Source organism: Trichoderma reesei, assembly GCF_000167675.1.
Source record: "Trichoderma reesei QM6a unplaced genomic scaffold TRIREscaffold_5, whole genome shotgun sequence".
Taxonomy (NCBI): Eukaryota; Fungi; Ascomycota; class Sordariomycetes; order Hypocreales; family Hypocreaceae; genus Trichoderma; species Trichoderma reesei.
Genome location: NW_006711152.1, coordinates 1450283 through 1583115, shown reverse-complemented (window position 1 = coordinate 1583115; position 132833 = coordinate 1450283). Strand labels below are relative to the sequence as shown.

Genomic DNA, 132833 nt, shown 5'->3' with positions numbered 1-132833 from the left:
AATAATTTAATAGAAAACTGTACGGGATCCCAGCTATTACTTTATTAATATATAGTATAAATGCTAGTTTAATGCCTAATATTAATAAGTCTTTTTTAAGGAAGGATAATATATTTATTTATATTTATATTATAGCTATAAGTTATTAAAATAATTATATAAGTTTAGTTAATAAAAGGTTAAATTATTAATAATTTATTATTATATAAACCCTTATATATTTAAACTTAACCTTCCCCCTTATTAAAGAATCTACCTAATAGTCTTTATTATTTAATTAAAACTAGTGCCTAATAGTAAAAACCCTTTTAATTATTCCTAACTTAATATTATAAAGTCCTTTTAAATAAAAGGTAATAATAAGAAATAGTAATTATTTAAAATTAAGTAACTCCTAGCTAAGTGTATTTTTAATAGCTGGCTATAATATTTTATATACTAGCTTAATTAAGCAGTAGAGTATAATAAATAGTATAATAAAGACCTTTTTATAATTAATATAGCTAATTTAATTACTTAATTTAATAGCTAATAGCTAGTACTTTAGTAAGGCATTTAGTAGCTGTATGCTTAATACTAGTAGCCTGCTATAGTAAGACCTATAGTTAATTTACCTTTCTCTTACCTTTAATTAATAGTAAATTTACCTTACCCTTACTTTTAAACTATACTTTACTTATTAACTACTATATATTTATTATATAATTTCCTACTTTTTATATATATAATTAACTTTTAACCTTCTTAACTACCTTAAGTATATATAATAGCTACTGCTGCCTAGCGCTTATTAGCTAATTTAATAGCTAACTTAAATATCTTATTACTGCTGCTTAAGCTTAAGGATATTTTTATTAAAAAATTAAACCTAGCTTATCTCTTTATAATAAAAGTTATTAAAGGCTATTAAAGATAATTTATTAATATATTATTTAAAAACTAATAAAAGTATATATAAATGCTTATTAATAATTAATTTAAAATAACTATATTTACTAAAGGTACTTTTAATAATTACTTTATTTATAAGGATATAAAAAAATAGCTAACTTAAGTAAAGTTTATTTTCTTTTACTTTTTATATTAACCTTTATTACTTAGTATAGTAGCTAACCTTAAAGTCTACCTTTATTCTTACTTAAAGTTACTTATAGTTAATAACCTTATATTTAAGTACTGTTAATACTATTCTAATCCTAATATTAAAGAAAATAAGCCTAGGTATAAGTATAATACTAATTCTGCTATTAGTAATATTACTTATTATTATTACTAATCCCTAGCGCCTATCTTAACTATAGCCTTAACTACTATTATTAAGCTCCTTAGCTTATTGCCTTTTAATAAAGCTAGTTTTAGTAAAAATAGCTTTAGCAGCTTTACTTTCTTTAGCCTTAGTATTTTTAAGTCTTTTAATTAAGCTATATTATTAATAGCTGCTGCTTTTATTACTTTTTTATTAATTACTATTTTACTAACTGCTTTTTTACTAACTGCTATATTACTAATACTTATTAATTTAGCGCTTACTTTATTATTATTTATATTATAGTTACTAATAGCAGCTTATATAGCTATACTACTATTTTAATATAATACTAACTAAATAATTACTTTAAAGGTAGCTGCTTTTAATAAATAGCTAGATAAGGTTAATATAAAACTTAATAATAGCATTCTCTAACTTTTATTAATAATTAAAATAACTAATAATTAGGTTATATAAGCGCTAAATATACTAATTATTTAATATACTTACTTATATAACCTAAATAATAATATAAATAACTATATTAATAACTTTAATATAAAGGTAATACCTAGCTTAAACTAGATTATATATTATTTTTATTAATTCTTAATAAAAGTTATGCCTGCCTTAACTTATATTATTAATATTTTAGCCTTAAAAAAAGCTGCCTTTTTACTAATTTTTAGTAATAATAATATAAGTAATAATTACTTTTAAAAATAAAGGTTATCTTTCCTTTATAAAGGTAATTATTTTAATAATAGTTATTAATAAGAAGATACTGCTTAGTTATATATTAAGTATTACTTTTCTTAAATGCCTATAGTTTAGTTTAGTTAAGAATTAAGCTTTTTTTTATATACTTTTATATCTTATTATAATACCTTAGCTATACTTTATTTTTTATATTTTATTTTCTTTTTTTATATTAATAAGGATTTAAATTATAATAAGTTTATATTTAAAATAGTTTAAAAGTGCTAGATTTATAATAAAAAGTAATATAAGCCTTTTTATTTTTTTTAAATTATAATTATTAAAAAGACCTTTATTATAAAAAGCATTTTATTTACTAATTAAAATAAATTTATCTTTTATACCTTTAATACTTTAAGATATAAGTATTTTATTAAACCTTAACTATTATATTAATAATATTAATATATTTTTTATAAAAAGGGCATTTTATTTAATAAATAAAAAGCTACTTAAGACTTTAAAAATAGTAAGCTTTTACTATTATATTAGCTATAATTATAACCTTATTTTTATTTTAATAACTTATTTTTATATTAATAACCTATTTTTATTTATTACTACTTTAGTAATTTATTTTTATAAATTAAAAAAGCCTTATATTTTAATAAATAAAAGTAACTTTTAGACTTTAATAACTAGAAAACCTTAATTTAATTTACTATTTTTATTAATGCTATTTCTCCTTTATTAAAAAAATAGCAGCTATTTTTTAAATTTATTTTATATTTTTTATATATAGTAAAATAGCCTATATTTTATAATTAATAAAATACTATTAATTTCCTAGTATATTATAATAATATTATAATATATTAGTTTTAAAGGGGATATATTAAGTGGTCCTTACTTAATAATTTAAGACTACCTTAAAATATTATAGGCCTTAAGGCTATAATGTATTTATAGCTGTTTATTTATTTTCCTTTCTTTCTCTCTAGCTAGTCTTTTATAAAAGAAAAGAGCTTATTATTACACCTTTATTATCTTCTACTAGGATAACCATTATTAGAGATTTTCCTAAAATGGACATTACAGAACAATACTTGGCATGAACATGGCAAATCACATTCGTGTAATTGGTCCCTGCATTCCCGTGCCTGAATTGCGGCCGCATCTTATCGCCGCTAGCATCATACTAGGTAGGTAGGCTTCGCTTCCTTCATGCCTGCATGTGTTTGCCGTACAGTTAACTCCCTTGATGATAGACTGGAAACACTCGACTGAGGTAGGTCCAAAACGCAAGATCTATGTTGATATAATACCATTTAATATCTAATAGATGGAGCGTTCATGAACAACAGCTTCACCGTCGTCTGTTGTGAAGAGTAGATACGTTGTAATACCTGACGTGCTGTCCCTGGCTCTCAGCACGTGACCCGCCTCCCAGCTGGTTCGGCCTCCAAAATTCCGCCCGACAAGGATCAAAATCAACGCCGCCGCTGACAACCACAGCCAACAAACGGGAAAAAAAGGGCCGGACTTTTCTTTTCTGTTCAAATCTCGCGCATCCAATCCGAGCACCCTCTCCGTGAAACGAGCAGGAGACAAAGTTCCAGAGGCCAACCTTTGCTCGTCTTTTTTTTTTTTTTTTTTTTTTTTTTCGTTTCCCCTTTCGGCTCGAACCGCGTCTCGTCCGTTCGTCGTTCAAAATGGCTGCGCTCGCAAAGGCCATCAACGCCAAGATCCGGTCCAACCCGATGCTGAGCTATGTGTTCACGACTCGTACGTGCTCAGCCCTACCTTGTATCGAATACTTCGAGGCCCGAAAGAGGGAGATGTTGGAAATGCGGTCTCGAGGACACTTGGATGTTGGAAATGACACCAGATCCATGCTTGCTCGAGTCCTCGCCATCTCCTCAGTCACGCCCTCACCATAGAGCCACGCGAGCTTCTACACATCTTCCACCAGGAGCCAGTAGCTGACCGGTATACCGCGCTTAGACTTCTGGGGCCCCGTCTCGAACTTTGGAATCCCCATTGCCGCCGTCCTGGACACGCAGAAGAGCCCCGATCTGTAAGAAGCGCAACCCCCCCCCTCCCCCCCCCCCCCCTTCTTCCTCCTCCCCCTCCAAAAAGCTCCAGGGATGCTTCCCGCCGATACCGGCCCACCTGCTTACCGTTTTCATCGTTCCCTACCTTTGTATAGCATCTCCGGACAGATGACCGCTGCTCTGTGCGTCTACTCTGCGACCTTTATGCGATACTCCCTCGCCGTCTCCCCCAAGAACTACCTCCTCTTCGGATGCCACGTCATCAACGAGGCCGCCCAGCTGACACAGGGCTACCGCTACCTGTCATGGCACTACTGGGGCGGCAAGCAGAATGCGGCGCTGGAGGCGGGCGTCGAGGCTGGCAAAGAGGCGGCTCCTATCAAATAAGCCAAATGTCGAAAGGCACGTAGGATTGCTGGGTAAATGCTGCTGGGACGCTGAAAAAAAAAAAAAAACGAGGACAAAAAAGGTCACGCGACTGAAGGAGGAGAGGGGCAAGGGGATGTGGACGTGCTATTATGTGGTCGGTAGGGGGCTGCCGGCTGTTGATAAGCTAATTTGAGGAGGCCGCATCTTGAGACTAGGACTTTTTTTTTCAGTGACTTATAGACTCTCATTCTTGTTTGTGTGCTCACGGAGTCCAAGACATTGGGTCGACACGTCTGTATCTCAGGATACTTTGTGGATGATTAGCCTGAGGCTCGAGGTGCCAAGCTGGGAAAGCAGAAGGGGCGGATAATAGAGTTGATCGAAAGCTGAATCATGGACTTGGATGAACCGTCCCGTGCCTTTGAGTAACGACTCGATATGAGCGTGTAACCGCGTGTATCATATTCCTGGGCTTTACCTGTACTGGTTGAAAAGAGGGCGAGTATAATGCCTTGTGGTGATGATTGTGAACGATAGTATCAGGTAAGTAGAAGCCACCACCGGGTTGATTACAGGTGGAAGAGAAGAGGTATCATGAGGCAAGTACAGTTCGTCTCCTGACGGACATCCTATTATAAGGTGCACTAATACAACTGAGGTACCTAGGGAAAGACACCTGGGAGGCTTTACGCCATGTGGACCGGATGCCATGTTCTATGGATCCGTGACGAGAGGGAAGAAGCCGACAAGGTGGGCTTCTGTTTTCTTCTGGAAAGACTGATGGAAGACGGCGGGTTCAGGAACGGAGGACGAACCAGATACAAACCTACCTAGGTACTACACCAAGCCCATTCATTATTACATGAAGCAAACGTAGATCTACAGACTTGTCAGTATAGCGCTTCAGCTAGAGCCTCCAAGTAGCCAGTAGGCTGCCCGAGGTTATCCTCTTCTAACCGTGCCTGAAAGTTGGCCGAGATACTAGTAGAATGTCGGCAACACAATTTTGATGTCATATGGGAAGCGTTGACAAACGGATATATCTTGTCTGATGAACAGACGAAAGGTGATTGCCGATCCGGCTAATCTCGCTGTTGAGACAATGACTGTTTTGTGAACCGATATAGGCGTTGATGCTGAGACATGCCGAACGTGGCGTGGCTAAATCAATGTCTTTAAAACATGATTGAGGAACCACCAGATCGAATTGAGTCAACACAATAAAGATAATACCACCACTAGTTATCCAATTGAGTGACGACATCAATATTCAAAAAAACTAGGTTACAGTACCTTAGGCCGGCTGGGGTCCGATCTGACTCCAGGGCCAATCACACATCCGACGTCGGAGAAAGAGCTCGCCCTCCTACTGTACAGCTGTTGACAGGAGGGAAGCAGAAGAAGAGAGAAAGAAAAAAAAAAAAAAACAAAGGTCTCAAACTCCAGCCCAAAGACGGCTAAGACAGAGGAGCCGGCGGATTGTACGGAGGAAGCTATCAAAAATGATGTCCTGAGGGGCTTGGAAAAGTGGGTCCTTCAGGCCCGATCGGGCCTAGTGCCAAGTCACGTGACATTCGTGCTATCAAGGCTAGGCTAGGCTCTTCCTTCCGTCATCGCAACCTTCCTTCATCATCATCACAACCTTCCTTCATCATCGCGATCTTCAAAGCTAGCCCTATAGCCAGTCCTGTAGCCAGTCCTGTGGCTCGTCCTGTGGCTCGTCCTGTGGCTCGTCCTGTGGCTCGTCTGATGGCTGGACTGGTCGCAGGCTGTGGCTAGGTCGGTTATTTGCATCCCGGTCCCGGTGCTGTTGTCTGATATCATCAGCCCGGCCTTCCTGATACTCGTTGCCGCCGGCTAGTCTGATGACCTCTTCGATATGCCTTGGTATTCGTTCGATCCAAGCCTGGATTGTCGTCTGTGGAAGATCCTCCCAAGCCTGAAGCCAAGCCCTGATAGCTGCTAACCGATTTTTAGGTGCCCCAAGTCGTGTGGTCCGTCTCTTCAGCCACGGCCAAGCCGGCTCGATCATATTCAAGTCCGGCGAATTCGAACACCACAGCAGCCGTTGCACCTGATGCAAGTCATACACCCGTTGCTGGATGTAATGACTGTGGGCTGGAGCCCTGTCTTCTTGGACAAGGGCGTCAGGGCCGACTTCCTTTGCGAATGGCAGCAGCTTTGGAAGTAGGATCTCCTTCTGGTACCGATACCAGTCAATACCTCCCTTCTTTGATCGGGTAAGCTTGCCTGTCTTCTCTGTCCACTTCCACACTGGCTGCGGGCCCGGAAGTCGGTTAGGTCGAACGTTCAAACGCCGCATCCTTGTTGTTAGATGCCACTGCTCTCTCATAACAGGTTCCAGCTCCCGATTCAACCGTTCCAGGTCTTTCTCAGCAGCCTTCCTCTCCTTTGCTGTCTCTGGCTTCCAACAGTGACAGGGCCCTTTACGATTATACGTAAAGCTGCCCCAGAACATGAACTCAGACGCCCCCTTCCACCGTTCCCGAATACAGCTGCGTACGAATCTCTCGTCGGCCCGTCGCCACACGCGATAGCCGCCACGTCGATGTAGTAGGATAACTGACGTTTCATCTGACCAGATTACCTTTTTCCAGTCTTCTAGGGTCCAGTGCCGGTGGTCTAAGCACCACTAAAGCCGGTCTTTTTTCATCTCGGCCGTCAGACCGGGCTTCCTTATTGGCTTAGTCTTGCGATAACCGGCACCTTTAAGGACCCTCCACACTGTCATAGCTGATACCGGGTGGCCTTCTGATGTCATCTCTCCAGCTATATCAGCACATGACTTCTCCCAGCCATAGCGATCCCGTCGGACCTTCCTTATTATAGCTTGTTGGACTTCGTCGGTACGTTTTTTCGGTCTTCCAGGCCTTGGTCGGTCGGTTACATAGGCGTTCTTAATGATAACTGGTCGGGCTGATGGGTCGAAGCCGGCTTTAACTGCCCAGGTATAGATGCGATTGATCTGACGGACTGACGGACCTAAGATAGTTGATATCTCGGTTGCGGTCCAGTTGGTTGTAGCCCTCAGGGCTAGAATAGCCCCTCGGGTAGCCTCGTCAGTCAAGTTGTAGCTCATTGTCTTGATTGAATGAATATCTAGGTGCCGGCTTCATCAGATACATACCTGTACGTACGTATAAAAAGAAGGTTGGGCTGCAATTGCTACCCAACTTGCTAGGTTAAATTGATCCTAGTGCTTACGATCAACAAGGGCTACGACCAGGGCCCCTGGTCGGGCCTCAGGACATCATTTTTGATAGCTTCCTCCGTAACGATGCTAAAGATGCAACGTCAGGGCAGAAGGGAAGCCCGCCGTGATCTCTCGATAGCCAAGACGCGCTAGATCGGCGTTGCGATGGACGGCGACGTTTTGGAGATAAGGTAGATACCTAGGTAGACGTCAAGATGGGGGAAAAATCTCTTCACCAGAAGTTTTGACTGTTCGATGGGGCTTCGTTGGTGGCTTGTTGATCAGCTATACTACTGTAATAGCCGGAGGGACGAAGGACGACGGCCGTCTAGGCCACTTTAGCATCCACTGTATCATCATCACTGTAGAGTATCATCAATGGTGCCAGTCAAGTTGAGCGGCTGGCTTTGAGTGATGGGGGACCGGTTTACACGCCGAGGTCAAACTAGTACAAGGGGAAGTCGGGCAGCTCATTCGCCAGCTCAGGTTGGGGGTCCCTTTACAGATCTCGGGTTGCATCTCAACGTTTCCCATCTTTATGTACGCACGGAGTACTAGTACTACATCTGCAAGATATGCCGCCGTCATGACAAGGGAAACAAAACCCACAGTCACCACTCAGATCGGCCTTCGACGACTTAAAAAACGTGCTGCTAATGAGGTAACGTCTTTTGGTCCTTACGCAAGTCTAATGCCGTGCCAGGGGATCACGGGATTCCCTCGGGCCGGGCGATACGATATCTATTACGTTACGGGAGACTTCCCCATAGCCGAGAAGGAGGCATTCTTGCTCAGAAGAGCTGCTATGAGCGACGGACGATGATCATGCAGACATGCGAAAACTGGTCGGGCTGGACGAGAGCAAGTTGTCTCGACTTTTCCCGACATCCCCGTCTCATAATTTAATATGATTGCCTTCGTCAGCCGCGTCTATGCGAGGTCTGTGTGTGTTGAGAGGCGACGACTATTATGTACAAACAACATTCTGATATCCTCGGTAAAGACTTCGTGGAAAAGGGAGGACGCATGCATGGAGAGGGGTTTGTCTGTGATTGATGGAGAAACAGGCAGAGCCAGGATTTGGCGAGATAGAGTGGGCGTCGTGATATGTTGCGTGCGTGCGTGCGTGCGGACGAGACATGATGAGATGGGGGATGCAGGGCGAGGGCAAGATCCAGATCCAACACGTTACGTATATTGGTGATGTGCAGGGAATTCACAACTGGAGTGGGAGAGACAGCGGCAAGCACTTCTAGCTCCGGAGGGCTCATCTCGATACATAGCACTGGCGACGTCTCCGCAGTCGCATCTGGGAGGCAACTGAACCAGGACCAGACCAGACCAGACCAGACAGACCCTTTACCGTCTGGCTTCATCTTCCAGCGTCTGGAGCCTTGGTGGATACGGCATCTTGCAGGCGTGGTGCTAGCATCTTGGCTGGCAGGACAAGTGTCTCCGAGAGTTAAGGCAAGGTACTGCTACTAACATGGATACCGCTAGATCGGCTCGACATAGTCACGCCCGGTGGCCTTTTGGGAAGACATGCCGAAAGACGAGGGGCGTGCAAATGGGCAGAATTTAGTAGGTAGCTGGATGGAGGCAGTGGGAATCAGGCCAAGGCAGGGCATCCCGCTCCTCTTGGGACGAAGCTTAATATCAACACAGCGCCAAACTTGTAAGAGGCTGCGTTATCCTGGGCATGCCATTGGCCACCCCTTGCGCCACCTCCCTAATCGTCCTAATGCCACCTCTTTTCTAGCTATATTAGGCATAGCATACGGCGCTGCTATTTATAAATAGAAGGTACCTCCGTTTGCATATAAATTTATATAGAAATAGATGTATCTTTTATTACGGCCAGGCCTGCCTTATATAATAATAGAAGGTATGCGTTAGTTGCATAATTATAACAGTGGCTGCATATACTAAAAGGACTTATTATAATATTAACACACAGAAGGCATGTTAGAAGTATATAGAAATAGGTGTATTTACTATAGAAAAAGATGTATCTTTTACTCTATTCCTCCTCTGTGAGATTAATAACCGTCTTATAAGGTTAAAGCATTATTAGGCGCAGCCGATAGGTTTATTTTTATAATGTTAGTAAAGGCCTCCTATTTTATATGGTATTTGGCTGTGAAATTGGAGCTTAAGGCTGCTGCAGAGGAATAACTTAGTCGTTGCCGCTCTTAATTGCAAAATGACTTAGCGATTGCAATTCCTACGCCTTAAAGAAATGCAGTCTGTCCTTACGCCTAACTCTGCAACCGCCCTGCATTTTAGGAGGAGGCTAAATACACTTAAATGCAGAGGGAACGCGCTGCATTTAAGATTAGGCAGCGTGTGACTGCTGGAATATTTAATGCGGTGGATTTGAGGCTGGTAATGTTAGTTATTATATAATGATTGCGGGATTTTGTGGTGTTATAATATTGCCTAGAGCCTGCTGTAACCCTAGCTAGATTTATTACTAGATTAGGGCTCTAAGCCCTCCTAGGTTGTTTAGTAGTAGTATAGCGGCGCCTGTATTTATGGATAATGGTTGTAATGTATTATTTTGGCGTTAATAAGCTGGGATTAGGGCGTTCCTTAGCTGCTGCTTATGCGTTATTACTTAAGGATCTTGGATTTATCTATATAGGTCTATCTTTTCCTGAATTCCTTAGTAAATAGAACTATTAGATAGAGCTGATAATACTTATAAAGTTAAAAGGAAGCAGCTAGTTATTGTTAAAAAGAGTTAGCGGCAAGGCTGTGTTAATAAGGACTAAATGCATGTTTTTTTGCGAAATTTAAATACTAAGATATTTATTAATAATGTAGGCATATGGCAGCCTATATTAGGCTATAAACGACTTTAGACATTCTGGCAGTGCGTTTTTTATAGGATTTAGTTATGCTGCCTTTGCTAGAAGATACTAATAATAGACTAGAGACAGGGCTTTCTATAAGACTATGTTAATAATATTATTAAAGAGCTTAAAGCGATATGTATTTTATAATTTAGTAGTCTTAAATTCTAACTTTACTGCAAAATGCGCCTTTACTGTTATTTACTAACGCTCTAGGGCATAAAATAGATTATAAAGGTTGCCCTAACTATCTTAAAGAAAGGATTTTATGCTGGCATGCTATGCCTTATTTAGGGACGTTGTTTAATAACTGTAATTTTAATAGAATTGCATAAATGTAAATAACTACTAGGCCTGTAACTATATATAGGTTTCTTAAAGATAACGCAATAGCTCTAGAAATGCTAGTCAGCATAATAATTAAAAGAAGGCAGATAACTGACCTTACTAGGCTGTAAATTTGTCCTTTATAAATTCCCAGTTATTATTAAAGGCCTCTGGAGTTAGTGTATAAAGCAAGCTGTGCTAGGCAATAAGGAAATTGCAACTATTCCTTTATTGCCGGATCTGATGTGTTAGGGGCTTGAAATTAATAGAAATTAGCTGCTAGATAGTGAGATTTTGCTCCTTAATAAGATCCTTGCTAACCCATCTCTCCTTAATAGCTTTTTTAATGTTTTTTAAGATATGCTAGATATAGAGTTGCTTCTGTATAAATAGGAATAGCCTCTTAATTAAATGCCGCTCTGCAGTATTAAAATCTATGATAATAATATGTAGGATTAAGTCCTAGGAGTTAAGGCCATGCTGGAAGGCATGGCTTGTAAAACTAGCCTTTAAATTCCCTATAACCTATAAGAAATAGATAAGATTCTTAGTTAGGCTAAGGGTAAAGGTAATAGGAAAGACTATGCTTAGTGAGGTTATTTTATTAATCTCTAGAAGCTTAAGGCTATAATGATTAGTGTTATATGTTATGTTAAGCATTATAATATGCAGTAAGGCATGCTATATCTTAAACTTCTTATTAAGGATAATAAAGAGATATTCTAGCTTTATATTACTAGAAAGCTGCTTTTTATAATAGTATTCTTAATTGTTAAGTTCTTTTAAAAGTGCCTGGACTGCTGTATATTTGCTAAAAGTGTGTCTTTCCTTTTAAGAGCTGATATTTAAGATATTGCGCTTAGTGACGAGAAGTTAATTATCTTAAGCGACTAACGCAAGCTAAGAAGCTTGCGCTATTAAGCCTATCTTGTTATTCTTTAGGATACTAGCAAGATGCTGCTTATTAACTTTCTAATGCTTTAGAAAGCTAACTGCCTGCCTAGGACTGTGGTTATAGTTACTGTTAATAATTATTGCGAATTAGAGGTTATCCTAAGTTATATAATAAGAAAGCCTTATCTAGAAGGTGCAGCCGGTCTTTCTAGTGCTTAGTCTTTAAAGTCTAGTGCTTTTGCTGTGATATTTCCTATTGTAAGCGCAGAGAATCTAATAGCGATATACCTATCCTTTTATATTGCGATTTAAATGACTAAGAATAATAGCATAGCTTTTAGCTTTTGCATGCGCCTGGAAGATGTTAAGGGCTGCCTGGAAATCTTTAAACAGGCCTAAATTAGTAGGTGGAAGGAGTGCTATTGCTGTTAGAAGTTATTATGCTAGTTGCAGTAGATTTTAGTAATGCTAAAAGTGTGGTGTTTTATTTACTTTCTGCTGGCGTGACTTTTTTAGTGTGCATTAGGGCAGGCCTGGCTGCGATAAAAGATACATCTGTTTCTATATAAATTTGTATGTAAACGGAAGTACCTTCTATTTATAGATAGCAGCGCTGTGTGCTATGCCTAATATAGCTAGAAAAGAGGTGGCATTAGGACGATTGGGGAGGTGGCGCGAGGGGTGGCCCATGCCATTGGCCGGTATTGAGAGACCCCGCCTGTTTGAGCTGGGAAAATCGACGAGACTAGACGGTTGATGCATGGCGGGCGATGAGGCGTGGCCCGCAAGGTTAGCGGTAGCAGTAGTAGTAGTAGTAGTAGCAGTGGTGGGTTGGGATCCGGTGTGTAATGGGAATGACTGTTGGGTTATTTTTCTGTTGCGCGGGTTGCCTGTGGTAGTTCAGTTTGGTTTGAGGCTGGCACTCGGTAGGTGATAAGACGGTGCGTCATGGCTGTAGGTATGGAGAGGCACAGGAAGAGGCATGCCAAAGGTATGTTACTAGGTAGTAGGACAAAGTTGAGACAGCTCCCAAGACAAGAAAAAAAGCAACCAAACGATGAGAGCCATTTTTCAGCTCTCAACTCGCCATGGACCCCCCCTCTTCCTGCTTGCCGGACCAGCCTGCTGTCCAGTGCACTGGTCAAACACAAGAGCCAGGACAAGCTCATCTGCCTGTCTCACCGATGCAGCAGCTTGAACTACTAGACGCATCAGCTGACGAACAGCCGGCAGAAGCTGAGACAAGATGATCTCTCCCGCTTGCAGATCCAACCGCATCTTGCCTACGTAGTAATAATAGCGTTGCTTGATGCCACCCCGTGGCCTATGTACCAGTCAAAAACAGAGCCGTGGCGTCCCATGCTGCTCAACGCCGTAGCCGCCTATATTCAGCATTCCTGCAAACCCCTCTTCCCTTCCAGGTTGGTAACACAACCCCTAAGTTGAGTAGCACCATGCATGAGGTACGGCACGAGTGTCCCGCTTGATGTCATGGTATATAATACACAATATAAAGCACATCTTGCTACTACTAGCACATGCAAGCACTACCTTGCCATGGCCAACGTCAGTGTCACCGTGGACCTTGAGGGGTGTCGAGTGCGTGAGGAGCGCTGCTGAGTCGGGGATCCTGCTTCCAGCTTCTCCGGCTGATACTTGATGCTTGGATTTATCGTGATTTGCCAGCCCTGTGCCGTGACAGACTTGCTCCGCCTTCGACGTCTGGTGCTTTCTTCAGTTGATGCCTGCGCTGTTTCTTGTCCAAGGGCTGAAAGTTCCCAAGTTCCATGATGGCTGATACTAGTACACGGTACATGTACACCATGCGACCACACTCACAACACCAACAGCGTCGTACCAGTACCTTGTGTCATTCGTCCCTCCTGCCCGTCCGCTGCAACTCAGCGTCACAAGCGCTGGAAGCTTTGACTTCCGGGCTGCAAGAACCCCACCCCCCACCTTCTGCAGCACCCCGCCAGCCATTGATTCCTGCCCCCCCGCCCCTCCAAACAGCCCCGAAACCGTGGGCCGAGCTCCCCTGTTCTGTTCTGTGCTGCTCGTACCTCTTAAAAGGCAGCCGATCCGGCCATTTCTCTGTCTCGAGCTCTCCCCTCTGTGCTGAGCTGCTCTCCTTTTTCCCTCCCTCTCTTGTCTCTCCATATCCCCTACGTCTTCGAGCCAGTATCCCTTATTCTATCTTGCTTTGCTTTCCGTTTGCCCCAGCCCGACTTGCCCACCATGGCTGGCACTCCGGTTCCTCACCCTCAGCAGACGCTGACCTTCAACGACGTCTTCGAGGACGACGACGTCGACGAGCCCAAGGAGAAGCAGACCATCCACCACATCCGCGCCAACTCCAGCATCATGCAGCTCAAGAAGATCCTGGGTGAGTTCAGCTCGGCCTCGGCAGTGTCTCGCCGGCGCCAATTGGCGCTCTTGTCAGGCGAGAGGAGAGTGGGAAACTGTTTACTGACATGCTGGCCGCTGCGCTGAATAGTTGCCAACCGTGGTGAAATCCGTGAGTCCTACTACCAAAATCCCCCACCATGGCTCTTGTCGCGACATGCTCTTGCTAACGCCCCTCGCAGCCATCAGAGTACGTTGAACAGAGACCGAGTCGTTTCCCGCTCCGCCGCAGCAGCGACACATTGCGATACCCTGCTAACGCGCCCTTGTCGCATCGCGCATAGATTTTCAGAACAGTCAGTCTTGCCCCTCTCTGCCCGCCGCTGCCGACCTCGCGCAGCCTGGTCGATCCAAAGCTTACCCCTCCTCGCAGGCCCACGAACTGTCATTACACACAATCGCTGTCTTCAGGTAAATGGATGCTGTCATCCCGCTGAAATAACGTTTAGCCAGTCCTTAGGGCGCAGGGCTAACTTTTGGTTTTTTTTTCTGCCCAGCTATGAGGACCGGCTGTCGATGCATCGCCAGAGTAAGATTGAAGCAATCATCAATAGATTCCTTATCACATGCACCCCGCGGCAAGACCCAGCACTGACAGCGCTTTTTTTGCTCAGAGGCCGACGAAGCCTACGTCATTGGCAAGCGAGGCCAGTACACCCCTGTCGGAGCTTATCTCGCCGGCGACGAGATCATCAAGATTGCTGTTGAGCACGGCGCTCAGCTGGTTCACCCTGGTGAGTTGGACTTTGCTGTCATATTTCAATTTTGATATCACACGCGAGGTGAGAGAATTGTTGCTAATCTCGCTAGGCTACGGTTTCCTGTCCGAGAACGCCGAGTTCGCACGCAATGTCGAAAAGGCCGGCCTGATTGTAAGTCCTCGGCCAGCGTCGGAGACCCTAGCATGCTAGCATCCCTTGGCCCGGCTAACATTGATGCCCTCCAGTTCGTCGGCCCCACTGCCGATGTTATTGATGCCCTTGGTGACAAGGTCTCGGCTCGCAAGCTTGCCATTGCCGCCGGCGTCCCCGTCGTCCCCGGTACCGAGGGTGCCGTTGAGACCTTTGAGGAGGTCAAGGGCTTCACCGACAAGTATGGCTTCCCCGTCATCATCAAGGCCGCCTACGGTGGCGGTGGCCGTGGCATGCGAGTTGTGCGCGACGCCGAGAGCCTCAAGGAGAGCTTTGAGCGAGCCACTTCCGAGGCCAAGACTGCCTTCGGCAACGGCACCGTCTTCGTCGAGCGGTTCCTCGACAAGCCCAAGCACATCGAGGTCCAGTTGCTCGGCGACAACCACGGCAACATCGTCCACCTGTACGAGCGTGACTGCTCCGTTCAGCGCCGACACCAGAAGGTGGTCGAGATTGCTCCCGCCAAGGATCTCCCTGCCGAGGTCCGAGACGCCATCCTGAACGATGCTGTCAGACTGGCCAAGTCTGTCAACTACCGCAATGCAGGCACTGCCGAGTTCTTGGTCGACCAGCAGAACCGCTACTACTTCATCGAGATCAACCCCCGTATCCAGGTCGAGCATACCATCACCGAGGAGATTACGGGCATTGATATTGTCGCCGCCCAGATCCAGATTGCCGCTGGCGCGACTCTTGCTCAGCTCGGCCTTACCCAGGATCGCATCTCCACTCGCGGCTTTGCCATCCAGTGCCGTATCACCACCGAGGACCCTGCTGAGAACTTCCGACCAGACACCGGAAAGATTGAGGTCTACCGATCTGCCGGCGGTAACGGCATCCGTCTCGATGGTGGTAACGGCTTTGCTGGCGCCGTCATCACCCCCCACTACGACTCCATGTTGGTCAAGTGCACGGTATGTGGCTTTCGTCTTGCCGACATTGTTGTCCGGCAAAGGCATATATACTAACAGCGAATAGGCGCATGGCAGCACATACGAAATCGCTCGCAGAAAGGTCCTCCGTGCCCTTATCGAGTTCCGTATCCGCGGTGTCAAGACCAACATTCCCTTCCTGGCTTCTCTCCTGACGCACCCTACCTTTATCGATGGAAACTGCTGGACAACCTTCATCGACGATACCCCGCAGCTGTTCGACCTCGTCGGCGGCCAGAACCGCGCTCAGAAGCTGCTGGCCTACCTCGCAGACGTTGCCGTCAACGGCAGCTCCATCAAGGGCCAGATTGGCGAGCCCAAGTTCAAGGGCGAGATCATTCCTCCGGAACTCTTCAACTCCGCCGGCGAGAAGATTGACGTCAGCAAGCCCTGCGAGAAGGGTTGGAGGAAGATCATCCTTGAGCAGGGCCCCAAGGCCTTCGCCAAGGCTGTTCGCGAGTACAAGGGCTGCCTTCTCATGGACACCACCTGGCGAGATGCCCACCAGTCTCTGCTGGCCACCCGAGTCCGAACCATTGACCTCCTCGGCATCGCTAAGGAAACGAGCCACGCCCTCTCCAACCTCTACAGTTTGGAGTGCTGGGGTGGTGCCACCTTTGACGTTGCGCTGAGGTTCCTCCACGAGGATTCGTTCGACCGACTGCGCAAGCTGAGGGCGCTGGTGCCCAACATCCCCTTCCAGATGCTGCTCCGTGGAGCCAACGGTGTGGCCTACTCTTCGCTGCCCGACAATGCTATTGAACATTTCGTCGAGCAGGCCAAGAAGAACGGCGTCGACATCTTCCGAGTGTTTGACGCCTTGAACGACGTCAGCCAACTCGAGGTTGGCATCAAGGCCGTTCACAAGGCTGGCGGTGTTGTGGAGGGTACCGTGTGCATTTCCGGCGACATGCTCAACCCTCACAAGAAGTACAACCTGCCCTACTACCTGGACCTGGTTGACAAGCTCGTCGGCCTCGACATCCACGTCCTGGGTATCAAGGACATGGCTGGTGTGCTCAAGCCCCATGCGGCCAAGCTCCTGATCGGATCCATCCGCGAGAAGTACCCCGATCTGCCGATTCACGTCCACACCCACGACTCTGCCGGCACGGGTGTTGCCTCCATGGTTGCTTGCGCCCACGCTGGTGCCGACGCCGTCGATGCCGCCACAGACAGCCTGTCTGGCATGACTTCCCAGCCCAGCATCAACGCCATCCTGGCCTCCCTGGAGGGTACCGATCTGGACCCCGGCCTGGATCACAAGCAGGTCCGAGCCTTGGACACGTACTGGCAGCAGCTGCGTCTGCTGTACTCTCCGTTCGAGGCTCACCTTGCCGGGCCCGACCCCGAGGTGTACGAGCACGAGATTCCCGGTGGCCAGTTGACCAACATGATGTTCCAGGCTTCGCAGCTGGGTCTCGGATCGAAGTGGCTCGAGACCAAGAAGGCCTACGAACAGGCCAACGACCTGCTTGGCGATATCGTCAAGGTCACCCCCACCTCCAAGGTTGTCGGTGACCTTGCCCAGTTCATGGTGTCCAACAAGCTGTCCCCCGAAGACGTCAAGGCTCGCGCTTCCGAGCTCGACTTCCCCGAGTCAGTGCTCGAGTTCTTCGAGGGCCTGATGGGCCAACCCTACGGCGGCTTCCCCGAGCCTCTCCGCACAAACGCCCTTCGTGGACGACGGAAGCTCGACAAGCGCCCTGGCCTCTACCTCGAACCTGTCGACTTTGTCAAGGTCAAGCGTGAAATGGGCAAGAAGTTTGGCGCGCCCGTCACCGAGTGCGACATTGCCTCGTACGTCATGTACCCCAAGGTCTTTGAGGACTACAAGAAGATCACCGACGAGTTTGGCGACTTGTCGGTCCTGCCGACCAGGTACTTCCTTGCTCGACCCGAGATTGGTGAGGAGTTTAACGTACAGCTCGAGAAGGGCAAGGTCCTCATTCTGAAGCTCCTCGCTATTGGTCCTCTGAGCGAGCAGACCGGTCTCCGCGAGGTCTTCTTCGAGATGAACGGTGAGGTCCGACAGGTCACCGTCGTCGACAAGAAGGCTGCCGTTGAGAACATCAGCCGCCCCAAGGCTGACCCTGGCGACTCCAGCCAGGTGGGCGCCCCCATGTCTGGTGTCCTGGTTGAGCTTCGCGTTCACGAAGGCTCCGAAGTGAAGAAGGGCGACCCTCTTGCTGTTTTGTCAGCCATGAAGATGGTAAGATCTTTCATACTCGTCCTTCTCAGTCAAGGGCATGTTGCTAACAGTCATGACAGGAAATGGTTATCTCAGCGCCTCACAGCGGAAAGGTTGCCAGTCTGCAGGTCAAGGAGGGCGACTCCGTCGACGGCTCAGACTTGGTGTGCAGAATCACAAAGGCCTAGATGCATTGAACGAGTGCACGATGCAAAAGGTTGCTGGTTCTGTGTGGTGCTTGGCAAAGGGCTGTTACGACTGGGCAAACAAATGAAAAATAACAAAAAGATAAAAAGTTCTTGTCCTAAAAAGTGGCACGCGGCGTGTGAGGGATTATGGGTTATTCAGTATGGTTATACAATAGGATATCAAGTAAAATATAGTTAAACCCATCGGCAGGCACATTGTGATAACTGGACCTACACTTCTCTACCCGCTGTCTCTCTTCCTACCCTCGGGAGAAGTCACTCGGAGAGAACAAGTTTCCATGCAAGATTTACACAACAAGAATTGACGACATCTGTAGTACAGGCAACGGCCTACGGACGGTAGAGGCTATATGGAGATACAAGGTGATTTGGTATCAAAGGGCTCTGCTCTCCCTGCTGTTGAAGGGTAGGAGAGGGGGCTATTTGATCTTCGGATAGGTGGACAAGAAAGTAATATGGGGACTGGACGATTGGGATCTGGTCGGGCTGGTACGGGGTCACGCGACAGAAGTACGAAAGGGGGAGGACTGCGGGTTGAAGGGGAGGGAGATTTGGTCGGCTCCAGGGCGGCAGTCCTGGGGTTGAAGCAACGGGAGTAGAAGGCAGTTGCGCTTGGTGGTGGGGGGATATAGGAGGTACTGTAGGCGGCATGAGGGTTTCTTGTGAGGAATCTGGGTAGGGCAGGTTGTGGTGGTTTTGTTTTGGGGGTTGAGGGCGGGAACGGCGGTGAGTGTGGTGATGGTGAACACGAGGACGAGGACGATGGTGGTGAGGATGTTGCTGTTGTTGTTGATGTTTTCTTCTATGGGGACGAGGTGTTGTTTGTGAAGAGTGCGTGCTGAGATGGATGTTTGGGTGAGGGGTGTGTGGGTTTCTTTTGGTGCGGATGAGTGTGTATTGGTAGCGCTCGTTGTTGTTGTAGTAGGCGAGGGAGCGTTTTTTGAAGGATTTCCATGCATGGGAGAGATGCCTTGCTATGCGTGAGGTTAATGAGCTTCTTCTTGGTCTTGGTGTGAGTCTTGTGGGCGTTTTTGGTGGGTAGATGAAGGTGTTTTGGTTGATGGTTTGGCGTAGGGGGTTGGGGGCGTTGTTTGGGGGTTGGGTGTGACGGTGTCTTGTGTTGCTGCTGGTGGTGTTGTCGTTGTTGTTGTTGTTGTTGGTGGTGGTGGTGGTGGTGGTGGTGGTGTTTACTCCGGCGGAGGGATAGGAGGTTTTGTTGAAGGTGGAGGAGGAGGAGGAGGGGGGATGCCTGGTTTGATGAGGCATGGTTGCGGTCAGGAGGGATTTGGGAGGGATCTATAGGGGTGTGGTTCTTGGTTGGAGGGTTTGCGTTTGCGGAATGGTTTGAAGAGGAGTTTGATGTGGAGGCATGGAGACGGCATGAGGGGCTGTTTGAGGAGAGAGGTTGCTGGTTTGCTTGTGTTTGTTTTGTGAAGTTGCTTGAGATGGGGATGCGCTGGTTGGAGAGTTACTGGGGAATGGGAAGAGGCTGTTTTGAGGAGTGAAGCCTTGGAGATTGTTTGGGAAGACGTTTGTTGATGGATGGATGGGTGGATGGGCAGAGTAATGTTTGAAAAGGGGGAAGGGAGAGGGGGAATATTTGTAGACGGGGTGCCATGCTTCGTTTGTGTTGTAAAGAGTAGTAGAGGGGAGAATGAGACGCTTTGGACGAGGAATCTGATGCGGATGATGGAGAGAGAAGGTGGGGTCGAGATGTATGTTACAAGAGTCAAAGTGCTTTATGCTCTTCATATGAGTATGCTTCGTGGATAATGAGACGATGACTTGGGACATGTTGCCTGATTATTCGTGTTCTTGGACGGGTTGGTTCTTTATGAGGTGGACGTCAGTAGCATTCAAAGATGGCATTTGATTTGGCTTCGTTGCTACTCGGTACTTATTCATTCACTTATTGTTACACGCTGGTCCTTAGAGACAGATACGAGGATATATGAAACGACTCTACACATGGCAAGCTTTTGAAAGACATTAGAGATGAGCTCAATTCGGTGAATGGGCAGGCATTCGCATCTCGAGAGTTCCAAAAAGCAGACGGGAGAGGGTTGTTCAACCGCCCATTCAATCTCACATGATTTAACAAACTCGTCAAACGAGGCCAGTGAACCATCAAGCCCGCTTTCCATCAACACAATCTCAATCTCACTGCGCAATTCTTCGTGTTCAGAACGGACAGTGCTTGTGAGTCTTTTCGTCACACATACTGTATGAAGCAAGGGCTCCCAGTTGCGCTGGCACTACCTACCTAGGTAGGTAACAGATGGGGGAGGCTTTCTGACGCTGATGTCAGCACAGAAAAAGCCAGCAACTTGCAGCGGTGGATGAAATCGCAAGCAATATTAGAAGAAAGATGCGATGGAAGCAAGTTGAATACATAACCTGATAACTACCTATATATGTCAACATCAATGCAGATAAGGTACTACAAAGGTTGTAGCGGCGCGTGGTACATACATTTGAGTGTACCTTATGCAGGGTCAACTTTTTGGTGGTGAGGGGGAAGGCTGCTGATCTGAATCAATCTGCATGCAACATCAGCAGTATGTAGATTGTTGCCATTTTTGCCTCCTTTGTTAATTGAGAGCCCGGATAAAATGGACACGGTGGGAGTGCCTGCTTGGTGGCACGAGTGTGGGAGAGGTACCGGCTCTGTGTCGGGCGTCAGTTGTAGCGCCGGATAGATGGGAGGAGGGTTTGGGAGAGGCCGGATGAATTGAAGGGGGAGATATTAAAAGGGAAAAATCAGGTTTGCGGCTTGTCAGCGTTCATTCAGCGGTGTCAGCTGAGGGTTTGCATTACTACAGCCTCTCCTTGACACTTTATTCTGTGCTGTTCATCTGCTTTGAACACTGCACGTAAGAACGTACCTTATGACGGAGTACTCAGGTACATGTACACAAGAAACACAGGCAAGGCAGGTGGTCTCGTGCTCTGGGCGAATCGCTGCGCAGTGATTACATATCCATAAAGGCATCCACTGACAAGTTGTCTTGGTCGAGTTTGCTTGAATTGATTGAGAGGCAGCACGGCAACTGCCGCAGTGTGAACACTTGTACCTAACTGTTCCTTAGATAAAAGGCAAGGTGGTGACTGCTCGTATTCTTGCCGCGCTCGTATGTACTGAATGGACTGGGCTGGTAATAATAAGGTAATAGCCGTCGACAACTAGATAGTAGAGGTAAAGTAGGCTCCCTGCGGTAGGATCCATGATCCCTTGCGCGTCGGCTAGAGCTGCTGTGCCGTGATGCCGCAACCAGTGAAAACAGCTTGTAGGTGCAGGCAAGCGGCTGCACAGGCTGTGCTTGTGCAAGGGCGCTGGGCGTAAGTCTGGTGACGCAGAGTCACTGCTGCATCTCGATGATGAGAAGTTGAAGTCGTTACAAGTGTGTGTACAACTACCTAATGTATCAACAAGATCTGCCTTCCATCGCCGATTGTTTCGTAATCAAGACGCAGTTTGATGCGACGCGGATCAATCAATCAAGTGCGGGAGACGCCCACGCGGGATTTGTGGGCCTTGGGGGGGGACGCACGGAGCAGCGAGCAGCGAGCAGGGGTGTCCGAGTTCAAATGTTCCCTTGTTAGCGGGCTTCTAGCGCTCTGACGGCCCTTGCGACAGGCGCTGACCCTGCTGTAATGAACCAGAAGGATGCCCCGGAAAAGGGCCCCCCCAAGGGATTGATCAATCCCCGCAGCATGGATTGATGGGACCAGACAGTGGATGGAAGCCTCCACAGTGCCGCCATGGACGTCGGCTGCAGAGTTTCCACGGCCAGATTCGGTGGCGAGCTGCCGGATCCCCGCTCTAGGCTTCCTGTTTTCAGCAGTTGACCTTGACGACTTTCTTACCAGTTTCCCCGTCTTTAGACTTTTCGGCCACTTTCTTCCTCGTCCAGCCTCGCTTTGCTTTTACCCTCCTCCTCCTCCTCCTTCTCCTCCTCCTTCTTATTCTGTTTCTTACTTCTCCCTCTTCCTCCATCCTTCTTCAGCCCTCGTCCGCTTTTTGCTCTCGCCCGCTTCGACCAAATCTTTGCTCTCCCCCTCCCATCGATAAGTGCCAGACGCAGCAGCGTTTTTTTCTTCCAAACCCTCTGCACCGACTCTGTTCGCCGCACACGCGATCTCTTGCTCCGTCGTATATGCGCCCGCTAGGAGGAGCTCCAATATCAAGATTGGCCGACTCCAGCGCGCGCCTCTAGATCCCTCGCCCCGATAATACAGAATTATCGCCCGACAGAAGAATCTGAAGAAAGAGAAACGAGCTGCTTCCCTTTCGCAATGGAGAGCCTGCAGCTGTCCCAGGTCCTCGCCGACTTGAGCAATCTCGGCGCAGCTGTATGTCTCACCAGAGACGCCTTCCCAAATCTTTCTGTTCTAACCGCTGTTGCTTTAGGAACCTGAGGCTGCTGCCGCCATTGTCAACGCCAACCTCCCCATCATCCAGGCCGAGTTCCCAAAGTCCGACTCCCCAGCTCCCTCCCAACAGCAGCAGAGGCCCTCGTCTGGCCTGAGGCGCGCATGGTCCTCTGAAGCCGCCATGCAGCCCAAGTTTGACAAGATGGGCCGGCGCATCCTCATCAGCTCGCCCAAGTCTGGATCAGCGGCCAACTCCTCGCCTGGCACGCCCCAACCTTCCAATGTAAGATGCGCCACCTTCTCCCCAAGAGCCAGCAGGAGATGAATCGCATTGCTTTTCTTCTGTCTCGTATGCGAACACCAGCTGACCATGCCTGCTTCTCTTTAGTATGAAGAAGATCTCGAACGAGCCAACACGCTCATGGCCCTGTATAACATTCGCGCGAAGCTCAAGCAACAGGACAACAGCAGCCTCATCAGAGCGCGCGAAAAGATCAACGCCTTGGCTGCAAGGCAGCAAGCCCAGCAGTTCGCCGAGCTCAACATGAAAAAGGCCGAAGAGATGCGACGAAACCGATATTCTTTCCCCAAGGCATGATATGCCACGCTTTCGGCGTTTTCCATTTCGAACCTTCCCGCGGGAAGACATAGCGCCAAAAGCAATTACGATGCTGCATTTGTCATTCGAAACAACCTATAACCCTAAAATCATACGGTATGCTCACGGCGGATGAGGAAGCCAACCCAGCCAGGGGAACAGCTAGAGTTTGGCTTGGCGGAGTTTATTGTTATACCCTCCTTTCTGGTCTTTTTTTTTTCTCCTTTTTTCTATTTGGCATTCTTGGATGATGTTCTTGGGTTTCTGAGTATACGGCAAAGGGACAGTTTCCTTTGTAATGACTCTCCTTTGCTAGCGGATCCAGCACGGAGTCTTGGGAGGAACGGCGTCTTGTTTGCCTCGTTCGCGCCGTCGGCCGACGCTTGGTATCGTTTTGTTATCCCCTATTGCCTTGTTTTACTTTCGTCGCTCAGAGAGAATGACGGGACGACTCTCTAATTTGTGGCTTGTCCACCCAACCTTTTTGGCCGAGCGCATACGGGTGCTCTTGTACAATATAAGACAACTAATACAACGGGCATTGCTATTTCCAGCGTTCAAACTACCCCGACCACGTCTTTGGATGTCGCCATTACCTGAATGACAGGAGTAAATGTGACTGCTAACGTCCAGCAGAGCCTCACATTACCCCGCGCGATGTATGAATACCTGTATTGGACAAGGTCGACGCCGAATAACCCGGGCTGCTGCGGCGTCGGATGATTCGGTGTCGGCCCGGATGCAATAAGAGGATGAGGGATTTTCCCATTGCTTTCAGTATTGAGAAAAGTGAGGCCATGGACTCCATGATTTGGAGAGAATAACGAGGTTGATGCAGGATACATCCATACATATATATATAATGGTAAGTTGACCACGTATGCTACGGGAGAGTGCGTATACGGGCTTCTAGAATACGCTTGACGAGACGGCGTATTGCTGCCTCGTGAGGGAAGGATTACGATGTTCTTCTTCTACCTCTACAACTCTACAAAGTCATGTACAGGAAGGGGGTATCATGGCGAGGTAAGCCGTGCCTTGTGCCTTGTGCCTTGTGGCTAAAGCAGCACGCGGTCAGATGATGGGAGGCTTGGGTTGGAGTAAAGATTCGGGGGGGGGGGGGAGGATGTAAGATGGTCCATGATTGAATTGTGACGGATTGCCTACGTCTGGATTGGGGCATGACGGAATAACGTTTCGCTGACGACTTCTGTGTGTGCCTTGTTCGGGTTGGGATAACAGCTCCAGGGCTACATGTGCACATCTAGGTACCTAGGTAGTGCTCGCAAATAATTCAGATTTCTGGCACTCCCATCCCAGTGACAGCCGCAGCGAGTCAGGAGGTCAGCAAGTCTGATGCGATCCCCCTTGGTAGGCGAACCCGGAACAGAACAGCTTACAGCGACGGGAAGTCAGGTCAGGACAAGTCCAGTTGTTGGGATACGGGCAGAGCCGGGAAGGCGTTGCGCCAGGGCTCGTTCACGCGTCATGCGGCTGGGCTTGGATGATACTACTAGGTACTACTACTACTACTACTACTTGTCAGAGGGGGAATGGTTGATAGAGTTTTTTTTTGGCTGGCTGTAGTGCCTTGAGGCGGTTCGTTCAAATACCAACACGAATGGGCGCCGTACTGACCGTGTTTGAACCACCTCGAAAATTGATACGAAGTGGCTTTTACTGAGAGAGACAGAAGTTGAGAGACAGATAAAAGGTACCTTATATTGATGCATGGAATACTACTCCGTACATACTGTACAAATTTGAAAGGATTTGTCATGCCACGCGAAGGCTCAGCCAATGTCAGCATCCCACCCAGAAGCAGTCAGAGCAGTCTTCTAGAAAAAAAGACCCCCAAAGAGGTGCAACAAGACAACACGAACGCTTCCATTTATCGCCCGATTTTTCCGTCTGCGGCGGTTCTCACATGCGCAAAACTGCAACTGACAATTGGAACAACTACTAGTCTAGTACTCTTTTGGATCGGAAAAAGGCAGCGCCACTTTTCGGAGCTGGATCCACCCAGGCAAAATCCGGGCTTTGGGGAGGGGGGAGGAGAGCTTCTGTTTCCCGCTGGGCGCTGATTGGATGGTGGGTGAGTTGCACAGCCACTCACTCACTGCATGATGGGGAGAAGAGACGAGAATGAGGAGGAGGTTGATGGTTGATGATGGACGTTCTTGATTTTGAGGTAGTAGTATGCTGAATGTACTGGTGCTTGCCGGTGCCTACTCGTAGAAGAGCTACCTAGGTGCTTGACCAGATGCGCTTGTCGTTTGGCGTGTAATATTGCAGTGCGCGATGCCGTGATTTGCAGTGTTCGAATCGGATGCTTTCTGCAGGTGGCAGAAGCCAAGCCCGTGTTGGGCTGCTCGCTGCTGCGTCGTGGCAGTGGTGTGCTTTCATGTCCTGCCTGCATGTGCCTACTATCAGTATAACCTCGACAGCACCAGACGCTGGCGGTATGGATGGTAGTATTTGCATTTATTCGGCTGCGCAAAGGCGGTTTGCTGGATGATTCCAGCACTTGCTGATGTTGACCCAAACTGTCAGACCCCGACATGGGCCCTGGTCCCCCCCAGAATGCAGCAAAAGGTCACGGCTGCGACACACTGGAAACCGTCAGGAATAAGCAACGCTACAGGGGTGTCAATGCGGTGGGCAGGCGGGCAGTGCTTCCATGTATCCAGTGACTTTTGGTGGCGGGTTGGTGAGGTGGCACTGCTGCCTTTGTCTTGCGTGCGTATGTACGTAAGGTAAGGTACTTGGCGACTTGGCGACACTGCAACACAGCTGGACTTGAGGTGTTGCCAAGGCGCTTCAACAATAATGTGATGAAAGAATCAAACGATCCAAGAGTATATATTCCTTGGCTTTTCTCTTTTTCCACCGTTTTTTTTTTTCTTCTTCTCGCTGACTGGCTTGCTATTAGTACCGTCTTCAACCATATTCATTAAACTGCTTACCTAAAGCACTCAATTGAGCAAGTGTGGCGCCATCTCGGAAAGCGGGGCCTTGATTCAGCGCAGGGATTCCAACGTCATACAAGACGAGTCACAGAGCGGGCGGACACTCAAGGAAAGCGCAGGTGCCCAGTGAGACAAACAGCAGCAGGAGGGCCATAAACAGGACACACCGGCCACCAACAGACTTTCTGAGAAGCTCTTGCAATCCATTTCCTCCCTCGCAAACCTAACACACACACACACACACACACGCACCACCTCCTCACTTCTTCCTTTTACTCTTCATCTTTCTCCCCCCTTTTCTTCCACTCTTTCAATCTACCTACTATCGCGCATCGCTGTGCATCGCAAACAATCATTGAAAGGCGATCCCCACAGCAAAGCGACCGGACCTACATTCACAACAAGTGACGACGACACTTGGGTTCTCTATTGCTGATTCCATCGACCTGTCGAGGTCGGCGACGCAACTCTTACCTTTCTCTCTCTCTCTCTCTCTCTCTCTCTCTCTCTGGCATCCTCCCTTTATTTATCCAGCAGGCATGGCGCCAGTAATGGACCTCTTCGCTCGAGATAGCATCTGCGGATACGGCTACTATTACGATGGATTCGGTTGTCGGCGCAGGAGCGGCTGGTACTTTTGGGGCAGATGGGTGCTCGCCGGCATCGCCATCGTTCTGGCATTGATTCTCTTGGCTAGCTGCCTGTAAGCAATTCCTGACTGAGCTCCCCCCTCACTACCACCATCATCGCACATGAATTCCTGATTTACTGACTCGATCGCAATATTAGCTGCATTACACGACGGAACCGTAGACGCGGCGTCCAGCCCATGTACGGAACCGGCTGGCTGGGTAGCAGCACACGGCCCTCGGGCAACAAGCCCAACAACGGCCACGAGATGAACAACTACCAGTCTGGATACAACCAGGGCGGCTACAATCAGGGCCAGGGCGACTACAGTCAAGGATACGGCTACACCAGCCCCCCGCCCTATGGCCAGCCGCCCGTGGGCAATCAGACGACGGGCACGACGTTCAACGCCAATGATGGATATTACACCAACCAGCCCCAGTACGGTGTTCAGCCGCCTCAGAGCGCGTACCAGCCTGATGCTCACTACCAGCCTCCTGCGGGACCTCCTCCTGGAAAGTAAACGACGGCTTAGGAGTACGTGCAGGCTGATTGATAATATGATACCTCGGGGGATATACAAAGGAGACAGAAAAGAAAAGACAGAAAAACAAGGGGATACATCGGAAGGCTTGGTCCGGCGTTTCGGTTGGGCCTAGGGATGGATGGAGGATTGATATCCACGTTTGCTTTTTGTTTTGGTCTTGATGCGGTACGGACGATCGATAATCATTTGAGATGTGGCTGAGATGCCTCGCCTCAAAGTGAATGCTACTCTTTTTATTCTTCTCTCTTTTTCTCATATTTTGGACGTGGCATATTCTTTTCCACATACGATAGTCGACTTTTAATATGCATGCCTTCAAAAGTCATTCAAATTTCCTTGCACACGTATTATGTATGACTGCCTTTGGTTCGCTTGAAGATCTCAAACAGACGAGATTGTGATGCTCTCACGTTGTTCTTTGCAATCGGCACTGCCAACAGCCAAGACTAACCGGGAGGCCTCTTGCGGCACAGAGGCGGGGTTTGCGTGCCAGCCAAGTTCTATCAGGTAATACCTACTCTGCTAGCAGGTGTGTATGGAATCGATGCTGTGCATGTCACATACATGTACGGTTCACAGTACCTAGGTAATACCACATGTATGAGCTTGAAATCATGCTCAGCACGTCGAGCGCTAGGTGGTTTTCAGTCGCTGCAAGGGAGTCATTACAAATGACCCGAGCAAGATTCTGGGTTTCTTTGCTTTTTTTTTTTTTTACAGGACCGGTCAAAGATGTTGGGCTGTGTGTGTGGGTAATCTACTAGTAGTACTATATTCACGGAACTGTTTTGGAGGCGTTCAGGGCGGCCTTGGAGTTGGCCCGGAAGGACGGCCCGGGGCGCGCGCGCAACGGCTGGGAGCTGAGGGGCGTTTGTTTGGATGGATGAGAAGCTGAGGAGGATCAGGGGGGAGGAAGGGAGGCACTGAGAGGCGGCTTAGAAGGTAGGTATTGGCTGAGGATTTGAGAGAGAATGATGGTCTGGGGTTGAAAGCGAATAAACTGAGGGTTGAATTGGGGGAGATCCCAAGTAGTAGGGAACAACTTTACTACCTCCTACGGGGCAACCTGTTGTGATATTAGTATTGTAGCAGCAGAGAAGGAAAAAGGAATGGAAAAGGAAAACGAAAGAAGAATCGCTTTCAACATGTCAAATCCCCACGATGCTACCAGTAGAGCAGAGAGACCGACCCCCCATTTTTTCGCGAATTGGGATCCTCTGGCGCCAAGTCGTAGTACCCGTTCTTGGCGTGAGGCCAGATTCCGATGAGACGATAAATTTGCAGGGGTTCTCACGGCCAGTTGACTCCGTACGGGTCGCTATTCACACTCGAGAACCTACCTACTAAGTAGCCTACCTAGGTACCTACCTAGGTAGTACCTGTACACACATTTTCTACTTCTCCCTACTATCTACCTAGGTAGTATTTGATTGTGAGAATCATGCCGATGGAGATGACGTCGACATCCCGCCTTGCATTGTTCCATCTCTTCTAGGTCTGCCGATGCTTATTTACTGTGATGACGGTGGATCTGCTTCTTCTTCACCCAGCTTCTCGTCAATCAGCTTCTCACGGGGGCTGTCAAAAACGCGGGTCGAGATTGCGAGAAGTGCTCGGCTCGGGTACCTGACTTTAGGTGCACTTTTAGTGCTGGCAGCCCGACCCGCCACTGTACCTTACCTAGCAGTAGTGCTGTAACTCCCACTGAACCGCGTCTTTCAGTTCCAACTCCAGTGGGACATCAGCCGCCCACTTCCAAAATTGTATCCAGTACAGGGCACGACTGGCATCATCACACGCTCCAGACAGGTACCGGCTACCAGCATTCGACCCCAGCAAGTTCGCTCCTTCTGCCCCTGCAAGGCACGTTTCCAACTTGCGCCTTCCCTGCATTGCATATGCGTGATAAACGGCTGGAGCGACAGGCGCCCCTTCCCACGCCGGACAATGCGGCACGATAGCTGACTCCAGATTAATTTTCTCTTTCTCTCTTTTCTCTCTCTTCTCTCCGGCCGTCTGTCTGTTTGTCCCCTGTTTCTCTCTCTGGTGGGGAAAACGACATCGTCGTGGATGAGTTTTGTTCTTGTCCATCCCTTGCCTGTCCGTCCTTTTTCTCTCCTTCTTCACCCAACCATCTCTGCCTCTTCCCAGGCTTCATTCCTTTTTTGGCTTTTTTGCCTCGACGGCCCCCTGCGTCAACGGCCGCAATCATTCATTCTCTTCTAGAGGAAACTCGTCTTTGATTTGAGTTTCCAACCCCCTCATTTTTACGTTCCCTGGGAAGAACAAATCTGAAGCGAAATCGACACCTCGACGGTCCACGGACGACAGAAAAAGACACAGAGTGCGCGCGCGCTGAATCGACTGCGGCCTCGTCAGCGTCTCCGTTCCTTCAAGAAGCGCGCTCCTTTCGCTGCGACGAAGCGACGCTCTCTGTTGCACAGCCCATCGCTCTCTCTTACAAACCTCGAGTTTTCGTCCATTACGCGCGGGCCATTGCGACCCAATCCTCTCATTCTATCCGTCTCGGCGGCCTTTACGATCCTTGCTTCTTCACGGGAGAGGAAACTTGCTCTCTATCCGTGTTACGACACGAATCTCTGGCGGTCTCGTTTGCCAGGGGTAATTTTACGCTGATTACTTTTTCGCTGGTGTAACGAGATACACGACCAGCAACACCCTCTCTTTTTTTTTTTCTTTATCGTGGTGATTTTGTTCCGACCAACGTTCGATTCTTTGGTTTTGCGACGCCAGCGTTGGGTGGTCCGTTTATCATAAGCTGTTTCTCTGTTGATATCACGGCCATCCTTCTCTACTTCTGGAGCGCATTGCTTCTTTACTCTTTACGACCTACGAGATCACGGCATACTGTTTGCATTACACTATCGGACACGCATATCAAACCTGATATCGACCCCCCTTACGGCTGATAACCGACCAAGTCGCAGACTCTTGTCTTGGTAATCTCGCTTTCAAGGAACGCCAATTGGAGCATGACTTAGACGTCCGATTGTTCGCAAAAGTCAACCGTTTACTCCAAGCTACAACATTTCGAAATCATCCACCTTCCACGGGCAGACGGCCAAGCATTTCGAAGACACAAGTCAAATCATTCACAATGCCTGCGGTCGACGTTGCCATGGTCCGGAGCCTTCGCGGCGGGATATGGGAGAATATAGTGGACAGTGTGGCAAGGAGCCTCACCGCTGAAGTCGTGAGAAGAGACATCGTGGCCGATGCCGGCGACAAAGTCTCTGAGATCAAGCAGACCTTCTCCAGCTGGGATGGTTGTATGGCTCACCTCTACTGCAAGTAAGTGTAGCAGTCTCATTGCAGCATCGCGGCGCGGTTTGTTGGTAGATGGCGATACTAACCTTTCGACAGGTGGCCTGCTATTGCAATCATGGTTGTCGGCGGTCTTATTCTCATCAGCCTCATCGTCTGCATCGTTCGATGCACTTGTCTTGGCATGTCATGCTGTTGTTCATGCTGTTACTGCCTCAAATGTTGCGGAAATTGCTGCGGCTGTTGCGATACTCCCGGTGGAAAGTCCCGCAAGCATCTCGATGAACCGTACAACCCCCAGCAATCCGGCTACGGAGGTTATCGCCAGGAGGCACCCATGGCAGTTAACGTGCCGGCGCCTGCGCCAGTGCCCGCCTTTGCTCCGGCCGCGTCCCACGGGCCTCCGCAGTATGCCGAGTTTGATGTCTCCAAGCAGGATGCTGACGCGCTCCCGGCTATGCCAAGCTGGGAATCTGCCAATTCGAAGAAGATTGTGCTCGAAGAGGAGGTCGAAATGGACGATTTGCCTCCCAAGAAAGAGCCTATTCCTCAGCAAGCCCAGGCCATAAACAGCCCCAGGTACGGCGGACCACAGCAGCAGCAGCGAGGCCCCCAGCAGCAGCAGGGCCCTATGGGACGAAATGACCCGTACAATCGTCAACAGAACAACTCTCCCGGGTTTAGCAACCCTTACGGCCAGCAGCCCGCTAACCCATACGGGGGTCATGATCAGGGTTATGCTACCCACGACCAGGGCTATGCTGCTCAAGATCAGGCCTACGGTGCGCAGGGTCAAGGTTTTGGTGCCCAAGCGCAAGGTTACGGCGCTCACGATCAAGGCTATGGCGCCCACGATCAGGTTTACGGTGCCCATGATCAAGGCTATAACGCACATGATCAGGGCTACAACGCCAATGCTTACGGTGCGCACGAGCAAGCCTATGGAGGACATGTCCAGGGTTACGGCGGACACGACCAAGCCTTTGGCGGACATGATCAAGGGCTTAACGGACATCAGCAGGGCTATGGCGCACAGGATGTCAACTACAATGGACACGACCAAGCCTACAATAACCATATGGCGGATGGATATGGCGCTCACCAACCCTACGACCATGCAGCCCCTGCCGCAAGCCTGATGAGTCCCGGACACCAGTCGCCCACCTCCAGCCAGAACGGATTCGGCGTCCCGAGGCAGATGACTCCAGGCCCGGCACACATGCCCACTGCTCCGCAGGAGCTCGATGGACACACCTCGCCTGATTCCTACGGCGTGGATCCGCTCATGAGGAAGTCCCCAGGCCCGGGCCTCAACCAACGGACTTCGCCAGCTCCTCCCAATGACTTTGCCATTGCCCCTCAGAACAAGCCGGTGCCGTTCAGGACTTATACTCCAGCACCTCCTAAGGCTCTGCAGGAACCCCCTCAGTCTCCCATTGTCAACAACTCGGGGTTCGACTTTAGCTCGGGCTACTCTCGCCCTCAGCATCAAGAGGGACCAAACTACGACCGTCGCCCGAGCGAGTCCCACGAGCGTGAGGACAATGAGGGATACCCCGGCTACAAGCCTTACAGCCCGTCACCACAGAACTGGAGCGGTGTTTAGAGAGCAACGGCGAGTTTGGTGATTGAATCTTGATGTTTGATCTGTAGCAAGTATGGCGGTGTATCATGTTCCTGACGACATTTGGTTGCGTGGCGTTTATCAAAAGGCGAATCAGTCGCTATTTAGAGGTACAGGGGTGTTTTTTCTTTTCCTGTTGGCTGATGTTTGGGTGTTTGGATCTTGCACATATAATGACGGTATTGCTTGGATCTACCTGCTCGGGTTGTTTCTTTTTTTTTTCTCCTTTACGTTCATTGAGAGGCATGGTTTGCCTTGACCCTTTTTCGGAAAGATGACGAATAAGAAGTATTGGTGTTTTCATTGTATGACATGAATTGATTGGAGCTGGCGTCACTATACGATGCGAAGAAGTTGTGAAGCTGTCCAACTGAGCCTTTTTCATTCACCGCTTACGTTGATGGCCGGCCTCGCACTTGTGATATCCGCCCACATTCTGCGGGAAACACAAAGGCACAGAAGCAATAACGCACATTTCACATGAGGACCGAGAGATAAAGAACAGGTGAACAAGCCAGCAAAAGGCCAAAAAGAGCAAAAAAGAAGTAAAAGGAAAAAAAAAGAAATGGCTCCATGGGAACACTTCAACGCTTGTATTGGACGAACGGGGAATCGAACCCCGGACCTTTCCCAGGCGGTAGAACTAATTTCGTGGAAACTAGAACTGACGATGCTAAGGGAAAATTATACCACTAAACCATCCGCCCAGCGTAAGCTGTTTGTTGAGGACGTGGCCCGCAGAATACGGTACAAGAACATTGGATGGGACGACGAAGATGGGACGAGAGAAACGTGGTGACCGGTGGGGGGGCAGATGGGGGACGGAGGAGTAGCGAGGAATTGATCGGATGAGATATGTTCAATGGGATATGAAAATGTTGAGACCGTGTATTGTTTCTCCAAAGTCGCTTCTATGCTGTATCACAATCGTAGTCGAACCAAACTGCAAGAATCACAGGAGCGAAAAAAGAATAACGTAGAGGGGAAAGAAACCCAGAAAAAGGACAAGCGAATGAATTTTCGACCCAGAATGATGTGCGCCCGCCAAAACAGTTCTCCAGCGCCGAGAATAACAAAAGGATCCATGATGAGGCAAACCAGCAAACAAGCTCTTTCTTGAGCAAAAGAAAGACAACCCAAGCGATGATGGAACGGCCGTGTATGTACAAACAATGTGTGTTGTTGCGAGTCAAAGTCTAACAAGAGAGGCGTGCGAGCTACTCTTTGGGAAACAAATCGACTGAAACTCCGGTTGGTTTGGATCCGGGTCGGCTGGAGCTGCCGCCGTGAATCGTGGGAGCGTCTCCGTCGACGTCTGGATCGTACTCTTCGTCGCCGTTGCGCGAGCGTCCGTTGAATTTGACGGGGGTCTCGTCCTGGTCCGAGCTGATGCTGCCCGAGCCCGCGCCCCTCCTCTCATAGTCGTCGTCGTCATCGTCGTCATGGTCCTCGGACGGGAGCAGCTCGTGATCCATCTCTTTGCCCTTGATGAAGGAGTCGATGATGTAGTACTGCAGGGCGTTCATGATGAGGGGGAAGATCATCATGACGAAGGCGACCTGCAGCTTCTCGTTGCCTTCGGTCCACCGAAGCGCCCAGTCGCCGACCTGCGAGATCCAGGGCATCATGATGAAGATGACGAGGACGCAGAGCTTCATGCCAAAGAGGCCGGCAAAGTATATAACGGATTGCTTGAGCCACCACCAGGCGTTGGGGGGGTTGCCGTAGTAGCCCGACCGGATTGACTCGGCGGGCTTGCCGAACGGGGTGAAGGAGGCCAGGGCGCTGAAGATTCGCAGGAGGACGATGAGGATGGGGATGCCGACGGTTGTCTAACGAGCGGTTGTTTTAGTATGCGCATGTCGCGTTTGCTGTATTAACTTGGAGTGTGATGGGGGCGTAAGCTTACATCTATGGCCAGGTTCAAGAGATAGAAGGAGCACGGGTTAGGCACGTAGTCGTCGCCTCTGGCCACCACGAGGCGCTCGACGACGCTGGGCTCGACCTTGATGGAGAAGCGGCCGCTGGTCAACATGGACATGAAGATGTTGGAGACGTGGACCAGGACGGAGCCAAAGACCTGCTTGGAGACGTCAAAGAACCAGACCTTGACGGGCCGCCGCGGGTGCTCCCTCCACCGCTTGTAGACCAGCGACAGCATGGCCAGGCCGCCGAGCGCCGCCTGGACGACGAGCGCAAAGGGCCCCAGCAGCTGGCACTCGCCCTGCGAGGCGTCGATGTGGAAGGGCCCCGAGGGGCTGCTGCTGGCGGAGGCGCTGGCCGTGGCCGCGGCGAGGGCTGATGTTGCGGTTGCGAGGGAGGCCATTGTTGTTGTGGCGGTGGTGAGGAGGGCGGGAGTAGGAATGTCGACTCCTATCGCCGCATCACGAGCGACTTGCATGCCTGGGGGCGGGGAGAGAGGAGGAATCGGAAGAAGAAGAGGAGAAGGAGAAGGAGAAGGAGAAGAAGAGTATGATGTCGCGATTTCGGAGGGGGGGAGAAGGGTAGGACAAAGGCTCTTGGCGTATCGCTGCAGCTGAAGTGGCGGAGCAGAGTCTCAGTTTCTGGTGAGGCACGGGACGAGAGTCGATGATCGTCACGGGAGCCCCCCAGGATCAGGAAAGGCTCTTTTTTGTGAATTTTGAGTGCTGATCCGGGGTTGTCGTTGCAGCACGATATATGCAGTTCATACAGTTAAACAAGGAAGATCAAGTTCGTAGTAATGCGGAGAGAAGCAAAAGATGAAAAGTTAAGGCAGATGCAGGGCCAAGCAGGAAAAAAAGGGACCTGGTTGAAACGCAGCCAGGGCGTGGGATTTGGTCGCGGTTACATCACTGGCCGTCTGTGATTGATTCCGCCTTGATTTCAGGCGTCAGGCCTGCCGAGAGTATCGGGGACCGGGCGTCTCGTATTAGGCAAGGTGCGAGACGGGGGTAGGAGATACAAGCTCGTATGTGTGCGGAGATGAGCCAACCAGGAGGCGAGAAAATGTTCCGATCATGTATTATGTAATCAACCGTCTGTAACGGACCACACAAGATGTGGCTGGTGCAATCAGTGCCATTGGAGGTGGCTGGTGCTTGGTACGTTAGTAGGTACCTAAGGTACATCTACCTTACAAAGGACAAAGTACCCTTCCCATCGCATGGTGGGGCACTCTACTACTGTAATCGAACGAACTGCAGTGGGCGGGAAAAAGTTCGAGAGGGCCGGGTTCTGAAGCATCACGACCAAAGACCCTCCTCCTCTCTCTCGGCCTTCCTCAGCACCAGCGCCCTCCTCCCACCAACCTCTCTCTTCTCTCTCTCCTGTATATATCACACACATCCTCCAGCCCGCCATGTTCCGCACACGGCTGCTGCGGACGCCCCGGCAGGCATTGGCCCTGAACCTGCGCGCATCCGCCAACGGCAGCAGCTCCAATGGCAGCTTCAACACCATCAACAGCATCGCCAACGGCAAGGGCTTCAGCGCCAGGAGGAGTCTGCACTCGGTGCCCTCGCTGCCGCACGACTTCTCCCAGGGCGTGCCCAAGCTGATGAGCCCCGGCGGCTTTGCCCTGGCGTGGACGGACTACATGACGGTCACCCTGGACAAGCTCAACGCCATGATTGCTGGTGAGTCTTTTTGCATGACACCTGTATCATGAAAAACCCAATGGCAACAAGACATATATATTCTGACAGGCTGATTCTCGCTCCTCCTCCTCCAGGCACCGAGCTCGAAAGCCACGACGCCAAGACAATCGCCCTCATGACGGCCCGCGAGCCCAACCAGGCGCCCATCTTCAACCACGCCTCCATGGCGCACAACAACCACTTCTTCTTCCAGGGCCTGGCCCCCGGCGGCACGCCCATGCCCGACGACCTGCGCCGCGAGCTCGAGGCCTCCTTCTCCTCCATCGACTCCCTGCGCCTCGAGTTCATCGTCACCGCTTCCGCCATGTTCGGCCCGGGCTTCGTCTGGCTCGTCAAGGCCGGCCCCGGCGACTACCGCCTGCTGCCCACCTACCTCGCCGGCTCCCCCTATCCGGGCGCCCACTGGCGCATGCAGTCCACCGACATGAACACGGTCGGCAACGACGGCTCCGCGCGCCCCTTTCTCAGGAACCAGCTCCTCGGCGCCGGCAGGAGGAGGACGGGCGACTTGCCGCCCGGAGGAATCGAGCTCGAGCCGCTGCTGTGCCTCAACACGTGGGAGCACGCCTGGCTGCTCGACTGGGGGATGGGCGTCGATGGCAAGGGCGGCAAGGCTGCGTATGTCGATGCTTGGTGGAATTCGGTGGATTGGGAAAAGGTGCATCAGAGGGCGGGCACGGTGCGGCCTGAGTTTATGACGGAGAATTCTCCTTGAGTAGGATGATTGTATGATTAAGGGTGGGAAAAAGAAAAGAAAGAGAGAGCTGGAAACTGAAAACCAAGAAAAGGGGGGGGGGGGGCGAGAGAGACAAGCAAGCAAAGGAGGGAGACGGGAAAACACGTATATATGTCATATGGAAAACGGAAAAGGATACAGTCCGCTCAGCGTACTCAGCACCAGGGAAGGATGTTTGGAATATCTTGGTGTCAAGAACGTCTCTGGCTGGAAGATGTAAGATAGGTGTCAAGGTGCTGTATAGGTATGTATACATATACTGACTAGAGAAGAAGATGCTCTTGTTGGAAAAAAAAAAAAAAAAAAAAAAAAAAAACAGCAATGAGGTGGGTGATTGTGAGTTGTGTTTGATGAAGTGTCCTGTCGCTTGTATCACGCAGGACACTACCCTACAATATACTTGGTTGAGCCTCCGGCAGTTGATGCGGAACGATGAATCGTGTATTTATGCTACATACCGTATGGTTCTACATGCCATGCTCGATATAGAGCTACTAGGTAGTCAATTAGAAAGCTGACACCCATGTCATAGAATCATGTGTGACGTGTTCGCAAAATGCCTGTAAAGATATACCAACAACTATCTAGACACAGATGCAACAAAGACAATATGAACGCAGCGAGACAGCAAGCGTCGCAAAACATCCACACGTCACAAAAAGAAACAAGTCAAGTTGTGCACTAAAAGAATTCCAATCAATCCCATTATTGCAATCGTCAGTGTTATTGCTTCGATTTTCTGTAAACCAACTACTTCAACTACCTATACTCTCTCAAGATCAAGATAATCACCCCAAACCTGGCCCAACGCAATTTTTTGTTTTCTTCTTCTTCCCACGTTCGAAATCCCCTGAAGGACACAATCTTTCTTTCTAACACATAAAACCCAACAACAACCGCAATAATGAAAAAGGTATCATCAATCTGAACTCTCCAAAGTAACAGGTAGTAAACAAAGAAATCGGTATCAGACTCTCTCTTTGCGTCTCGCTCGCCAATGTATATATCGTCTTTCTTTTCGTCCATCTGTTTGTATGCAAGAAGTGAAGGGAAAGAGAAGGTGAATGTCGGAGAAGTGGAACAACAGCTGGGAGCAAAAAGGCGCAGTCTGGCTGCGCGTGGGACTCTTCAGCGGGAGAAGGGGATATATAATACGAATCCAAGAAGATTGAGATGAGAGAAGGGGGGGAAGGAATGAAAGGACAGTAAACAGGTCATAAATCATTCTTCGTTAAAAACACAAAGGAGAGTCGTTATAACAGGAGGACAGGGGAAAAAACCAGTCAATTCCAGAAAGCAAACAAGATTCGAAAAAAATTACCAACAAAAGGATATGGAACGGGATTTGTGAGTGTGTCTTTGTGATAATGTCGTGTACTCAAATCATGTTACCGTTGACGCTAATCTCAAAGCCATCGCCCTTTTGCTTCAGGGCCTTGGCCAGCATGAGCTCTCGCATCCAGTCAATCCGCTCATCGCGGTTCTTGACTGCAAAGTGATGCGTCTTGCCCGTTCCGTTGACGCCCTCGGCAGGCGCGTTGCCCTGCTGAAGAGAGCTGTCCCGCTTACGCAGCCGCGCCCCGTTCTTGTCCTGGGGAATGAGCTGGAAGCTAAAGGCGCCAACGGGGTCGCTCTTCTCGCGGTTGTGGATGGACACGGCCTTGAAGGCGGCGCTGAGCTTGGACGTCGAGGCCAGGCTGGAGCACGCGATGGCGTAGTCGTCAATGTCGACGTACTCGAGCGTGCGGTCCATCTGCTGAGCGTCCTTGTGCATGTTCAGGCGAGTGCCCCTGAGGGTGAAGTAGCCGTCCTGCCACTCGTGGCGGAGCATGCGCATCTTGCGCTTCTTCATCGGGCCTTGGAAGCTGATGCCGCTTGAGGCCATGGCGGCCGGTGCCTCCCTGGACTCACCGGGGCGTAGCGGGGGCATGGAAGGAATGGCCTGCTCGTAGGTGGTACGGTCCGCGGGGGACCAGGGGTAGTTGAAGCGAGGAGGTGCTTGGGTAGGCTGCTGGTGCTGTGGCTGTGGCTGTGGCTGCTGTTGTTGCTGAGCTGGAGTCCGGGGAGACGCAGTCTTGGGCGAAGAGGCCCTGGGATACGTGCGCGTCACCCGGTTCTCGTCCAAGGCAGGCATGACAGGAAATGACGGACGGCGGCCAGAGGCCCGCGACTGGGACCGGTTGTGGCCAGCCATGGGCGCAGCCCGATAGTTCATGTCAGGGGGCACCGACTGAGAGGCATCTCGAGCAACGGGGCCCAGAGGCACAGCCGTGACGGGAACGTCCATCTCAGAGAAGGGCGTGCCGAATCGGTACGGGTTCTTCGCCGTCTCCAAATCGGGAGACAGCGGGTCAGCCTTGTCCATTTGGTATGGCACAAACTCTTGCTGCAAGGGAGACGAGCGGCGTGCTGCTTGCTGCTGCTGCTGCTGTTGCTGTACAGGTTGTGAAGTAGCCGGCCGCGGAGGGGGCTGTCGCGCGGCGGGCTGAGAGTTTCCAGGGATCGACAACTTCGGCAGACGTCGCAAGCCCTGGTGAGGTTGCGCAGACGGGGTAACCTCAAAGGGAGGGGTGAGCGGCACCTCGTTGCTGACTATGTTGTTCCGCTGAAAGTTGAGAAACTGGCGGACATTGTCCTGAGGATCGCGAGCCTGCAAGTTCCGAAGGGTTGCCTCCTGGAGGTACTGCAACGGTGGCAGGTTGCCAGGCCCGAGAATGTCGGACGACGCCACCACGGACGGCACCGAGTCGGAGAATGGCCGCATCGTCTCGTTCGGATCCAAGGCCCTGGCTGTGTCGGGATTGCCCACGTCGCCGTAGACGAGGACGGCGCCGCCGGCCTTGTTGATGTCGATGTGTGGGTTCAGCCTCTTGAACTCCTCGATGGCCTTCTGCTGCTTCCTCCACTTTGAACAGTTCTCGCCCTTGGAGCAGTTGTGCGGCTTTGGGATGACCTGCTCGATCCCAATAATGGATACCGACTCCATCGGCGTGATGGGATCGTTGGCCCGGCGAACCCTGCGCTTGCTCTCGTGGCGCCGCACCGAGCTGGAGCCATCCTTCTTCATGGCCTTCCTGGCTTCCCGGCTGGGCTTATCCTCAATGGGAGTCGTCGCCTCGGGCGACGCGGGCGTGCTGTCCAACAGGAGCTTAATCTGGTTCCATAACTTGGTCCGGATGCCAAAGGAGTGAATGTCCAGCTCTTTCAAGTCTTCAAACTTTAGCGTGATCAAAAGGGCACCGTTGATATCATTCTCGATGAGCCTCTCCGTGACCGCGAGCTCGATGCCGGCATTGAGCATCGACTGTGCCACCATCTCGGGCGTCCATGATGCCAGCGTCGACAAGTCGAGCTCCGCATCGGTGTATTGGAAAGGGCCGCTCCATCGAGACTTGCCATGGGATGCAGCGTCTCGAGATACATGTGGCGTCATGGGCGACAGGGTCAGGACAACATCGTCTTCGCCTGCCGGGTACCTCATGTACTGGTCGGCAGAGGACTGGAACAGGTGGGGGCCGCGAGGACCTTCGACCTGCTTGGGGGAGTGTTCGAGGTAGACATAGGGGCCTCTACTTGAGCGAGGAGTGGGGACCTCGTCGTACGAAGAGAGGGTTGTGAAACTGGGCTGGCCCGACTGCGAGTAGCCGCCGTTAGCTATCGAGTTCGAGCCTCCATGGAGAGAGGTGGCGAAGAACAAGGAGGGAGAGCCCACTTACTGACTGCAGACTCACTCGGGGTGAGTTATCTTCCGCCTCGCTCACTTCTCCGTCGTCTTCCTCTTCATCCCAGTCAGTGTCCACGAACTCGGTGGCTACTGACGTCGGCCGATGCTGCTGCGGCTCTTGCTTGAGGTTGAAAAAGGTGTTTTGAGGAGCGGGCTTCTGGCGCATCTCCTGGTATGTGCGGCTCTCGCCGACGTGGAAGGATGTGTAGTCCTGAATAAGCTTCAGTTAGTGACGGGTCGGGTCGAGTGTAAGCGGCACGCCACATACCATCCTCTTCGTAGGCAAGGGCCCTTCTTCCTCTCGATAACTCTTTGGTTTCCTCTTCTCTGCCTGACCCTTTTTGCTTTGCGTGTCAATGAGATGGTCCTATCAGAACATGGAAATGGTGATGATAGCTTTGATGAGGCGTTTAGGTATGGCTCGGGTAGTAAAAAGGGTGGAAAGGATGCTTGATACAGCAGCCGTTGCCGGCAAGCTCTCTAGACAGGTGGAATTCGCGCAGAGATGCAACAATCGAGGTTACTCTGCGATACACGAGCAAATGAAATTGAAACGAGACGTGAAGAGACGAGGAGCCGCAGGACCAAGGGGCAAAAGGCTCGATATGGAGTAGATGTCACAAAAACGAGATTGGGGTCGCAAAGGGGGAAGAGAATTCTGCATCTCAGTGGGCGGCTAGCGGTTGATAAGTATTCTTCATGGACCAAGGCCGCATCTTGAGGGACCGGCCGAGAGTTCCTGCGGGCGAGAGAGACAGTACGCATACGCAAGACCTGCTCCGTGGGTACATGGGCAAGGACATGGAGAGCTGCGCGTCCGAGCAAGGGGCACTCGGTCCCGGTAGTCAGTCAGCACAAGCACCACCACAGCTACTACTAGTCTGTAATGCGAGGTGATGAGCACACCGATCCGGCTCGCAAGGTCGTTGCGGGGGACAAGAATAGCAGTAGCAGTTGGGTCGAGTCCCACGGCCACAGCAGCGAGGGCCGCGAGGGCTGGGCACGTTCGCAAGCACAGGCCCGGGCGAGAGCAGGGTGATACAGCGGTGCTGGAGACAAAGAGCCGGCTCGCCATTGGCGCCTGAGGCCGGGCCTTTCTGCCGTCAGGGCGGCGCGAAGAGGACGGTATCAATTGGACCATCAGGCAAACACTGGCAGATGGTGTCGTTTCTTCCAGCCAGTCAAGCGTCCCGGCCGCCCATGGAGGCTGCCGCACAATACCATCGTGTGGAGCCGCGAGCAGGGTTGCTGGCCGTCGCCATTTGCTGGATGGCCCAAGACCGCGGACGCCGGTCCTCGTCCAAATATAGCCGGCGCTTAGGCGCCGTGATCTCTCTGTCTCTTGTCTCTTGTCTTTGCTGCTCCAGCAGCAACCGACCGGGATGCGGACAAAGGTCGAGCGCGGCCCTGGTCGACACTGACAGGATCATTCATGCACAAACAAGGGTTGTCGACGCAGTCTCGCCGTGCCTGTATGCACGGCGCATGGGGCGAGAGGCTTCCAAGTGCTGCGAGAACGCGAGGAAACAGAGACGCAGGCGAGAGAGAGAGAGCGAGAGGTGAGGCAAGGGGCCCGGAAACTTCGTTCATCGTGCTTCCGCCATGGCCCTGCATCCATGCATCCCCGCTCCATCCTGCAGACAAGGTCGAATGCTCAAAGTCTGTTACGACATCATTTGCTTAAAAGTGTAGCTGCTCCGCTGTCTGGGGAGCCCGTCGAGCCTCGGTGACTTGTTCCCATCAAGGTGACAGCTCCTGGACAGATTCGAATGCCGTCACTACGCGGCACATAATTAACACCGATAGACTCCTCCGTCAGCATCGTGATGCCCCATCGAACTGCAGAGCAAGCACGAGCAGAGACAAGGAGGACCCCAGAAGATCTCACGGAAAGCACTCCATAAAACGAGGCGGTGGAATATCTGATGCCGTCATTGCGGCCTCGTGACTCGATGAAATCTTTTTTTCTTCTCGCAGTCCAAGTGAGGAAACAAGAGCAAAATGGCTCCATTCGGGGACCCGTCGTTGGGCACGCAAGGTCCTCTTTCTTTTTCCTCGCTGCCTCCGTTCAACAGTCTCATACGAGTACGTGCAGTAGTCGGTGAGGCCCGGCTAGCCGTCTAAGCGCAAATCGCCCGGCCGGTGGCTTGGGAGTGTCTCAGCCGCCATGTTTGTAAACGGTCACGCCCAAAGGCCGAGAATCCTTTGACCGTTGCCACCTTGGCCGCATGTCTCTGGCGTCCACGATCTCCATCCTCATGTCCATGTAAGTGCGAACGGGACGGCAAAGTGCATGCGTGTTGGTTCTATCGTTGTGACAACCCCACCGTCGGCCGCCGCGGCTTGTCGAGGCGCTACTCCGAACCACGGTGATCGTTGAATTAACGCCTGCATGATTGCCAGAAGCGGCAATCGATGATGTTGGTGTAAGATGAGGAACGGGCAACAGATGAAAATCCCCAGCTCGTGATCATCTCATCACACTCATTGTTGGCGTTGTGATGGCCTCGGGCAAGCTAGTGGGACGGTCCGGCTCACGACGATGACCTTTGCAGCGCAAGCAGATGGCGCCAGAGGCGGTCATCACACAGACCGATGTGACAAGCACGTGAAGCGCAGCTGTGAGACATGGCAGCATGCAAGCATGTCGGCTCGCACAAGGCCCCAGAGTCCAAGTACCAAGTAATAGTCGCTGGATGAGTTCGAGGCCTTCGAGCCGACCTGCATGTTCCGCTCCGTTTTGATTCTGCTCCGTCATCCGGAACCCAAATCTCCAAGACTTGCATCTCTCTGCTTCCGCAACCCTTGCCTTGTGGTGACCTCGATTCGCGATGCCGAGCCACAAAAGGTCTCGGCTGTCGGCTTGTCAATGCTTGCACAATGACGACCCGATTGAAGTACAGACAGAAATGACGACGGACCTGTTGACAATGAGGCCTCGCTCGGCCGCACAGCGGTCAATCTCTAGTTCTCGATGGGCCGAACCTGGCCATGCACGTCGTTAGATTTCATATGCAGCGCCGCTCGCGCATGAAGAGGATCTGGAGCTTGCGCAACCTTGATCACGTCCGGCCGACTAGCTAGGCCAGCAGCTGCCCCCTCTAGTAGTACTAGTAGTATCACTCGTATGGAGTACTAATAGCAGAGCAAGAAAGAGGCCTAGGAGGAAAAAGCAGGCCATTCTCCAAGCCATCTGCACAAGGGCCCTGCCAGCCACTAGAGGCCGTGCGTGAGCGTGATAGGGCAGGCTGGGGTATCACGACAACGTCGCGGGGGTCGCTGCAGCTTCCGTGAGGTCCATACTCGTACTTTACCTGTGCTCGCAGCAGAAGAGATGGACCGGACTGGCGACCTCGGTCAACCGCAGAGATGCGACGTGACACCAGGACAAGAGAGCCGATCGTTCTTTCGGAACCAAGTCAGCCTGCCAGCCGGTACCCCACAGCGTAAGGTATACATACTACTTGTACTCGTACAATCAATAGACCATGGGCCAGGGGCTCCAAGTGGCGATGGGAGACGGCGGGTTGTCGATGAGGGAAAAAATCGAGACAAAGAAGCCCGACCAAGAGCCAAGCCGATGGTGGGAGAGACACAGTGGGAGAAGGAGGACGGAAGGTGAGGAGGGGGGGGGTGTGGCCTCTTGCGCTAACGGGCATTAGCGGCAGCCCAGGGCACTACAGCCTGGACCCCTGGTCCCTGTGGCGTGGATGGCTTGCACTGTAAGTCCTGGACTGTGTAAGTACTGTGCGTGGGAGAGGCATGGAAGGCAATATTCATGGATGGACCAAGCTGTGTGCGTGCTCTTACTGGAGAGAAAGGACAGGGCAGGGAGGAGAGAAATCGGACGATAATGATCCCTCGTTGCTCTCAATAAGAACCATCCATTACACACATGACTGGTATGCCTTGTTGTGGCTGGTTGATAGTACATAATATGTCGTGCCATCTTGGCTGATACATACCGGGGGTCGAGGAGCTCATTGATTGAGGTGCTAGGGACGAGTTCCGGATCATGGATTCCTTCACCTGAGCATCATGAGCTGCTACAATGAGCAGATTTAGTCTACAACCGAGGGAGGACACAATTGCATCCATGAATCAGATAGCACTAGCTAGCCAACACCAGGCAACGACATAAAGAAAAAGCAGCCAGAGACATCACACGCAGCCAAGATACCGATAATGACTAGTAGTACATAGCTGTCCCTGCTTCACCAAGACAAAACGGCCGAGGACATGAAGAAATCTCCTCTACCTCCTCCTTGTGCGCCAGCCAATCTAGACCGGCAACATCCCAGAGACTCCACGTGCCGTTCAAGGTCACGCTCAACGCCTCAGGACCAATTGGACACCGGTACAATGACGAGTACACCGCCAGCACCCAATCGGAGCGTCGCACCGGCCTCGGCATCGCCCATTGGCTGGATATCCCATCAATCGCATCAATCGCCTTCTTGGTGTTCATTTATCCTATTCGTTTGAAGGACTGGAGTTGTTAACGGGGGTGAAGAAAATGCAAAGATGAGATGGGATCGAGGTGAGGGGAGAGCAACTCGTCTACCCTGCAACTTGCTTTTGGTGCTCTACCTTAGCGAACAGCCTGGCTGTTCTATGGTCCGTAGCTGATAGTCGCCTCCACTGCGAATAGTTGCAAGTGTGTGCGTGCTCGACATATCTGAGGTACCTCACCTGTATTAACTCGCACGCCGTCGTGAATTGGATCTTGTTCTCGGCCAACCCTACGGCTGAACCCGTCTCAAACTAGCTGCCAACAGACTTGTTGGAAAAACTAGAAGAATCAGGTAATAGTCACCAAAATCAAGCAAGCCCACACTACTAGTCGTGCCTTTTCGCTCCCGTCTTCAAGCTCACCCCCCCGGTCTCCGCCCAATGCCTTGCATTGCCCTCACGCAACGGAGAACGGCGCCGGCAGAGACAATGACTAGTATTGGGACACGGACCAGCCTCAAGTTCAACCCGACTTTCTCATCAGACATTGGTCGACGCTCACCGACATGTTCGTCGTGCTGCGGGAGAAACAAGCCTCTCCGACTCCTCTCTTTTTTGTCTCAGCCCTTTGTTGAGGCTGGCATCTCACCAGAAACAAGACCGTTATACTGTAACCATTACGCGAAAATAAAAGATGGAGAAAAAAAATACTCGTGCCAAGGAATCAGAACTCACACCCTCCCCCTCCCCGGCGGCGCAACGTGCGAGCAGAATCATGTCGGTGTCTTCTTTTCTTTCTCGTTGATTTTCTCCCTCTCTTTTTCGTGGTGTCTCACACAATCCCGACGTTGAGAGCTACCTACCCACCTACTGCTACTGACTAGGAGTCGTACATACTACGTGCCATGTTACTGCACAATACAGGGCACGGAGAATGTTGGTCCGATTCTTCACCAAAACGGCCTGCTAAACAAACGCTAGACTCCCGCTAGGCTTCGAGATGGGGGCATCGCCAGGCTCATATCGCGAGCCCGGAGGCCAGTCACATGTGCGAAGACAATTGATAACCGGCAAGAGTCTCTCCGGAGAGAGGAGACCTTGCCAAGAGCAAATGTGCTTCTTGACCGCGGCCCCGAGTGACACAATGCCTCTCGCAGGGTTTCCCGTCGCGCAGGTGAGCAGAGGAAGCACACAAGATCCTTCGGCTTGCACCAACCAACCCCCCCTCCCCATGCCCAGAAGGGCAGGGCAGCAACGAGCCTATCCGATCCGGCCGAATGCTTTGCCCTCGTAGTGCTGTGATGGCCCGAGCTAAACCGGCCACTGCCAGGGTCTTTGAGCAACTTGAAGTTCTGATGATCACCAGCTAGGAGATACTAGCAAGCACCCACTCGTCACAGTGCGCCAGACATTCTGCATGTTCCATCTAGTAGTACTCGTAGGCAATCTTGGACCCCTTGTCTCTTGGTCAGGAGGGGGGGGGGAGAGCTAATGGACACATCTCTCCTCCACCAGTCAAGTCCCGAGAGAGACGATTGCTGAAAACCAGCAGCCAGTCGTTGCCATTCTTCATTTCCGTTGACAGCCGTCTTCAAACACCCGGGGCATCAGACATTGACCAATGATCTGTGGGAAACCCCCATTCAAGAAGCTCACATGGCCGTGAGCAGATGCGCCCCGATATTCATTGTGTGGGAGGCAGTTCGCAGCTCTGGCCGAGTCCCACAGTGTAGACGATTCCCGTTGGCTGGTGTGAGAGGAGAAAGGGAGAGAGGGTGAAAGGTGTGGGCTGGGGGGGACAAGATGCAATCCGCACGTAATACCTACTCGTATGTACTTCGTGGACCACCGAGTCCGAGATGCCCATCAGAGCGCTGCATCATCCACTTGGTGCTTCGTACATACTCCGTACCAAGCAACTGCATGTACTCGTACTACACGCTCGTCTTCGACTGACCAGCATGCCGTCACATCTCACTCAACTGGGCAACACTAGCCTCGAATCCGCGTACAAAGCAGTATCAGTTCCGAAGACACCACGTATCTGCTTGTAGTCAAGTGCGTATGAGACAGAAAATTTCAAGGGCTTCGGAAGCACATCACCTGGCAAATCCGCTAAGGTCATAGCAGTATGGCGCTGGGGCCGGTGATGGGAAACAAAAGGCGTGGAGGTACTCGGCAGACAATAGATACTGTGCATCTGTCTGGGGATAAGGACCCTGGACGGCCTCGGAAGTGAATGCCTCTGCCCTTATTTCCACTCTTGTACATACACGCATGTACTATCTTGCAGCTCGGCCTTGTTCCTGGAGAGCTGTCATTTCACCCTTGCCATGTTGTTGGAAATATTACCAGTCACTCTGTAATCTTAAAAACCAGGATCAGCTCACATACCGCTTGCGGTAACAAGCACAGGTGGTCATTGTTCATTTGGTCCGTTATTCTGCTCAGATGGATTTCTTCTCCTCCTCCTCCTCCTCTCTCTCCGAGAGAGACCCGAAGTGACTGGCGCGGGACTGACTGACTCGAAGGTGTCATGCATGTCTCGTACGAAATGCCGGGGAACTTTTTTAGAGTCGGTCTTGGAAAACCTAGACTAGAGACTGCGCGTATCCGCAACGCGGTGGATGAGTGCCAGTTATAATACCCTCTCGAAGAGGTGACATTAGTCGTAAGCGGGAAATCAGTAGCTTCTTGCGAGGACTGCTTGTCGTACTTCGTATACTTTATCTCGACTTCGAGATCGGGGGCGGACAAACTATAGCTTAGGAGCGAGCTATTCGCGCAAGTTTCTGCTCCGCAACATTCAGGCCGATGGCCCAGAGGCTAGCCATTCGAGCCGTGTGCGGGGATTCGACATGTGCTCATAAGACATTTTCTAGTACTTGTATAACGGAGAGGGGGTTGGTCGTTTGGAAATGGAAGTGATCACCTCTGCCGAGTGTATGTGGCGCCCTGAGGCTGAGGACGAAATTGATGTTCACCCCTGAGGGCCTGTCGGCGTCGATGTGATATTGAAGTTGGCAAATCCCCTGTTCGCCCGGCCACGCCATGTGCTTGTCGATATCCGATGTGAAGGCGTGCCATGTGCTGGAGGACGGAGCCGAGCCACGAGTATCTCGTGGAATCAAGCCGAAGATGTCACGACAAGGGACGGGGAATTAGGCTTCTCAGCCGGCGGAGCTGGGCTCGACACTGAGAGCAGCGGACCCTGGGTCACCCACTTTGCAAACCAAATTTCAAAACCACCCGCCTAGCACAATTCCCACCCAGTTGTGCTAGAGAACAGAGAGGTGAATCAAAGAACTGTGGCCAGAACTTCCGTACTACCTACTAATACGGTTGCGATCGGTCGACCGGGAAGTGAGGGGTTGCGGCGAGCAGCCGAGACTCGGACAGGTTTGCGCAGGGAGCCGACAATAGAGCGATCGAGGCATGGGAGGTCGGACAGGGAGCAGAGACCATGATGTAAAGCGCGGTGGCAGATGGCCAGCGTCTGGCCGTACCCTGGAATATCAGCCCAAGGGCAGCCCGACAGACCCTCAACTCGCTCGCGGGTATTTAGACAAGGCTCGTGGCTCGAAATCGCGGTGTATTGGTCGTACGGCCTTAGTATCTGAGATAGCGACGGTATACTTGGTACACGGCGCACGAAATGTAGCGAGAGAGTAGTGCCATGCTTAGTTGCCGAGTGTAAGGTAGGTAGACACTACCACCAAAAGCCGATGCTAAGAAACGCGGGACCTCCCGCAAGATCCAACAACAGTAGACGCTCGGGCGGTGCTGAAGATCATGGTGTATCCGGCCAACTGCCAGTCTAGTCATACACAGCTTCGGCAGAAATTGCAATGAAGTTAGCGAGCGCGAGGCCGTCTGGCTTTATACTGCCCCAAGGACAAAGGCAGGAGAAGCGACAGAAGCGATGTGACGAGGATAAGCGAGTTCGGGGCGCTTCTGCACGCCATCTGCGTCGAGGACATACATATCACAAACCTATCCTCAGTGATACTACTAGTAGTAGTAGAGTCTTCCTCAGGCCACCAGATCGGTATTACTGCGTGGTACTCTGTACGAGACAGATAGTGTTCGCGGCCGGCAAGCGACTGATTGAGGTGCATGGCACATGTCTGTTGGCCTGGGCGCTTAACGGTTCACGACAGCCGAGATCAGACGCAAGATGCATCCGCGCATGGGCGGAAGGGCGGAGATCTCGCTGGAGGGGGGGCAAGATTATGCCGAAATGGCCAACAACAGCAGCAGCAGCAGCAGCAGCAGCAGCAGGAATCAGGGTTAAATTAAAAATAGCAGCACATCTGCCGGCTTGCACGATGACCATGCCTGAACACGTGCTGTGACGGCCGTGATCTGCCGCGTCACGACAAGCAGCGGGAGGAGCGTATCTAGGTAGGTACCTTAGGTATGTACCTTACTGTAAGGTAAGGTATGCTTGTAAGCGCCCAGCTGGGGACAGCTTGAGTGTTAGCTGCCAAATTTAGCCCGGAATTGAATCGAAGTGAGGGGTTAAAATGACTCTCGGGGGAATCTAGAATCTGCCGGGGCTTGTGGCCCAGAGACCTGAGGGAAGGAGGAGCCCTGGAGGAGGAAAGAGGAGCAGAGCCGTTACTTGTCTCATTTGCTCGTGCTATGGCGCACCAAGCAGGTGCGTTGCAGATCCCTAGGGACCGAGCTATCCAAGCGTCAACTCACGGCGAGGTGAAAGAAGGCACGAAGCACTCCGTACTGTATTGTACCTGCCTCCTACATGATATTGCATGTTGTATGACCTCTGATACCAGTACTGCTCATCTCAGGTGCTATTACCTGAACGCACAACTCGTTGAGAATATAGGTACTCGTACATATTACATATCAGATGCAGTGGCACGACGCATTGTCAACGGCTGCAAAATCCTCGTCTCTCCCTCAACACGACCGGCATTCTCTCGATTCAACCGTTTTAGGCAAATGGCTCTTGGATCTTCTCGCGTTATCTCAGTCCTATCTCGAAAACAGCAAGAGCGGCAGCACTCAACTTCCCGATGCTACCCTCCGGAAGGAACGATCCCACCCTGTTCTGCTTTATTCGCTCAGTGACAAGTGAGTCAGCCATCAGAGAGCAGGAGCCGTCCGTCCGCCCTCTCCTCACCTGCGATCGGTCCAAAGTGCGGACTTGGACCCCACAGCGGCTCCCCACGCATGCGATTGGATGTTTCTCGCAGCCCGCTCCCTGCTAGTGCGGAATGCCACCAGCCCGAGTGAGCCAATCTCGATCGTCAGCCGGGCTGCGCGCAAGGATTGGTCCTTGACCTGTGCAGGCGCTACAGTCGGTTGGTCCCGCGGCCCCTGCCGTTTGCTGCACGGACCAGCTTTTCATCACAGCCAGCTGTCCAATCAGCGCGCCCGGAAGCTCTATCCTCGCTCAGCGGCCCAGCCCACTAAACACGCAACTCTGCCGCCACAGAAGCAACCTCATCCTTGTCCCGTTTCCCAGCTCGACCGACAGTCCCAGGGTCTCGTTTCTCCGTGTGTACATGTGTACTTTTCGTATGGGCATCGCTCTCGGCATCGTTCCTGGTTACCCTTGCGCTTCTCATCATAACAACACCTGCGGATTGCCGTAGCTGCACGAGTCGTACAGGTTCCCCCCGTACGAGGTACCTGCGCCTGGCCCTGCAACACCGCAGCCACCCGCATACAGTATTCGTACTCCGTACCTGTGCTCGGCATCTGCAGGGAGAACAAGAGAGAACGAGCAGCACGAAGCCCTCGTACCACTGCCCAGCTGCTGCAATTGAGCTCGGAATGACCAGCCAGGGTTCCGGCTCCTCCCACGGAAACGCTCTCCACGACTCTCTCCCTGCTCTCTCGACATCATGGCTGGAGCCCCAGGCAGCAATTGATGGGACCCAACAACTGCCCGTGGTGACGGAAGCTATTACTCGTACCTACTTGTCAACGCAGAGAGATTACCATCTCGTGTGTACCCAGCCTCCTCCTCTGTCGATTTTGGCTCCTGACAGTTATAGAGGGTTCCCGTACCTGCTTCGTACGAGCATTACGCCGCCTTAGCACTGTTGCAACAATCCAGCCGGCACACTTCGTACGAGTAGGTGGTTACAACGCTGAGCAACTCGCAGCCAACAGTTGAGAGTGACAATTGCCCTGTGAAATCTGATGCTTTGGGCAGGTGTCTGTCCAACACGAACATGCAGTTGCTGGGCATCTGCTTGGGCTCCCAGTTACGTACCAGAAAACCATTATCAGCAGTGACTCGAAAAGGTATGTACTGCGGAGACGCAAACTCTTCCACTACAGTACTAGTAGAGAAGACGACACCATCATGCTTTTGCGCCAGGGTTCGATCTGCGGCTTGCTCCGCCCAGATTCGCTGTGAGTCGCCGGTGCGGGTGAGGCCTTGGACAGTAATGAGAGGGAGGGCAACCCTGTTAGTTCTCCTCTGCTTTTCGTTGTACTTGGGAGCTCGAAAGTGAGCCCTGTGTACATTGGGCTGCAGCTGCATGTTGGATTGCGTTCCCAAGCACAAGGCAAGGTACCTGCTCGTTCGCGGCATATTGAACGACGCAGCATGTTGAACGACGCACATGGTGAAGCGATTCTGGCCGTTGAATGGAGGACCAGTCCTGGATGGCGCATATATGCTGCACCCCCAAACACACAATGTGGTGCGTTGATGCACACATGGCCATCTGTTGGGGATGACCGACACCGGCTACAAGGCATCGGGTATGGCTTTCTCGTCGCCGAACTACTGCCCACGTTTCCACGGGGATCATGGATGTGCATACTAGCTGTACATTGGTGGTGCCACTGCTGGCATCATGCTGTCTACGGCGTCATCGTTCCAGAGGTCCAGGCCAGGTGGCCGCAGGCTTTTCACCCTTGGCCTGTCTCAATGGCCTTGGGCTGCGCGTCTTGGGAACGGAAACCTGGACTCTCTGTGCATGATACTGCAGCAGCAGCTGCTAGTTCTCGAGCATGGTCAAGGTACGGCATTCAGCTATTGCCCAATGCTTTCCGTTGTGGCGTTCGGTGTGGGTGACATGTCCGCAGGTCTAGACAGGCATCCACGTCAAGTTTTTCTCCTCTTGGTGGTTGGTCTGACCCCGGCCAGCAGCTCCCACTAAAGAGCTTCTCTTCCGCACCTCCACCGCCGTTGATGACCCAAGCAAGCGGTCCCTGGACGATGCCCATTGGCTGCTCTAAGCGCAGCTCTGGACACAAGCGTCTTGGTGTCCAGATGGGCATAATTAGTGCCATTTGATTTTCAAAAATAGCAACATGAGCTGCAAAAACCTCCCTGCGGAAGCGGTCGAGATGGTCCTGGACGCTTGGCCGCGATTCTCGAGGCCATGATATAAGTCGCGTCCTATCCTGCTCTTCGAATTTAGCCCTCTTTTCTTCTTCTGCTGGAGCAAAGGTGAGAGTGTCCAAGTTGTCGCCAAAAGGCTTTCCCTCCTCTTTTTAACCCCATTTCTCCCCCTCCGCCGCCCGCGTCCTCGTCCTCGTTTGATCAGGCATCATTATCAGCATCATCAACACCATCATTTCCAGTGAAGAGCAAGCCGGACTTGCTTGGAACCAGTCGTTCTCTATACGCACATTCAGCTTCATTTCGCACAATCTCACTAGACTCCGTTGACGGACGAAACAAGAGCGGCCGTTGTTTGACACGACGGTTCCCCACGACTTAGACCGACCACTCAGCTCTGCAAAGACAGGGCCGAATCTAATCTAATAGTACCATCTCCAACCTCGGGTCCGAACCACCAGCTCTGGCAGGACAGCCTCACTTGACTTCCTTGTCTGGCAACAGTCCACTCCGGCCCTTATCGCCTCTATCCATCGTCCGAGAGCTTCAACCCCCCGGACACCACAAGCGGCGGCTTTGACTGGATTTGCTCTTCGTCCCGCTCCTTGCCCAGGCCCACAACAAAGGACAGACAGACAGTGCGAGCATTTCGCTGCCCAGCACCGTATCCCACCCCCCTTTGGCGGACTGTGCAAGAGACACCCCTCCCCCCTGGCACTCGAGAGAAGGTACCCTGTGGTGTTGAGCATCGCAAGCTACTACAAATGTCTTCTCTGCCCCCCAATCACCACAATATCTTGTCAAGAACCTCAATGAATTCCGTACACATGGCCGTTTCGCAGTCTGGGAAGGCCAAGACGGCGCCCAAAGCCAGCAATGGCGCAACTCGCCGCGGCGCGCAGATGCACCGCCGCTCAAGAACAGGTATGTCGGGTCTCAATCTCACGATGCTGGGCGGCAGCCGTCTTACACACGGGCCGCATTCGGCACATTTCCCATTCTTTGGCCTTTCTCTTCACCATCACCCCATTTCGACCTGCTCCTCGCTTTATTCCCTGCCATGAAATTCAAACGCTGCAGACGAGGGACTAACACGCGACGCCAACCCCCCCAGGCTGCTACACCTGCAGATTACGACGCAAGAAGTGCGACGAGGGCACGCCTCTTTGCACAGCTTGCAAGCACCTTGGCCTGGCATGCGAATACAAGCGGCCCATGTGGTGGAGCAACAACGATGCGCGCAAGAAGCACAAGGAGGACATCAAGGGCATCATCAAGCGCAAGAAGCTGTCGGAGAAGTCGGCGCACACGTCCATGTCGACCTCTGTCACTTCATCGCCCCCAGGCCTGTCACACTCGGTGCCCTCATCCGCCACATACACCGATCCCATGGACCGCAACAGGTCAGCGTCCATCGACTCCCACTTCTCCAACGGCTTCAACTTCAACGGCCCGATGCACCACGCCGACTACTCCGCCTACAACTCCCAAATCGCCCCCGAGTTCATGATCGGCTCCTACTCGCCGTACGAGATTGATGTCAAGACGGAGCGCCAGATGTTCATCAACGACATCCCGACGCTCAAGGAGTCCCAAGTCTCCACATTCAGCACTTACTGCCCGCCTCCGCCGCCGGGGACCGTCCTGCAGTCGGGCGCCCTCCCTGGAAGCTGGGTCGAGCATGTTCACGAGGAGCGCCGCGAATCGCTGGCCGAGGAGGCGCTCAACGTCAACTTCTTTGACTTTGCTCACGGGCCCTCGTACGACTCCAGGCAGGTCAAGATCGAGCTGGACGAGAACGACCAGCGCCTGTTTGACCACTTCATCCAGTTTGTCTTGCCCACCATCTTCCCCATTCTGGAGACAAACCAGCACGGATCGGTCGCCTCGGACTTGATCCTCCCCGCTCTGCAGTCCAACAACACCTACCTGCACTGCTGCCTGAGCATCGCCGCGCAGCACCTCAAATCCCTGACGACCGGCCCCAGCGAAGACATTGACCACGACATCATGCGACACCGCTACGCGACCATCTGGTCGCTGTGCGAATCGCTGAAGCGGGATGAGAACTACCAGCAGATTCTCGAGGCCACCCTTGGGCTCATCTTCTTCCAGTGCGTCGTGGGCCGCTCGTCCAGCCAGGAGCTGCTCGACATTCCGTGGCACCAGCACTTCCAAGCCGCCATCAACCTGGTCACCAAGCTGGACCTCCCCGGTCAGGTCTTGGATCCTGCCACGCCGATGACGCAGACCCCGTTCAACATGACCTTGACCGCCTGGATTGACATCCTTGGTGCCACCATGCAGGGAACGTCCCCTACCTTTGCGCACACGTACCGCGAGAAGCACCTGTCTCAGCTGAATCCCTCCATGGGCCTGCGCGAGCTGATGGGCTGCGAAGACCGAGTCATGTACCTCATCTCTGAGATTGCCTGCCTCGAGTCGCTCAAGCGCGATGGTATGGATGACTTCACCCTCTGCCAGCACGTGTCTGCCCTGGGTGAGCAGATCAGCCTTACCGAGGTGAATGAGCACACGCCCAAGATGCCCTTCAACGGCAACGGCACGCTGTCGCCCAAGCAGCTGTCCAAGAACATCACGGCCGCCTTTCGCCTGGCGGCACGCATCTACCTGTGCAGCCTGGTGCCCGGCTTCAGCCCCCAGCAGCACTCGCCCAAGGGGCTCGTTGACAAGCTGACCAATGTCCTGCAATTCATCCCCTCGGGCCCGGAAGGCTATGACCGCAGCTTGGTCTGGGTCTACCTGCTGTGCGGCTCCATCAGCCTGCCCGGCTCGGAGTTCCGCGTCCTCTTTGAGGATCGCGTCGCGCAGCTTGGCGAGCAAGCTGACTGCGGCTCTTTTGGCCGCATGGTCATGGTGCTGCGCGGCCTCTGGCTTCACAACGACAACCTGTCCAGGATGGGCACCCCCGAGAGCGTGGGCTCTGAGCCGGCCCAGCCATACCTCCACTGGCGGGACCTCATGCGGATGCAGAACATGGACTACCTGCTCATGTAAGGCGAACCTTGGCGCATATCTTGACAAGCTGGTCTTTGAGGTACGACAAGCACAAGAGCCTGCCTGAGCAGCCACTGTTCCATGTTCTTGCTTTTCCGCCCCAAAGGCAAAGCAGGCATTTGCCACCTTTTCTACTTCCCCTTCTTATAATCTTCTTTCATCTTCAACAATTTTACACATATACCCCTACTGGCATGGGAATACAAAAGGACGCCGCAAGGCAAGCAGGGCTCACAGCGGTTCTTAAACAGAGATGAGTGCGATATGGGAAAGCCTTGGATGCTGTTTGACACACTTTGGACAACTTGGACAACTTGGATTACTCGGAGGAAATTACGAAGATTCTGTGGACAATGTCTGCCTGGATGGCAGACAGGTGACGAATGATGCATCTTTCAAATTTCTTCGCTTTTGCACACTTCACACCCCCCCTCTTGTTGGGGGGTTGCATTTTCTACTATATACCAGGCTGGCATTGGGCTCGGCGCAAGATGTGTGTGTGTTTTTTCTTTTTCTTTTCTTATATTTTATATTTCCTAGTTTGGAGCCTTTGAGAGGATGGAGAACCTCCATGGCTGTGTTTTTTTCATGAAGCATCTAGCATGGGTATGGGCTTCTGGGATACAGAGAGAATAAGAGCAAGCTGGTAGCGACCGTGGAGACACTGCGGAGACGAGGCGTTCTCGCTGGGTGATACCAAAATGTCATCTTTTCTCGAGATGACCTTTACATAGTTTAGGTAGTCTGAAGACATTGAAATCTGACTATTCACACTTGCATACCGGGCCGGTCGCTTATTTGTTGCCGTTGTTCAAATCGGCGATATGAGAGAATGACAGGGATACAGAGCCTTCTCCTCAAATTGTAATGTTTTTTTTGTGCCTACCGAAGCAGAGCAATGTGCGTCTTTGATTCCCTTCGATTGGTCGATTTTACGGGCTGCTACGTATGGTGGTGCTTGGAAATGTCATTCGGTAAGAGGGGGGATATGCAAGATTGTTAACCGGTGGAGGGTGGTATTGGCGGGGGGGTTCGGGACAGAGAGAAGCGAAGTGGTATCCTCTCAAGAGAGGAGATGAATGGCATTTGGAAGAGAGCCCGGTAGCGGGACTTTTGGGTTGATTTGGGATGATGATGAGGAGGGAAACATGGGAGAGTGGATGGGTGGATGATGATTGAAGAGGTGATGAACAGGGGACACACGCTTGACTGTTGCGTCTACAGCGAGCTTCATTCATCCTTGGTGCAGGTGATCACTTACACGAGAACATGTTCCCAACGGGAGTTTGTTCGATGGCCAAGAGAATTTACGAAATAGTATACAAACAATCGGGCTCTTATCGTCTGAATGCGTCCACATCGACAGCACAGTATCAACTTGGATCTTTTGTTGTTTTTTCCATTTTGCTCTTCACCTTTCACACCCCTCCCTCTCAGAGGTCCATTGTGTGTGTTTTTTTTTTTTTTTTGGGCCAAGGTGAAAGGGCATTCACAACCATCAGGTGACCGTGTCAAGCGTGTTTGTTGACAGCTCATGCGTACCTCGTGCAAAGTGGGAATAATGAAAGACGAAGATGACAATGAATAGTAGCGAGGGGAAAAAAAAAAATAGGAGGGCAGAGGACGAGCAGGATGAATGGATGGATGGATGGATGGGTGCTTCGGCAACATTGCGCGGACGAGATCCGAGCTTTTTTCTCTTTCTTGACAAGGGATAGGGAGGGTGAGTGAGTGGGTGAGTGAATTGGGTGGGAAGGGAAGGGAAGGTGGTTGGGCATGGTTGTAGGACGCGATACTACGAAAACCTGCAAAGGGGGCAACGAGGATTGGGTTGTATTATTGGTGAGTTGACAATAAATAAACAAAGAGTTGTTGCTTTTGATTGGGGTTGGATTTTCTGCTATGCGAGGTAACGTGAACATATGGAGTGCGGATAGCAATGGGCATCTTGCGTACTGTGCTGGAGAGAACGTCAACTAAGGAGTGTATGAAGGAATGAATCTGCGGTATGCATGGAGAGAGAGAGAGAGAGAGCCTCTCGGAGCGTGTCGTTGCACGTATACTGTGAGGAGAAAAGCCGACGGAGAATGTACGATACTGGACAAGGGGGGGTGGCACTGCATTTTGTTCTTTTTCATATTTTTCTTCTTCTTTTTTCGACTTTTTGACAGAACTGGAGAGTGCCTAACGTGGCGAGAGCAGAGTTGGGGCCTGCGGAGGGGAGTCTTGCTGGGACTTGAGGGGGGTGGAAGAGGGAAGATTGACAGGGCATGGATTGATTGATTGATTGATTTGTTTTCTGCAGACCACGGGATGAGAGAATTCGTTGCCACCTGGGCGTTGGCATAGTATGGGCAAACAGGGGGGGATAAACATGTAGGCTTGGCGTGGGCGTGGTGGCTGTGCGGCATGAATGAGTGAAGATGCGGTGGCGGATGGAAGGCTGTAAGTTCTGCGAGTGACAGATGCTTGGATGGTATTGGAGTTTGATGGGATCATTGTTGGCATGGTAGTAGTCGACGCTATTGATGGGGTTTGCTGTGTTGAGGCCTGGGGCTTGTTGTATGGCCCTTTCAGCTGGGCGGCGCAGGCGTAACCTAGCGTGCGATGAAGCGATGAGCTGGAAAGAAACACGTATGCAAACACGTAGTATCATGAACAAGTTTCAAACATAAGGTGGATGCGTTGGTGAGGGAGCCCGAATGGTTGGGGATGTTTGGAGGGGAGGGCTGAGTATCATGATGGGCGAGGGTTTGGAGTATTAGTTGAGGTGGGTTTTCCTGGCTGTGGGATTGCGATCTACCTATTCTACGATTGATAAGAGAGGGAGAAAAACAACAAGAGACACGAGGGAATCGGTCAGTTTCTTGATTTCTCTTTGTCATACGCGTCCAAGGATGTCATCGGCAATATGTGATATGACATACATACATAGCTCTTGGGCACTGGGCTGGCTGGGGACCTTGTCAAGCACCCGACTTATATGTAAGGTAATAGTAATAATCCCAGCAATCATCTACGCTGGGTATGTCATGATTCCTTGGTTTGAAAAAAAGTGACAGATATCCTTGACCAACATGACGCCCAAATGTGAAAGTGAGAGTGAGTGCAGCATGCAGGAACGTGGAGATGCCAGGGGGCTTCATCTGGTACGAGGTTTGGTAAGCTCCGGAGGCGGGACAGACAGCGACACGGCATACTGTAGACGCAGATAACCAGGGATCGGGGCAACGGAAGAGGCTTGCTAATGCTGCCAAAAGAGAGGGTTGGGAGAAGAGAGAAGCGGTAATAAGATGCCTGACTTTGCGGATGAGGATGGTGAGGAACATGACAGGCGGTTTGAATACGACGGCAGCCGGGGGTATTGTCTGCACTCTCTGTCTTTTCCCCCATTTCCCATTAGCACATCTCTTGCAATTGATGTGTATTTGAGTCTACCTCTTATGTCTATATTACTCTGTCGGAGTATCCTCGTTGTCCGACGTCTCCTCTTGATTGTCGAAGATGGTGTGTGAAGGCGGCAGCGGCGCGGGTTTGATAACGGCCGAGAAGAAGCGGGAAATTCGCGACGGCCCTTTTGAACGAGAGGGGTACAAGATAATAGTGTTTGGTAGGATGGAATGGTGGTAGTAGTAGTAGTGTCGTAGTCGTAGAGTAGCATCATGGGGTGGTATCTGCTGCGCTGGACGTCTTACCGAGGAAGCGAGCGAGCGTGTGTACTTGGTTTCTGGGAGGATGCTCGTCTCTTTTTCTTCTCTCGGAATCTGCATGTGCCAGTTGCTGACCTGAGCGGCGTTGCATCTGCGATTACGAAGAAGAAAGAAACAGGTCTAGGCCCTGAAGATGCACTTGTACTGTACTGCAATACTGGCTCCATCTCTGTCCATCAGGTGAGTGACTGTGGTATGACTTAGACGAAGAGAGGCGCGATGCTTGGTGTCACCGTCTTTGATCACGTCCATGGTGTTTTCCGTCGATCCACTCAGTGACGGCCATGTCATCTACACCGACCTAGACAATCTGTACTCTGTACGCCCTCGCCTGTCCGTAAGCGCCCAGCTTCTCAAACGCTGCTGTGCAGTTGCAGGCATGCTCCATGTATCGTCTACATACCTTGAATCCATCAAGTCTCTCCTCAGGGCTCTCCCTCTGCGTCCTTCAGTGCATCCCCAGCGGATCCTCAGCGCCCTCAGCGCTCATCGGCACCTCCAGTGCTGGCTCTAGGCGCCCAACGACGCCCCCCCCAGCGGCTAGCCCCCAGCACTCCAGGCGCCTAATCGCCCGCCAGCAGCTTTCTAGCCAACCAGCGAGAGCCAATGAGCGCCAACCATCTGCCCGCGCGCGCCCAAGCCTGAAACCCCAGACGTGCAAACCTCGACGCTTCAACGCTCCGACCTCCAGCAAATCCGCATCGCTGCCAGATCCTGGGCATCAGCCATGACGCATCGCCCCGTCTCTGCCGCTGCCTTGCCGGCCAGTCGTTTGCCGGCCTGCTGCTCACTTCCATGCCGAAGCTCCGTCCCCCTCTGCCCTGAAGCCGTATGACCTACATACATGAACTGACGATGCCTCTCGAGAACCCTTCTCCAGTCGATGCCCCCCCTGTCCGCGTGGGCGTGTGTCGAGTGGCACTGGCGCCCTGATGCCTCGCCTTGACTGGCCCTGGATCGTCGAGAGGCTGCTCGGCCCTTGTTTCGACAGCCTGGCGGACCTGCATTCACTCGCTGGCGGGTGCAGCACGGCTTTGAAACGTGCTCGTGGTCGACGTGGTGAACAGGGTCCCGACTCCCGAGCAAGAAACGCTGTGCCCAAGCATTGGCAGCATGCCGCAGGGCAGATGAAGGGGGATATGGAGTCTTTGTGCCAGGAGCCACGGTCATGCTGCCGCTTCTGAGACGCCCCGGAGCGGCCTCAACACGCCAGAGTCTTCCGATTGCGCGCCTATCCTCTGCAGATATCGGCATGGCAAGAGTCTGATCTGTTCCGTGTCCCGGGGGGGCCTCGTTCTTGTCTCTCATGATGCGTTTCCTCGTGACTGAGTCTCTTCGAGCTTCTTGCCCTACCCATTTTTTTCTCTTCTATTCTTCCATTCACCGCTGTCTGTTCTGCATTCTCCCGTGTTTCTCTCCAGTTTTCTTCATCTCTCTTGCTTGTTCATGTCACGTTCATTCACATACTGGCAACCGTTCATTGCTTGTCTCGTTTCCCGGTGTTTGGTATATGTGCGTCATTTGCCTTTATAGGCACATTGTTCAATCTCTGATACGGCATACGATATCCACGATCTCCCTCGCGTCGACTCTCTCTCTTCTCTGTCTCACCACTTCCTTTCATTACCAAACACATCGTCAGCGATATAGACGACTGTTCAGCCAACCAGAAAATCTCCGAAAAAATCACGGCTTCGAGGACAACTCCTGATCGACACCGACTTCCACTCCTGCCTCCATTCATACAAGATAGGAAGCAAACAGACACATTCTGTCCGTTCCAGGGGACGAGGGCCGTATAATCACCAAGTTGGACCGTACGGCTGAAGCTGTGGCCAGATCATCATGCCTCTCACATCACGGTCTGCTCGCCTCTTGCTGCTGGTTTCAGCATTGGCATCACTCGTCTCAGCCTCGCCGGCAGGCCTCGTCTTTCAAGAACTGAAATGCTCCGCGGGCACCCAGTCTTGCCCTGCCGGCCTGCCCAACAACTTTTGCTGCTCTGAGGGGACAACATGTCTCCCGCTAGCCGGCAACACGACTGCCATGTGCTGTCCCACGGGCCAGACGTGCGAAAAGATCCAGCCCATCACCTGCGACGTCAGCCAGCAGGATCCGAGCAAGAACCAGCAGTCTCCGATCAAGACCAGCGTCTTTAACGTCCCGTTGGAAAAGTGCGGCGCCGACCTTTGCTGTCCCTTTGGGTACTCTTGTTCCGGAGACGACCTCTGCGTCAAGGATTCCGATCAGAGCGAGGCTCCGGAGAAGGCTACCTCGTCAACGACGGCTTCACCAGCAAGCGCAACGTCGGCAAACTCTGCGCCGGCCTCTACAGAGCCGCCTTCCACGTTCAGCACTAGCCTGGTCGTTGCGCCTGTCACCACCGCGCCAGCCTCATCGGAAGCTTCATCGCCAGTCTCATCGCCAGTCTCGTCGCAGGCTTCATCAGAGGCGACACTGCCAGACTCGTCGCCAACCTCTCCTTCAACCTCATCGCCCACAGCCGATGCAAGTTCTGGGACGCCGGATCCGTCGTCTTCGCATGCTTCCAACCCAAAGACCGTCTCCATCATCGGTGGTGTTATCGGAGGCTGTGCTGTTCTGATCGTTCTGGGAGCCATTGCGTTCCTCTTCGTTCGTCGCCGCAGCCTCCACAGGAAGGATGATTACTCCGAGAAGCCGACGGTGGGAAGGATCAAGCATCTTGGCCCCGGCCCTCGAGCCGGCAGCATCATTTCCGACCCCATCCTCCAGCCCAACTCGTACCGCGCCGACTTCATTCGCAAGAGTCCTTCCATCGGCTCTTCCATCAGCCAGAGGCCGCCGCAGATTGCTCTCAGCAATAACCACTCGCACCAGCGCTTGTCTATCCCGAATCCCTTTGATTCTCCCAGTCCATCGAACCACTCAGACCACTCGCCAACGGGCTATCGCGACTCTGTCACCTCCGAGGACGAGCGGAACGCTCGTACGGGCGTCGTCGGGTCTGGGTCTCGACTGCCCCCCATCAGAGCCATGCGAGCTTCCAGCCGGCGAGTCTATCCGCAGGACCTTCACAGGGTGTCGAGTGGTGAGAACATTGACGTGTTTGCCGACCCCTTCACAATGACGGGCAACTATGATCGGCGCGGGACGCACGCCACCACCTTTACCGATCTCATGATCGAGGCTGATCTTGGCGATGTGCGGCGCGGGCAGCCGTATCTTATGCCTCCTTTGCCTCCTCACATGAACCGGATATAACAGCAATAATTGTCTCTTGTCAAGAGAGTCTGTCTTGCTCTCCTTTGTTTCTCGCCAATCACAAGCATACTGGTTTTGGTCTTTTGTGTTTTCCGTTTCACGTTCTCCTTTGTTTTGCAAACCCCCCTTAATTCTCCCTAGAAAGATTGTTTATACGGCGACGAGAGACGGAAAAGGGATCTTTGTTTTTTTTTTCCCTCTGTTATTTCCTTTGTCAAGCAAAGAATGAGTGATACCTATGGAATCTCGACAAAAAGGGAGATCCATCTTTATAACGATATATATTTCCTTTGTGTAAGGTATATATACCAGGGACCATTGTCCCGATGGGCGGCTGGGCTGCATGAGGCGTGTAATTTGACGACGATTTCCGGGGGGATCGAATGGTTATACCAATGGAGCGGCATGAGTAAGATAGGATCAGATCAGGTGGTTCGTGCTTATTGAGGGAAATGGTAATTATCTGGTTGAGTTTTAATAGCTTAGATAGGTACTCAGAAAAGATTGGAAAAGTGTTTTGAAAAGTTGGCTTGGACAAATGATACACGCAATCGACGAAGATGACAAGAGCATCAAGATGGTGATTACTCTGTTGAGTTTATAGGTATGTATATATATATATATATATATGTATTCTCAATCATGTTCTCGCTACCTACCAGAAAACATCAGATATGACAGATTATGGCTGCAGCTGTACATATATGTATCTCAAATCGAGTATGACCATGTACAAATATTCAGACAAATCATCGCTCAAAGCCAAAATCCCACAAGTCTCATTAAACAAAGAAAGATTCCAAAACCCTCGATTCTTCAAACACACACACACCGAAAAGCTCAACACGCTTTGCCTTGCTGTTCGCTCTCGCTTTTCATCCATCCATCTTTGCCCTTCTGCTATGCCGCTGATGAAGAATGTTCATTAGGATAGAAAATGTTCCCAACTGAATAAAGTTACAAAAGCAAAAAATCCCATTGACAATACTGTGACCCATGAGATTCGATATCCCACATAAATCAGAGAATCTTTTTCAAACTGGCGAATCATTGTTTCGAACTGGCAGAGAAACCACAAGCTCGCTTGCTGGGAGATGATACAAATGCTGTGCTGGCGCCATTTCGATAATCCGTGGCTGTCGCTGAGAATAAGAAAAACGGAAAGCCAAAAGCCGTGGAAGTCATTCATCACATAACGTTGCACTTCTTGTCCTTGTCGTGTTCCTTGGTCTGCGGCACGTCCATGTCCATCCAGATGCTGCCATTGTTGTCCTCCTCGGTAATGGCTGGCTTAGGCGTCTCCTTTGACTTCTTCTTCTTCTTGGCTGTCCACCCGCGCTTCTTCGCGTCTCGCATATTCTTGGCCGCGCTCCTCTCGGCTCGACTCGGCCGTCTATTGACGGTGGACGGTTGCCTCCCAGGCGATGCCGGCGGCCCCCGCATCCACGTCGGCAACACGAGGTTGGTTTGCTGTATCGGTTGAGGGCCTCCGGTGGAGATTGTCTCCAGCACCTCTACCGTGGCCGGAGCAGCAGAGCCGCCTGTGGCGCGAGGCCGCCTAGGCACGGGAGCCACAATGGGTGTGTCGCCGCGTTGGGAGACTCTGCGTCCCGGGGGATCATAGGCACCGCCCACGCCGCGTGGAGTGCTGATGATCAGGGGCTGGTCAATGTCCGTGTCGGGAACGTTTGTTGGCGTGGTAGCCAGCGAGCCGGCAACCGGCTGCGGCCGATGTAGTTGCTGGTACTGCGTCGAGTGCAGACTGCCGGCTAGGTTAACGGGATGGCCCTGGCTCACTCTTCGTATGAGCCTGGCCATTTGATCGGAGCTCGGAGCCGGTGGCAAGGCTGAACGGGAGGTTTCCAAGGTGGAGGTGGAGGCAGTTTCTTGTCTGTCAGCAGATGATGGAGAAACCAATGGCCAGGTCTGTGCATTAGACAGCCTTCGTCCAATATGACTCGAGGCACTGCTGGCCTCTAATGCTGAGTTCGAGGCACTCTCGAACCCGAGCCCCGGCGAGCCAAAGTCGAATTCGGGATGCACCAAGGGGCCTACCGTAGCCGGACTGCTCTCATACACGCCCATTGAAGTGCTTGACGTTGCTGTCGTCGGTTGTGGTGTTGCGGAATCCTGTGAAGTGACCATGGAATGGCTGTCCCGAGTTCGGACCCTCATGGGCGAGGCAGGAGGAGAGACATCGTATATATCTCCATGATCCAACGGACCAGACGTGCTTGACAAGGGCAGATGCAGCTCGTCGGCAGCTCGCAGTCTGCTGACTACTGAAGAATCGCTCGCAGCCCTAGCATGGCTTGACCCGCCCTGTTCATGATAGTTGCTGTTCCCATGGACGGAGACTGACGACAGATTGGGTGGAATAATCAGACTCGGCAGCTGAGGTGGAAGGGGGTCTGCGGGATGCTGTTCAGGCAGCGGCAGAGCCAGATATTGCTGTGTCTGCCCCGGCACCGAGACAGCCGCCAGGACTGCTCGCCCGCGAAGAAAAGCGGGCGCGTCTCCTGGATCCTCGGCCTGATACGGAGGCGGCGGTGGGACCCAGTTGTCGGCATCGCTTTCGTGCGGATGCTCTCTCCTGCCGTCTGCTCGACGGTACTCTATGGGCCGCCCATCAGCTGTCCGCGGATTCAGCCGGCGGCTAGCGGCGGCAACTGTGGCTGCTCGACGGAGCGTCGTCCCTGAGCGCGGGCTGGAATGAGCATAGGGGGCATCCATAGCTTCCTGTTCCTCTATCGACAGAAACTCCTCCTCGTCGACGACGGGTTCGCGGATGATTGGGCGCTCTGCAGCAGGGTTACGGCCCATCGTACGCGGTACCAAAGGGTCGTCGTCCTCGTTGCTCCTTGTCGATACCGGCGAAATGGGTGACACGGCCGTGGCGGAGGACGTTGGCGTAACGGCGATTGTTGCCGTTCGCGTCAAGCTGCCCCTCCTGGCTCCTCTTCCTCCGCGTTGGGCTACCGTCCTCCGCCGTACAATGGCAACTTCGGTCTCGATATCACGTTTCTCCTCTTCGAGGACCTCGGCATCGTCAGTCCCAACCTCGAGGGTGATCTCGGTCTTGGTTCCGTCAGTAAGGGCATATCCGAAATCCAGAAGAGCGATTCTACCGCCATCAACAAAATCCATGTCCTCGTCGTCGGTGACGAGCCTCGGCCCTACCACTCCAGAGGCGGTGACAATGAGCCTCTCCTTGAGCAAAGTGTCGCCGAATCCTGACACCCACTTGACGTTGGTCACGCCAATGAAGTCCGAAGTCTTGTGTCCCGCTACAAAGTTGTTCCTGAGCTTATCACACAGAATCTGCCATTGAGGAACTCTTACGGTGCCATCTGTGGGAGGGACAACCTCTTGTGTTCTCGTCGATGGCGATCGCGAAGAGTGGCTCTGGGCGCTATTCCTCCGAGCCAGACCAGAGGCATTGTCGGCGGCCAAGGAGGCCTCAGGCACTGCGGACAAGTCCTCGGGCACGCCATAGATCCAGACCTCGCTGCCGTGGAAGCACGCCGATACCAATTCGCCATGATACGTGGCCGAAGGCAGCGTGCAAGGGAGCAACTTGGCCTGCGAGTTCGATTTGGGCACTGGCCCGGTGAAGTGCGTGGTGCCATTTCTCAGGTCGTCAATGCGGACGGCTCGAAAGGTCTCAAAGGTGCGATCGTATGCAAACGCCCAGGCGGCCTCCTCTTGGCTCCCGTCCTGCAGCAGCACGGCATGGCTGCAGTCACGGCTGGAATTGGGGAACAGTATGGACGTGGTCCACATTGCGCTTAGGTTCTCCTCTCCCTGCTCCATTGACAGGGCACCGGGGTCGTAGTACGGCGCGGTGATGACGACGGTGCTCGGTGGAGACGAATGAAGGGTTGTGCCAAGGATCTGGGTGCCGTCAAACGAAAAAGCCAAGGCATCCACCGCATCGCATTTGACAGCGCGCCGCTCGGTGGGAGAGGCCCCCCGACTGAGCGACTGGACCTCGATGCCGCCGTCGTAGGCTGCGGTGAGAACGGTGCCGCAGGGCGACAGCGCAATGGTTCGCGGGTTGTTGTCGAGGATCATGGACTGCTTTCGCTTGGGCGGGGACTGCTTCAGATCGTAGATATCAACCTGCATCTCGGTGGAGAGCACGGCCAGGAGCGTGGCATCGTTGGAGACACAGGCCGAGACCGGACGGCGCAGCATCTTGAACTCGCGCTTCATCTCGATCCCCGACCCGGCAGCGTTGATGAGGTACATCCTGGACGAATTGTACGCCAGCACGTAATGGCCGTTTGGCGACGTGGTGAAGCCCATGCCTTCTCCGCCTGGACATGACGACGAGCTGATAGCCTTGGACACGAGCTTGACGAGAGTGACGGTTGGCCGGACGTAGGATGCAAAGAGGTTTCGCTTGATTTCCCTGGCAAATAGTTGTCGCAGAAGAGGCAAGTTGTCGGTATCGGCAGATGGCAAGCTGGCTGTGTTTGCCGCATACGTCGGACATCGAGCGAGGTGATATCGGTACAGGTGCGGGCGCTGCGACACGTCCCGCCACTTGCGGTTGAGCGCCATGAGCGAGGCGAAGCCATTGGGATCCGTGGCGAGGAGTATCCTGTGATGCGGCCCGTTAGATTCCATGATGCTTTGCCCTTTCTCCCGTCTTGTGGCCATCTCGCTGCTCTTCCCGACATTGCTCCTGGTCTGCCATTCTCGTCTTGGGCCATCACAGCAACGCCCGCGCCCCGTCGACCAGTCCAAGGGGAGAGATGCTCACTGCTCGATGATTTCGTCGGGTAGGCCGTCGAACGGTGGCGGCGCCTCGGGGACAATGGGCACCTTTTCGATGCTCAACCGTCGCGCCTCTGCCGGCGCCGAGGCGTCGTCCATGACGCTGCTCCGCTAGCAAAATCAGCAGCTCGTGGTGCCCGGGCGACGATGCGGCATGTCCAGGCGACGGCCGGCGAGGGAGAGAGAGAGAAGAAGAAGAAGAAGCGCTATCAGATTGGTGGTCCAGCGGAGTAAGCAGCTGCTGCAACGGCGAAGCGACAAGAAGAGGGAAGCGAAGACGATCTAGAGAAGAGAAGATGGAAGGGATTAAAGGAGCAATGAGGCGGAGGAAGCGTGGCTGAGAGGCTCTAGTAGTTTGTAGGCGCTTCTCGAGGCAAAGCAGGTGCAACTGAGAAGCCATGGCGCGGAACTGCCCACTGCTTCCTTGTAGGTACCTGTAATACGCAGTGGCACCAACTGCGTACTCGGGACTTTGCATGGCGCGTGCCGACGAGGCCATTCCGCAGGTACCGGCAACCTGCTGGTGGCCATCAGGCCCTCCTTTGGCCATCCATGCCCCGGGCGTCTTTAGAAGCTGAGCTCTGGGTTCTAGCGTCCGCACCGACCCCCCCGACCAGGCCTGCTAGTGCCGCGGCGGCGCCCTGGAGGCATCACCAGCTGGGCGGTTTAGCGGCCTTGTAGCGCTCTTGGGCTGACTGATGATGATGATGATGATGACGATGACGCCGTTTGTGTTCATGGACATGTACGGTATGCACCTGGGAACATACCTATCGAGAAATACGGTACTTGTCTTACTTACAGAGACGGTACACCAAAGCTGGACGAGAAAAGATGAGTTGATTGTATCCTCACGAATGACATCCATGTGCTCATCGCCTGTCAGAAACATTCGAGGAGTCGCCAGCTATGCTAGAGGTATGCCCACTCACACGAAGCGCATCCATGTCCTTCTCGTAATAACGCCTCTTTCAATGCTGCATGGCCTACGGCAATGCCTTCCTAGTACATGTAGTGTAACAGTACAAGAGTCGCCGGCAGTATTGATGGCCCATACCTTATTGGATCTCTATACGCTCTTTCATGTTCGCCAACGGGATCGCCGTGTATATCTGCTAACACTGCGTTAATCGCTGGGGATGCTCCAATCGACCAAGTACGAACTCCCCTCACGCTGGGCAGTACTATCTTGACTCTTTAACGTCACCTGAAGCAAATGGGGAATCGCCCTCTACCAGGTACCTATTCTCCGTAGGTACCTTGCTCTCTATTCACAATCTCACCGCATCGGCATATCTACATGCGCGCACAGATTACAGATACCTCCCCCAGCTATCGCTGCAGATCCTCCTTGCCTCCCTTGCCGTTGAGCTACGGATTTGGCCGACGTGCGTTCTCACATACTCTGTCTGTCGTATCCGTCTCGACTGTACTAGATTTAGAGGGCCTATCCTCCTTTGCTAGTGATGGAAAATCTCTAAGATTCAAATGCGGCTGTAATCTCTTTATTAGACCCATTGCCATGGTGATTCTAAATAGGCCAGCCTACAGCTCATTAATACAACCCAGTTCTGACCGAAAAGCACCCCTTATCCATTGGCATTCCACCTCTTCTACATCTGATCCAGCCCCTATGAGCCTTCAGTCGCAATACATAAATGCATTTTCCCCGTAAACCCCCCTGATTGACAAAGCTTCTCGTCTTCCACCCTTGAGTAATACCTACACGGGCATAAATCTCCATCAATAGCATCGGACCAGTTGCTCAGCAGCCTAAGCCCAAAGGATCAGGTGCAAACACAATGGCCCTGGCTCTTTCTCCACTCTTCCCGTCAAAGGGTCCTATTTTTAGCTCACCGGAACCGAGGCTTCTTTTCTGTTCGGGACCGACCCGAGACTTATGGAGGAATGTAGTTAGTTGTAGTTTGTACGCTTGAGAAGAATGATGAGAACACGAGAGGTTCGGGGGATGATCGCGGAGGCTGATGCATTTCTCAAGCTATAAAGTAATATACTAGCCCTATCTTCACCGGGAGTCGCATTCGATTCTCTGCGCTCCCTCAACGGCACACCTCAGGACCACTTGGAACCCCCCCAACAGATGCCTTCAAGTCAGCCACCCAACTGCTTCTCCTGTATCCAGCCCAAGAAGGGATTCACTTGGGCAAACGTCCTGCATGTTAGTATAGCACTCATGGAGAGCACATCACTCCCAAGAGCAGTCCAGCAACCGACAACAAAGCATGTCCACAGCCGTTAGGGCTCCGACCCGGCAAGTCTGGACCTGGTAGCCTGGACGTGGCGGTGAATCACCCCTCAGGATCTCCAGAGTACATACGGGAGCACAGATGCACGGCTCCGCACGGCCGCATCGTAGTGTCCTGTTCCGGCAAAGGACGAGTGTTCTGGCCTTGAACCCTGACCAAATTGTCTCCCGTCGTTAGATTTGCCGTCGGAGTCGGTTGCCCGAAAGCTTCCGGAGATGTTCTCGAAGTGCGAATAGGCTACTTGCTCCCGGATGATTCCTCCTCCACCGACAAAACACATAGGGTTTAGTCTACTACTAGGTGGAAAGATGGGCTTGTTCTCCCATGCCTTGAGGATAGGTAGGTATGTACCTACGGCTTGAGTAGGGCAAAGATATCAACATGTCGTAAACCGTTCAGGGAGGTCCCGACAACTGGTTGAAATCAAATGGCTCCAGACCCTGCTCTAGGATTGGCACCTGCGCACTGAGAAATTCGTCTGTAATCAACGTCCCAATATCAACGTCCTCCCCCAGATTCGCCAGGAAACCATCGTGATCCACCTCCAGTCCGTTCATCAGGCCCGGCGCATTGAGGGGATCCTCCGGCGGCATCGTCGCCTGCGTCTGCTGCGCCTGCAGGACCACGTCCCGAATCTCCCGCACGCACGGCCAGGTGTTCTGGATCTCGTCCATGGCCTGCATGATGAGCGACAGCGCGCGCTCAATGTCCGGGTCGCTCCACGAGGCCTTTTGGAGGAAGCGCTTCATCATGACGGTGCTTGCGGCGGTGGAGAGCGTGTGCACAAAGTCGAGGGGCAGGGACCGGTAGCGGTAGTAGCGGGAGTAGCTCCGCATGAGGCGGAGGATTGCCTGTAGAGATTCGTAGCAGATCTCCACGTCTTCGCTGTCGGCGATGCCTGGGTTCTCGAACATGTGCGAAGGCGGGCGGTGGAGGATGATCATGATGGTATGGAACATCATGCTGTTGATATTTGGATCAGTCACGATAAAGAACGACTTTAGGTAGGTGGCACAAAGAAGTAGGGGGTGCCACGCAAAGCAACTTGTCCAACTTACTGTAGATGCAAAACGTATGGAGGCACTTGGCCAACCGTCCACTGGTTCCAATGCAACGAACTGGGAAGATTTGTGAGCCACCTCGTCAACAAAACGTGGATCCTCCGCGTCTTGGTCGCAATAATGGTGGGATCCGCGCCTCCCCTCCGATTCTCGAACAAATCCGTGATGATGAGATGAATGATCTTGGCCAGTTCAGCTCGGTATATGAACGAGCCCACGAGGGTAACACCGTTGTCCCACTCATTGGCCGACGATCCTTTGCAAATGTACGTCTCCAAGAGGCCTTGCCAGCCGGGGGGGTATTGCAGCCGGATGGTATTTCGCACGTCCGACTCGCTGGGGTACAAGGCTGGCGGTCTCCCAAAATACAGACTGAGCTGCTTGTCGGCGATGAAGACTGCCCAGTAGACTCGGCGCAGGATTTCCCTGTCGCCGCTCGTCTCCTCGTGGGTAGGGCCCTGCCAGTTGGTGGGATCGAGATGGAGGCCCATTTCGTGCGCGAGACGGAAAGCCATGCCGCAGAACAGCCAGCCCTTGGATGCCCGCCCTACGGCAATTTCGCGGTAGCCCAGCAGAACGAGAGCTTGGAGAACCGTCAGGTCGGGGCTGTCCAGAGTTGAGTAAAGGAGTGTCTGAGCCTGGCCTGCGAAGACATCGGAGAGATTGAGCATATCGTCGCATTGAAGAGCTCCCAGAGCGCAGATGGAGTAGAACAGAACGTCTGAGTAGTATTTCCCCGAGCCAACATCGTAATCTCTCAAAAAGTACTCGCGGTAGACAACCATGTTGTACGGATAGACCTCCTGGAAGAATCGCGACATCATCTTCTGCGAAGTCTCATGGTGAGGCTCATACTGAAACGATGCGCCCATGGGGCTGAGATCGTCAAACTCGCCATATAGCTCGCTTAGTTCCAAACTGGGGTTACCGTTGTTAGCGACGCCGATGCTGTGGCTGTTGCTGTTGCTGTTGCTGTTGCTGTAAGGCTGGCTATCTGTGGAAATGGCCAGAGACTCCATGGCCGTGGAGTTTGCTGCCACAGACGACGACGACTGTTGTGAAAAGTGTATCTGAAGCAAGCTGGTCCCGCCGAAGAACTGCGCAGCATTGCTTCCTCTCAGCCGCCTCAACTGCCCGGACTTGACTCGGGCAGCGGCGAGGCTCGGGTCCGTCTTGAGGTCAGCCGGACCAGCCTCGGCCAACGGCACGCTGGGGGCCGCCGAAGACAGGGAAAGATCAGAGATGATTTGCGTCCGCTCCGCGTCGTCTGCCAGGGCGAGCTTGTGGATCACTGTCTCGAGAGCGGCAATTTGGCCTTCCAGGGCCTGGACATAGCTCTTTGAGACCGGCCTGCTCGGCATCGTTGTCAGTACACAGGTCCAACCCTCAGCGCCTGGTCAAGCCCACGACGAGTTTCCGTCTTACCGCTGCTTCTCCCCGATACCTTGAAGGACACACTCGGTGCCGGCCTTGGCGCATCTGGAGCAGGGACGCTTCCGATCACATTTGATCTATGGGTGCAAATTAAGTAGCGTCAGCCTCGAAATAGCACCAAGCGGCATCCACGGAAGAGAGCCCAAGACAGACCTTGCGACGACGGCATCGCTCACAGCTAAAGGCGTCCAATTCGTCAGCAAAAGTTCAGCCTCGAGTTGACGGGGAGAGGACTCACGATGTCCTGATGGAGTCTCCCAAGAGGGGCTCGTCCATCGTTGTGCTGCGGCTACCAGATTGCTACAATAGCTGCTGATAAGTCATACAAAGAATCTTGAGCGTTGTCAAGTCAATTGATAACGATGTTGCGAAACAAAGCGAAAGATGACGAGTTAAAGATGGGACATGAGATGACGGATGAGTGTGAGGATCCTCAGCTGATGCTGTGTTTTATGTGCTCTTCTGGTGGCACTACTATGTACCGACCTAGCCTCACCTCCACTACTAGTACATGTACCTCATTAGAGACACTTTTGACGCCTCTAGCGACATGGACTTCTTGCCGGTTGCCGACCGACCTTGAAGACCTCCTCCTTTGACGCAGTGAAGGTCGAACGCAGGCGTCTCAGATCTTCAACTTAGAACTTGCATCCTCCAGTGGGCACATCAGACTCACAACAGACCGGATTCGACACTTTGGATATGAAGACTTGATCGACACTAATTGAGGAACCTGACTCGTGTATATAGTTGAAGCTGCCGTCCCTGTTCTCTCGCTATAATACAGCTGACTCCATCAAGATAAAGACATCAATCACCACACCACATCTGAGCATCACCATCACCACCACCACCATCAACCTCACTCTACAATATCCTCATCCCTCGCATCCAGCACCAGCATATGCCCCGGCGCATGCGCCATCACAACCCCCTCCAAACCCGCCCTCATCACCGCCTCCTGCGGCGTCACTCCACACCCCCAAAACACAGGCACCTCCTCCTCCTCATCCTCATCCTCATCCTCATCCTCACCATCACCACCACGGCCCTCCCTCAAAAGCCTCTCCCTCCTCGCCCTCCCAAACCCCATCACACCCCCCTCATCCAACGGCCCGTCCCCCCACTCCGGCCCATCAATATCCCCAATGCCCAGCCTCCGCACCGCATCCCATCCCCAATCCACCGGCTCCCCATGCATCGTCCCAAACCTCCTCGTCACCTCCCTCACCCGCTCGACGTCCCCCTTCCTATACGGCCTCATCGACACGACATACGTCCCGCCCCGAAACACCCCCGCCGCGCACAGCCCCATCGTCGTCCTGTACATCGGCACGTTGCGCCCCTGCACCAGCTGCCGCGGCGCCAGGCCCGCCTCCACCAGCGCCGTCTCGAACGAGTACGAGCACCCGATCAGGAACGCAATGTGGTCGTCCGTCCACTCCGCCGTCACCTCCTCGCAGTGGCTCTTTTCCAGCTTCGAGTCCTTGTAGACCATGTATCGCGGCGCATCTCGCCTGACATCGCTGCCTCGTCCGAGAATCTCGTCGCCGCCGAGCTTCTTCAGGTGAGATATGAAGGCATCGCTACAGCCCTTGGCTGCAGACTCGGCAATCAGAGGGCATGGCACGGGGTTCCGCGCACAGAGAGTGCGGAAATCGCTTGCGTAGCGTGAAGGCAGGATGATGAGGTTGGCTTGGAGATGGCCGGGTGCCAGGCCTGAAGTTGACGTCGTGTGTGTCCCGTTTCGCGAGGCGAGTCGGGCCTGTTGCCCAGTGACGATCGATCTCTTGATCATTGTGCTATTTCGTCTAATGAGAGTATTCAGGGCTTTGCAACTCCAGTGGTGAAGGGCTTACAGCTGGTATATATATATACTTGCCTGCTTCCCACGTTTACATACCTAAGGTAGATACCTTTAGCATACCATGGTGTTTAAGCGACAATAGCTGAAACCTGCAGCAACTCAGGTAGGGACAACATCCGTCAGCCATCACCAGACATTAAGCTCGCGATAGGAAGGCATATTCCATTCATTAAGGCATTGTTCAAGGCAGCCAAGGCAGCCTCTACGCCCCCAGCTGTGAATAATGATCGGGGCGGAGTTGCGCCTCCGCAAGCCATGGTTGGTGTTTTGGCATTTCACCCCAGACGCCGGTCCGCCGATTAAGAACAAACAAGGCCAAGATCGAGCAACACGTCACGAGGCATGTGCCTGAAAGCGGGAGAAGGCTGCCCCCCCGGGGACGCACTCCGATCAAGCTGAACAAATGCATGTGTCATTGCAGCTGCTCAAACGTAGAGGTCATACTTGATTAGGTATTCTGCTAGCTAGCGTATAATTCACAGACCCCTCTCGGCCGCGCCACATGTCTCCTCTTCCATTATCCCCATAGACCCTCACGATATGTTGCTATTTGCCATGCCCAAAGTGCCGTATAGCTTAGTAGTCATTAGAGGCACTCTTCTGCGCACAATTCAAATTTCAAGTCAGCGCACTGTCCTCGCCATCAGGCGCTTGCCCTGGGAGACCGTTCCAGGGTTTTCCTGACATATAGACGAACAGCCTTCCTAGCAGCTCGTGCCCACCTCTTGACGCGCCATTCCACCTTCTCCTGTTCAGCAGCAGGTCGTTCCGGATTGCTATTGATCCCTGCGTTGTACCATTCGTTTATACTTTGGTTGGCTATTATCCCAGGCGTAGGCACTGTAGTTGTAACAGGCAGCATCGCCCCCTCATACTTCTGCGTGTTGGCAAATCGTAGCCGAAGCATCGAAAGCTTGCCCCGAAGCCCGTGCGATTCGCTTGGCCGATGACCAGCGCAGCTGTCTCCTGTCTCGACCAATAGCGCACCACAATTCACTGGCGGGATAGCGCTTGGGTGTACCTCTGCCTTGGCTGGCGAAGGCGGATAGGGGATATTGAACTGATCGGATGGCTGTGGTGAAGGCTCAAATCGGATAGGCTTGACCTCTACCGTCACCGAGTCGCAACTGCTCGAATCAAAGCTCGATCCTCGCCCCTTGGTGCCCTTGTCAATTTCGCCCTTGTCATCGAAAGCATCCCTTTTGATACATGGCGAGAGCTCTGCCAGCGAGTTGCATTGTTTCAGCCGGTTGCTCCATGGCGAAAGCCAGCTCTGGTCCGACTGAACTTGGCCAGCCTGGCTCGGTGTTGCTTTGAGCCGCAGCTTTGATCGCGATGCTGAGCCGTAGAATTCTTGAGTGCTGGTAAACGTTGGCCTTTGCGAAGAAGTCGAACACGCCGCGGCACCGGATTTGCCGAGTAGGGATGATGGTGTTGCATGGGCTCTCACTCTGAATCTCGGCTGCGTGCTCTGAAAGCCTTGCGGTGTCGTGGGCGGTGCAGCCTTTTGCCTCGCTTCCAACCGCCGCTTCATTTCTGCAAGGCCGTCTCTGCTCAACATCAAAGGGTCATTTGCCATATAATCGGACGGTGTTGGTATACCTGCGGTACCGTACCCTGATAGCTTTTCGGCTTCTCTTGGCAGCGGAGGCAATGCTTTCATCAACTGAGGTATGCTCTCCTTGACTCTCAGCTGTCGTGCGGGGGAAATTGGTGCCGGTGAGAGAATCTGTAGGCTGTTTCGCCGCTCAGGGGTACGCTTTATGTAGCTGTCTGGGACGATGCCAGTGATGCTGATTCGTGAAGCCGCGCCATTCCTGCGATGGCGTTTCTGATATACGCCGCCTTCCTCCCCGACCCTCCGGGGCGGTGATGGTGACGGCCACCTCTTCGACCAGTTCAGAGCACCAGGATGTGGCTCGCCTTGTGAATACACAAAGGTATCATGGCGCTCTCCGCTCACGCATTGGACCTCGCCGTCCTTAGGACCTGGTACTCTCTCTGAGTGGTCAAAGGATGTCACAATTGAAGCGAGTTCAGAGAGTGCTGGATCTAGCGAATATCTCGCCTTGGAAAAGCCGACTTGAGATGGCTGTCGACTCTGTAATTCGCTAACCACATCAAATTTGGTCTCTGCCACTTTCGGAGGGGTCTCCAACGGGGAGTTTGATCGCAACGAAGATGAATCGCTCATCAGTGAAAGCATATCGACTGCATCTGCCTCTGTATCCGGCGATGCATCATTGACCAACCTCCTGGGTTGACTGTCTTCTTCGTCACATATGGTAATCATAGGGACGCCGCATGGATTCGAATGAACAGGCGAGTCGGATCCTATAGCATGCAGATCGTCTCCAGGAGTAAGCTGTTTTGCTTCCGTGTCTTGAGTGTTGCAATCTACGGCGTCCGGCGAGTGACACGGCTCTGCTGAAGGCTCTCCAGCAGCCTGGGCATCGGATTTTGTCGAGTCTGAATAGTTGCTGCCTAGGTCAAAATTTCCTTCGATGTCGTCCATTAGCAGCAGAGATTGGCGGATGTTCTCAGCTCTCTTGGGTATGGGGTGCAAAGGTAAGTCCATCTCCCCATCCCAAGGCGGCTCGTCCTCAAACTGTTCACTGTAATCGTAGAACAAAGGGCCGGGGGATTGCACAGGAGAGGCGCAGTTCACATTCGAGGTTATCGGTCTATCATACATCTCGACGATGGATGTTAGACTTGGCGAACGAGTGCTCTGGTCCGCAGAACCCCGGCGGTGCCGACTCGATTGCCTGGGGATTCCCCATGACATAGAAGAGCCAGCCGCTCTGGCATCGCAGGGAGCTGGTGAGTGATAATAGGGCGAAGTCAGTGATCTTGATGGCAGAGACATTGTTGATCTGTTGACATCGGGCCGGAAGGCCGTGGGAAGGGGTCGTCGAGAGCCATGGGAAAAAGTAGGCTTGTATGACCCATGAACAGTTCTCTGCGAGGAAGTCAGTGACGAAAAGGTCCGAGCAAAGCCTCTCAGAGATGATGACCCACTTGGGAAAACCGATCAAGCTCAACCATTCTACTGTAGTCTACATCCCCATTGTCCCTGAGAGCTGGAGAGGCCGGACGGACCCCCGGACGCTTCAGTCGAGTCGGATAAGGAAAGGGAGATCTTGGACGTTGGTAGCCACTTCCACTTGACTGGCTCTGCAGTGTACCTGTAGACTTCTGAGATGGGATCCTCTTTGAACTGGGTGTCGTTGTCATGGAGTACGATCTGGGGTCATCCTCGAGACTAGCTGGTGAGACGGACGACATGAGCGTTTGTTGGCTTCCAGAGCCATAGAGAGAAATGATTTCAGACGCGGTATCGCGATACGACCGCATTCTCCTGCGGTCATTCGGGTGTCTGTAGTAATTCTCATCATATCCTGACGGGCGTGGCGGGAAGGGCAGGCTTGCCTCCCTCGGATGCGACCTGGACCTTGTCGGACGCCCAAAGGTTGAGGAAGGGTTCGGCCTGATGGAAAAGATGCCGATGTCTCCAGTCTCGGTTGTGGTCTTCAACATGCTCTCCAGGGGCCCAGGGGAGCGCAGAAGAGCGGCATGCTCGTTAACGCTGCGTAAGGGGTGTCGTTGGCCAGAGGGCCGGGGATTAGTGTAGTTGCTCATTCTGGACTGATATCGATACTGGCTGCGCAGCGAGCTATGACTGGCAGACCTCTGTCGCAACCGGGCAGCGTCCATGGAAACGCATCAATCTCTGGGCAGACCGAGGAAGAAATACAGAGTAAAATAACATGCGAGGGCTCAGCTCAGGGACCGGATCAAGTCAAGAAAGGGGGAAACCAAAGACGACGAATCGACACGCGCGAATCAAAAAGCTCCAGAACTCGAGGGCGATATACCAACTCCAAGAAATCGCGGGCAGCCGGCAGTTTTGATACAGGCATCTCCAAGAGAAGATGAAAAGGCAAGGCAAGGCAAGGCAAGGCAGCGAAAGACGGAGGTTTGGGGGCTTTTGATAACCTGAGGCAAGGGCGTCGGGTGTGTTTAGCTTTCGGGCTCTTTAGCGAGGATGGCAAGTTGCAGTGAGGAAGGTTCGACCGCGGAGGGGAGCCAGTGCTTTTCAACCCTAGAGGAGGAAGCCACGATGCGTCGCTGTCGCCGTCAGCCAATGAAGCCGGGAGTGGAAGTGCCTGGCGGTGCATCAGTCCCATCAAGGTACCTCCGGAGGACTTTGAGTTCAGCCATGATCTCAAGTGGTACCTAGTAGTTGCGGCGTCTACAAGTAGGTATCGAATTGGCCGAGGAGGGCTTGTGTGAAGTTGTATGAAGCCGTGTCGAGGGGAGCATTTCCAAGAGGAGAAGATCTCCAGATGATAGGTACCTAGGTATACGAGAAGTAGCCGTTACTTGTGCTTGGTGTCGAGATGGGAAGATTGACGAATGCATGGCCCGAGAGTCGACAATTACACCTGATCAACAGCATCCTGATGTGCAGGGCGAGTGCAGGTGATTCAGCGTCCGTCCAGTCCAAGAGGCGGGAAGCAAGGCCACGAATTCACTGCCCTCATTGTCACGGTATCTTGTTCTTCTTCGCACGCGAGTCTGACCCCCATTAGCATCTGCAATTTCCACATGCATTGCCTTCGAACCTGCACCTAGACCTCATGTTACCGTTGCGCCGGGAGAATACCTCCAAATCTAGCACTACTAGATACTTTCTCCCGAGCTTTCAAATCAGTTGGTCGTTCTGACATGCAAGGTGGTATTTGCGACATCTGTATCTCCCCAGTATCTCAGTAGTAGCCGTCGCCACATGGCAGTTGAGGCTGGCACGATGCCCTCCATAAGGTAGCCTCATGAGAAAGAGGTGCTAGTCCTCCGTACCCGAGGATTACCTTACCTACCTAGGACTCGGACAGACGACAGGCGATAAATACCTAGGTAGATATCAGATGCTTCCGATACTGTACAGGTCACATGTCGCCGTTTGGTCCGCGTAAACTCTAAGCAATGGGTGTGTGTACGCTGTCGGGGCTGCATTTAACCGAACGGCCGCAGAACAAACACCCGTGGCCCAATCTCGAGCAGCTGAACTGTGCCGCCTCAACTCACGATACCGCATCCAGCAGTGCTACCTACTCAGAAGTGCTGCGAGTCTGCCACACAACCGCGGAATCCAGGAACCCGGCATTTACCCAGAGGCGATACTAAGCTAACGTACCGTACCTACGAGCTTAAAGATGGAGGGAGGGACGCATCTCGGCCAATTGGCGAGCCAGGCCCGGCATCAACATGAGACGCAGTAGCTGAACTCTGTTCGACTTGCCAAGCGACGGGGATGTGCATCGTTTCTGGTCAATGTTTCTTTGTTGCTTTTGTTTGATTTCCATTGCTTTCGGTTGGCTTCCCTTGCCAGCGCTTCCCATCCATACCTAATACGAGTACCCAAGGTATGTACCTACGCAGAGACAACACCCAGACAGGCCCCGGCTCCGCCTTACACAGGGCGCTTGCAGTCTAATGACAACGTGCCCTGTATGACAGACAGGTGATGCCCGGCCTCGTTTATGCGGGCACGTTGGCGAGATGATTTTCCCATCGTGGACGGCTCACGTGTCGTTGTGGCCAGGGCTCCCCCGATTGTCTGCTTGCTGGGACGTGGTATTGCCCCGTACGAGCAGCTGCACCTATTTAGGCCTCGCTTTGCTAATGAAGCGTCGGCACTGGCCCGAGACAGTTGTTCTAGAATAGAATCGGAGATTAACGTGGAAACAAAATGAAGCCTGCCTCTGGTCTGTCCTGCTGCTGTGCACGAGCGTGTAAGTGACGGGTAGCAGCATCGCCAACGTCCATGTCTTTCCGGCATCAGTGATCAAAGATACCATACCTTGGACGCTCCTCAGCGAAAGCATCTGCAAGAGTCTTCCCCCCCACCCCTTGCGCAATAAGATAGACTTTTCTCTCGGCAACCACAAGCCCGCAACATCGCGCAACCACCGTCTTTTCTTCCTCTTCTTCTGCTTCTTCTTCCCACCCACGGATCCACGCAGACAGCTCTGCCGGGCCTGAACCCTAGCGCCCCCAAAAGCCCCTGATGAGGGGCCACAGAGGCCATCTCCGGATCGTTGACTGGCTGCATCCCCGCAAGTCTGGCTCTAGTCAGGGGCACGGGTGGGCAACGGAGGGGACTCGAGTGGATGAAGTGGATGAGCGGCATGCGGCAATCCTCGACCTGTCTCTTGCATGTGGTTCCGTCAAGGCGACGTTGTCTCGGTTATTACTGCATGGACGGATGGGAATCGATGGGGAACACCGGCAGACGAGGGAAAAAAAAGTCGTGCATGAGCGCCCATGCAAGGTGTGAGAGTGTACCTGCAGCTCCAATCTTTTTTTTTCTTCTCTGATTTATTTTTAAACTCCCCTTCTCTCGCCCTGCTTCAATACTTCGTTCTACCCTTTTCCCGCTCTCCCGAGAAGACACACACAAGAACAAACTCTGTTCTTTCATCTCGTCAACCGTTGGCTTTTTAAGGTTCTCATTTTAAAACCTTCTGGTCACACCTTTTTCTTCCGGGAGATGAGTTGCTGCTGAGAGAAGCTCTCGTGGGATCAAATGACCGAGCGACTGTCTTCTACAACATAAGTACTAGGCAGTGTCATCGGTCTTCTTTACAGATACCGGCTTCTTCAATGACCTGATTTTCTTTTTTTTTTTCCCTTTCACCACCACCTTCGTTTATCCAAACACACTCTTTTGACACACGCTCTCTTCTGAAAACATACATTCGTTCTTTAAACACTCGTCCTTGAAACAAGCAAGGCCTCTTCTTTTTCTACGTCGTCCTTTTGACAACACAGACTCTTTTTACTACTACTGCTACTACTACATACCTCATCTACCTTCTTACCACGACCACGACCACGACCATCACCATGGCTCTCCGCAACCCAGACTTCCACCTCCAGATGCCCGCCATGAGCCAGACGGACCTCCAGTTCCAGCCACGCAGCCCCATGCGGAGCCCCCGGTTCCGCGAGGACTTTGACGCCCCCTTCTCCGCGTCCTTCCTCGACCCTCCGCCGCCGCCAAAGACGTCCTACTTCGTCGAGACAAAGGACAAGATCGAGGCGCCGCCCCAGCGCAGCTACGACGACTCCTGGGTCCAGGTGCCCAAGCGCCGCGAGAGCGTCAACGAAAAGGTCCTCCAGTGGGCCAAGAGATCCCTGACCATCAAGCGACAGCGCCCGGCGCGCTTGGGCGAAGGGTTTGCTGTTGAGCGAGCGTCGTCGAGGGCATCCAAGAGGATCAGCGGCATGCCGGTCGAGGCCATGTTTGGAAAGCGCAGCAACACGCACACTCAGCCTCCGACTATCATCACCGTATCCGAAATCCCCAAGCTCGTGTAAGAGAAGACCGCGTGAGCCGAGGAGAAATCACCATCGGCAACCAAGGAACATGAACTACGGCGGAATAACAAAAGAACAATTCTACACGCCTTTGGAGAAAGAATAACCTACCGAAGAAGGAAGAAAGAAAAAAAAAAAAAAAAAAAAAAAAAGAGACTGACTCAGTGGGAATCTCTTCGCTGACCTATACCATCACCAGTAGTCCAGGGCACTGTCACCTGGGTTTCGGCTGGCTAAGATGGGAATCTGTATGATAACGATTTATGACAATATTTTTTTCTTCTTTCTATTCCCAACCTTTCAAACAAGGCATCAAAATACACCGCCGCCAATGATGAACAACCGTTGCTCCTCTCTCTTGATCCATTGCATAATCTTATTCGCACCCTGCGCCATTGCTGCCCGTGACAAGTTAGGTCCGCCAATGCAATATAATTCAAACGTCGGAGTAAGCCAAGCGAGCGACGTCGCGTCGTCGCTCACACACTGCAAAACCTTGAGGTGCGCATTCTTTGCGTGGGTGGCAGCGTGCAGCTCGTGATACGCCGTCATGAGCCGTCGCCTCTTGACCAATTGCCCAAAGGCGGGCTCCAGCGCCGACATGCAAAACTGCACATTCGCTCGCGACTTGAACAAGAAGTGGCATATCGGGCTGCCCGGGGCGATCTGCGCCATGCTGGGGCGCCCGGCCCGTGCAGCGTCTCGGATAATGGCCAGGCTGCCGTTCTTCGCCAGCTGCTGCGCGACGTCGTCTCGCATCTGTTTGAGACTGAAAAAGGCCTCCCGGTCCGCGCTGATGAGGATCATGGCAATTTCCTCGTCGACCGGCTGCCCCACGGCCGCGGCCGGTGCCGTCGCCTGCTCGCCCGACACTCCTTCGAAGAAGCTGACGTACATGTACAAATAGCCCTTGTTGTTGAAGGCGGGGAGGCACAGTGGTATCCAGTTTTCGCCGCCCCCGGCCTTGATGCCTTCCGACTCGAAGAGCATGTTGAAGATGAGCTGGAGATCGCTGGGATGGAGGGAATGCCGCCGTGGCCGGATGACACTGACGAGCTTGCCACCCGCCACGATGAGTCCGTAGAGCAGCTTGTCGGTCCTTGACTTTAGAAAAGTATTATTGATCGAGTGGCGCTGCGTCTTGCGCAGCTTCAAGCATTCCAACGAGCTCAGCAATGCCGAGGGCGATCCTTTTGTGAAGCTGTCCGCTAACGATGACAGCAAAGCCTCGGTTCCTTGCAGTGGCTTGCGCAGGTCGGTGGACGGCCGGTTCGCGAAGATATTGGTGAGGGAAGGCAGAGTGAGCGTCGACAGAATCTGCATGTACAAGGCCTCCAGCTGCACCCGTAGCTGCGAGTCGCTCTCTCCAAGCTTGCTGATGGCCACAAAGTAGAGTGGCCCTTGAGTTAATACCACAAAGCGGGTATCGCCAGCCGTGAAGCCCTGAAGGGGGTTCTTGGATCCTTCATAGAAGGAGATTATGGTTTGCACGACTCCGATCGACGAGTTTATGAGATTGAGGTCTCCATGTCGGCTCCAGATGGGCTTGCCTGCCGAAGACAAGATCATGTACTGTTTGAGCTTCGAGCGCCATAACGCCAGCCGTTCGTCGTCCTTGAAGAACTCGTTCGTTTCGTCAGGAAGCGGCGCAAACTCATTTTCGAACTCAGCCAGCCGGTCGTGCGCGCCTCGCTGGTGTCTCTCAAACGGCTGGACGTTTGACTGCAACTTGAGCGAGTTCCAAGCCGCGCTCTTCCTGCTGAGTGACGAGGTCAACAGGCTGGCAATGTCTCCAGCCGGACGCATCGTCGGCGCAAAGCTCATGATGCTGGCGCCATCGTCTGCCTCCAGGCCAGAGTTGCTCGGCCGGCGGCTGGGCGACGTGTAGCCGCTGCCGGGAGTCGACACGGGCCGAGTGTTCGGCGTGGAAAAGGTTCCTCGTGTGCCATCGGGGAAGGACAAGGTCTGGATGTCCAGCGGCGTGATGGCAGTGGTCGCCTGGCCCTGCAGGGCTTGCGCATTCGCGTTCGCGTCGGAGGAGCTCCTCGCGGGTCGAGGAGGCAGCGGAGGGGGTTGCTCCTCGGGGGAGGAATCGCTCTCCTGTCCCATCGTGAGTCGCAGCGCTGGAGCATCTCAGGACGGGCTCGAGCAAGCAATCATCCGACGGCTGGAGTGGTGCGCGGTCCTGATGACCATCATGCCATTGCGTCTGCGGGCGGTGAGCGGCGATGGTGTTTGCAGGCGCAGAGCATCGATGACGGAGAGGAGAGACAAAAGAGGCGAAGCTGCGAGAGCTGCTTGCTTTAAGGCCTGGCAGGTGAAAGTACCGGGTACTTGCCTGTACCTTCCTTGACGGCCAGCCCAAGGCCTGTAAATGCGGCCCCTGATAAGGTACTCAGAGCTGCTTTGTGATGTACATTCAAGCGATATGACAAGATACTGTGAGTTATAGTAGACTCCCATGCCTGACGTATACAGCACTGTATGCTTATGGGTTCTTCTGTTGCTTCTCATGACTTCTTCGAGCCTCATTGCAGCATTTACAAGTACATGGTTTCTTCAAAGAGATGCATCATCGGCAGCCTTGCGTCAGCCAGCGCCAATCAAGCACCTCTTGTGGGGTTGGATGCGCAACGTCGCCTGTCCGTATGTCCAGGTACAGGTACCTTGGACCTGGAGCTTTGGGCGCAAGCACTGAAACGTAGCCTCCCAGCGAATGAGGTGGACTGGAGCTGCCACCGACCATCTCGCAACTGCATCAACTCCATAGCGATCTGCCTGCACACACATCATACCTTACCTTATCCACGGCTGCTCCCCTGCAGCTATGCGCCTCGCGTCCTGGCTTGCTTCCCAACGCCACAGTCATTGATCTAGCCCATGAACCGACCAGCACGTCATAATGGCGCTTGAACTGGGCCCTGGTGTGCGATCCGGGTCGCCAGAGAGCTCGGGGCGGGACTCGCCCATCCCACGGCAATGGAGGAACCAGCTTGGCGGAGGTGGGTAGGATGCCTTCACGTCAGCTTCTGTTGGCCGTGTCACTGATCCAGCAGCCTAGAGGACGCCCCCATCAAGGACAAGGCGTACCGCAGATACGCTGCCGGAGTCGACAAAGCGCTGCTGCTCTTCGAGACGGCCCTGGAGGAATGGGCCGACTATATATCCTTCCTCAACAGATTGCTCAAGGTCAGGCACCCGACGTCAGGCGACTTCGCAAGCCAGCGACGGCCCCGTGAAAGGCTTTGCGACACAGCACACTGACAGCTTGGACAGAGCCTGCAAGCCCGACCGCCCAATGTCACCGTTATCCCCTCCAAGATCACAGTCGCGAAACGTCTGTCGCAATGCCTGAATCCGTCACTGCCCTCGGGCGTGCACCAAAAAGCTCTCGAAGTGTACAACTACGTGTTCGAAACAATTGGCAAGGATGGGCTGTCCCGAGACCTCCCTCTATACCTCCCAGGCCTGGCACCTACGCTCTCTTTTGCGTCCCTTTCGGTTCGCTCCCCGTATCTCGACGTCCTCGAGCGCCACTTCACGGGCATTGACTCCAGGTCGTTGCGACCTGCTATGAAGTCAATCATACTGGCATTGCTACCGGGGTTGGAAGACGAGACCAGTGAGGACTTTGATCGAACCCTGCGGCTGGTTGGGAGCTTCAAGGAGGCAATTCGGCCAGCGGACAGCGTCGTCCTTACCGAGCAACATGCCTCGGGCGATGACTTCTTCTGGCAATGCTTCTTCCTGGCTTCCGTTACGAGTCATAGCCGCCGTGCCGGCGCCCTTGCCTACTTGATACGCAACCTTCCCAGATTGGGCGGAGATGCCTCCGCTGGCGCATCTGCTGGGGACATTGGCCAACGCAATGTGGACGGTAGCTTCAATAGTGAGATTGCCGCCATCGTCACCACCCCAGAGCCCGGTTTGCTGGTGAGGTGCTTCGCTAGCGGACTGTCCGATGAGCAGTTGTTGATCCAGCGTGGCTTTCTCGATTTACTCGTCTCTCATCTTCCCCTCAATTCTCACGTATTACAATCTCAAGTCAAGCCTGGCGACCTGGAACTTCTCCTGAAGGCTGCAGTCGGGGTCGTCACGAGACGAGATATGAGCTTGAACCGCCGATTATGGGCATGGCTTCTCGGTCCCGAGCCAACAGGCAACGAGAATGAACATAACCCTGAGCTGCACGGCAACGCAGACGGCCCGCAAGCTCTCCTCTCCTCCCGAACCAGCTACTTCGAACAGTATGGGCTGCAGCCGCTTACAAAATCCCTCCTTGAGATGATCAGAGATACCAAGCATAGAGGAGTTGCCGAACGAACTCGGCCATACCGGATATGTCTCTCCTTAATGGATCGATGGGAAGTCGGCGGGCTTGTGGTTCCAGACATCTTCCTTCCCGTGGTGGAAAGTGTGCGGCAGTTTCAAAAACAGGGTCCTGCCAAGGCAGAGTTCACCGAAGTGCTACGCAGCGCAAGCGTCTTCTTTGACGGCATTGAGAGTGGCCTCATCTATAGTGAGCTTGTTGGGCTTCTGGCTCAGGCAATCAGCCCGGGGAAGTCCAGTAACGACGATCGAAGCGACAAGCTGTCTTTAGTCAACTTCATCATCACTCACTTCAATGTGCGCGAAGAGGAGATGGTTACGGTTCACGCTCCCCTGACTTGTCTCGCTGCTTTGCTCATGCTGGAAGATGCACGCAACTTGCAAGATGGAGACAACTTATCGTTGAGAGAACAAGTCCTTGGTATTGTTGTCTCACTCCTCGAACTGGTTCCGGACCGAGCATTCGCTGAGCCTTCTACGGCCAATGCAAGTCCTAAGAGGGAGTGTGGCGGCGCTTCCTCTCTGTCGGCCGCAGAGCTACTCAAGAAAGTTCAAGACTTTTACATCCACGGGCAGGGAAGCTTGGACGCATCTCCAGCGCCTTTCTCTCAGGTTGAGACTGGCGAGCTGATTCTGAAGAAAGCAATCAAGTACATCGTTGATGGTACAGCCGAGCAACAGTCGTCGTGCTCCTTGAGCTTCCACATCAGAATTCTGCTACTGATCTTGCTGAAAGTGCCCAAAAACTATCGATTTGACGTGACAGCCTTGGTGGCTTCCTTGAAGGCCAAACTGATGCAGAAGCGGCCGCTGAGATTTTCAGACTTTTCTTCCATTCTGCATCTCATCACGCAGCTTCATTATGTCGAGCGGATCTCAACATCAGAACTCTCCGAACTAGTGCATCCTCTGGTCCGTCACGCATGGTCATATCTCTCTGCATCTGAGCCCAAGTACCATGTGGAAGCTGTTCGGTGCTTGTGGCAGCTTCAAGCAGCCCTCTCGCTGTCTCGCCGCGATGTGGAAGCCTCACTTGCAAGTATACTGGTTGACCAAAGTGCCGCCGATGGCGCAGATATCGGGCGCGCTTTCGGCGTTCTTTGGTCTCACACACTCCAGGATACGCCATCTGATCGCCGTGGGCCCAAGATCCCTACCATTGAAGCAAAACTGGGCCAGAAGCTCAGTGCGACTGATCACTACGAGGTCATGCTAACGCGGCCGCTATTCCTTGTGCTGGATGGATTGCTAGACGACAGGACACAGCTTTTCATGACGGTCAAGTCGTGGCTCAATAGCATGGTTGGCATCGATAGGTAGATGTTATCGATTCGAAGAGTTTGTGAATGATACTAACGTTCACCAGGCTATTCCTCCTCTTCGTTATCAAGTTTGCAGAGATACCTTGTCTTCGTGCAGTCGGGGGGTCTGTTCAATCCGAAAAGTCTGAGACCGAAACCCTCGTTTTTACCGAAGATGACGATGTCGACCTGTGCCTATACTACCTACGGACTTTGCACCATGTTCTTGAGTGCTCCGGAGAAGCTTCAAGAGCGGTACTTGTTACAAAACACTTATCCTTCAACAATGGTGGACAGGTGCAGATCTCCAGTACGTTTTATACTTCCGAGGTTCTTTAGGTATCTGTCGCTGACATTTGGTGTATCCAGCTGGTGGGGATGAGGTCGACATCACACTGCAAGATTACTTCGTCAGGGTGTGCATGGCCTGCATCACGGGTGATGCTTCTGGCTCCGCCAGCGACGACCTCAACACGAGGGTCTCCAAGCTACATCGCTACGCACTAACCGTTCTCCATCACTTCCTCATAAGCCATCATGCCACTCCTCTGGCCGATCTTCATCTCGACCAAGTCCTGATTGATAGATTGTTCAAGTCCATCGGAAGTCCCGATCCATATGTGCAAGTCCTCTTACTTGACGTACTCTTCGATACCCTAAAGTTACAGGACGCAGTGGCGGCGGCCGAGCTTTCGATCCCGTCGACTGCTGAAAAGCGACGCTCAAGCGCGGATCCATTGCATGCAGTACGATTATCTATGTCTACTGGTGACACACGACCACCTCCCATGGCAATGCCACCTCAGCTGCTCAAATGCCTGCAGGCAGGCTTGAGCTCGACTAACAGCCAGTTTGTTCTGGACAGCTGGGTCTCGTTTCTCAGCAGATGTTTGCCGTTTTATTCCCAATCCATCTTCCAGATTTTGATACCCCTCGTCGAGACGCTATGCAAACAAATAGGGGTTACGTTCTCACATTTGAAGAGCATGTTTCAAGACGACACATATGAGGTCAAGAATGAGGCCGCAACGCCGGAATCTACTCTCATATACCTTCTCAACGCTTTGGAGCAAGTCCTGGCAAAGGCGCATGATCAATTGCTCGCCGAAGAGGCTCAGGCCTTGGCTCTCAAAGGTCCGGACCAGCCTCAGTCACTTTTCGGCAGCATGGTATCTGGTGTCTTCCAGTCCGACGCTCCTCAGTCCCGAAGCGCCACGGCCAACGACCGCTTGACTGTTCACCTAGCTTTCCAAGATGCCGTGCGAATGTGCTTCTCTATCTGGACGTGGGGACAGGGAGAAAATGCCACCACGCAGGACATTAATTCATCCGCATCCTTCAACTACACATCTCTGAGGATGAGGAACCGGGCAAGGCGGCTCCTCGAGCATCTCTTTACGGCAGAGACGCTTGAGAGCCTCGAGACGGTGATTGATGTTTGGAGAAACTCAACAAGCGCAGCAGAGCATGCCATGGTGTTCAACTTTCTGGCGGCTCTAGACGCCGCCCGGCCGAGGCATTCAATGCCAGCCCTCTTCAACTCGATATACAGCCGCACTAACCCAGCCGCCCTAGAGCCCTCCCGCAAGTCCACGATGACTATTTCGCTCCAGGACGCCGACCTGGTTGTCTTCTTGGTCGAGTATGCTAGGTCGCTCGACGACGATGCCATGGATGAGATATGGCAGGACTGCATAACGTTCCTCAAGGACCTCTTGAACAATCCGTTCCCTCACCGACAGACACTCCCTAGTCTTCTTGAGTTTGCGGCGATTCTGGGCGAGAAGGTCGACAATACCAATTTCGGAGAGCAGCGAAAGATGAGAAGGGAACTAGGGGTAAGTTGGACGATCATATATGGTCCTTACTGAATATGGCGATTGATGCTCACTTCTCTGTAGGATCTGTTTCTTCGACTTCTTACTGCCCTCTTCACCACAAGACCAACCTTTGCCGACCCGGCCAGTTCTAATGGAGCGTCGGGCACAAAGACTACCAAGGGCGAGTTGGAACGCCGTGGCACATTCCCTGCCGCTGTTGAGAGATCGGATGATGTTGTGGCCATTCTCGCCTCCGTGGTCCCAAATCTGCCCAAGATCCTACTTGAGCCGGACCGAGTGCTGTCGGCAGCTGGAACGATCTCCACCAATGTCATTGGCCCTACGTTTCGCTCCAAGGCATTCCCAGACTCTGTAACCGCGAGCACCCTGAAGCTCCTGCACGAGCTGTCGAGGCTGCAGAACAACCAGAAGTCTTGGAAGAAGGATGTCGGCGACGCGTTCAACGACCCCAAGTTCTTCGCAATGAACCTGACCCTGGTCCAGAACGACTGGCTGCCATTGCTGCGACAGTGGGCCTTGACGGACAAGGAGAGGCTACCGGAGATTGTCGGCCGCATCAGCGCACCGACGACGGCGGGCATAGTCTTTGGAGTGGGCGCAACGTCGGCGCGTCTCGAGGCCGACCGGAAGACGCAGCTCAACTTGCGGAGAATCGCCACGCTGCTTATTGCCTCGGCGGACGATGCCTTTGTGACGGACATTCCGGTCATCTTTGACAAGATGGTGGAGCTGTTTGGGGCCACCTCGACGTCCTCGCCGTCATCTACCACGCGAGCAGAGGTGTACATGGTCATCAGGGCGCTGGTGCTCAAGGTCAGCCCCATTCACCTAGCCAGGCTGTGGCCGGTGGTCAACGCCGAGATTCACTCTGCCATTGCCTCCATCGTGGCTCCGGACCACAGCACGGCGTCCGAGATTTACGTCAACTCGGCCGTCCTGCAGGCCTGCAAGCTGCTCGACCTGCTCATCTGCGTCGCCCCAGACGACTTTCAACTGCACGAGTGGCTCTTCGTGACGGACACCATCGAGGCCGTGTATCGGTCGTCGACGTACAAGCCCGTCGCCCTGGTAGACGAGATATCTGAGGAGCTGAGCTCGACGTCGACACAGCTGGCCGCCATCAGCAGCCACGACGACGCCATGACGGCCGCGCAAATGGCGACGCACAACAACGGCTCGCGTCGTCTCCCGCTGCTGGGCCGCGGCGGCATCAGCGACGACGTGGCCTTTGAGAGAAAGGACGAGCTGGTGGCCAAGGTTCTTAGGCCGTTCTTTGGGCAGCTCAGCATCTATGCCTTTGAGTCGACGTATGCGATGGGGACGGTGGATCGGGAGGCTTGCGTGGAGGGCCTGTTGAGGGATCTTTTTGATGATCGGAGTATGGTGAAGGCTTTGTAGATGATGGCGTCTTGAGCAAGATGACGATGATGATGAGTTACAGGCTTTTGGGGGGGAGGTAGGGAAAAGAATAAAAACTGAGTTGTAAAAAATCGTGTAGATGTATGGCTTGATAGACTAGGAGTTGAACTGTTTCTTGTGCTTCAGCTTCGGCCTCTACTCCTCCTGAATTACAAAGGGAGGGGGTTCGTTTCTTGTGCGCTCAATCAGAGACTTTTTGACTATTTACAGGCATTGAGGATAGACCCTAAGCGACTTCTGATCACCTTCAAATGAGAATTCCTCGACGATGCATCATAAGGGGTCGCTCAAAACCTAGATGTACAGATTAACAGACCTGTCCTGGGACAGAAACAAAGAAGCAGATGTCGCCATATACGCCACCATAACGGATTGTGTCCAGAATGCTGCCATGAGAAGTAAAAAAAAAAAAAAAGAAAGAAAAAAAAGAAAGAGGAAGAGAAGAAGACATTGTTCCCAATGATTTCATTACACCACAGTAGGCGGCCCAATCATCCTCTCCACAACATCCAAGTAAAACTGCCTATTCACCGCAGCCCCATACTCGATACACCGAATATACGGCCTCAGCTCAATCAAGAGCGACGTCAACAAGCCGTCGGCAAAGAGCAATTCGTAGGGATACTTTGACGCGAGGTCGAACCACATCTGGACGGGCGAGATCTCGGTAGGGTCGACCTCGAACTGGGCGAGGGCCCAGAGGGAGCTGATGGAGATGCCGTTGGCGTGCCACTGGAAGGTGGGCGCCTGCGTGGTGGCCGGGTCGATGCCTGCAAAGACCTGGCGGTCGGCGAAGATGGAGGGCGGCGCGGCGTTCATGCAGAGCGAGGTTGCGGTGAGGAAGTGGTTGTTGGAGGGCTCCGTCTCGCCGGGCATGTGCGAGTGGAAGTCGTCGTGTTGGAAGTGGTCCCAGCAGACGTTTTCGAGGCTGTTTGCGTGTTTCATGTTAGACGGCGTCATTTGAGGATCTTGTGTGTTGGTGTTGGATTGGGGGCTGGACTCACGCTAATATCCAGTTCATGACAATCTGCTCTTGTTGGGGAGTCAAGGGCGGCGTCTGGGGAGGGTTGTCGAAACTGGCGGGGCTCACATAGCCCTGGACGCTGCTGCCGACGGAAGGGTTGTCGATGGTGAAGCAGGGCGTGCCGAGAAGATCGTTGATGCCCAGCGAGATGGTAATGTCGTCGAGGTTGATGTGGCCAAACATTTCCTGCTCATTGGACGTCGACGGCATCAGGGGCTGCTGGTTCTGGTTCAGGTTCAGGTCCAGGTCTGACAGCTGTCCGCCCGCAGCGAGCCATTCCTGGGCATCGAGCTCAGACATGCCGCCTAGGCGCGTACCGGGGGAGTCTGTAGTAGAGAAATACGTCGAATCGGCCTGTGTATTTGGCGGCTGGGCTGCCGGCTCGGTTCTCCTGATGAGGTCCCGGATAGTGTCGTTCTCCTTGCGCATCTGCAACGTCTCCTGCTGGGCCTGCGCGATGAGGTCCCGCAGCTGGGATACGTCCAGCTCGAGCTGCTTGACGTAGTTTGCCTTTCTCTGCCGGTGCTGGATCTGGGCCTTCCGGACCTGAGCTCGTCGAATCTGGGCCTTGTCTTTGGCGGCGTCGCCCGTGGGTTCATCTGCGCATCGGATAATTGGTTCAGCCTCCATCTTCCTTCTCTTCTGATGCATCTTGGCCCACGACCGTCCCAGATCTCGAGACGACGGGACACGGCTAAGGAAAGGCATGATGCTGTGAAAAGGGGGAGCGATATGAGATGTAGAGGTGAGGCTGAAAGATTCCAAACTTTTTGTGGGACTGGCCGTGACGGATGGAATCAAGCCAGAAGCAAAGGCAAGATGATCTGGTATTGATAGCGCCCACGATGAGAAGAGCTGAACAACAGATGAGAATGCACCCTGTGAGGCTGATGCTTCGAGAGCGACTGGCTCGTCTTATGAGGACGGACGAAGCATCGTGCCGTTTCGGGGCAGCTGAGCGGAGGGGGACAGGAGGATAAGATCCATGCCGGCCAGCACCACCCCTCTGCCGCTCCCGCTTGATGATAATTCCAAATCACGAAGCACTTGCTCCCCGGACGCCAATGGCCGGTGACGTGATGGCCGCAGATGGTCAGAAAACCAGACAGACAAACAGACGGACAGACGTGCGGCCAGGCAATCAGACCGGCAGCCCGTGTCACATCGTAGCACTCGCCCAGCGCCTGTAATCAACCGTTGCATCCAGTCCGACCCCAGGATATCTCAATCTGTCAACCCTCCCTCCCTCGATATGCACGATGCACGTCGCCCTCCGGGCCACTTGCTTAGCGCGCCTCGTCCTAATCGAGCCGCCACGGGATGAAGCTGAAAAGAGGGTGAGGAATCATTGACACCAAACGGGGGAGGGTCGAAAGCCCAAAACTAAGGCCAAACTTCGACCATGGAACCCATGGAAACAAAATCGAGCAAGCCAGAGAGAGGACGTGGAATCCAAAAAGAGAAATAGTCAAAAGAGTTGACCAAAAAAAAAAATTAAGAATAAAAAAAGATAAAACTCACCCGCGTCTTGATCTGGGATCTGATCGGGAGATGCATCCTGCTCGGCTCCTCCTCCTTCACCCTCGTCATGCAGCTCCTCCGCCTTTTTCCCCTTGCCGTGCTTCTTCTGACCGTCTCCCTCGTGGCCTTTCCCCTGTTGCTTGACTCGCTTCCAGAAGCTGGTGAACGAGGGCCGCTCAGGCTCGCCACCTCCTGCGTCCGCCATTGTCCTCTGCAGTAAGCACTTAATCGAATGGCTTCTGAGAGCGATTGTATGGATGGATTTTCACAGAGAACTGAAGAGTGTCCGATTGAGTTCTTGACGAAGAGGATAAACCAGGTTTAAGTATTTAGTTGGTATAGGTCTCAAAGTGGGAAGATTGGAAAAAATGATCAGCCGTTGCTTGTGTAGATTCCTCGTCGTTTATCGTTGGATTGGGGCCTTTATGCTGGACAACTGCTTGAGTTCGTGGTGTTGATTTGTAGTCTCGTGGTAAGCGAAAAAAGATAGGTAAGTGAGGACCTGGAATTATCACTAGCTGCGCCGCGTCGAAAATAGTACGTCAGCGAACTTCCTAGGTAGGCATTATCTCGAGTGTACGAGACTGCAGTCTGAGGGCGACTTGAGAAGAGAACGAGTACCCAGTAGGTAGGTAGGAGAAAAGGTCAACGCAATGACTAATCCCTCTTCAGAACGCCTCAATTGAGAGATATCTACCTAGGTACAGGTAGGTAGTAGGCAAAGAGAGAATCGAACCGTTTAGTAAGGAAGTGGTAAGGAGAAGAACAGTGAGTGAATGGGCTGAGGCGTGATGTGGTCATCATTTCGCCGTTTGCAGTAAGCAGCTTACTACCAAGTTACCTATTCTCTAGCACAAGGCAGTACGTCCCAGTGCTCTTGCCTAGGTTTGTGTTCCTGTAAGTTCGGACGGAAGTCGCGTTCAATTACCGGGTTCCCGATCTACTCAAGTACAGGATAGGTAGGTACTTTAACAATAATTCAAGTCTGCAGTACCCAACCCTTGGGAAAGCTGTTGGACCGGGATGGCTCTTCAGCGGATTTGCGTATGGGCGAACTTGCAGCCAAAATACTCATGGCCGGCTCTCTCAAAGTTTCCTGTACTACAGATCGAAAAGTACCAGATACTGCGCTGAAAGGTGGGGATGGCAAAGGTACTGTAGGTAGGTAGATTCTAAAAAATGCCGATACGAAGCTCAAATATTCCCGTCAATGAGAATGCGATCTGGGCTGGAATACGCGAACCCATGACGGAGCGACCACCCCCCAATTCGCTACCTAAGGTACAGACACGAAGAAAGGATAACATGTGAAGAGCATACATGTACGTACTGCCAGCATAAAAACAGTAACAGCGCAACAGCAACGTAAAAGGAAACCGAAGCTGAAATTCGCACTATATGTCTACCTACATTGACTGGGACTCTAAACCGATATGTAGCAACCAACCAACTACAAAACTCTACCTTTCTGTTGGAAACCATCTCATGCAGATAAACGTCGCATACTGAATTAGTAGTATCTTAAAGAGAAGTTGCATGGTATGGTATATAGAAACCATGCACAATGCATGAGAGGTGCTTCGCTTCGGGATTTCAAATAACGAAAGGGGAGTCCAGTGGTATTTGTAACCCCCCTCGTCATGTCTCCGGACCGCTGACTACCTATGTACCTTATCAAGTATTTCAAATACTACCTACCCGAGAAGCCTCCAAATTCCACACGCCTGTCCTCCATAAGCCTTTGAATGCCACGGCAAAAGATAAGACCACACACACACATTCAGTTTCGCGCTCAACAACCTCTTTCAACAACCGCCAACAATATCAACACAAACAGGCAAATATTTAGCAAAGTCAATCAACATCAATTCAACCCTGTGTTCAATCCTATACACAACTTTGACATGGCATATAAATCTGTCTACCAAGAACAGATTGAAAACAAAAAGTAAAAGCAAAGGTTCCTTTGGCCAACTCCTCGCTGAGAAAACGAACGGCAGGTAAACGCAAAAGATCCAAGCCACATGCCAAAAGACAAAATGGCAAGCACAGATCAAAGGAACCAGATGCCGCCCCTAAAACGCCCCTCTCCCAAAAAGCAAATCACTTTTTTGCGCACATAAGCGCGATCCCGACCGCCCCTTATCTTACCCTGTCCATTCCTAGATTGAGTCCGAAGCTGGCTTTCTTCCGGAGAAATAAATGGTGAAGGAATTTCAAATAATCGAATCCCGTCTGTCGCAGCGTGTAGCATTCCGGGTATATCCCCATCTCTCCCGTATATCGTAGTCTTGAAGTTTACTCAGATTCGCCGCCGTCGCTATCGGTTGCGGTGCCTTCTTCAAGCTCTTCATCATCCTCGTCCTCCTCTGACTCGCTGTCGTCATCCTCCGCATTCAAGCCTGGGATTGCCTTCCAATGCACGTAGTCATTCACCAGCCAGCGCTTGCTCACTGGCAGCTGGTATGGGTCGAATGGGAAATACGGATCGAGCTGATGAAAGCTCTCCTCCTGCGTATCGAAGCCAGAGTCCCGCAGCGCGCCTCCAGTAGAGTATGTCGACGACAAGTACTGCGTCAATCGGATCCGTTTGTTGCCCTCAATCAGCGGATAGGCGTACATAAAGTTAAGGCGGTGCGCCAGCTTGGCGAATTCCTCGACAATGACCGGTGCGCAGACCTTGAGGGGATTGAGCTTGCCAAAGATGTGCGTAGAAAGATCCTTCCGCGAGGTGCCGATCCACTCGAGATCCTGGCCGATATACGATGCTGGGTCTTCGGGGTCGACAAACTCGGGAGCGGAAACCACCAGGTCTTGCCAACGGAAGCAAAAGATGTAGAGCGTAGCCTGCACAAGGCTGTAGTAGGGGTGGAAGCGCTTAAGATCCGGGCCGCGGCAGATGGGCTCGTACTTCCTCCGGTACTGGTCCAGGTGGTGGATGAGAAGCATAAAGATGGTGCGGACGAGGCTGCGCGGCACGTGTGCGCCTCGAGCGACAAAGCTCGCGAGATAGGCGGCCGCGGCCTGCTTCAGGATATTCGGCGTGTTGCTCTGGAAGGCGCTGGCAATCAGCTGGCCGCAGAACGCGTCGGTGAGCCGCTCGTGCTGCTGGGCGAAATGGAAGATGAGAAATTGCGTATGTCGTGATTTATATGTCGGCAGAACCATTTGGTCAAACTCGCGGAGGATCGTGACAAACATGTCAAACGCCTTATCCGAGCCGGGGTTCGCGAAATGTGGTGTGTAAACTTCGAAAAGGGTATCGAGCATCGAGTCCATCTTCTCCACGCTTTCCTTCAGAGTCTTAATCCGAACCGCGTCCTGATCGTAATCAGCATCGTCGCTGTCCACGGAGTCGGTATCACTGTCATCGTCGGCCTCGTCTTCCCACCCTGCGGCTTCTTGTTGAGGGTTCTCTGTGCGAAGCGCGTACATGACGGCGGCAGTGATATCGTCGTCCGTGTCTTCCAGGTCTAGCTGCATCTGAGAGTCAATCTTGACGACACGATCCAAGATCATGTCGAAAATGTCTTCCTGCAGGTCGGGCACGTAGTCCTTGACTCGCAGGAGGTTGTGGATATAGGCCATGTGGACCCTCATCGAGTCGTCTAAGAATGGAAACTTGTTTCTAAGCAGGTTCTCCAGGACAGAAGTCGCGGAGGGAAACATCTTGAGGAGGTATTGTAGAGCCGAATGCAGCCTGTCTCGCATCGTGTCGCGGCTGATCTCGGGGAAGTCGGGCACAAGCCACGCGGACGGGCGGGAGTCGTGGAACTTATCCACAATCATCGCCAGGACGTGGTTAAGGTAAGAGCCCTGAGCGCTGACGAGGGCGGCGAGAAAGTGGGTAAAGACCTTGACAAAGGCGGCGTCGCGTCCCAGCCAGGAGCAGTTGAGAATGGCCTTGACCAGGCCGTTGCAGTCCTTGCTCTTGAGGATGGGGATGCAGCCCGTCAGGGCCATGAGGTAGACCTGCAGCTCGTGCGGCTTGAGCGTGTCGTCCTCCTCTCCCACCACCGGCGGCAGGTATCGCTTCTTGTCGTTGGCGAACATCTCCTTCAATCCGTCGTACTGGCCGTCGTCGCCCCGCAGGTGGGCCTCGAGCGCCATCCGCACTTCGAGCTTGATCTCGTCCATCGTTCGTCGGCCGACCTCGTACGTCACATTCTTGATCTCGTCGAACAGCACCTTGCGCCGTTTGGAGGGCGTCTCCTGGGCTTCAGCGCCCTCGCTGACCGGGTGATGCTGGTCTTTCCTGCGGCCGAGAGCAGAAGCCGACTTGAGTATGGATTTGACAGGAGTGGTGCCTCGAGGCAGAGTCCCTGGAAGGCTTCTGGGAGTAGACGTCAACATTCGAGAGACGGCGATGTCAAAGTTCGGCGGTGGCGAAGAGCGCGAAGGGCGATGCCGGCGAGGCTGAGGGATGCGATTGACGTGCCGTGCGTTCACGGCAGTGCTGCAGAGGCAAGGCAAAAGAGCTGGTTTCTGCACTCGCCCACGGCCTTCATAATACTCAAGCCTCGCAGCTCTTCTTTGTTTGAGATGAAATGCTATCGTTTCCTCAAAGCGCGAGGCGCATGGCTCGAGCTCGAAGACGTAAGAATGTGAGGTAACAGTTTAATTGAAAGGCGGGATGAAGGATGCTGAAGGAAAGTTGAGGGCCGAGTTAATCATGGCACAAAAGAAAAAACGTCAAGTTTATGCGCGGCGGACATGGATTCTTTTTTTTTTCTGCTGCACTTCAAGTCAAGCGGCGCTCACAGGGAAGATTTTCTAAGCTGGTGGGGACCCCGCACGTGCTTCGCAGCCAACTCGGCTTAGGTAGGCAGCACACTGCGTGGTCCGTGCTTTCCGTCGGAACATTGATGTGCCGCTGCGAGCTTGCTTGACTGGAAGTTGGCTTGCTCCTTGTGTGACAGCATGCGAAAGGCCATCGAATCAACAACACGGTTTGCATCTGCCTTTGTCAAAGTGCCAAGCTAGTCGTCACTGTTTGACCTCGGCCTGACTCAGGTATATCTCTTCATTAATCTTGTGTCCAATCAGGCCCCCTTGACGCCACTTTGCTGTGGTGTCACTTGACCATGCAAGAGTCATTCGGTCTCTACACAAAGGGGTTGCAGGTGGCTGCATTGACTACAAGCTTGTGCTTTCCAGTTGAAAGGGCACGTCGACAATTGTGTTTATCTCAACTCACAAGAACCGACAATTGATAGCTTGAACAGTCATGTCTCGGTCAGAAACACTCACACTCGTAGGACGCCTTAGTTGTGCCTGAACCGGTGAATAGTTGTATAAGGTATAGTAGAATCGAACAATCCAACTCCGTAACCCACAGTCTGAACCCCATGCATATCCGTTATCTGCTAGCCAAAGTTCTCAATCCCTGCTGCCGTGATAGATGAGTCGCGCATTCTGGCCCACCCCCTGATGTGCCGGCGAAGCTTTCAGGAGTGGTTCTGTCTGATCAAGCATCTGTACTGGACAAGACTGAAGCACGAACGAGACAAAAGAAAATAAACAAAGTGAAGCGTCGCACTCACGCCTAGAGAGACTTGAAACCATTTATTCCCCTCTCTCTCATTGTCGCCTTGTTCCTTGCACCTTCAGGTGAACCGAACTGCCCCAACCCCAAGTCAAACAAACAAGTATTGCAGCACTACCTCTACATGAGGAGAGAAGCGAGCCGATAACCACCATTACCTGGCTGTGAAGCGTTCAGGAAGAGTTTCCTATAGGGCAATAGAGGTCCGATCGGGCTTCCGAGAGGGCGGGTTTTCTGAGGGGAAAAGAGGTCGCCGTCTGCAGTTCGGCGAACGCTGGCGTCACGATGACCAACTAATCGACGGTCAACTAATAGTTCTCCCCAGCACCAGCGCCGTTGTGACCGGCATGAGAAGTGTACATGTAATTTGGCTCGGCACCGCTTTCGGGGGGGTTCGCTCCTTCGGGTGGTGCATATTCGGGATTGGTTGTGCCAGGCTCAGTCTTCTCGCCAGGGATCATGGCGTTCCCCCAAGTGTTGTTCTCTAGGACGCGATCACGGTTCGACTGGTTTTGTTGCTGGTTTCGTATCGCCTCGTTAGTCATGATGATCCCAAACAAACGTGATGCCCAAATTTCTTCCTTACCTCGCGGTACTTTGACAGGTACACCTTGAGAGCCTCCGCGTAGTTCTCAAAGCCCAGGGACGTCATGGCGAAGAGAATATCTTCTCCATTGACCGTCTTGCGCTTTTCCTGTTGACATTTCTCAGAGGCTGACGAAACACGTCAGTACGTGCAGCAAACACAACAAGTTCGGAAACCACCAAAAGCGTACCTTCGCTCGTGATGAACGAGATGAACTCGCTCACACACTCCTGCATGCATTCTTTGGCTTCCTTGGCTATTTTGGCATTGTCCGGCAGGGCATTCTTCATGATTCGAGCCACTGGAGCAAAATTGCGAATGTTAGCATCGAGCTCATCGGCTTTGTCGGCCTTGGAGGCGCGCGGCGGCGTCTCCTGCACATTGGGGAACAACTGGTGAGACATGGACGAATATGCGAGGCTGAGGAAGACGAGCAGCAGCTTCCCACACATATGCGGGCAAACAGGCAAATCGCGACTCGACAAACGGCTCCAGAAGGAAGGGGGGGGGGACGACGAGGACATACCATTGGCTATAGGCAACCACCGGTCTTGCTCCTTGACACCTTCAAACTCGTAGCCAGTCCCTCCGGCCGAGTGGGGTTCCTGGTTGTCATTCATTTGTCCTTCCTCGTCGGGTGACTGTGCACCTTGGTCGACATCCTTTGGAGGAGATTGAGGGGAGTCGGACATATTTGGCTACCTGCAGCGGCTGCTAGCGTCTTTTGTAGAATCTTCGGGTTGGCACAGCTTCGGCAGGTTTCGCGATGATGTGTCGCCCTGGCCACGTCGCAAGAGGTAGGGTTTGCCCGATTCGTCCAAAGGGGGGCGTGTGTGCAGACGATGCGAAACGCTGCGTCAATCGTGACAGGCGCGAGGGATCTAGGACGCCGCTGGCTGGGTCTGCCCTGGCTGGGGGACGACGCAGGACCGATGACGCCCGCTTGGCGTATGTAGCAGTATGTATGTATGGGCTGGCAAGCCGGTTGGGAGAGAATATCCCTGGGTGGAGGGGGAATAGCAGACTGGAGGAGAGGGGGGAGGGGGAGGGGTGTCCGAGAAAAAAAAGGGTCCGCAGTCGCAGAGAGCTCCCAGACGATGCGATTGGGGAGGACGGAGCAGGACCAGCAGATTCGTCCCAGCAGCGCTTCCCACAAGAGGGCGTGAGCGGATCAAGCACAGCAACAAGCAATAAGAAGCACAGCTCTGTTTCTCAGCTGCTGACAGGCTCTTCTGGCTACGGCAATGCCAGGCAGACTCGCAGACTCAGCGACTTGAGGTCGACGGGGGTGCGTCTTAGACAGCAGATTGGACGGCAGACGAGGCCGTCGCGTGCAGAGCAAACGGCTGTGGTCTGTGGTCTGGCTCGGGCACGGATTGCGGTGGCGCGGCCAAAGTTACACGGTCGCGCAGGGTTCCGGGTCTCGTAGGGCGGTGGTGCTGGCTCACGGTCAGAACAAAGAAGAAGCTTCGCTTGAGGGGGGGGGGGGGGGGAGTCTGGGAAAGCGTCTCACGAGGGCGTCGGGATTGCGCTGTTTGCGTCTGCGTCTGCGTCTTGCTGCGGCTGGCGTGGGTGCATAAGTGTGAATGTGGATGTGGAGTGCAAAAGAGGACGAAGAGGCAGAGCTTCTGCACGAGGCTAGGTAATAGTGGTGGTGGTGGACTGGCCGCGCGCTGGTGTCGGCCGGGATAACAGCGGGGACCTGGCGGGCAGGTCGCGCGGTACTTTGCGCAGCTGGGGGGCGGTACCACGGCGGCGCATCGGATGGGCAGCGCTGCAGTGACAGCCCTCTGCAGGTTTATCGATAGCGGGGTTTGACAGAGGCTTGCATGTACTGCGTCATGGTGATTGTGTGGCGAGATACGAAGGGTCCCGGATGCACAACCAGCAAAGCGGCTGCTTGTTGGCCAGCAGCCAGCGCGACCTTGGGCTGTTCGATCTGCACTAGAAGCGCGGGTATCTGGAGCTGAGCCGCCAAGTAGCGGGAGACTTGCAAGCTTGGTATCGTGCAATAGGTACCTACCTTAGGTATGGATGAGCTCTGGGCGACCATCAGGCGCCACCACCCTTGATGCAATGCGTTGATGTCGAGAGAGCCAGCTCATGAAGCATATGGATGGATGCAGTTATGTACAGACCCTCTGCATCATGATGAGAGATGATGCTCGCTGCTCCTGACACGACTACCGATTGTGACACCAGCTGCAATGCCTCACCAAGGCATCTATCTGGTCGATCATTTTTGATGCCAGCTACTACTATACCAGAGTGTGTACACATAAAGGGTAAGTAGGAGGTACTTAGTAGAGGCCTCAGCTTGACAGCTGCTCCAATATGACACAGTCCCCCATTGGAGTTGGAGCAGCATCCCCCCAGCCCTCAGTGATCTCCATACCTAGCCAGGAAGACATACAGTATTGATGAAGCCAAGCAATGACAACATGGCCCACCGCTCATGTATGCGCTCTATCACCAGACCACACACCCCGGCTTGTTTGCCATGCTGCTGGTGCTGCCTTCGACTGTCCCCATGTAAGCCTCAGGTAATAGAACCATGACCAAACATCACCCTACAACTGAGAATCCTCGTCTCAAGTGCGTCTCTTGCCGGGCTAAAACTCGCAAGGAGGGGTGCCGGGATGGTCGTACCAAGGGCATCGTCAAAGGCGGTGTGTTATTATACAGCAGCTATCCGCGGTGTGCTTCTTGGTGTCGTCAGCTCCGGATTCCTTCCATCAACTGGCGTTTTGTTGGGATACCATCCAGGATGCGACAAGGTAATATGGATGGATGGGCATGGACTTCGTGAGAAACAACAGAAAGCGGTCGTCCAGACTTCAACAACCCTGCCCCCCCCTTCCCCTTGTCCCAGCGACCCTGGGCTGCGGTATTCCGTGATACGGCCAGCCTCGTGGTTGTGACGTCGTCGTCGCAAGCGAAACCTGCACGCCCGCCCACGACGACGGTACCGGGATGGTGGGCTACTGCAGTTGCTCATTTGACAATGCATCGCAGGCTCAAGGGCTAAGGCAAGCCTCTTCCTCAGGAACCCGGTGGCTTGAAAAAAAAAAAGAGATAGTCGGGCCCCCAAAAAGCAATCAATGCGACGAGGTGCCAACCCATTGGGCCGCATTCCCCATGTCAGCCCAGTGGTTGGCTGGTGACCGACGGCCGAGCGATCCACGAACCACGGCCTGGCTCTCGACAGGCGCCCGGGCATTGGGCAGTCTGTTTCGGCCAATGGTGATGCTGCCGATGCGAGAAGCTCCGTTGGTTGGTTCTTTGTTTCGGCCTTCGCGTCAGGTACAGATCCGCAAGGGACGGCTACATGCATTCCGTGGTAACCTCTGATAGAGCGGCACTTTGCTGTGGCCGAAGCGCCTTGAAACCGACGCCTCTGCTATCACTAGTACCCGGTTATGCAATTCCAACGCCGCAGACCGATTGATTGGGTAGCGAGACCGACTTGATGATTGAAGGTCCCTGGCCCTCCATTCTCCCCATGTCCCTGCGCGTGGCTTCATGTAGACGCAAAAGGATGGCGGGCTTTGCTTGATGGAGGGATGGCTGCTGAGCTGGCTTGAAGCCCAGCAGCACCCAGCTTGGGCACGAAACACACGAGCATCCGGCTTCGACTCTGGTGTCCTCAACGTGTGCAGGCACATTCTTGACCATCACCACCCACACACTTGTGTAGTTGGGGGTCGAATGCTGCAGGCAAGCTAAGCCTGATCGATGGATAGTAGCCTTCTCGTGCATGCAGGGCGTGGTGTTTGCCCGTCTTTCATCGAGTTGTCTCTGCCCGGCCTGTGCGTGTCAGAACAGAAAAGAGTCGTTGGGAATGCTTCTCGGCAGGAGACGCCTCCGACTCTGTTGGCTCGCTGCATGATGACACTCGCGAGCAATGCAGACCGGCGGTATGCGCCCTCCTTTGTTGCTGAGATGGCTCGTAACACTCGTACAAAGAACATTGAAAGGCCTGAGCACCGGAGCATCCACAAGTTGTAGTTCGCAGCACTCGCTTCATGCCAGCAGCCGCTAGGTACTAGTAGTACTACTAGTAATTACTGAGTAGCCTCCTCGCCGTCGTTCAAAGCACATGAGTTGTCACGTAGTCCCTGTGAGTGCATGCCTAGCGGCCTCATTGCCCCCCCTCTCATGTGCATCTGGGCGTGTCTTCGTCCCACCAAGACTTGGCGACGTAACATTCCAGAAACCATTCGACGCTTCTTTCATGATGAATCGTCTTTACATATGTGGTATTACGAGCGAGCATACTGTACGAGCCACGGGAAGGGGAAAGGAGGGGTGAGGCCAAAGTTGACACTCCCTCTCCCATGTTAAGCCGGGTTGCCAGACACCCTTCGGATCGGGTTTCCTGTATGTCCTAGAAAGAATCATCACCTTTTGGGTCGTGTGATGGTCGAATTTCGAGGAGATTACTCGTATGGTGGAGGGGCGGTGCAACCCTGCAGTCCGTTTGTTGAGGACGCTGTCATTGGGACTTGCCACTTGGCAATCAGACGCCTCGCCTCAGGGGCACTACGGCATATGCATTGGTGACGAAATCTCCGAGAGGCACGGCACATGCGGAAGCGAATACTCGCTCGGGCAGCCTCTGCATGCTCAGGAATCGGTGATGAGCATCCTCGTCGAAGCAATATAAAGTGCGGCTGACGCCGGTGTGGCATTCCGATTGGAGCTGCTAGTCATGTAAAGTGATTTGTACGCATCCAGCTTTGCCCCGATATTACTCTGCAGGCTGGGAAATCCAACAGATGGACGCTCACCAACCATGTACTGCGTAGTATGTGCACACTGAACCACACGATTGGCCCCCAATGCCCCTTTCTTCTTTCCTTTTCTGTAATCAAACACCATGCGCCGCGGATATATCCTGATATGCAGATATGGCAGGGTGGAGGCTACATACCGTTGGGCATTGAAACGCCATCAACAAGGGATGAGATCCGAGTGGTTGAACGGCTAGACACGAAGGATCGAGTGAACACCAGGACTTCTGCATCGTCGAGGGGTGTGGCCACGTATGGTTGAATCGTATGGCAAAAAGCATCGATGCGCTGACCAAGAATGCAGTGTGTCAACTGCGCAGCTAGGTGGAGTATTCGAGGCTGAAGACAGACGGTGCATTCCATGGACTTCCATGCCTTGGTAGCTGATGGGGCCCATGAGTCGGCAATGGTCCGGACACTCTTGGAAGGATAATGATGTTTTCAACTTTTTTTCTTCTCTATTAGATGTGACTGCAGTGCCCCTCACTGCTGTACTACCTGAACGTTGTTCTTCTTCTGTAGGTTTGTCATTCAAGGTCAGCTGTTCCGCTCCTTGAAGATGGCAAGTAGCCTATGAGAATGGGGGAATACGGACCTTCCACTTGTCAAGCTCATCCTGCTTGTTCTTGTACTGCTTGACCAGGTCATCAAGGACCTTCTTGAGCCCCTCCTGGTTTGTCTTCAATGCCGGCACCACATCCTTGACTGTCCTCTCCACGAGCACGCCGTTGATCAAACGGAAACACTTTCGATCCCCTGAGAGCGGCTCCAAGGTCTCAAGAACGAGCCTAGATCATTGTCTGGATTAGCGGTGTGATTCACTCAGGGTTGCGGCGAGGCTGAAAGTCTGCGGCATAGACAGGGACGATGCGAGACATGGCATGAAAGCCCGCGGGGGGTGTCAATGTCGCACTGAGAGAAAGACGAGAAACGAACTTGTGCTCTTCTGCCTCCTGCTCAATATCGCCAATCTTTGACGCAATCTGCTGCAGCGTGTTCTTGTAGTTTGAGTAAGTGGCTTGGAGATCTAAGACGGCGATCAGGAACATGAACATGAGACAACAAAGGGGATGAGAGCAAGGCGGGGGAACCCGTGCCCGAATAACCGATGAGGTCTTACCCTGCTGCTTCTTGGCAGAAACCTGCTGTGACGATGACATGATTGCCGCTATAAGAGAGAAAAAAGAAGCGCTGTCAGAGAGAGGCCAGCTATCCCTGTGCCTGTCAACCGTTGGAGATGTCGAGGCAGAGTTTCGGTGGCGCCGCCGCTGCTGTCTTGAAGCTTGGAGCGTCGGTTGATTCCCGGCACTGTGGGCGGCAGCTGCATGTGCTTGTACCTGGTACAGTGCATTTAGCGGAAGACCCCCCCGCTAATCAGTCCGACCACTAAAACGGTCCAAGCTTTTTTCGATGCAGGCATAGTATCATCTGCTGATCAGCCATCAATCCGTCTCTCTTCCATTTCAACGAAACCTGCATCCATCTATCAGCTTGAACTCTCACAAACGACAGACATGCATCCTCACTTGCACACGCAGAATGCCATGGGTACGTTCAATGCCCCTCAACGCATCACGCTCTCTATCTTCTCCACAACGATCTAACAGAGACATCCAGCATGCCAGGAAGTCATCGCCGCTCTCGAAGAATGCCATGCGCAAGGCTTCATGCACAAGGCCGCAGGCGGCTGCAACGATGCCAAGATCCTGGTCGACAAGTGTCTTCGACAGCAGCGCTCCAAAGTACAAGAGGGAAACAGGGCCGCCGCGAAAGCGAAACGAGACCGAATCAAGGAAGAGCAGCGAGCGCTGGGGCTGTGAAGAAACCCGCATATACCCAAACGCCAATTCTCGACTCGTTTCTCTGTTCTTCAAAGCTTCGCAACTCCTTGTATAATACTGTCATTTGATGAAATAAAATTCGGGAACCGGCGTTGGATGTCAAAATTGGTCGCCATGAGGTTATGGCGACATGTACATATACTTTCAACTTGGGGCGCAAAGGAGGGCCTATGGGCTCCAAACACGGTTCGAGAGAAATATGGGCTGCATCTGTACTCTCAAGCAACTCGAATTTCAAGAGCTGGCTATCGATCAATATATACATGTACAACACAGAGATTCCTCGTCTAGGCCCTGCGCAGCGCAGAACCGAAAGTGAGAAGACCATAGGTCGACAGGATGCTGAGGAAGATGGGCACAGGCTTCCTGAGGCGGATCGCCCGAGGGATGGCTGAAGCTCCCAAGACAGCCGAGGCAAGAAGGCTCAGCTCAATGCCGTAAGGCTGGCCGTTGGCAATGCGATATCCTCCGGCGCCGTCTGACAAGGACACGTTAGTTCTAGTATGAGCCCGGAGGTGGCTGCAATTTGCGCCGGGAAACGCTGGGAGGATGGATGAGACATACACAAGAAGCCAACAAGAAAACCGGCGGCAATTGAGGGAACAGAGCCAGTCTTAGCATATCCAATGGCGCCGCCTCCGGCCGTGAGAGCCGCAAGGACGAAGGAGGCATTTGACAGCGAGGAGTTTGAAGACTGTTGCGATGAGGTCAGTCATGTCGGCTTGCGCCCCCGCTGAAGCAGCAAGATCGCGATGCGCCTGAGCATAATCTGACGTACCATGATGATCGTTCTGTTCGGTTATGGTAGGAGCCTCAAAGCGTATCTTTTGAAGCTTCGATCAGGGTCCCGAGTGAGCTCTGATATATGCTGTGCGCGATAGGAGAGCTGTTGTTCTTAAAGAAGTCCCGAGTCCAGTCGGCCCTCGGAGTCGAACGAGGCCCGGATATAGACTGACGTGATGGACGGAAATGCAGAGTGGGTCATCAAGACCCCCCAGGTTTGCGACCCAATCACAGCTCGCCGACCTGTTTGGAGCTTTCGTGGCCGCAATTGTACCAAAGTACCGAACCTTACCTTAGGTAGCAGATCAGACAAGGTGCTTCCAAGCGTCGTGAATCGATCGATAGCATCACCAACCTCGACCTCGTCTCCTCTTCCTCACTCTCAACGACCCAAATCGACGACGACTCAACCGCCGACCATGCCCGCCAAGAAGAACGCAGCGCAACCGGCGCCCTCAGCTGCCGCGACCACCCAAGCCAGCACCACCGCCGCGGGCTCCGTCCCAGCATCATCGCCCATCGCCGCGCCAGCAGCAGCCAAGAACGCCCCAGCAGCCAACTGGGACAAGGTGCTGCAGAACATTTACCAGTATTACATGAAGGAGACGCCGCAGCGGACGAAGCTCATTGACGTGTTCCTCGTCTTCATTGCCGTGGTCGGCGCACTGCAATTCCTCTACTGCATCTTGGCGGGCAACTACGTGCGTATATCCTAGGCATCTCTGAAGCGTTTTGGAGCTTTTTGGGACATTTCGGGGGGGTGTTTGGTATACTTGCTAACTGTTGTGTCGCAGCCGTTCAATGCCTTTCTTTCAGGATTCGGAGCAACTGTTGGCCAATTTGTCTTGACGAGTTTGTGTCCCGATGGGTTTCCCCAAAGCTGCCACCTTCAACGTCTAACCCAAAGCTTCCAGTCTCACTGCGTATACAAACGACGGCCGCGAACAAGAGCGAGTTCCCAGAGGTATCGCCTGAACGGTACGGCTCGATAACCAGATGATCTGATACAGACGCATATCAATGCGCCTTGGTGTCTTCAGGGTTGTGCTAACTAGCCGTCGCAGAGCATTTGCCGATTACGTCGTCTGCAGTCTGATTCTACATTTCTTCTGTGTCAACTTCATCAACTGAACGAGTCTGATAAGGAGAGGATGGATGCGTGGTGGAATGCAAGCCTTGATAGAGCGCAAGGCTTCAACCGTTATATTGCAGTGTGGTTCCCTCGGCCAGCTTCCTTAGAGGGACCGTCACTACCTAGGCATAGAGAATGGCCCAAAACAAGAGGCTGAACATCAAATAGCCAGCGCAGCCGAGTTGTGTGTATCTACGTGAGGACATTCAACTCTGGCTTAACAAGCTGATCGCGACCAATTGAGCTGATCATCGTGACTTTCCGTGGCTCGTCAACTCAAGGCCGTCAAAAATTCCCATACATTCGCCTCGCATCAATAGCTACGCATTTCGATATCATCCTTTCCGTTGCCTGTCGCCTAACCATCAAATGATCCCACACCGCACTATTCTCAAGCTCCACCTTCATCCGCTGCAACTTCTTTGTGCTCAGCTTTTGGAGGGCCGCCGGCGCTTTTTGGAGGCGGCGGTACACCCGTCCCCTTACTCTTCGGCGCATTATCCAGTGCCAGGCTCTTCTCCGTCTCCTCCTTGAAGTAGTCGTCCATGAAGTTATTGGTCGCATGGCGCTCTTTCTTCTTCCCTCCTCGAGGCGTGCCACCGCGCGGAGGCGCACTCGCCGGCGTTGGACTGACGATTTGAGCGGGCACGAGGAAGTCACCGCCCGTTGGTGGCGGCGCCGGAGAGCTTGCCTGTGCCGGGGTGTATCCGCCTCCGCTCTTCTCATTAAAGTCGCCGTCAAACATCGTCTCGCCGGGGGCATTGACAGGCTCGCTCAATGGAGCCGGCAACCGATGCAGCGCTCCGTATCCTAGAGTGCATCCCAAGGCTCCATCTCCGCCCCAGCTTCGGCTCGGCTGAATTGTGACTTCGCGCGAGACGTTGTACTCGTTGTTGTAGACGTATAATCGCAGGGGCCGCCCGATGAAGTCCTCCACCAGCTCGCCCAGGGCACTTTCGCCGTTTAAGGCGCCTTCTGGGCTGCCGAGGATGTAGTCGCTATAGGGTAACAGTCCGGCAATGTCGGCGGGTGAATTGGCTTGCACATCAAGGACATGCCAGACGTTGGCGGCGAGCGAGATGGGCGCGAACTGAAGAGAAAGCCCGAGCGTTGCGGTGTCTGCGGGAACGGGAATATGCATTTCTCTTATGCGTTGGCCCTATTCGACATCAGATCCTGTCCCGTTTTCGCTCCCCTGATCAAGTCTGCCCATGTAATTACCTTTGCGCTCCATAATCCAAATGTCACCGTTCCGCCGGCGCAGTTCTGCACCTCTTGCGCGAAAAGGCTTGGATCGGGATTATCCTGCACTAATCTTAGCACCAGTCTCCAGCTAGTCGCGAAGGATTTCGGCGTTTACAATTGGCCTTCCATTGATTCCAACAATGTAATCAAACCAGGGCTCAATCGGTAGCTCTAGGTTCGTGTTGCGCAGGACCTGGAAGCCGAACGAGTCGCGGTCGTGTTGACGTTGCGGGGCGTCGCCGTCTAGGCGGGACATGAAGCGGTTGAGGGCGTTGAACATGGTCGCTGGGAGTCGCCCCGCTGCTGTGCGAGGCCGATGTTCGGAGATATCAAAGTGCTGAAGCTGCGCCGGGCGATGCTGTACAACCAAGTTTGATGGGCGGACGGCGATGTCGTGGGAGGCCAAAGCTGTAGAGTTAATTGTTGATAAGAGAGAAGTGACGTCCGCCCTCACAAAGGCGAGAGCTTGGCGCAAGCTGTCCCTTGAAGTTGTCAGCCTTGCATGAGTGCCAAGGCGCTAGATGTTAAACGGGGATTAAGAGTGGAGCCGATCGGGATTAGCAATCTCAGCCTTGTGTGAAATTCACCTGCCAACCAGCGTGAAACATTCACTTCATGTTCTTTCATCAACAACCAGAATTGTGACATGAAATCCGCGCTACTCTTGTGATTCTCGGTCGAATTTGCTCTCTTTTCCTATACCGGAATTCTGACCCTTTTTATTACTCGTCTCTCGCAGAGTAAAAGAATCTCATTCTCTCATTCTACCGAACGTTTGTTCAGCGACTGGTCTTCATTGTTGCGAACGAGGCTGCAGATTCCGCATCACCAGGGTTTTCCATCGCAAACCGACAACGAATCGCTCTGTAACTACCCTCGCTTCAAAATGTCAGCCGATGATCAAGATATTGCCGATGCAATAGAGCAGCAAATCGCACGCGACATACTTGGCCCTTGGGTCGACGCGCCAACCGCCCAGCTTCTCTTGCCGCAAGCCCGTCAAATTCCTCCAGCCGCATGGGAGATTATTAAAAGGGTATTGGAGACGAATTCAGAGGCGAGGGATGATGTGACTTGCCTGACCAAATTGTTGGCGTCCGAGAGCCAGGCGGCCATTGACGCCGCTGATGCCAATGAAGCCGCGGATGTCACTGAGGACGGCGGTATCACGGAAGACGCAAAACCGTCTGGATTCTCACTAGAGCCAGCGGGGAGGCTTCCTCTAACAGACGAGTGTCACCACTACACAGGCAAGCATGAGGTTCCCTGGGACATTCAAAAGTAAGTCTCTTGCCGTTTTGAGTACAGTCGTCTCTCTGTTGCTGACTCATTATGTAGGTATTTCAGTCAAAGATACTCCATCTTCTCATACTATGATGCTGGAGTCCACATGACGGATGATGCTTGGTTCGGTGTCACACCAGAGCCGGTAGCGAAGTAAGTCTTGAGGTCCATTCTTCATTTCTCTTCCTTTACGCCGTCACTAAAACCTTTTCCAGTCAAATCGCGTTCGAGCTCGCTGAGGACTATTACGACCCTCAAAAGAACGTCCTTATTGATGCGTTTGGAGGAGCCGGGGGCAACACCATTGCGTTTGCGCTATCAGAGCGATGGGATCGCATCATCGCCATTGAGCGCGATCCTGCAACACTCGCGTGTGCCCAACACAACGCCGAGCTCTACGGCGTCGAGCCAGGTGCCGTCACCTGGGTCCTCGGCGACAGCTTTGAGTACATGGACCTCCTGGTGAACGCTCCGGAAAAGCTGCATCCCGACCTCAGGGTTGATTTGAAGTCTGCCATGGTCTTCGCCAGCCCACCTTGGGGAGGAACGGGGTACAGGACCGACGAGATCTTTGACCTCAGCACAATGCAGCCATACAACCTGCATCAGTTGCACGAAGCTTATAAGAAGATGGATCACGTACTGTTCCTGCCAAGAACGAGCGACATTCGACAGATTGCGAAACTCGCGCCGCCGGGGAAGAAGCTCGATGTCGTTCAATATTGCGTTGAAGGGGCCAGCAAGGCTATGGGCGTGTTTATTCCAGCAGAGCAATCGGGAGACTCAAGCGAATGACCTCTTTTTGTGTCTTTTCAGGAATGATGTATGAGCGTTTCAATCAGTGTATGAGCTATGACTTTCACAATATACCCGGGTTAATCTGTACATGATGATCTCACGCCGGTCTCGCCGAACTCTGTCTAATCTCCTAGTTCCCATCTCCCATTTATCATGTACAAAGAGATTGAGGTTGAGCTATCATTCTATCTCTCTACTTATTGAAGATGATTTTTTATGCCATCATTCTCCTTGATAAGGCAGATCGCTCGCAAAGACGCTGTACAGTTTCACTCGACTATTCGCACACTGTGTATAGCAGGATTTTGCAGTACTTTTCCTCCAATCACTCCGACCCGCTCAAATGAAGATCGGATTCACTTCTATTCCCAGTGCGAGATTTCAACGCCCATATAATACACGAATGAAGGTAATATCGATCCAGCATGGCCAAGGATAAGAAGAAGAATTCCGACGCCAAAAAGGCCAAAAAGGTGAGCATCAAGATTGCAGTCTCCCCTCAACTTACCCCTCCGACATTCACCCCAAGCAGGATCATGAAAGCCTCGACTAAACCTCAACTTTAGGCGGAAAAAGCAGCCAAGCAGGCCAGCAAGGGGGAGAAGAAGATCAAGAACAAGACTGCCAAGCTCGAGGGCAGTGACGCCGAGGATGTCGACCTGGACGAGGTGCTGGAGGAGTATCGCCGCCAGCAGGAGCAGTTCCTGAAGATCACGGAGACGGTCGTCGACGGCCCTCCGAAGCCTCGGGCTGCGTCCACGCTTCTGGCGTCTCCGCACGAGAGCAACAGCCTGCTTCTGTTTGGAGGCGAGTACTTTAACGGTTCGGTTGCGCATTTCTTCAATGACCTGCACATCTACAACATCAACCGTGATGAATGGCGCTGTGTGACGTCCCCCAATGCGCCTCTGCCACGGTCTGGACATGCTTGGACGAGAGCCTCCAACCCCAACTATGTGTATATGTTTGGAGGAGAATTCTCGTCTCCGAAGCAAGGCACCTTTCACCATTATTCCGACTTCTGGAGGCTGGAGCCCGCGACAAGAGAATGGACCAAGATCGAGGTCAAGGGCAAGGACAAGAGTCCGCCGGCGCGCAGTGGCCACCGGATGACTTATTGGAAGCAATACATCATCTTGTTTGGGGGCTTCCAGGACACTTCCAACCAGACAAAGTATCTGTCAGACCTGTGGATTTTCGACACAGTCAACTACATCTGGCACAGCCCTGTGCTGCCGCCCGCCCAGCTCAAGCCGGATGCTCGCTCTTCCTTTACCTTCCTGCCGTCTGAGCAGGGCGCCGTTCTTTTCGGAGGGTATTCGAGGGTCAAGGCCACGGTGCAGCTGAAGAAGAACCAAAAGGGAAATCAACACCAGGCGCAGAAGAACGTCCTCTTGCCCAAGGTTCACGAGGATTGCTTCTTCCTCAGGATGTCTTTGCCTCCGGCCGATGCAGGCCCGAACGTCGGACCCACCGTCCGATGGGAGAAGCGCAAGAAGCCTGCAAACTCGCCCAATCCCACTCGTGCCGGTGCCACGATGGCATATCACAAGGGTCGTGGCATCATGTTTGGTGGTGTGCACGACGTTGAGCAGAGCGAGGAAGGAATGGAAAGCGAGTTTTTCAACCAGCTGTTTGCGTGGAACATCGAGAGAAACAGGTTCATGCCTCTCTCCTCCCGTAAGCCACGCCAGCAGCAGAAGAAGAACGCGTCGGAGCAGCGGGTGGGAAGACGCGGCCGTGCCCAGGCGAACGAGGAGGAGCTCCTCCGACAGCTGGCGGCACTCCAAGCGGGAACCTCTTTGGAGGATGCAGACGACATTGAGCTGGAGAAGATGCTCGCCGAGCCAGAGGAGGAGGAGGAGAAGCCGGCTAGAGAGATGCCGGTGTCCATGGAGCCGCCGCATATGCGCTTCAATGCTCAGTTGACAGTCCAGAACGATGTGCTGTACATCTATGGCGGTACTTACGAGAAGGGGGACCGTGAGTTTACCTTTGACGATCTATATGCGATTGATCTGGTCAAGTTGGATGGGTACAAGGAGATCTTTAGCAGGCCCGTTGAAGACTGGATTGTAAGTATCTTGATGTTCCTTTTGCCCTTTTGAGCTCGTCGTTACGAGTGGGATGATGAGCTAACAAGCTATGCAGGAGTCCGAAGATGAGGATGAAGATGATGAGGACGAAGAAGACGAAGATGAAGACGAGGAAGAGGAGGATGAGGACTACCAAGAACCGGAGCAGCTTCACACGGCAAGCAAGCGCAAGAAGAAGCAAGACGAAGTATCCGAGGTGTCTTCTGAGGCACCGCCCACGCCCTCGACTACATCGGAAGAGGATGAGAGCGAGACAGCTGCCACGTCGGTCGACGATGGTCTGCCACACCCAAGGGTAAGTGATATCTTTAACTTTTTCCTCCTCCCTTCTTTCATTCTACGCCCGTCAATATACCTGCTCGCGTTGGCAAGCAAATTCGCTCTAACGATCTGGAAACAAAATAGCCATTTGAGTCACGCCGCGAATTCTTTGTCCGCACCTCCGCCGAATGGCAGGAGATTCTCATGACGAACCTCCGCTGGAAGAACATCCAGCCGGAGACGCTGGCCATCAAGGAGATCAAGGCCAAGGCGTTTGAGCTCAGCGAGGAGAAGTGGTGGGACTGCCGCGAGGAGATTACGGCGCTGGAGGAGGAGCAGGAGGCGGCGGGCATCCAGGAGGTTGTGAGCCTTGCGGAGAGGGGCGATGCGGGTGCTGTGGGGGGTGCGAGGAGGAGGTGAGGCGTCACTGCTCTGCGTGGGTTAAGCCAGTCTGTTTTACTCCGTTGTTGTGTTGGTTGTGATTAGGAGGAGGTGTAGGGAAAGGAAGTATCTGGATGTTTTTGGATGAGGATGAGGAATGAGCACGGCACTTTGTAGCAGTGTTTTGTTGAACCGATATGAATTTGCTCAGTTCTATGTAAGGTACACATGGAAGCGGCGAGGTCTTTCAGCCTATGGATCTTTATCCCAACCATTCACATTCATCCCAATCCCAATCCCATACCTACTCAATGACCACCCTTCTATCCCCATCCCACACCCGATGATGAACACATGCAAACACAGCCTCCCCCTCCATCAACCAACGAAATACATCAACACCAAGACGCCTCACCTCCCACCGCGCAACTCCCCCTCAACCACCCCCTCCGCATCCCACACCGCCCTCTTCCCCTTCATCCACAGGACCAAGCCCGCGATCCATCCAACGAGTCAATTCGGCTGCTTGGCCATGGGCGGATACGCCTTGCCGTCCCGCTCGACCTTGGGCTCGCAGGTGCACCAGCTGTCCTCGGGGACGGAGTCGAGCACGGAGGGGATGTGCTTGCCGCAGCCCCACCAGGTTTGTTTTTCTGTTTATGATTTTGCGTCAGTGAAATGAAGTAGATGGGAAGATTTTTTTCTTTCTATGGTTTGTGTGAATTGTGTGTATGTGTGTGTATGTGTGTGTGTGTGTTGAGATGTGTTGCTATATGCCGAGCTGGGATGATCGGATCAGTAAAGGGCTGTGCGGGGGACAGGCTTACTGCAGGTGCTGCAAACTGCGCTTCGACACATGATTTATTTGTGTATTCTTTAGACTCTAAACTTTCGAAGGTGAGAAATATTTAGACGACTAAAAATTGTAATTTTCAGGGGGATATATCTTGAGAAAAATATAATTACAGATGAGGGTACAGAAGTGAAGAGGAAGTGGAACAAGTCGTCTAGATAAAGCCGCTTCGAATTCGAGCGGCAAAAAAAACATAAAAGGTGGTCGCCGGGCCGGCAAGCGTCAAGGTGACCAAAATCGGCGACGCCCCGCCCCGCCCGGGCAAGATACAAAGTGACTTTTGCCGGGGAAAACGGCGACCATGATTTGGGTTAACTGTGGAAATTCGCCGAAGATGCCATTCAAGATGTCATTCTAGAAAATCATCTCACGGAACTGTCGTATGATAAGAGGTCACTGAGAATGGTGAACGGTAATTGGATGAAGAATAGATATGAATATCTTAATAGCTAGGTATGTACCTACTGTGAATGAAGATATGTTCCCTCCTTTACTGCTATGGAAGAAATGCCTACCATTGCAGATTCCCTCCAAACATACACTCCCCCGATCCAACCGTCGCGTCTGATGTCATTGCAATCCAAAAGCGTAATCTCAGTCTTACCCATCTCTTTGCTTGGAACGCCTCCAAAAGAAACTGTAACCGAGAGCCTTCCATTTCACCCGTTCCGTTCCAATAAGTCCCCGAGGGCCGCTATACCGATGACCGATAACCGAGTGTCCGAACCCCTAGAAGGCCAACCCCCAAACTCGCAAGCTGTTCAGGCACGATTCAAGACGTTGCCTCCGTCGTTTGCTGCTGCTGCTGCTGCTGCTTCTTGGCCACTTCGCTCTCCACTATAGACCGAATGAGGTTCACCGCCACCTCCTGCCCTTGCTTGATCACAGCTTCAGAGCCATCGGCCGGCACGTGAAGGAAGATGACTTTCCTCTCCTTGCCCTGCTTATGACAGGACGCCAGACTTGAGTAGTAGATAAAATCGCACAGGTAGCGTCCAGCGTCGTCAGAGATGCGGAGGTCCAGGTCGCCCTAACTCGATACGTCAGCTCAACCGCAGCTTCAAGCAGAGCCCGCCAATTGGTGTGGCGGGCTGTCATCATTCACATCATCCTTACCGGTGTATGCTGCTGCCACCTCTCCCAGATATCCCGAATGTCCAAGTCCGTCCGCAGCTCATCGGGAAGGCCATGCCAAACCCACTCTTCGTCCCGCTTCCCTTCCAGCTCATCTAGGTGCTTGCCGTCCACATCGCGAGCCTTGTATCCGGTACGATGTCCTCGGCTCTCGATCTGGTACATGAGCCGCGGGCCGGCCATGCCAATGTGGATGACGACGTCAATCTTGCGGTCCTGATACGTCTCCCCCCAGAACGATGGCACCGTCTCCCTTACGACCTTGTAGCTGACTCGGAGGGGTTCGGGGTGCACCAGGATGCGCACGGGCGGGATGTCGACGGCATGTCGCGAGTTTGGGTCCTTGGCTCTCCGCGGCGGGAGGTATTCCGGGAGGCCTTTGGCGATTTCCCACGAGGGATTGATGGGATATTCTGACCGGAAGGGCTGTGAATTGTTAAGAGTTAGCCCCTATGCGGCTGCGTATAAGGGGATGAAGCGGCGCGGGGACAAACCTGGAATCCAGTGACCAGCACTGTCAGCTCGTCATTCACCTGAGAACCCATGGAGCAAGATACTGAGTATATCCAGAAAAAAAAGGTATCGCAACGTCGAGTTCGTGTGTATGGAGGAATCGGTAAAGGTCTGAGAACGACTCCAATGCCCAAGCTCGGGGTACATATACCTCTAGATCAGGCAATGAATGGCACGAGTAAGCAGCCGAAATATGTCACCTTCGAGCAAGTACAAGAGCTGATGATGCTCAGCCGGTAAGCCACAGAGAAGCTTGGGAAAGCACTAGAGCCGCCCCAAGGCAACTTTATATCCGGGTAAGCGACGTAAGCAGAAGAGCATGCATGCCCTCGGCGTCTTGGTAATGAATGGGCAATGCTCCGTTATGTCCTGGTTGTTATCAGGTCAATCAAGTAGCACGAAGATGGCAAGACAAACAAGTTCCTCAGGGCCACTCACATTCCCAGTCTAGGAGTAATACTACTAGGTACCTAGTAGTAGGTAGGAGGTAGATGCAGGAAGCAAGCATACAAGCACATCTGTTGGTGCCCTGTCGCGCTTGTTTACCCTGAATCTTTCCGAGGTGCGGGGGAGGTGGATAGATAGACACTACTAGTGATAGTTGGGGGGTTAAAGCTTTCGGATCCGTGCCCGCAGCCAGCCTAACACCAGAGCGGAAAAAATGATGATATTGAATCAGACCAACTTTGCAGGGTTTGGGAGATTCCCATCTTTGGGTGATTAATCAACACGGAGCCTCCATTTACCTAAGTAGTAGCTACAGTATGTGAGATCTTGACGATTGACTACCCTAAAGCTATGACAAGGCTGGATGCTAATCTTAGGTGGTAGTACATAGGTAGGTTCAAGTGAACATTTCAATTGATGATACCTAGTTGAGGACTACATGCTGTACTGTAGAAGCGCTGTCTGTCTGTACCGATTCGTATTCCTTGTATGATAGCAGCGGGGGATCGCGGGGTAGATTCTGCTTCGGGCGCATCTCAACCTTCATTCTACTCAATTGGTACTTGTCCTCTGCTGCTTCGCCCGGCGGAGATGCCATGTAGGTACATGTAAAATTCAAGTCGTACCTGCCTTGCCTTGTGCTACAAACTCCGAAGCAGTAAGCCGTATCTCGGGTTCGTCTAATACCGGAAGGTGGCAGCGTCACATTGGGACGGCGTGGGGTTCTTGCCAAGGTTGACATGACCACGATACAAAGCAAGCTATCGGGAGAAGGTGCGCTCTCGTGCAATTGCCTAAATTGATGCGCATGAGTGCTGGCCTCACGTGAGTGAATCAATCAGCATCAATGTCATGAAACTCAATGCATTTCCTGGGCTCAGAATACTAACTCAAACTCTGCCTCTCACAAACCTCAACTCCAAACCATCACCTTGATACAAGATACAAGTTGTGCGCACTTCTCCAAGATTTGTACGAGTATTGGCCCCATACCAGCCTGCATTGCTGCTGCATCACCAACTCACACACTGCCAGGTAGCTGCTCGATAAGACGCTGACCAACAGAGTCTGCATCTCCCTCTCGGCCGCTTCCCTCTTGTTTCGTCCACCATCCGGATCCAACAGACCCAAAGCGGGCATCCAAGCGGGCTTGCGGCATCCGAAGGATAAAAGGCCAACAACATTGGTCTTACACGCAGCCTTACTCTCGACTTCAAGCGACCCTCCATCACTCCCGCATTAGTGGCGTGTGATTGATTACCTGTACGTTGCCACCCAGCTCTGCAGAGTTGGCAGCTTCGATTGGAGACACGACAGCCGCCAACTGGGCTGTAGCTTTTGATAGCATCTGGAAACAGGGAATTGAGTCTGCTGGTACGAGCGTCAGGCAATGATAGTGTGCCCATCTTTGCAGGCTGTATAACAAAACAACATCGTCGTCTCTTCGGGGCCAGAGCTATATGCAGACCTTATAGCCGAACCACTGAGCATGAGAGTCATCATAGTTGGAGCAGGCATTGCGGGCCTTTCGCTTGCCATTGCCCTCGGCCAGGCTGGACACCAAATCACAATCCTGGACGCTGCTCCTCAACTTGCCGAACTGGGTGCGGGCGTCCAAATGACACCCCAAGCAATCAGATATCTCTTCAAGTGGGGTCTCAAGGATGACTTGCTCTCGGAGTCCATCATCCCGGAAAACCTGTATGTGAGGGATGGGCAAAGCGGCGACCTACTGGGAACTGTCCTGGTCAAGGATATGGAAGTTCAGTATGGCGCCCCTTACATCGTCGTTCATCGCGCCGTCTTGCACGCCATATTGCATCGTCATGCCGTCCGAGCTGGGGCGCAAGTGCTGCTGGACAGTGGCGTTGTCGAGTATGACTTTGCCAACGGAGCGGTCCAGCTCCGAAACGGCAATTGGCTGACGGCGGACCTCGTCGTCGCTGCTGATGGTGCGTATTGTTCGGATGGGAAGGCCACTTCATATCGATCAGCTACGCGGCATACTTACTGTTACCGTGCTTCTTAGGTATCAACTCCCTCGCCCGATCTAAGCTTCTGGGCTCCAAAGATCCCGGAAGCCAGCCCACTGGGTGGGCTGCTTTTCGTATGACGGCCGAGGTTTCCAAACTTAGGGCGGACCCAGCTGTCGCGAGCCTGATAGACCTCCAATCTCGCAGCTCCAACTGGTGGATTGCTCCGCATCTATCATGCATGACATACTTGATCAAAGATGCGACTCTGCTAAATATTGTCCTCTCTCACCGAGACGATATCTGTACCAAAGACTTCAACCCCAGTGAATACAATAAGACGGTCCGGAATCTATTTCAAGACTTTGAGCCCCGGTAGGTATAGTTCCAGCTTCGATGAGATACGACGTGGCCCAATTGCTAACGGAGCTGTTGGCAGAGTTCAGCGTATCCTAGATCTTTCGCGTCCACAAATTGCCAACTACCCTGTGTATGCCGTGCCGCCGTTGCCCTCCTGGGCTCACGAGTCGGGTCGATTTGTGCTCATAGGCGACGCTGCTCATGCCATGGCCTTCTACATGTCCATGGGCGTGAGCATAGCCGTCGAAGATGCAGCTGCACTTGTGGCAGTGCTAGACTTGGCTTGCCCCCCTGACAACGACCCAAGTTTCGCCCGAGAAGGAAGCAAAGAGGTCGCCTCCAAGCTCAAGCACGCGCTGCATATCTTTGAACTAGTGAGGAAGCCCAGGGTAGAGGCTGTCCAGGAGGCCAGTTTACACGGCGGCGATTCCTCCCATACATCAGATGAGATCGAACGCAGTGTTCTCTATGAGGCTCTTGGTCATTCCCACGAGGCGCAAGTTTGGCCCCCGGAAAGTGATACCAGTAGGGGCAACTTCATTCGCAAGAGTACGCAAAGGGGTCAACGGCTTGGACCAGGAGGCATCATTGACAAGGGAACAAGAGACTGGTGCTATGATTATGACGCCGTCGGGGCCATTGAGAAGGCTTACAAGTCATCCTCAATTGCAGGACAAGCTTGAAGCCTGACGTGAGGATCCGGCTAGATGTGAGACGCAGCCTGCGCCATCATCTCACCTTGCCCTAGAAACGGAAGCTCCGTCGAAATCAACAAGAAGAATCTTTCGCGGTTTCGCACCTTCGCAGAAATCGTCGTTAGTCACAGTGCTGCGGATAGCCTTTCTGCGTTCTTTTAGAGATGGGATCTAACCTGCTGGGGAAGCCCCGCAGGTGCGGAACTGCCACGTGGGGGTTGCAATCTCGAATCGTCTCCTACCTCGGATCGATCCCGCTTTTGTCATCGATATAAGAACACATTGCGGCTTCATTGGGTCAAGGACAGACCGTTAATCAGCGCTCTATTAACCTGACGTGCGACTACGCTTCAACAGCAAGAGTTTATTCTTCTGAGCTACATCACATCACCGTTGCTTCCAGAGAACCGACAACATGGGATCTCAACCAGACTACAGCCTTCCGCCACAAGAGGTTTCCTTCTCGGGCTTCTTGTTTGACATGGATGGGACCATTATCGACTCTACTCCAGCTGTTGTCAAGCATTGGCAGACGTAACGACCCCCCTCAAGTCCTCTGAACCAGACACTCTCCAAGATAGTTTGGGTGTGCTAACGAGAGATCCCAAAGAGTCGGTGAAGAAATCGGTGTCGCCCCAGAAGTCATCCTGGAGACGTCTCATGGCCGCCGGAGTATAGACATCTTGAAGATCCTTGCACCTGAAAAGGCCAATTGGGAATGTGAGTCGTGGTAGACTTCCGTGTCATCTGATGACTCGTTGCCATCGAGGTCATCGGGGGGGCGCAATGTGGCTTTTCGTATCATGCCGACGCCTTCCCATTCTGTCGCTGAGGCCTCCTCACACAGACTGAAATTCTTTCCTTTGACATCTCACAAAGCCTCCATTTTCCCCAGGAGGATCGGGACTAACTGTGCACCCACAGATGTCACGAAAATGGAGGCTGAGCTCCCGAAGCGGTACGCCGACGACGTGGTGGAGATCCCCGGCGCCCGCTCGCTCCTCTCCTCCATCATCTCTGTTTCCTTCCCCTGGGCCATCGTCACGTCTGGCACCCAGCCCCTGGTCAGGGGCTGGCTGGAGCGGCTGTCTCTTGGCACTCCGGAGCATCTCGTTTCCGCGGAGTCTGTCGAGAACGGCAAACCCGATCCGACCTGCTACCTCATCGGCCTCGAGAAGCTCGGGCTGCAGGACAAGGCCGGGGAGGTCCTTGTTCTCGAGGACAGCCCAGCAGGCATCAAGGCTGGAAAAGCGGCCGGGTGCAAGGTCCTGGGACTGGTAACGAGCCACACTGTGGAACAGGTCGTGGCGGCCGAGCCAGACTGGGTGGTCAAGGACCTCGAGAGCGTGAGGGTGGTGAGACAGGCGGACGGGAAGATGACGCTTGAGCTGTCCAACGCGTTGCGCTTCTGATTTGGAATTTCGCAAAGGTGGAAGCATGTGCCGGGGTTCAGGGAGGATGAAAGATACTCTAGAGGGCAACTTTGGGTCAAATCCAGATACAGATACACAGCGCGGCATACTATTACTGCAGCATTAATGGAAGCTTATAGACGCATTTAGCATTCCGGGGCAAACAAGCCCTTTATGAGGGCAATCGAGAAGAATTGGAAAAAAGGGAGAGAGAATCAAGCACTAACATAGGTCTCGGCAGATACGTTGCGCGTAGTATTCACATCAGCCCTTCAGTACCTTGTGTAGATGAAGATAAAGATGTCTCACCTTTTCTTCTTCCTCTCCCAGATGTCTCGTGTTCCTGCCAAGCGAGCTCTTCTGGCTCTCTCTGCTGTCCTCTCCCCGATCCCTCCCGGTGCTCGACACATCATGAGATCGGTAATGTCTCAGAGAGCTGCATCCCTCACACTCAGTGCCTCCCCCGCCCCCCCCCCTTCTTCTTTCCCGCCTTTAGCTTCTTGTGGCTCTTGTGATAGTCTGTTGTCGGAACTGTTCGGTTCCTTCTTCTGCAGAGCTAGAGAAAGGACAAATGCAGTACCTTGTGAGGTGAAACACTCTCTACTGGTCATCATGTTCCGGGAGCAAAAGGGGGGAGGGCCGAGGGCCGTTCTCTTCCCAAGGAGAGTCCTTGGCAACCACCAGTCATTGCCAATTTCGGCGGTCTCTTTTCCTTCCTTCCTTTCTTCCTCTTCTTCTTCTTCTTCAATAAAGGATCCCAGTGCCTTGGTAGTGTGTTATGAACTCGGTTCACAGCATAGACAACTCGCATGCGGTGTTACTGCTGCTAACAAGGAGTTTACCTCCTCACTCGCGAGCTCTCTCTCCCCCTCCCCCCTTGCAACACGCTGCGTAACAATCAGGACGAGCTTTCCGTGCAGCCGCTCCCGTGGCTCGTCCCGTGAACCGGTGAAGGCAAGGATGAAAGCACTTGAGCAGAGACTTGCACCACTTTCGTACCTTTGATTCACGCTCTTAGTACTCGCGGCGTTGTGAAAGGTTCCGGCGCAAAAAAAAGGGGGGAAGGGGGTGGATCAAGTAAGTTCTCCATGACTAGAAGGATCTGTGTCACTTGGGGGAGATGCTGGTTGCAATGCGTCCGGCTTCCTCCGTACAGGCGGTGCTACTACTATCATGCATTGACACCAGGGCTACTGCGAATTCGCGTGTCCTCGAGCTTCTGTGCTGCGTACCGACGCCTCGGACGGGGGAACTTTGACGCCCGATTGCCATTCGAGTAGCATCTGTGGTGTGCCAGGTCATGGATGAGCTTTCTCTGCCCTCCCCTCCCTCCACTCTCCACTCTGTTTCCCGTGTATGTACGCCTCAGCAAGAGGAGGATCCGGTTGTTTCCCTCTCCAGGTGTGGCAACCCCTCTTGGAGGTCCCAGCTTGGCATGATCTTGCCTGCCTCTCCTCAACGGACGAATACGGTGGCTTGAGTGGTACAGTTGGTGCCCTGAGATGAGCAAAGGAAATATCACCACAGCATTAGCGACACCCTCACATGGGCATCCCTTGTGGGCTGGCTGAGTCGAGTGAGGCGGGATGTGCCAGGTACATGGGAGAACCTTGCCTCGTGAGGCGAGACGAGAGCGGTTCGTCATACCGTGGCGCCTCAGATATCGCTTTCACGATGCAGTCTTCGATGTCATAGATCAGGCGAGCCAAGGTGATGCAGACACACACCTTGTAGCAGTACTTTGTCCGGGTGCCGGATGAAGAACTCTCCGCTCGTCGGGAGGCGACGATCCTCCAGACAGGCACAAGCACAAGGGTAGTTTGTAGTGATGACCATTAGATCCGTCAGGCCCCATGGATCTCCAGTGACACGCATGTCGATCCTTTGCTTTCTCCGTCGCACGAGGCGCCTGTGCTCCGTAATGTCCTGAAATTCCATGCAAGGTCCCGTGCGAGGCGAGACTGAGCGCACGCCCGGGCTCGTCGTCTGTCGTCAGCTACCCTGCAGAATTCGGGAAAAGCAGAAACACACCACCAGCACCACGATATACCACGAGTAGCAGTGGTCATAGTATGCTAATGAGCCAAGCAGGAAACCCCGTGCCGAAAATGCCGTGCCTCTATACGCACTTCCCCATTGATATGCCACAAGAGGCAGCAGGCTGCATGGAAACCCGCTTTCGCTTCTGGATCACTGCAACCTCCTCGAGCTTACGCCCAAGGTTTCCTGCAGCTGCCGCCGCCTGTTGCGGTGGTTGGCCCTCGTTTGCCAGCGCCTGCATCGCGACACATGGACGGAGCCCACTTGTAGGGGGCGAAAGGGCCACTGTGAAGTGGTTCTAACCCTCCCTTCTGGCACCTCTGCGAGCCCCGGTTCTCGAGGCTGATGCCGGTGCTGGTTACTTCGTCCTTTGCAGCTGAAGGCGACATTCCCATAGGGTGACACGGTCCTTTCTTGGCCGCAACTTGCCGCCCGAAACCCCTCGGAGGCTTTTCCCCGCCTTGGAAAATGCCTAACATCCAGATCCGTTCTGCGGAGTGCCTGGCCTTGCAACGCCAGAAACAAGAAGGCGCAAAGACGAGGGACATCTTGGCGGAGGAGAGGGGGGATCGAGTATCGCAAGACTGGCGCAACTCGTCCTCGAAACGCAAGTCTGCGAACCCGCGTTTCTTGATCAATCGCCCTCACCGGTAGGACAGCCAACCGGCGAATTCTTCCCTATGGCATATCACCACTTCGCACCTGGCACACAATGGGCAGATTCGCCGAGCCGAAGAAAGAAAAGCCCTCGCTCAGATGCCACCGTACAGTACCAGCACTCATACATGATAGCATCCCCGCACTCAGGAGTTGCCGGGCGTGCTCTTCCAGACAGGGGCCTCATCGTAGCTGCTTAGGATCGGGGAACCAACCAAGCCTGAACAGGCTCATGGCAATATAGAGCACACGTGGGATGAGCGCTGCTGGGCGTATCCCAATGGAACTGTGCATCGACACTAAGCTAGACCGGATGGGCGGGCACAGCCGCTTCAGCGCGTCTCGTCAGGCTCGCAAGTTCTGCTGCTCCATGAGGTAACTGCCGTCTGGTTGGCATTGCACGGACTGCTTCACAGGCCGAAGCCATCGTCGCCGCAGGAGAGCTTGCCAACCTGCGCATGTCCGGCCTCGCACGCATCGATCCAGAGCGCGAATGGCGAGCACACGTCCGCTGCCCCGTGCGTGCAATCTCGCACATTGTGGCAAAGACGCAGCTGAGATCGAAACAAGACATGGCTCCACGACTCGGCGTGGGCTAGAACCATGCAGAGCATCTTGATTCTGTCTCCTTGCACCATCCATCGCGCTATGGTATTTTTGCCATGTGGGAGCCAAAAAAGAATTTGTCGGGAAGCAACGTGAGTGGCCGAGATGCGAGATTGTATCTCGTGGGCTAGTCAGTTCTGACAACATGCCCCCTTGCTCCATGGCCTTAGTTTGTAGCCGTAGCACTCGAATGCCGCGCCCTTGGCCAGAAAAAGATGCATATCTCGAAGGTTTCGAGAGGCTTGAAGTAAATCCGCCGAACTGCTTGCGCCACTTCCCACTTGCAGTAGCAAACCCCTGAGTCCCTCGCAGGGCTTGCGCAAAGCTAGGCGATTGCGGCAATTTTTGGTGCCTACGCTGGAAATGTCCGGCTGTGTGGCTTGCAATCCGCCGATGAGGACAGATTTGAAGACTCCGGGCGCAGATACAACTTGCATCCGTGCATGTTCTTGCTGCGCTATGGCGATGATGGCCTTTCCTTTTTTCTTCCTGCGTGGTTTGCGACGGCGGTCTGTGTTGGGGGGGTAGCATGCGGACAAGTCCGGTGTGTCCAGGGAGGCACGGCATAGCACTGCGTTTAAGCGCTGCCCATGAGCGCCCGTCATCTCCGAGCGGCATGCGCCGGAAAGCCGTGCAAAAGGCCAGCAAGATGCGCTCCACGCAACAAAAGCCTCCATTGCAGCTCAGACAATGTCCGAGCAGATCGACCAAGCACAAGGTTCGTCCCGCGGCGAGGCTTGCCAGTCAATTGCTGGCTGGTTTCCAACGCTCAGGCTCGAGCTGTGGCTGCTCAGGATGGCAACGAGCACCAATTGCAAGTCTCGATCGAGTGTTGAGCAGACAGGGATTGCGGTTCCTTTTGCACGTGGCGGCCGGGACCCCCAAGTCGACACTAATCTCCCCGTCCCTGGCTGCGGGGACTTGAGGTTGGCTGGCGTCTCCTCACGCCCCCCTTGCGTCCAGACCGACACGCCCCCTCGTTGGACGGATTCCAGAACCAGCGTGCACTCCGCTGCCTCTGTCTGCGTCCTCGAAATCGTCGATGAGAAACACCGAATACAACGACCAGGCCGCCAAGCGTGGCCCTTGGCGTTCTTTGCAAAGGCTGGAACCCCTGAGTTCTCTTTGCAAAGGCCAGAACCTGTCAGTTTCATATCGGTAGGTATCTGACTTCCCCTAATTGGCAGTGCAGGAAAGGCCCAAAAGAACTTGCAACGGCATTCGCGTATGTGTGGTCGAGCATGTAATATCCGAAGATGTATGTACAAGCTCGGCCTGCCACTCTTATGCCCCGCATCCTTCTCCCTCTCGCTCGCCGTGGGAGTGGGCTGTCATAGACGAGGGAACGCGTATTATGCTCGACAGATACAAATCTCGACAAAGTGAGAGGTTTCCGCTGCTTGGCTGCTTCGCGCTGTAGTCTGGGCTTGTTTGAGAACCCCGTAGCATTTCCGCAGGTCCGGATTGCAAAGTCCAATTCGGGCCATCTGCATTCTCACGCCACTTGAAGCTGACGGGGGGGGGATGTTCCCGACCACGGTACGAAGCAGAGCTGTTCGTCATGATCTCCGCCCATTCTCGCCAGAAGAGCCCAGCCCTTTGTTGCGGTTTGCACTTACTCGCACGCTGCCCCATCCAAATGTGAATGCGCCCAACCCGCTGACAAGAAGCTGCAGAAGTGGAACGGCGAGAATACTACATACCTTTATCAGTTCACTGCACTGTATGCTGCTTATATGACAGCACGTGCCCCCCAAGAAGGCATCCCACTCTGCTGTCGCTTTCCAGTATAGGGTAGCTGCTGGCCCCCTCTTGCTACCCTCGAATGCATCTGTCCATTGCCCCGAGACTAGAGGAGAAAAGAGCCGACTTAAGCGATGTAAAGTCAGCCTCTTTTCGTCAGCCTTCGGGGAATTCCCTGCACATCGATATTCAGAGAACCAGGCAAGCCTCCTGTGGGCGACGACAACCTCAGATCCGCACCTTGCTATCAGCTGTCTCGACGTACCCAAGCCATACTCTCATACACGCCGTTGTCTCACTTCGCTATTCAACAGTCTAAAGGGTCTCTTCCTTGCCGAGAAGAAGCAAGGAATAGCACCACTATTGGTGAACTCGAACTCCCATCTGGGACATATAAATCGACGCTGGGCTGATATCAAGTAAGCGTTATCATCTCATCATCAGAGGGAGAATAGAAGGGTCCCCATCCTTGTCCTGTTTGAGTGATCCAGATCTTCAAGGCAGGGATGGACCAGACCGAAAGCCGGGATGTTCAGCTGGCGAGAGGTGCTAAATTCTTCTGCCTGGCGAGTAGATCTGGGAAGCTCGTCCCGCCCGCCTCCCCCCACATGACACTGCTCTCGGCCCTGTTGCTCCAGCCGAAGGCCAGTACTCAGTGATCGAGGCCTATACTCATTGGCAGCGGGGCTGGTCTTTCGAACTCTTGGACAAGACCCGGGTGGCCTATGGTAGCATCAAAGACGGCCTACGCCCCGCGGGCTCGGCTGCCTTACTATCCCTTGCAATGCAGTTCTCCCCGTACAGTTGTCCAATAAATCGACGCCGCTGCTTGGAGTACGCCAGCGCAAAGCCGGATCGGTCCAGTGGGTGTGTGGTATTTGCTTTAGGAGATTCGACAAGCACTTCCGGCACTAAACAGGAACTTGGGTGGGTGTCGTGTCACGCCCAGGACGCAAAAAGACACCATTTCGGGCTTGGTCGATTTTCTCTTTTCGCTCCCTCCCGCACCCGACACCTCGGCGCCCATTGGTACGAATGCACACCACCTGAGCAAGGGACGAGGTTATTGCAACCTGGGAGCCTGAAGCCTGCCAGTCTCTCATATCCAATCTTGTGATGCCCGATCTGGCAGCGAGGCTGAGAAACTTCAAAATACTAGTCGCATCTCGTCTCCAATTGGTTGTACTGTAAGCGATCTGACCCTTGTCCGCAGGATGGCAGACATTCTTGTAATCAGCTTCGGCATGTTCAAACAGGGAAACTCTCCAAAATGGTTCCCAATCTCACGACTCATACTATTTTTCCACCGCGGAGAGGAAACTCCTGCCATGATGCGAAAGCGATCCTGAAATTGGAGGTATCCGGTGCTTCGTGGCCGCCGTGGGCGTGCGCGTACGGACAACCGTGCTTGAGGCCTCATGTTGAATCTTTACATGCCAAGCACGGGCAGTTAGCGTGGGCCACTCGGAACTTGTCGCATGTCTAAAGCTGCAGCTAGCCTTGAGATGGACCGGCGTTCCAGAGCACTGGGCCTGGCCTCGTCGAAAGCGAGGAGTTGGGAGGCAAATTGGGGCGCGGCTGCAGTTCTGGCTTCCTGGGCCACGACACATGAGCAGCCTGCCCTGCCGACAGACTCCTCCAGCTGGCATTGAGTTTCTCTGTGTTTCCTGTGAGTATTCTCGTCGAGGGATGAGGCGCCCCGACAACCCGAACGTTTTTGGCCCCCCACTTTCCGTCGAAAAAGTGAGTGGTGACAGGAGCTGGGTGTTCCCGTCTCTGCTCGAAATGATCAAAGTTGTGCCCGCGCCGATATGTCGAAGGGCAGAACTGTTTGTTATCCATGGCCCCTGAGCGTCTGTATCTGTGATATCCTGCCTGCTTAAAATTATCGATGTTCATTCTTGTGAGCCGACTTCTTGCCTTCCGTGCCATCAGACAGCCAATACTCACCGGAGGCCCGCTACTATGCTTTCTTAGGCAGCGGCTGAACCGGTGGTGGCCTGATGTGCGGGAAGCGCTGATGGCACACGCAACGCTGTACTGGGGCGGAATCCGTCGCACAGAATAATACCACAGCCGCTGCAAGCAAATGAGCCGTGCTGTATGTGACCCGAACAAGGAAAGAAGCCGCAGCCTCCTCGCAGAATGTCTCGCCCAGCAGCGCAACGCACCTCGAGGGAGTGCAGATAGAGGCTTGAGAGGTAACCAGCTGCCAGCAGCACCATGGATCCAGGGTCGCTTGTCCACTGAGAAGCCAGGCTTGGTCGATCGGCACCCCAACTGCCCTTCTCGACCATAGCAAAAAGCACATCCAGATCTCTGGGTCGAGACCGCTCACCTCGGCACCGCCGCCGCTGCCGCTCCAGATTTTCTTTTTCCTCCAAGCCCCCCTCGCCCTGCTTAAGCTCGGCTCTCAGTGTAACAGCGGCCGGGTAGATGTGGCCATTAGCGCCCCATCACTTCCAGGCACTCGGGACCAGCATGCTTGTAAGGCTGACGGCAATGAGTCTTGTCTCATCCACACGATGATGATTTGCCTTGGGAACGAAGGATTCATTTTCTCAAATTGGCACGACAGGTTCGTTGTATGGTGCCGTGGCCGTGTCCTTGGAAGAGAGCCACGCCTCGATAATTGCGAGCCTGTCCGAGGAATCTTGGTCGCCGACCTAGGAAACCTGGCGTACTTGGTGATACTGGAGAGATTGCAAAATAGGAAGTACCACCTACCGCTTCACTTTAATTGAACAGACCCACGCTTGTAAGACTCGTGAGCAGCCTGTATGCGTCGTCTCCCTGAGCGGTAGCGCTGCCTTTGAAAGATATACAGCTGTAAAAGGCAGCACCATTGACCTGACTGTGACGTGGAGTACAGGCCCGAACACCGGGATGCTGATCGTGCATGATCCAGCCGTCTGCTGGGAAAACTGGAGATACGGAAGTGGTGCCAGCTGGGGCCCGTCCACAAGACCCGAGAGGCGGCAATGTGAGAAGTCAACCGCAGAATGGAGTCTCACAACATGCCCTGTGAGGTGAGACATGCTGCTCGGAGTCGTGCACCGCCATTCCTTGCCGCCCCTATCTTTGGCACTGAGACACGGGTGATAGCGGTTCTGAGCTGAAGAGGATAGGCTGTGGGCTGCAATGGCCAGTCTTGCTCTTGGTCTGAGTGCCGTGTCACGATTGCAAACGATACAATGCGGATCAACGTCTAAGCTCCAATGAAGCATGGGGGCGTCCCGGCAGTAAACTGACGCTCTGCCGCTAGGTTGAGATCAGCTAGGGGTGGCGCTTCGTCGTAGTTGACGGGCTGTCCTTTCTCAGCTGAAAGAACGCCAATGTGTAAATGAGGCAGCCTTACTGGTTTCAGTTAGTTTTCTTTTGGCGTTGAATACGGCGTGAAAGCATCGTAGGACAATGCGGAGTGCTGGTGGTACGAGTGTTGCGCCGTCAGGCACGAACAGTACAACTGCGAACAATTTTGTCAACAGGAAATTACGGCGAGGCTGTCCCCTGGACGTATTCTTGGTATGCATTTCCAGACTCCGACGCTTCCTTTGAGTGATTGAACGGAGTGTGACTTCGCGGCTGGAAGTGAAGAACTCGTATACCCAAGCCTTGGCAGGAAACGGTACCGTTCTGACGCCGACGGGACTAAAGTCGACTATGTATGCCATGACGCTAGACTTCGTGGCGTCTTCCGTCGTCCACCGTCTGGCCGTGCGGTGTCTGATGATGGTTGAAGTCTTCTGCTTGGCCGCTATAACACAGGACGGGCGAACTCTTGGTGGCAGAATAACATGAGGGGCTGAAGCGCTTTGCTCCAGAGATTGCTTCCTTTCAACAGCATTTGTGGTGACTGGCAAGTCTGGGTAGTGAACCTTGGCCAAACAACGAATCAGCATGGCAAATCAGCGCGCCGAATAAGCGAAATAGGTTGGTGAAAGTCACGTCACCCAGCTTTGGCTTAGCCTGGCTCGCCTGAGCTCTGCGACTGGGGTAAACTGCAAGGATGAAGGACTGACAGGCCCTTGATGAGGTGTGCGATGGACCCGAAAGAGGCAAAGCTCCGCGACGGACGGAGCCTCGGAACGGTGGGGATGCTCCGAGAGCCCGATCCAACCTCTTCTGGCAAAGGCTGTGACTGCCAGAGACGAGTGGTGGGTGGCCTAGATAGGGGAGCATGGTTGTGCCACGAGGTGGAAATTCCGCATTTTGGTGGGTGCTCAACTGCACCGGAGGGCATCGTGAGAGTTCCGTCCTAGCCATGTGCCCAGGTAGGTCGAACATCCAAGGAGTATAACGACTGCTCATACCTGGCAGGCGAGGCAGGCTGCTGTGCAACCGTGGTAGCATTGATTGTCGTCATTTAGGGAAGAATACAGGCACCTTGAGGCCTAGGATTTCGTTAGCAAGGAAATGACGGCTCCGCGGTGGACATGAGCACCTCAGCTCTAAACATGCTGTCCGTTGAACTCGCTCCTCGGCCTCTTGGTTGTGATATCCTGTATTTCATACCTCATAGCACCATCCGCGTAGACCCCTTTCTGACTCTGGCCGCCACCCGCCCAGCTCTTTTAGGCTCTGCAACCGTCTTGGTGGCTAAAGTCGAGCCGGCAGGGGGGGTGTAGCGCCGTGGAAGCAAAGTCGGGATACCATGCCCAGTTACTGGCGCTTCTCTGGCGCGTGGCAAGCTGGCTGGGAGAAAGCACGCAGGACACAGACAGTTGGTACAGAGTTACCACAGCTGCCTCGCTTTTGCCGAGCGGGATGGGTTGTGGGCATCGTATGCATAAGCCTTGGGCTTGATGCTGCGGGAGAGCAGCAAGTCGATGGGCAACAGGGTGGGCGCAATAATAGCGGGCAAAATGGACACGGCAGGCAAGACGAGGACAGAAGAAGGCGGCTGGGCCGGCCCGGGTCAAGGACTGCCGGTCTCAATCAGGTGGGCTAAATTCGCTTGGATCTGAGCACGCAGTGGTACGGCGAGTCGCACATGAAGGTAGGTCGCTTGTCGTACGAAATGCTGCATTGAGGATGAGCTTGGAAGGTCATGACGGCCTAAGGGAAATTGCTCGAGAATGAATGAGTAGGACAAATAAGGCCTGGAAGCGACTGATAGCCGGATCACGATACACCAAAGAGAAAGTCATTTCGCTGCGGCGGTAAGTACTCGTCATGGGGAAAATACTCATAGGTAGGTAGTACCTGCCTTTGATTGAGTGCTCCGTTAAGCGCACTCAACTTCACATTACCTTACTTTGGCAGGTACTACCTAAGGTATTTTAGTAGGTAGGTACTACCCAATCAGCCAGGATTAGTTGACAGGCAGGCAGAAAGGCAGGAGGCCACAGCAGGAAGGAGCACTCTCGTCTGAACGCTTCAACTTCCACGTCAGTGCCGCCTCGCTGTACCGACTCCTCACGTCTCCAGCACAAAACAAGGCACTCATCAAACAAAAACACCACCCCGCCAGCACTCCGAGATTCGTACCGGCTGCAGAGCCTTCTGCTGCTTAGCTCCCTGACCTGATGGATGGTTCGTCTCATCAATCCCATCTGCTTCTGTCCTAGGTCCAGACGCTGTGCAGCCTGCCGCCTGCGGTGTCCAATGACAGTGTGCGCTGCCCTGGGACCTACCGACGGCCAGGATGGACTGGGACAAGGCCTGCTGCACCACAGCACGCGAGCTGCAGTGCCCGAATGCCTCTGGGGGAGACGCTGGGAGGGCTGGGCGCTTCGGCGGTGCTGCCGGTGGATCTGACACCAGTTTGGCACCCTGAGGTTGCCTTGCCAGGCCCAGAATCTCCGTGTGGACACACCGTCGCATGCTTCCAACGGGTAAACGCTACGCATCAACGGTCCGTCTGCCCGGCTGCGCTGTCCTGCTGGAGAGAGGCTCGTCGGAGAAGCCTGCCTGGCTGTGAAGGAGGCCGATAATACCATGGATTCAACTCACGGTGGCACACTGCGTTTTCGACCTGCGGGTGATTGACGTCTGTATCACCTCACTAGATTAAGCAAGATACCTAACTGATTGGCAGGGCAATCGATCCCTGCGACAATTGGATTGGGCTGGCATTCAGCTGCTGCTATCAGTACGTGTTAGTTTGCCTGCATACCAGCGACTTGAACACGTAATATAGGGCATGGACAAACACAGGTTGCACCTCCCTCTAACACCGGCTTTGTCGTCGTCCTCCCTGATCATGAAGGCGCAAACAAGCAAAGGGCTCGGCGCCGGGCGAGATTGTCATGTCATGTCATCACGACGGACCGCGTTTGGACCCTCGACATCCTCCTTGGCTACCGCGAAATGGCACGCGGCATCCCGCCGCAATCCCTCCAGACATCAAGCCGGATCCTGAAGCTGGAGCTGGAGCTGGAGCTCATGGCAAGATGCTCGCACACGCCCCCCCCCCCTCCGTCCATCTGCCAGGGTGGCCGTCGGTTTCTTCCCCAGTCCCGCATTGGGTCTGGTGCACAGACGAAGAACGACTCGCAGACTCGCATCGACCACGACGACACAACTCTGGCGTGGCGGCAGCGAGCCTCTGCATCTACGAGCGGTCCAGCCCAGTCTTTGGAACACAAGAGCGACTTGCTGTCGCATGCGACCGCACACGGCTGGACAAGTCCACGCCGTGTATGAGGAACGGGGAACCAGCAGCGCTAGCCGTGGCTAGCTGGGCACTGGGATCTCCTGGTTCTGGGCCCGGGTCTCTGGGTAGCTCCAGGCTGTGGCTCTAGCCTCTTAACCTGCAAAGGCTGTGGCTGCGAGCGCTCTGAGCGCCAAATCTGCACAGGCGCAAGTCCGGCCCACCCAGCAGGTGCAGCTGATGCGCTGCCGCACCCCCGTCGCTGATTGCTGCAGCGTCTGGCCGCCCTGGCGTGGCCCTGCAAGTGTGGCCCTGGAGTGGCAGGGCTCGGAGCCAGGGGTTTCGGTGCTGTGATCCCTGCCCCCGCGCACTGGCCACTGACCGGGGGCGATGCCCTCACTCGCTCGCTCGCTCGCTCACGCTCACGCACGCAGACGCAGTACCGAGTACGGAGCAGCCCATGCAGCACCAAATCCGCCACAGATGCGCGGGCGGGTCGACAACACCACTACCGAGTTAGAGATGTGTGCTTGCACCAAGGGCCTCTGCCTCTGCCTCTAGCGAGTACTTGTATCTACCTCCGCCCCTCCGAATCTGCTCCCGGATCTTGTCCCTCAAATGTTTCTGCCCGCTTGCCCCT

At 53.1% G+C, this 132833-nt stretch overlaps 33 protein-coding genes across 33 annotated transcripts; 16 read left to right on the top strand and 17 right to left on the bottom strand.

Annotated features, from left to right (window-relative positions):
* Positions 1-3660: 3660 nt before the first annotated feature.
* On the top strand, positions 3661-4389 carry TRIREDRAFT_58404 (uncharacterized protein; the record flags this gene model as incomplete). The annotated part of the gene is made up of 3 exons (XM_006963914.1): positions 3661-3733; positions 3953-4025; positions 4158-4389. The coding sequence occupies 3 exons, from the start codon at positions 3661-3663 to the stop codon at positions 4387-4389; spliced, it is 378 nt and encodes a 125-aa protein (XP_006963976.1).
* A 1657-nt stretch (positions 4390-6046) lies between these two features.
* On the bottom strand, positions 6047-7509 carry TRIREDRAFT_121091 (uncharacterized protein; the record flags this gene model as incomplete). Its single annotated transcript, XM_006963709.1, has 2 exons — positions 7060-7509; positions 6047-6816 (listed from the first exon to the last, which is right to left on the bottom strand). Exons 1-2 carry the CDS (start codon positions 7469-7471, stop codon positions 6047-6049), a joined length of 1182 nt encoding a protein of 393 aa, XP_006963771.1. The 5' UTR covers positions 7472-7509.
* Positions 7510-13845: 6336 nt separating this feature from the next.
* Positions 13846-18318, top strand: pyc1 (pyruvate carboxylase). Its single transcript, XM_006963487.1, has 11 exons — positions 13846-14047; positions 14159-14179; positions 14250-14257; positions 14352-14363; positions 14441-14478; positions 14565-14596; positions 14682-14801; positions 14878-14939; positions 15014-15892; positions 15957-18122; positions 18182-18318. Exons 1-11 carry the CDS (start codon positions 13900-13902, stop codon positions 18287-18289), a joined length of 3594 nt encoding a protein of 1197 aa, XP_006963549.1. The 5' UTR covers positions 13846-13899; the 3' UTR covers positions 18290-18318.
* A 322-nt stretch (positions 18319-18640) lies between these two features.
* Positions 18641-19576, bottom strand: TRIREDRAFT_105718 (uncharacterized protein; the record flags this gene model as incomplete). The annotated part of the gene is made up of 1 exon (XM_006963708.1): positions 18641-19576. The coding sequence occupies one exon, from the start codon at positions 19574-19576 to the stop codon at positions 18641-18643; it is 936 nt and encodes a 311-aa protein (XP_006963770.1).
* A 2791-nt stretch (positions 19577-22367) lies between these two features.
* TRIREDRAFT_121089 (uncharacterized protein) lies at positions 22368-23282 on the top strand (the record flags this gene model as incomplete). Its single annotated transcript, XM_006963913.1, has 3 exons — positions 22368-22663; positions 22722-22967; positions 23073-23282. The coding sequence occupies exons 1-3, from the start codon at positions 22607-22609 to the stop codon at positions 23280-23282; spliced, it is 513 nt and encodes a 170-aa protein (XP_006963975.1). The 5' UTR covers positions 22368-22606.
* Positions 23283-26235: 2953 nt separating this feature from the next.
* On the top strand, positions 26236-27587 carry TRIREDRAFT_121088 (uncharacterized protein). The gene is made up of 2 exons (XM_006963912.1): positions 26236-26954; positions 27041-27587. The coding sequence occupies exons 1-2, from the start codon at positions 26791-26793 to the stop codon at positions 27402-27404; spliced, it is 528 nt and encodes a 175-aa protein (XP_006963974.1). The 5' UTR covers positions 26236-26790; the 3' UTR covers positions 27405-27587.
* Positions 27588-30546: 2959 nt separating this feature from the next.
* TRIREDRAFT_121087 (uncharacterized protein) lies at positions 30547-32319 on the top strand (the record flags this gene model as incomplete). Its single annotated transcript, XM_006963911.1, has 2 exons — positions 30547-30740; positions 30813-32319. The coding sequence occupies 2 exons, from the start codon at positions 30547-30549 to the stop codon at positions 32317-32319; spliced, it is 1701 nt and encodes a 566-aa protein (XP_006963973.1).
* A 1274-nt stretch (positions 32320-33593) lies between these two features.
* On the bottom strand, positions 33594-34654 carry TRIREDRAFT_40114 (uncharacterized protein; the record flags this gene model as incomplete). Its single annotated transcript, XM_006963502.1, has 2 exons — positions 33594-34169; positions 34247-34654. Coding segments are annotated over 2 exons (984 nt in total), but the record flags the coding sequence as incomplete, so codon positions are not given.
* A 1023-nt stretch (positions 34655-35677) lies between these two features.
* On the top strand, positions 35678-36690 carry TRIREDRAFT_59023 (Fe superoxide dismutase; the record flags this gene model as incomplete). Its single annotated transcript, XM_006963910.1, has 2 exons — positions 35678-35954; positions 36050-36690. 2 exons carry the CDS (start codon positions 35678-35680, stop codon positions 36688-36690), a joined length of 918 nt encoding a protein of 305 aa, XP_006963972.1.
* A 1399-nt stretch (positions 36691-38089) lies between these two features.
* Positions 38090-40601, bottom strand: TRIREDRAFT_58603 (uncharacterized protein; the record flags this gene model as incomplete). The annotated part of the gene is made up of 2 exons (XM_006963707.1): positions 38090-40345; positions 40428-40601. The coding sequence occupies 2 exons, from the start codon at positions 40599-40601 to the stop codon at positions 38090-38092; spliced, it is 2430 nt and encodes an 809-aa protein (XP_006963769.1).
* A 12443-nt stretch (positions 40602-53044) lies between these two features.
* On the top strand, positions 53045-55235 carry TRIREDRAFT_76590 (uncharacterized protein; the record flags this gene model as incomplete). Its single annotated transcript, XM_006963909.1, has 2 exons — positions 53045-53141; positions 53332-55235. 2 exons carry the CDS (start codon positions 53045-53047, stop codon positions 55233-55235), a joined length of 2001 nt encoding a protein of 666 aa, XP_006963971.1.
* A 3452-nt stretch (positions 55236-58687) lies between these two features.
* TRIREDRAFT_105710 (uncharacterized protein) lies at positions 58688-60253 on the bottom strand (the record flags this gene model as incomplete). Its single annotated transcript, XM_006963706.1, has 2 exons — positions 58688-59036; positions 59631-60253. 2 exons carry the CDS (start codon positions 60251-60253, stop codon positions 58688-58690), a joined length of 972 nt encoding a protein of 323 aa, XP_006963768.1.
* Positions 60254-60790: 537 nt separating this feature from the next.
* Positions 60791-62188, top strand: TRIREDRAFT_105709 (uncharacterized protein; the record flags this gene model as incomplete). The annotated part of the gene is made up of 1 exon (XM_006963908.1): positions 60791-62188. The coding sequence occupies one exon, from the start codon at positions 60791-60793 to the stop codon at positions 62186-62188; it is 1398 nt and encodes a 465-aa protein (XP_006963970.1).
* A 1188-nt stretch (positions 62189-63376) lies between these two features.
* TRIREDRAFT_21953 (uncharacterized protein) lies at positions 63377-67069 on the bottom strand (the record flags this gene model as incomplete). The annotated part of the gene is made up of 3 exons (XM_006963486.1): positions 63377-64421; positions 64551-66794; positions 66957-67069. The coding sequence occupies 3 exons, from the start codon at positions 67067-67069 to the stop codon at positions 63377-63379; spliced, it is 3402 nt and encodes a 1133-aa protein (XP_006963548.1).
* A 551-nt stretch (positions 67070-67620) lies between these two features.
* On the bottom strand, positions 67621-68494 carry TRIREDRAFT_105707 (uncharacterized protein; the record flags this gene model as incomplete). The annotated part of the gene is made up of 4 exons (XM_006963705.1): positions 67621-67740; positions 67773-67849; positions 67903-67972; positions 68375-68494. The coding sequence occupies 4 exons, from the start codon at positions 68492-68494 to the stop codon at positions 67621-67623; spliced, it is 387 nt and encodes a 128-aa protein (XP_006963767.1).
* Positions 68495-69632: 1138 nt separating this feature from the next.
* Positions 69633-71991, bottom strand: TRIREDRAFT_58918 (N-terminal binuclear Zn cluster-containing/DNA binding domain-containing protein; the record flags this gene model as incomplete). The annotated part of the gene is made up of 5 exons (XM_006963704.1): positions 69633-70200; positions 70296-71125; positions 71444-71651; positions 71724-71809; positions 71971-71991. Coding segments are annotated over 5 exons (1713 nt in total), but the record flags the coding sequence as incomplete, so codon positions are not given.
* Positions 71992-72594: 603 nt separating this feature from the next.
* Positions 72595-73530, bottom strand: TRIREDRAFT_58381 (uncharacterized protein; the record flags this gene model as incomplete). The annotated part of the gene is made up of 2 exons (XM_006963703.1): positions 72595-72732; positions 72829-73530. 2 exons carry the CDS (start codon positions 73528-73530, stop codon positions 72595-72597), a joined length of 840 nt encoding a protein of 279 aa, XP_006963765.1.
* Positions 73531-79354: 5824 nt separating this feature from the next.
* On the top strand, positions 79355-81054 carry TRIREDRAFT_121082 (uncharacterized protein; the record flags this gene model as incomplete). The annotated part of the gene is made up of 2 exons (XM_006963907.1): positions 79355-79397; positions 80399-81054. 2 exons carry the CDS (start codon positions 79355-79357, stop codon positions 80983-80985), a joined length of 630 nt encoding a protein of 209 aa, XP_006963969.1. The 3' UTR covers positions 80986-81054.
* Positions 81055-81297: 243 nt separating this feature from the next.
* On the bottom strand, positions 81298-83094 carry TRIREDRAFT_58636 (uncharacterized protein; the record flags this gene model as incomplete). The annotated part of the gene is made up of 1 exon (XM_006963702.1): positions 81298-83094. The coding sequence occupies one exon, from the start codon at positions 83092-83094 to the stop codon at positions 81298-81300; it is 1797 nt and encodes a 598-aa protein (XP_006963764.1).
* Positions 83095-83887: 793 nt separating this feature from the next.
* On the top strand, positions 83888-89854 carry TRIREDRAFT_58549 (uncharacterized protein; the record flags this gene model as incomplete). Its single annotated transcript, XM_006963906.1, has 6 exons — positions 83888-83987; positions 84047-84174; positions 84262-86630; positions 86681-86925; positions 86985-88453; positions 88517-89854. The coding sequence occupies 6 exons, from the start codon at positions 83888-83890 to the stop codon at positions 89852-89854; spliced, it is 5649 nt and encodes a 1882-aa protein (XP_006963968.1).
* A 489-nt stretch (positions 89855-90343) lies between these two features.
* On the bottom strand, positions 90344-91607 carry TRIREDRAFT_105701 (uncharacterized protein; the record flags this gene model as incomplete). Its single annotated transcript, XM_006963701.1, has 2 exons — positions 90344-90803; positions 90880-91607. 2 exons carry the CDS (start codon positions 91605-91607, stop codon positions 90344-90346), a joined length of 1188 nt encoding a protein of 395 aa, XP_006963763.1.
* Positions 91608-94718: 3111 nt separating this feature from the next.
* Positions 94719-96773, bottom strand: TRIREDRAFT_58976 (RNA polymerase I specific transcription factor; the record flags this gene model as incomplete). Its single annotated transcript, XM_006963700.1, has 1 exon — positions 94719-96773. The coding sequence occupies one exon, from the start codon at positions 96771-96773 to the stop codon at positions 94719-94721; it is 2055 nt and encodes a 684-aa protein (XP_006963762.1).
* Positions 96774-97728: 955 nt separating this feature from the next.
* hap3 (CCAAT-Binding protein subunit) lies at positions 97729-99333 on the bottom strand. The gene is made up of 4 exons (XM_006963699.1): positions 99078-99333; positions 98742-98852; positions 98552-98679; positions 97729-98483 (listed from the first exon to the last, which is right to left on the bottom strand). The coding sequence occupies exons 1-4, from the start codon at positions 99241-99243 to the stop codon at positions 98274-98276; spliced, it is 615 nt and encodes a 204-aa protein (XP_006963761.1). The 5' UTR covers positions 99244-99333; the 3' UTR covers positions 97729-98273.
* Positions 99334-103827: 4494 nt separating this feature from the next.
* TRIREDRAFT_58734 (uncharacterized protein) lies at positions 103828-104393 on the bottom strand (the record flags this gene model as incomplete). The annotated part of the gene is made up of 3 exons (XM_006963698.1): positions 103828-103860; positions 103940-104132; positions 104281-104393. The coding sequence occupies 3 exons, from the start codon at positions 104391-104393 to the stop codon at positions 103828-103830; spliced, it is 339 nt and encodes a 112-aa protein (XP_006963760.1).
* Positions 104394-104858: 465 nt separating this feature from the next.
* On the top strand, positions 104859-105164 carry TRIREDRAFT_58640 (uncharacterized protein; the record flags this gene model as incomplete). The annotated part of the gene is made up of 2 exons (XM_006963905.1): positions 104859-104892; positions 104962-105164. The coding sequence occupies 2 exons, from the start codon at positions 104859-104861 to the stop codon at positions 105162-105164; spliced, it is 237 nt and encodes a 78-aa protein (XP_006963967.1).
* Positions 105165-105472: 308 nt separating this feature from the next.
* Positions 105473-105876, bottom strand: TRIREDRAFT_58492 (uncharacterized protein; the record flags this gene model as incomplete). The annotated part of the gene is made up of 2 exons (XM_006963697.1): positions 105473-105663; positions 105750-105876. Coding segments are annotated over 2 exons (318 nt in total), but the record flags the coding sequence as incomplete, so codon positions are not given.
* A 658-nt stretch (positions 105877-106534) lies between these two features.
* On the top strand, positions 106535-107099 carry TRIREDRAFT_33342 (uncharacterized protein; the record flags this gene model as incomplete). Its single annotated transcript, XM_006963496.2, has 4 exons — positions 106535-106669; positions 106763-106820; positions 106883-106946; positions 106979-107099. Coding segments are annotated over 4 exons (378 nt in total), but the record flags the coding sequence as incomplete, so codon positions are not given.
* A 392-nt stretch (positions 107100-107491) lies between these two features.
* On the bottom strand, positions 107492-108625 carry TRIREDRAFT_105692 (uncharacterized protein; the record flags this gene model as incomplete). Its single annotated transcript, XM_006963696.1, has 3 exons — positions 107492-108259; positions 108322-108405; positions 108461-108625. 3 exons carry the CDS (start codon positions 108623-108625, stop codon positions 107492-107494), a joined length of 1017 nt encoding a protein of 338 aa, XP_006963758.1.
* Positions 108626-109537: 912 nt separating this feature from the next.
* On the top strand, positions 109538-110424 carry TRIREDRAFT_58971 (uncharacterized protein; the record flags this gene model as incomplete). The annotated part of the gene is made up of 3 exons (XM_006963904.1): positions 109538-109626; positions 109684-109782; positions 109845-110424. Coding segments are annotated over 3 exons (768 nt in total), but the record flags the coding sequence as incomplete, so codon positions are not given.
* Positions 110425-110993: 569 nt separating this feature from the next.
* Positions 110994-113204, top strand: TRIREDRAFT_58541 (galactose oxidase; the record flags this gene model as incomplete). The annotated part of the gene is made up of 3 exons (XM_006963903.1): positions 110994-112506; positions 112571-112818; positions 112929-113204. Coding segments are annotated over 3 exons (2037 nt in total), but the record flags the coding sequence as incomplete, so codon positions are not given.
* A 166-nt stretch (positions 113205-113370) lies between these two features.
* Positions 113371-115697, bottom strand: TRIREDRAFT_76571 (uncharacterized protein; the record flags this gene model as incomplete). Its single annotated transcript, XM_006963695.1, has 5 exons — positions 113371-113818; positions 113993-114012; positions 114798-115048; positions 115135-115578; positions 115647-115697. 5 exons carry the CDS (start codon positions 115695-115697, stop codon positions 113679-113681), a joined length of 906 nt encoding a protein of 301 aa, XP_006963757.1. The 3' UTR covers positions 113371-113678.
* Positions 115698-117595: 1898 nt separating this feature from the next.
* TRIREDRAFT_59095 (uncharacterized protein) lies at positions 117596-118720 on the top strand (the record flags this gene model as incomplete). Its single annotated transcript, XM_006963902.1, has 3 exons — positions 117596-118064; positions 118142-118460; positions 118525-118720. Coding segments are annotated over 3 exons (984 nt in total), but the record flags the coding sequence as incomplete, so codon positions are not given.
* An 835-nt stretch (positions 118721-119555) lies between these two features.
* TRIREDRAFT_58790 (uncharacterized protein) lies at positions 119556-120552 on the top strand (the record flags this gene model as incomplete). Its single annotated transcript, XM_006963901.1, has 3 exons — positions 119556-119674; positions 119751-119860; positions 120065-120552. 3 exons carry the CDS (start codon positions 119556-119558, stop codon positions 120550-120552), a joined length of 717 nt encoding a protein of 238 aa, XP_006963963.1.
* Positions 120553-132833: the final 12281 nt, after the last annotated feature.

Coding starts and splice junctions, on each gene's coding strand:
- pyc1 (XM_006963487.1), top strand. CDS start 13,900: ATGGCTGGCACTCCGGTTCCTCACCCTCAGCAGACGCTGACCTTCAAC. Junction 14,479..14,564: donor CACACAATCGCTGTCTTCAG/GTAAATGGATGC, acceptor TTTTCTGCCCAG/CTATGAGGACCGGCTGTCGA. Junction 14,597..14,681: donor GCTGTCGATGCATCGCCAGA/GTAAGATTGAAG, acceptor TTTTTTGCTCAG/AGGCCGACGAAGCCTACGTC.
- TRIREDRAFT_121088 (XM_006963912.1), top strand. CDS start 26,791: ATGGCGCCAGTAATGGACCTCTTCGCTCGAGATAGCATCTGCGGATAC. Junction 26,955..27,040: donor ATTCTCTTGGCTAGCTGCCT/GTAAGCAATTCC, acceptor TCGCAATATTAG/CTGCATTACACGACGGAACC.
- hap3 (XM_006963699.1), bottom strand. CDS start 99,243: ATGTCCGACTCCCCTCAATCTCCTCCAAAGGATGTCGACCAAGGTGCA. Junction 98,853..99,077: donor GTGGTTGCCTATAGCCAATG/GTATGTCCTCGT, acceptor ATTTTGCTCCAG/TGGCTCGAATCATGAAGAAT. Junction 98,680..98,741: donor CTCGTTCATCACGAGCGAAG/GTACGCTTTTGG, acceptor GTGTTTCGTCAG/CCTCTGAGAAATGTCAACAG.